Raw genomic sequence first — 118,759 nt, forward strand, 5'->3', positions numbered from 1 at the left:
TTTGTCCTTAACGTTGTCCTGTGGTTCCAGAGTCCCTGTCCTTCCATTTCCTTTTAAATATATTTTTAATCCTCATCCCTATCCCCCAGTCCTAGCAGTTTCAAATTGTATTGCAATAAAATGTTTTGAATTCTTCACATAGGTACCTAACATTGACATGCCACGTCCAGAGTCGTGGACCGCTAATACTTCAAATCTCTTCCTTCCCAATCTGACAACATCCCACGTCTCAAATGCACATTGTGTGGAAATATTAGAGGCTGCCCGTCAGTCTCTGTCTAACCGAAACCGTCACATGCAGGTAAGATATTTATTTCTATTTCCCTATGGTTAATATGTTATTGATGCATTATCCATTAAAATAGACATGGTGTAGGGTAAATGGCAAATCACGAACACTGCCAAAATCCGAGCAGCCAACTTTCAACTGCAATATCTGATATTTAGTGTAAATTGAGTTGGAATATGGCCAAATTAAATTGACAACTTTTAGGTGAAAGGTGGTGATTTGGGTTAAGGGGCGAGTCAACTACTGGGTTATTTTGCACCCATTAAATGAATCTTCTGCTACAATTCTACCCATTGAACCTCAATATCATGATCCACCTGTCCATCACTAGGTATCCTTCCTTATCACATAGAAACTTTGAATGGCATGGCAATTTATAATTTTAAATGACAATATTTTTATGTTTCTTCTGTAGGTAGGTAGGTAGGTAGGTAGGTACACCAGACTGCTATGGACACTTTTCCAAGTTGGTGGGGCAAAAAACCTAATGTTTATCTTGGTTTGAGTCGTTTGATTGAGTTGATTGATTCCTTTCATTGTCGCGTTTGAGTCGATTGAATCAATTCCCGAAAACTGCTCTGATTTGATTGATTTGATTGGTTTCCCAAATTTGTCGTGATTGAATTGATTGCTATTGCTTGAGTCGTATACAACCCTGCTTCTAACTAAGACAACCTAAATATAATTATCTGCAACTGACACGGTTCCGAATTATTGCTAACTTTCCACTAAATTGATCAGACGTGTGCAGTTTTTCCATGAGGATTCGGTGAATTGAAGGGCGGCAGTCTAAAAACGTGGCGCTATGACACCTGCCTTCCCGCAGCTGCTGTGTTGGAGCCTGGCGATCAAATGCCATATCTATTCTTCCGTCGACCGCCCTTGTCCCAAACTTTCGACATGGAGCTCATTGTCTCACCCGTGCTCCTTGCCGCAGGTACCTGAAGGGCTGCCTTCAGAGCTGCGATGATATCGATGGCTGTAACGGGGCTGGAGTCAGCGCGCTGACCGCTGCGGTCCTGCTCTGGTCAGCCCTGGTGGCAGCGGTGGTTCGATAGGTGACTCGCTAACCTATACCGACGGGTCACCCGCTGACCTACCGACGGGTCAACCGCTGAGCTACCGACGGGTCACCCGCTGACCTACCGACGGGTCACCCGCTGACCTACCGACGGGTCACTCAGTGACCTAGCAAGGGTTACTCGCTGGTCTCTGCTCGGTCACAGGCTGGCGAAGGCCCGGTGCGCCCACCCCGCACTCGGGCAGTGACTGCTACTGCAGTTGAACGGTGCTGCACGGTTCAGTGGAAACTGCCGTGGTAGCTGGTCACTCAAAGGCAACCAGACCAGGACTGACGTCTGACAGAGGACCCACGAACTCACCGTGGTGTCAACAGTGTGCATATCCACAGGGTGGCCTCCCAAAACCAGGTTTCTGTTACTGCTATATCAGCTAATGGCGTAAATGATGTGACCGACCGGCATATACATAGATGTAATGTTGCATCTGTGTTATGTCGGGGTGAGATAGTTTGTCATGCTTGGTTGTGATCTAATTATTTCGTTTTTTTTAAGCCGTAAAAAGATAAATGTTCTAGGATGTTCTTCTGATGATCGAGGTCGTTCCATTTGTGCCTCGAATAGAGATGATAATGCCAGCCATGTGAGTGCTGGGCTTTTCTCCTGCTTTTTATCAAATTTTTTTACTGTATGCTGAATACTACGGTGAATTACATATGTTAGCAACAGATCTCATTAAAGCCTGAGCAGTATTTGAGCAATGTGAAGCTGAGGTCACCTTACTAAGGAAGATGGTGGTGCATCGGTTTCTGTGTTTCCCTTTCAAAGTGTGTTTCTTTTTAGACGCACATTTGTCTGATCATTCGCTAACGTGCTACCACGATACGGCACTGAAGGCACTAAACACACGCACATCGCGCACAAATATGCCGTTCGCTTGTTTACGTGCATTTCCAGCCGCAGTTTCGTCCGTGGTGTGAGGACACAGTGGTAGCGAATATGAGTTCGTACTTGCTCTTGATGGTAAGACAGTATTAGGCATTAAATGTAAAACTGTTTGCTGTGTTAGTAATGAGAAGCACCTAGTCAAGCATGGTTCACGCCCGCACAACCACTGCTCATGAATTACAATTTTTTTAATAGTGTGCCATGGACATAATCTCATCCAAAAAAAATAACACAGTGCACAGTAGTTCAGAAGGTACCTATATTTGTTCTCTCTGTCAAATTACGCCTTTATTCGTATTGACTTAAATCAAACTGTATCAGAGAGATTCCTCTACTATTTTTTTCGTACTTGAGTTTTTGGTGATACTATCGATGCCTTCCTGAGTTGCTTTAATGCTCTGAATCTTTAATGAGCCAAGCAATCGCAAAATTGATAGCTCTATATCTTATGACGGTTATGTAAATGCTTTCATTGGAAAGACCAAATACAAGACAAACGCAGTGTTCCGATGATTGAAGTCCATACTGTCTATTTTTTCTTTCGCATTAAAAGTAAACAATGAGTTAAGAAGTTGACGATATTGACGCAAATGTATTACGTGCGAGCGGTGGACATAAAAACGTTTTGAGCCACACCCACCAATCAGTATTGTGTTTGTATCTTGGGGTGCAATGTTTAAGTGTGCATGCCGTTACTGATATGAAATATATTTTGTACGGACTTTGTTGTTTCCAATTGAATGGTATCAGCTTAAGGGCAATGTAAACTGGTGTAACATCTGACTGAGACGCAAGCTCGTACACCTGCGGTCTGACACCATAACAATCTCAGAACCGATTCGTAGCACTAACTATTTCCTTCGTCATACAGAAACCAGACCTATATAGGCATCGCGTCCTACACAGATCGTTTAAACGGAGCCGACCGTGCCGATGGCCTGTCGGGGCATCGTTTTGACACGGTGACCCCCAGCGGCGCCTCTGACGAGCGACCACATCTGTAGCTGACACCCCCCCCCCCCCGCCCGACGGGGAGCGAGCGGCATCGTCGACCAGTCACATACAGTCACAGACACACATACACCGGTCACACCGCGGCTGAATAAACCAGTCAGAGGCACATACGGAACGAGGAGGACCAGTCAGAGGCACACGCGGAACCAGAACCAGAGGCACCAACCAGAGGCACACGCGAAACGAGAAGATGTGCTGTGGCCGGTACTGTGAAAACTGGACGACAAACACATTTTATCAGCAGTAACTTGAATTATAGCGGTGTAAACTTCCAAGTTTCAAGTCACATCTTGTGCGTAACACTCCGAACGAGCTGCAGTAAAGCGCCAACGAGATGCATACATCACTGGACAGGGGACATCACTGGAATAGGGACTCAGAGCATTTACACGTAACACGAAACGTACCTAGAATCTGCGCCAGTCGGCACAGGACTGGTTGTGTGAGCACAGCCAGCCAAGTGTACCGATGGCTTTAGGCTTCCTAACAGCGTTTTACGCTTCCAGCTGGCAGCCTGTGTATGTTCCTATGTTTCGCGGAATGGGATGAGAGTCACAGCATGCCTGCCCCGGGCTCTAAACAGGGCCAAACAGCGGGCGCGGCGGTCCAAACACTGCCTCACGCCGGTGCGGCTCGTCACACTCCTCGTTTGTCGGCTCGAGCCGGGAATCACCGGCCTCCAGCGGGCGACCAGGGTGGGCTAGGGATCTCGTAGCTGACGAAATACACAACGATATCCCGCACACACATTGTATTAAATTAAAAACTCACGTTACGAATACAAACACCAGTGTATTGACTTCGAATTCATTGCACTAACTCCACCAAACATAACGCATTGTCGTTTCATTTACCTACCATGGGTGAATGTTCTAAAGACAACTATTTCGGTCGACAGGGTATGAAAAACAAAACAAAAATACAAAACAAACGGTAGGCACGGGCAACCAAGGTACGAACGACGATGGGTCCGTCCAGCACAATTGTAATTATAATGCGGCACATTTGTGAAATTCGCTGCGTCTCGTAACAAAACTTTTGCATAAAACCTACTAGACTGTTATTGGTTCGTCCTATTCACTCTTTACTATTGAAACATTGCTGGGTTCTTTGAACAAAGTGTGGTATTTCCACGAGTGGTCATTGGTCACGTGTGCTCATTGCCCACTACAGTTTGACCGTAACTTCCATCAGGCACTATCTCTATCTAATCCACAAACAAAGCACTTATATAACTCAGCGATTAACGTCTAACGAACACTGAGAGTCGCGAGAGCTGTGGGCTGTTGCCGTTTTCTTTCCAATCGCTTGGACATTTTTAATCTTCGTCTCTTTTCCATGTCATCTGAAGACTGGCGGTGATACATTGTTAGGTACACAGTGCGACAGCTTGTTGAACTGACGGTGAACACAAATATGGACGGTATTTAGCTTCGGGAACATCGTGCCGGCTGGAAAAAAATTCACGTTGTCAAATGTCAATAGTCAGTTCGTTGCACTGTGGCGTACTGCTACACATTTAAATGCAGTATTTTAGCTTGCATAATTGCCAAGCATGGTTTCAGTGTTGATCTTGATCTTAAATATTTCTGTGATGTCTGCGCTTCCGACTTGTGTGTGCGACTACGTGCCATATCTATCAGTTTTGTAGACCTCAATTCATGATTTCCTATTAACCTCTGCTTATTACAGACGCCCTTCAAATAATCTTCAGACTTCAGGTCATCGTTGCCATCGTCATCGTCTTGCCCTTAGGCATCTTTCTTATTGATGGTTCCATTTAGCTATCAGACGGTTTACTAGCTGCAATCCCTCGGAGCTTTTAGTCCGCTGTTTTCTGCCGAGTCCCTCTATGATAAGGCTCCTGAGTAGGTATTCTCCAGTTTCCCATGGCTCTGAGGTCCTCTGTGATCATAAGTTTGTTCGTTACCTGTCGGGTGGACTGGGAGGTGCAGCAGCCAGTGTCAGTGCCAGTAGCACGTGTTGAACCACACCTGTGTTTGCAGCCAGCGTTAGGGCCAGCGCTGGAGCCAGCAGCCAGCCGCCGCGGCGCACTACCGCCGTGTTGCAGCCGTCGAAACTGTCACAGGCCGAGATACAGCCGTGGACATACCTGAAACACACGGCAGCGCTGAATTGTGCAGTTCAGTCACAGTTCAGCACTTAGAAGCCGCAATCTTCAGCTTGCAGGCTGCTCAATGACGTGGAATTAGATGCAACTCAGGTCTACAACGTAGCTAACAGTTAAATGTTAAAGGTAAGGTTACATAATAATGAAATCGCACCGTAATCAAGTACCGTTTTTATGAAACTGACATTCTTGCCGCTCAATACAAAACTCCAAACAGCAACAACCATCACCCCGTATTTCATTCCGGCGCGCGCCGTTACCTGTCCTGAAACTCGAAGCTGCCGCAGTGCGACATCCGTGTCAGCTCCGTATCGATGGTCAGCGTGGCACTGTCCACGGCGCAGTCCCTAATGATCATACTGGTCCCGTCATCGCCTGCGGAAAGGTCAGTGTGATCAGTGTGGAACGGCTCAGAGCGGAACGGTCAGTGTGGCAGTGTGGTGCTGTCCACGCCCACGGCGCAGACCCTTGAAAGTTGAATTATCATACTGGTCCCGTCATCGCCTGCGGAAAGGTCGGTGTGATCAGTGTGGAACGTCAATGTGGAATGGTCAGTGTGGAACGGTCAGAGTGGAGTGGTCAGTGTAGAACGGTCATTGTGGGTCAGTGTGGTACTGTCCGCGAGGCAGTCCCTAATGATCATACCATAGTGCCGGCACTATGTACTACATACATAGTACCGTCATCGCCTGAGAAACACAGCATATGAAACGTTACGACAAACACATTCAACATGTCACATATTCGGCAATATGCATGTAAGAGGCTATCCGCAACCAACAAATAACCAGTCAGTTTCTGACCCGAAGAAGGGTCGCTTATTTACTGAAAAGGGTTCTACATTACAATAGAGGAATTCGTAGCGTACGTACAGCCCTCTGCAGACTGCGTGGTAGGTATTCTTTTTTCGACAAAAAAGAGAATGACGCAAATACCATGCTATCGGTCATTCGGAAATCGTAACAGCAAGACGCGCGAGACTCCACATCTTAGATTGGCATCATCACCGTATTCATTTTCCATCTACAGTAGTTCGGCAACAAAACCCAAAAGTTTATATTTGCCCCCAAAACAAACTTTTGCATTTTGTTGCCACACGAGGCGCATACTTCGTTAAGTTATAGACCTAATCGAAGGAGTGGAGCATGGCGCATCTATTTGCTATGAGTTCCGACCGACTGATAGCATAGCCTTTGAGTTATTATCGGTTTTGTCGAAAAAAGAATACCTACCACGCAGTCTGCTGAGGGATGTACATACCTACACATCCATGAGGAAACTGAAAAAGATTCAACGGCACCGATAGCACATCAGCACTCAGCGGGCAGTCTCCCCTCGCCATCCCATGCTGCCGGCAAGTTGACCGGCGTATCAGCGCCATCGTTAGCTGGGGCGGCGCCGCGGGGTCGGTATTCGCGATCCGAGCCTGATTAATGGGCGTGACCCCGGCCCGCCCTGTCCCACTCAACGCCGGAGGGCGCCCCCCCCCCCCTCCCTTCCCCCCCGCCCACCACCGGTCATACGATACCGTCCCCCACGGCAGCGGCCATAGGTGCCACCTGACTGAACAGTCAACACCTATCTCTCTGATTGAAAGGGGTCGTATCAAATTGACGCCTAGCCCGCACCAGTGCCAATATCAGTCGGTAGATAGTTATCTACATTCTACAGGGCTATCATATTAACACTTTTAGAGTAAATTGGCAGCACTAGAACAAACTTGACCAACAAAGATGGAGTCGACTTGGAACGATACATCACTGTGGCCTTAGCGGAAATAGCAATGACCGTGTGCGTTGCGCGAGCCTCATGGTCAATCTAATGGTCAATCTAATAGACGAGTCTCGCCATAAACGTCTGTAGAAATCACCAATATCATCGCATCTGGGCAGAAAGTTCCTTTGTTTCCTTACGCCAGTGCGGCCGCCCGTCTCCCTCTGGTAGTAAGTGCAGAATGGTCGAATGAATGCAACCATTTATGTGCATCGGTCTTACGGTGGACGCAGGAATAGACACTGGACACTGGACAGCCGCTGAGGAGTGAGGAAGTCTGTCCCTGTACACTGATCAGAGGAAGTTCGGAAAACATTTTTTCCTTAAAAACAAAAACAAAAAATGTAAGCCGATACTTACTGTAAAATCCTGAGAGTTTAACACAGGCGCTGGCAGGGAAGAGGCCGTTCCTCTGTTTTCTGCAACATAAACGGGAGTCAGTTCACACCAACAACAGTTAACAAATCTGGTGAAATCATTCTGGTAAAAGAACTTACAACGGATCGTGAGTGCACCGGACCTCCGACCCCAAATGACCGGCACTAAGCCGACGCGTCATAAGTACGCTATCTGTATGAGCACTGTGCATTGCGCAATGTGCACGGTGTCGTCCGACCCTTTAGACGAGCGGTACGGCGCGCATTGCGTCCGGCGCGGTTACAGTGCCGCCTCTGAGGGCGCCCCAGTGCCGCCCACGGCACAGCCGGGACCGTAATGGTCCGACAACGGTTGATACTTAGCGCCGGATGAGAGCGGCGACGTCGTTAATCACAGCAGACACCTCAGTCACGCTAATTGACGGATGGCCAGATTAAACGATAAATGATCGCTCTTCAGCTGCACAAAAAGCTTTGGTATATAGAACAGCCTAAGTGTCTCACAAAATCGAGTTCTTTACCTACTCAAGAACGGACAAGGAGTACTTCAACCAAATTTTCTGAAATCTTTAAGTCTTGACCTAAAGTCTTCTGTACTCGAGAACGAACAAAGAGCTATTCAAGCAAATTCTCTGAAATCTTTAACTTGAGCTAAAGCTGCAGCTGAAAATATTGTCAATGTACAGTGAGAAAATATCGTCACTTCAACGTGAGAAGATTGCCTTATAGCTTATACCTATCGGTGCACTTTTATTGTAAAAACAAATGCGTTAATTTTCTTGGTGGCTTTTTTAGCATTTATAAAGTGCCTAACCATTTTTAAGCACGCCTGCAGAGCTTTCGGGAATAGCGTGATTTGCAATCGATAGGCCAATCGGGACCAGGATATTGACGGTAACGTATTTTTGTGGACCCGGCGAAATCAATTGCGACAGCCGCCGTCTTATTAGCTGGCCGGGCGACCCACACGTCAATCACATCGTTCGGATAAAGGTCAAAGGGCGAATCAAAAGCTGGGAAGGTGAGACAAAGTTACTTGACCTTGAAAATTTATTGTACTTTATTGAATAGAACATAAGTTATGGCCATACTCCTGTGCTGAGCCTTTGCGCCCCTGTCCCGATGACTTCGTACCCTAGCAATCCCTCCGTTCGCGATGAGCCGAACCCTCCCCCAATATTGTCATCCCCGCTGATTTTCGTACCTGCCTCCCATGCAGCCGGAGACGAGCAGGTCGGTATAGTTGTTGTGGAACGGGTCCTGACAGCGCGGGTCGGAGCCGTTCACGGAGCTGCACCGGAAACAGTCGATACCGGACGCCGCTGCCGACGGTCAGAGAGGTGCTGTCAGCTCCGGCACTGCACTGGCAGGAGTGGTCAGAGGGGAGCGCTCTGTGGTGCGCATGTGAGGTACCGAAAAGAATACCGAGTTGCGAAGCCAGACGGATACGGCGAAATACGGCTAAGGAGAATGTAGCAATGCTTCTTGCTGACGAGTGCCCTCGAAGGCCATGCATCCATTCCGGAATGTTAACGTTATTGCAGTTGATATGCGCAATTGAAATACTGCAACCTATCTCCTTCCATAGCATTCAGTATTTTTTGGCGATAGCATTAAAAAAAAAAGTGAAAACGCATCTAGCTTCCTTGAGTACAATTTCACGGATTCATATCACGCTGCCAGCCGGCAGTGGGGCTATTTGGGGCGCCGGGCGGGCTGTAGCGGATGGCTAATGGGCCGTGCAAGACCGGCGCCCGTTGGGACAGCCCGTCTCCTCGGTCCGCCCGGGTGAACGGGCCGGCCGACAGCTACCATCAGCGACTTTCAATCGAGCGATCGGACAGCGGCTGACCTTGACAGCAAAACACGACAGTCACGAACGTTTTGTGAAGGAATGTGAGCCCGCTGGCTGCCTGGTAATCGCGTGATGGTGAAAGCTTCAGCAATAGGACATCAAAAAGTCATGCAGGAATTGAGCGTGACCAGACGAGAAAATGACAAGCGCCCAATAAATGTGCTTTATGTGAACTGAACCAGTAAAACCATTGCCAACGGCCCTACAGCAGTTAAGTTATGACTGGAGGACTTTCCTATTGCAGCCGCGCTCGTGGACGGCCGAGCGCCCGCGCTAGGTAGACTGCGCCACAGCACATCTGTGTCCGGCGGCACAGCATAACCTCCCCGCGTCGCCGTCTCACCGTGCGCAGTGGGTGGAAGTGGAGTTAATAACTACTGTTAACGCCAGACCCTTTGAAACCCTAATTTTTCGCGATTATTTTTAAATGCGTGGAGGAATTTCAACCAGGCTCAGGACATGGCCGTTTCAAGACAGGCCGAAACTTTTACAATTTAGATATTTTATCGCCATTTCAATATTTCAGGCACTTGTCATTGACTCGTAATGTTAACTGTTTTTCCATCCTGGATAGAGGCTTTCTACGTCATATGACATTAGGCTCCGCCCACGACTACGGCATTGACCCGTGCCCATCAGCGACCTCTGTACAAACGACACCCCTGCCATCTGTGAAGGACTATGAATTTCGCTGACGCTTCACGTGCTATGAGTCAATTGCAGCAGACGGTCAAGTAAATGTTAGGCTCTTGTTGACTGTTGTATATAGGACCAAGAGGACCATCACTCTCTCACCTATCCGTGCTTCTATCCTCAGGATACTGATATCCTTCTCCTCCACGCCACAACCCCCCTCCGGGCTGGACAGGCAACTTTATCTCATGCGGGCTGCTCCCTTGGAGCGGCACCGCTGCTCCCGAGGGAGCGCACCCCGTAGCCGGGTGCAGTGAGTGCCTTGGGGCTGGGTGGCCTGTCCTCTGGACGGGCTCAGCCCCGGCGACTCACTAGGGTGCCTGTCCAGACCAATGTCTCCCCCTAATTCCTATCATCCTTCCGGCTCTGCAATGGTCTTGTCGACCGAGAGGGCCTAACCCATCAAAACAAAACAAACAAAATCACTCCTCAACCTACTACTCAGTCGTGCTTCGAACAAACGTTAACAATTCCTAACAAATACGATTTTCGATGTAGGGTATCTGTTTGAAATACGAGGGAGCCTTATGATGTGAAGCGAAGGCAATTAACTTATTATTGCGTTGTTCGATGGTTGCATAGCGATGTACAAATCGGCAGCTACTTGGTGACATCCGACATCCCATTATCGCATTATCTGCAACGCCATAGGCTTTAAATACAGGTGAATATTTCCTAACCTTATGTCAGTTATATGCCATCTGCCCGTCATTTGCAGCTTATAAAAAAAAAATATCAGCGAACATATCAGCATTGTAGAAGCAATGCGCATTGAGCATTTATGGCTCCTTAGTCATCATGTCGCTCTCTGGGCACTGTCAGCCAAGACGCTACGCACAACTCCGCCGGCTTTCGGCACCGCTCGACCGTCGCCGCTCCCCGCCACAGCGAGAGTGACCGCGCGCCGGCCCGAAACCGCCGCAGGCCAAGACCACAGAGGCTTGGCCTGCGGCGTCATAACGTATCACAGACTGACTGGTGATAGCCTCTACACACCGGATGAAAATCTTGCTCGAAATTTAACATTACGAGTCAATTACAAGTGCCTGAAATCATTAGCGTCGCCACGGGGGGGGCAAGCGGGGCAGCTTGCCCCCCCAACCTCGGACCGGGCACCCCCTGAGATCGATACAGATCCGATGAGATTTTGGAGTCGGGAAAAAATGGGGGTACCTTTCTGAGAATGCCTGTGAGGTCAGACTCGGTTGCAGCAAGCAGTTCAAACCAGAGTCTGACTCGCAGTCGCCAAAGTCTTGAAGACTCCGATTCCAGACTCGGAAATGTCAATGCTGTGATTCATTCCACGTTCCTAGTTCGTTCTTTATTACATTTTACATACGTTTTTTCATAAGTTTTGGAGTGGTGATACAATTTTCGTTCAAAGCGTGAAACGAAATCTTCGGGGCCTTTCTCAACTCTCGTCAAATGTCTGCGACAGGCTCAAGTACAGTACAAGTGTTGCAGGGCTCATGAGCTTGCTTTAACCCTCGCCCGTAAACGGCGATCTGCCACCTTCGCCCATGCAGGGGGGGGGGTTGGTGCGACCCCCCCCCCCTTGGCGTTTGAAAACGGAGCGTCGTAGAGCTTAGCGGAAAAGACCAACGGATTGCTCTCGCCGAGATCTCGCGATTGGTGGTATATTTTTTGGTCCTAGGTCAACATTTGACCTACTTTTGACCGGTCAAAGGTCAAATTTTCGGAAAAATAGACTTTTTTCAACTTTCCGCGGCGATTGCGGCAAAACGGTGGGAGATATCGACTTGAAACCTTCACTATCATGTTCCTTGATCAATTCTCTATCGTTTGGTATGTATTTCGTTTCCCTAGCTCTAAAAATGGCGCGTTGGGAGCGCCGGAAGTCGGCAAGGTCACAGTCGGCGGCAGAAATTCGAAAAATCAAAATTTAAATTTTTGAAATCTGATTGTATTTTTGGTTTTGGAAGGTCCATTTGCTCCCTATAGAAGCTAATATTGCTGCATATTCCCATTGAGGTGACAAGAATTAGCAAAATAGTGGTTCGGGCGCTTTTCAAAAATAGTACCGGACGCTGCTCCTCTTGTGACGTCATAGCTCCGTGACCTGACCTGACCCGGTCAAGTTTCTTATACCATATGATAGCCAATACTTGCCCCAACATGCATGGGAAGTTTCATCACGATCCATCAACCGATGTCCGTACCACCGGCAGGAAACCTCGGGCGTTGGCACTCAGTTTGTGAAAATCCGGCCGGAGGCTGTTCCCTTTGTGACGTCATAACTCCGTGACCTGACATGACCCGGTCAAAATTTTTTTATCAAAAGATGCGCAAGGGTTGCCCCATAAGGTACCCAAAATTTGGCGGCGCTGCGCGCCGCCGTTTTTGCACTATTTCCGAAAAACCGCAGGGGGGGGGGTTGCACCAACCCCCCCCCTACATGGGCGAGGGTTAACCCTCAAGGGCTCCTAAGGAGCTCCACTGAGCCCTAAAGAAGCCTTCAGAGGGCCCAAACCGGCCTCTTAAAGTCCCACTGGTGTCCATGTTCTCTGAGGGCCCATACAGGGATATTTGAGCCTTCGAACATTTCTGAAAACCTGGCCTCTGATAGTTCAGCCAAACTTTTGAGGCGACAGACTTTGCTAACCCCAAGCCGGCATCTGAGGGGTCACAGCTCACGTGTCCCTCTGAGGTCCGCAACACATGTTAATTATGTCCCTACGTAGGGTCCTTAGGGATTCGACACAGACCCCCAGGGTTCACACTGCTATCCGAGGGCTCCAGGCTCACCCTGGGCCTAGTCTCTTAGCGCCCGCCGCCCACACTGGCTTCTGAGGGCCCCACCTTGGGCTCGGAAAGCCCTAAAGCACCACGTACACGTAAATATTTGAGGTGACCCACGCCGATCTCCGGAATCCTAAGCATGCTTCTGAGAGTCAGCACCGACCCTGAGTGGCCTAAAATGGCCTGGAAGTCCCAAACCTATCTCTAAGGGATCCCTTGCCGCTATGCCGTGCGTAGCTTTTGGTTCCGTTTAACAGTTTTTGTTCGCGTTTGCATCGCTTCCCTTCACACGAAAAACGAGAAACTTTTGTTCACACTCGAGTGAACAAAACACTTCCTCTCACTGGAGCAAAGATGAATTACTTCCGATTCATACTTCCGACATTCACTCTCCGCCGAATGCCCAACTTAGCTACGATCGGCGGCTGGGATAAGTCCTATGCATTTCACGTAAAACCTCTGCATGCGTGCGTGAATGGAGGTTTTAGCAGGGTGATCCGACTAAATGGAGCGTTTTTCACCTTTTTCTGGGCAATGATCATGAGCGTCGAGCGTCTGCACAGGGGCCCTCTGCACTGCGTCGGCAATCGCAGCCACTATATACTATAATTCTACCAGTCGTTTTTGTCATGAAATTTCAAAATTTCGAATTTTTCTATAAAAAAATTACATGTCATAGCTAGAAGGAAACCTTTGTCGCCATCGGATTCCTCTCACCATTGCGCGTCGAATGATATGTAAAACGAGTGAGTAAAGACTGGGGAAAGGCAAGTTTTAACACAAAAGTTGATTTTGCCCCCCCCCCCCCAACCGAAAATCTCTGGCGACGCCTATGCCTGAAATATTGAAATAGCGATAAAATATCTAAATTGTAAAAGTTTCGGCCTGTCTTGAAACGGCCATGTCCTGAGCTTGGTTGAAATTCCTTCACGCATTTAAAAGTAATCGCGAAAAATTAGGGTCTCAAGGGGTCTGGCGTTAACAGTAGGAATCACATGTTTTCTGTTTTATGGAAGGTAACAATAAAGCAGCCGAAAAAGACGGTCACGAGCCAAAAACGCATCCTCGATTTGATTTCATTATCGGTGGCATTCCTTTTCGCCTTTTACGTTTCCATGAATCATTCGTTTCTGTAATACGGTCATCTTTCCGTCCCGTGAATCGGCCGCCCTCCCCCGCGAGCCATCGATCTCACACCCAGTGTCCGTCCCGTATCAATCACTGCCGGCCCTCTGCCTCCGCCGGCGCGCCGAGTCGCCCGCGCTCGTCGTGTTGACGCCGCCGCCGGATGGCGTCACGCCCGATTAGGCCGCCTTCTGACGGCGATTCGCGGTCTGCGCGGGCCACGCGCGCCACATTTCCGGAGCTCATTTGGCGCGCTGGGCACTCACCGGGCAGCAGCAGCGGCAGCAGTGTCAGGAGCAGCGGCAGCGGCCGCGGACGGCGGCGGCGGCCGTCTGCCAGCGGGGCGCCGCCAGGAAGCGGGCACCGGATCTCCATCATCGGCCGCCGGTGGATCTGCCGGCCAGAGCCGCCGTCCGGATAAGTGCCGCTGAGAGGAGCGCGCCCGCCAGCCGCCCGCGGCCCGTTCGGGCCAGCGGGCCGGACGAACGGCTCCGCCCAGAACCATAGGCGGCGGAACGGGGAGGGCACCGGGGCACCGTGCCCCCCTTTGATTTTGGCATTTTAACATTAGCCCTATGGGCGTTGCATGGAAAGAATGGGACCAAAAGTCGGCAGTGCCCCCCTTTAATTGAAGGTGTTCCGCCGCTACTGCCCAGAACCCGGTCTGCGACCAGGCACCGTCCCAGGGGTGGTCACTCCGAACAGCTGCTATGCAGGCATGAACGAGACATCAAGGAGACTATATACGCTTAATGTGAGATTCATAATAAGCTTTGCAGGTGACGGTGGCTAGCCTACCAATCATCAGCAAGGTAATTAATACTTGATATTAATCAATGTGCTGTTGGAGCCTGAAGCCACACACTAAAACATTTCATTCGCGTATAAATTACAGTTCGATGTCTTTATCAAAGTGACAAAAAACAGACAGCTAATTCTTATCATATTTCTCACTCTCCCTCCCTTCCTCTCTCTCTCTCTCTCTCTCTCTCTCTCTCTCTCTCTCTCTCTCTCTCTCTCTCTCTCTCTCTCTCTCTCTCTCTCTCTCTCTCTCTCTCTCTCTCTCTCACTCTCTCTCCCATCCTTCACCTCCTTTCTACCCTATCCCGCCTCTTTCATCTCCTCTCTCTCTCGTCTTTCACCGCCGTCTCTCTCCTCCCGTCTCGGCGTGATTGCACGTGCGGACGCTGTCCGGGAGAGATGGAGCGGTCAGCGCGGCACCGTCGCGGCCCAGTGGTCAGTATGGCCCTTCCCCTATCCCCCTCTACATTACCTCTATAGCTCGCCACGCAGGAGACACGTTATGGATGCATCGCTGCTGCCGTGCTGCTTGGGGGTAGAGTGCACCAATGGTAGGTAGGTATGGCCACTGGAGAGAGAGAGAGAGAGAGAGAGAGAGAGAGAGAGAGAGAGAGAGAGAGAGAGAGAGAGAGAGAGAGAGAGAGAGAGGGAGAGAGAGAGAGGGAGAGAGAGAGAGAGAGAGGGGGGAAGAGAACTCTGGAAGAGAACGTGATTAACGATTTGTCTCGGAAAGGACAATGGAAGCCCTGCATGAATAAAATGTACAAAAATGTGAGGACTAAGCCTCCAAAGCTTTTTCTCCTGAGACAAGTCGCATTTGACGTGCAGCTGCAAATGGCCGCTAAAAGGTCGTTTAGTCATCAGTTACCTTCTCGTCGATCTTCCCGTCGCCTGAGAAAGACTCAGTAGGCTTGCTAATGGCATTCAGCATGCAAACAGCTGGTCAGGATATTGGGGACGCGTGCCTTCGGTCCACGAGGCTCTCGTGAAGACTGGCGTAAGCATGTCTGCCACAGCTAACCGGGACGCCAAAAGCCCATGCGGTAGGCGCCTCGAAAGTGTGGCGAGTGCGATTGTTATAAAAGAACGAGAGCAGCGGGGTCGAGGTTTGGACAGTCTTAACCCGCGCCCCACTGGGGGGGGGGGGCTATTTATAGCCCCTCCTCCCGTTTTTCTGCAATAACTTCCAAACCGCTTGTTGTATCGACGCCAATCTTTCAGTACCTTAGGCTGCATCAATTTGACACCTTGTGTCAAAATTTGAACTTCGTACCTACTATAGGTCGGCCGGAAATGACGTCAGAGTGACGTCATGTTCGGCCGATTTCGACGCAAAACATTGAACCACGGCAATCGCTCCCAAGAGCTCAGTTTTTAAGCTAGATCTAATTTCTTTGCATGAGAGGACTCAGAATAGACTGCGCTATCAAACTGCTATCTCGAATTTTCGAAATTTTGAAAATTTTGAAAATGTTATATAATAATATCCAAAATTTATATTTTTACATTTTTTTCAAAAAGTTTTTGACTTTTCGAAAAAAACGGAATATATATGACAGAACGCATGCCTATGACTAACTCAAGCAAGTTTTACCTAAATATCTTCAAAAATGGCCAAGTTATACGCATTATTGCAAAAAATTCACAATTATTTATTTTTCAAATCAATTTTTCAGTACGTATTTGACATCGTACGCCAATATAAATAGCACCATCGTGTTCCTGAGCTCAAACGGCATCCAATAGACACCTTTTTTGTTAAAAAATTTTAACTTCAAAATTTGACCTTTTTTGACCTGAAAGTGACCTAACATAAGCTAAATTCGACTCAAAATGACCTCGAATAACACAAACGACATCAAATTCGAAATCTCTGACCTAAATGGACCATAAAACATGTGTCACGTGACCGACGCATGATATAATATTTTCGTGACCTGTGATGACCTGACCTTGACCTGAAAATCAAAGTACAAGTTTGGTACCTTCAGGGTAACTAGAGCATCTGTTCCGAGTGTGTGATCCAAAAATGAGCCTGGTCTGACTTGTAAGATGGCGGCCAGAGCCCAAAACGTGATCAAGCCAAAATGCTAATAATTTTTACTTTGACCTGACCTGTGACGTCATCGGTGACCTCGAGGTCAATGAAATTAGGTTTCGCTCGACAGTTTTTCCGGGGCTATCAGACGCCGTTTGAATTTTGACGATCGGCCCGATAGTTTCGGAGTTAGGAGGGGGGGCTATGAATAGCCCCCCCCCCCCCCCAGTAGGGCGTGTTATACGCAGACCCCAGTGGGGCGCGGGTTAACGAATGCTGTCTTGAAATCTGTCGAATGTCATACTGAAAAGAATGCGAGGATCCAAGTTTAATAGGCCGCCGCGGAACGGCTGGTAAACGCTATCACACTACCCCGTCGCAATCAGGTCTTAAAAGGTGCATATATTGTGCAGAGGTTGTCGAATCGATATTTTGCCCGGCAGAATCGATATTTTGAGTCTTGAGTCCCACACCCCACCTACACATACCTGAGTATGGATGTGCCCAGTTCGTTCCCGAGGAAAATTACATAAAACCATAAAAAATATAATGGCAAAATTACGACAATATTTGTCAGAACTCAGGTAGGTATTCATCCAATATCTTGCCGACGTACATTCTCATTGCTAAGTAAGGAAGTTAGAAAACATACGTAGAATATCCATACCAGCTTTCTGGTGCGTAGGTTCAACATATTACACAAGTTTTTCTTTTACATGGTTTTGATATTGTAATTACTTACTTTATTCACCGTGAAATTACCTTCATGAATGAAAAGTATTCCTTGCCCTTGCTGAAATATCTTCGAACAGGTAAAAAATTGGTTAATTCATCGTGCATAAGCGTAATGCTCAAGATGAAAGTGCGCTGTTAAATATCCACTGCCATCATAATAAGGCACCTAAACACTCAGCGCTAATTTAACCACTTATTAGCTAATAACCCAGTTATAATTTTTGAACTATACTCATGGGAAATATTGTCCAATGGCCAGCTCCCCAGTTGGCAGCCCTGCCCACCTGTGAGTGTCGAGGTAGCTGCGGCGAGCCGCCCGCTCTCCGGCGCCGTACGGTTACATCCCGCTGGGACCCTCCGCCCCGTCGCCGCGCCCACGCGTCAGCCCCCGACCGCCGGCCGCACAGCCACGCCGCGACTGAGTGGCGGCGGCGGCGGCGGCGGCGGCGGGCAGGGAGCGGCCGAGGGCCCGACAAGAACGGCCCGTCCCCCAGATGACCCCGGCCCGCCACACGCAGCGCCGCCGGTCGCCACGCCAGCATTAATTATTCGACCGGCCGCTGTATACAGGGTGTCTCAAAAGTTCGCTTACAGGTACCAGCCATGCTTTTTTGTCAATAATTCTGAATCAACAAGAAATTAAAAGTCGAAATTTCGCATGGGCATTGGTGACAACCTTCCTCAAGCAGTCTCATTGTTTTCAAGTGCATTCGACCCTTCATGAGCTCACAAAAAGGGTTCACCTCTGACCATGGGTCAGGCACGAAAATGTAGGTTGCAAAGTCGGGTATGTTGTGAAACTCTCTGTTTCAGGAGTAATGGGAATGGTTAAGTCGGAAATGACACATGGCTAAGTGTCGGCGAGGATGAGTGCAACATGATGATCATCTCATAAAAACGGTGGCTAAAATTTTTGAAGGACGAAACCATGCGAGACTAACGGCATTTTGAACGACCCTCGCACGACAGCAGACTCGTGTTCCGGAAAGCAGCTGAAAATGCGGTCATAACTATTGAAAACTGGCAAGAAACTCACAGACAGAGGTTACCCATTTTCAAAAAGTGCAGGTCATCGTAAAATAAAGGCAAATTATAATTTAAAATTGTTTATAATATCTATAACGCTAATTTTTGGGGACAATAACACAAAAATCGTCAATGCCAAGGACACCTGACCCTCCAAAATTGTCAGTTATTGTAAAATTTTATCTAACGAAGTTTCAAGAGGCAGATCTGCAGCGAATAATTTTCTTTTAAACACAAAATCCCGATAAAACCACACAATGGACAGGTTTGGGCCGTTTACAAAGCAGAACCTCTCCCGAGGAAAACACTCCGCAACCGAGCGAAGGTCTTGGCATGGGGAATGACGAGCGCTTGGAATTTGCAAAATTTGCACAATGTGTCTGAGAAACAGACGTCCGACACATTCTGCTACCATATGATGCGAAAAATTTACTCCTGGCACTTCCCGTTTGTTCAGGACTGGGGTCGTTTTGAAAAGGAAAATGGCGCTTGGGATGTCGGCGCCAGTCATTCATGAAGGAGTTAGCGCCAGAGAATGCCTACAAAATACTCATGAATGGTGTCGATTCAAGCTGTCGGCTTTCAGGGAAAATCAGATGTTGCCGGGGAGCTAGTCAAAACTAAATCCGACGCAGAAACTGCAGGGGATTCCCCTGCAAGAGCTTGAAAGCTGGTAACCTTTTATCAGCCTCCGGCAGCTGACGGAGCAACAAAAATCGGTATGGGCAAATATTTTTGGAGATACAACAAAGGGGTTGGTTTCTAACCTTCTTAATCAGTTGTCAAAGCATGCATATTTGTCTAGTGTACACACAGACACCAAAACCTTATACTTTTGGCCGGTTCTTAAATGCTTTATTGGCATGGGAAATGTGTAAACGAACTTTTGAGACACCCTGTAGTTGAGGCGACCGGCGACGGATATCGACGGACCACACAGTCTGCTGCAGCCGGCTCATAGCGCGGCATCCGCCGGGCACGTGTCCCAACCGTGAACACCGGCCATCGACTTCAGAGCGATAACAACTACACTGGAGCGGGCCGCGCCCGGTTCAGACTGCCAGCAGTCGTCGGCAGCTGTCAGAGACCGACAGTAGGTATTAAATCTGACCGGGCACTGAGCTTACAGATAGTCACAACTCCCCTACGAATTACTGACTAAATATCAGAACAGCGTTAAAGGGACCCTCCCACCTTAACATTAGATTTGAGTTGAGATAGCCAAAATGGGGTCCCTGGCTCACAATTACCGGTTTCGGCACTCACAACATCGAGAAATGCCTTAAATCGGAAATATTGAATTTCAAAATTGCAGCATTTTGATTCAGAGGGGCTAATGCATAGGAATACCCCTCTGAATGTGTGACGTCAGTGAAGATATCTAACGATTTTTAAATGTTTGACTAAAACGTTTTGTAGCACGCGGTGGTATATGCTGCTTTGCGCGCAACAAGTGCCGCACTTTCAGCTGCCAAACTATTGCTTCCAAATAAAGTCGCTAGGAACAGCGGAGATCCCAAAAAGTAAACAAAAGAAAAAGTATAATATCTTGAAAACCGGTGAATATTTTTCGGTGAAATTTGGTAGATATTCGTTTTCGCTCTTTCTGAACCGAGCGACATCACTTTCATGCCAATTCATAAACTTTTTTGAAGGTGGGAGGGTCCCTTTAAGTACAAGGATTCTTGGTGCAGCAATGAAGCTGAAGTTTGATGATGCAGGCACATAAAAGGCCCTCCAAATAGGTCACAGATCTCTGTTTACTAAGTTACCTACTACAAAACCATTCAAAAACCGTACCAACTAAAATTGAATGAGGAAGTGTGCCACAAAGTACGGACTTTAAAAACGCAGCAAGCAGTTGCCATTTTTTGAGTCACGTGAATACCCTCAGCCCGCGGCCTTGTGGACGTCAACGCACAGGGCGCATGGCTCAAAGTTCACCTCAAAGTTAATTATCCTTCGGGTAGCCGAAATCGATACCCAGTCTCGAAGTCGGCGGAACGCCACGGAAATCAGATAAATACGGTACCTTATATCGAATTTAGAGGTTCTGATGGAACAGGAAGAGAATATCAAATTTAACGGGTCTCGTGGGACTGAAAGAAAATATCACATTTTGTAAGGATCTCGACTCGGAACTGGCCAAAGAAAGCACCAAGAAAATGGCATTCTCTTCTCCAAATTTGTTAAAATCATCCCATCCACCCATAATGCTTAGGTACATTGAATTGAATTAATTTGTATGCAGTGGTGCGGGAACTATACTTTCAGGCTAGAGGGGCACACCTGATACTTTCTGGAACACAGGGTACCCCTAAATATAGCTTTCTCACCGGTTTTAGGCCACTTATTTTCCCCTCTGGCCTTTTTAACGAAAATAACGAAACGAAAACATTTGCAAAAAAGTGAGATATTCCGTCACGTCTGAGTCATAGAACTGCCTTTTTGGTAAGCTGGAATAAAGGTTTAAATCTTCCACATGAGCTGTCAAGCCAGGTTAAGAAGTTTTTTTTTTACTTAAACGTTTTCTTCCCTTCAGTATTCCTTTGTGACCCATGATCGCTAATTTAGGGAGGACAAACTGCCCCGACGATTCCTGGCCCTATGAAAAGTTGTGGGGGCAGGCTGCCCCCACTGCCCCCCCCCCCCGGCTCCCGCGCCTATGTTTGTATGTTGATTTATATGAAATGTTTAATCAAAGTTGTACGCGCACAGCGTACCTTCATTCCTTCACAGGTTTTGCTTCGTCGAGAGAAAAGTTTCCGCATACCTAAGTGAAGCACTGTAAGCGTAAATCTTATTCATGTAGGTACTTAATTAAACGGAAAAGTCGAAATGCATGTGGTTGCCGTTTTATGTCTAAACAAAAAATAAATAAATGGCGCTAGGCTGGCAAGATCATGTCCATCGCCACCTCTGCAACTGAGTGCCAACATACCGGTGTCAAGTCTTCTAAAATGTGTCCGTTCTCTGACCCAATACGCCGCGCCGGCCGGCCGGCCGGCCCGGCGCTGTAAGCACTGCGGCACAGCATAACTTTCAGGCGTCCGTTAGCAGTGCCATCTAGCGATGAATTCATAAGCTAGGTATCTAGCCGGGACGTAAACGCCTCACTTTCCGCGCCGATACCCGTTTCCCTCGAAAAGAGCCAGCGACTGAGGAACAGGCGGGGCCGGCGGCTGTGGGAGCCCGCCTGCCGCCGACGCGCCTAATCGTGTGGAAGTCGACGGAGGTGCCTCATTTACGCCCCTCTCCCCACCCTCCCGTCCCTCCCTCATCTCTCCTCCGACCATTGTCGCCGCGGAGGCCTTCACACACCCCTCCTCCTCTATTTTCCCCGCTCTCCCTCGCTCATTTCCGCCGCGGTGCGCTCGGCTGCTCTGCCCGGCCGCGGCCGCCTGACCGACACCCTTCATCGCCGCCCCGCCGGCCCCAGGAACAATGGCCGCGCAACAATGGCTCTCGTCAAATATCGTTCGCGCTCGCGACCCAACAGGGCCGCCCGTTGTCCTTGCGCTCGAGAGTAAAGGTCATCAGTGGATGAATTATAACGTTATGCTGCCTCTCGAAACCAGCCTGAGCGGGGCTTCTGGTATTGATGAATATGAACGTCGCGTTTCAAGGCAATGCTAAATTAAAAGAACTGGTGGAAATGCTAAAATGATAGGATGGGGAGAAGGTTTCAGCAGATTGTCGTGTCGCTTCGTCTCATCAAACGGTTTGAAAGTTTTATCTTCAATACTTTGTCGAAGCTGGACTGCCAGCGTTCGATACTTCTTTATATCTATGTATGATCCGATCTGTCGAGAAGAGGGAAAACATGCCATAAAAAACAGCTGGTCGCACATTGGCATCGCATACCAAGCGGAACTGGAGAGAAGTCCATCTCTAATCAGACTGATTGCGGCCAGCAACGCCAAGCGAATATGATCAACACTCACAAAAATGAGTGTCCTGGACCTGAATCAGAACAGCTTCATCCTAAATCACACCTTGTCAGCGCAACATGGAAGCTGCACTGCAGGCAAGCATTTCAGTTTCGGTTTGAGCTTTCGGAGGGTGTTCAAATACGCACATACAACTGTGGGGAAGATTCAACTGTATCGGAACTCGCCGAAGCGAAAAAGAGAGAACACATATAACTTACTGTCTTTGCTCCAAAATCCATAACACAACAAGCACATTGAGCAATATCACATCGCCTTGCCCAAAACAAAATAACGAGCCAACTTCATTAGCACACAACATTCGATGAAAAACATTGTACGCGGTGCTCACGTTACCACAACGGCATGATCCTCAATGAGCTGACATCATTCTATGGATCATCATACATAGCACAATTGTAGGAGACGCTTACCACACTTTCCCTACAGCATAGCTACAACAAATGCCGTCCGATATGACTAGACCGAGGCGAGTAACTGGCACAGGCTGCTCTCACCGATACAGCCGCAGCAATACCGGAGAACCGTATCACAGAACGGAGAAAGTCGTCCACCTCAGCCACCGCACTCGTCCGCTCGGCTGCTTTACTACATTGGTGCCTTCACAGCGCGCTTGTAGGGTCGGATCAGACCTACATCACCTCTGATCTCTCGTAGCCACTTCTGATGGATCAGATTTAGTTGTAGTGACCTCAGATGGGTCGCGTTTTACCTCTGTGACTTCTGACGGGTCAGGTTTAGCCTCCGTGACATCTGACGGGCCACATTTAGCCTTCGTGACCTCTGATGGATCACGCGATACCTTCGTGATCTCTAATGGGTCAGGAGTAACTTCTGTGACTTCCGACGGGTCAGGCTTAGCTTCAGTGACCTCTAATGAGTCAGGTTCAACCTTTGTGACCTCCGATGGATCAGGATGAACCTTCGTGACCTCTGAAGGCTCAGTTGTCACCTCCGTGACCTCTGAAGGACCAGGCGTCGCTGTCGTCATATCCGTCTTCCTCGCCGAGTTGATATCTAAGGTCAGCGTCAGGGCGTACCCCAGCGGTGACCGTGACCGGGAGGAGCTCCTCACCGGCACGCCGATACGGTTGTGGAGCAGCCCGTCCAGATACCGGAACGTACTGAGCAGACAGTCAAGGAAACACCCAGAGCACACAGCGTCCGTATACGCGGCCAGCTCCCTCTGTTTACGGGCGGGCATTGTTGTACCGGGTCGAGTTCTCGCCTCGCTCGGCAGCGCCGCGGGACGGCGCCATTCACAGGCTATGTATTCAGGGGGAGAGAAGCGTGACGGGAATAATGGAGCGGCCCGCACCTGCCGGCCTGCTGCTGGGCGCCCACCCCCGCCCGTTCTCACCGCCACCCCCACCCCACCCCCATCACCCCACCGAGGCACGAGAGCAGCTGACGACACAGTCCCAGTGCCAGGGACGCTGCAGCCGCCGCACCGGCCCGGAACTCGCCGGGGTTTGAGAGGAAAAGACTGCATATTGTGGACGGCATAAAAGGACGACAAACACAGACAAATGTGGCATGATGCCAGGACCTGAGATAGGATTTGAGGGAAATATTTCAAATTGTTGATGACAGTAGGCATCGAGAGATGTTTCAAAGAAGAGGAAAAAATCTGGCAGGGGAACGCCGACAAAAGATATTTATTACATGAGGCATTGATGAAGCTTGATGCTCCACGAAACCAATTTCGGCTTCCTTTGATTTAGGGCTAATGTATAACTACGAAAACGTAACAGTGAAACAAAGTTTAATCACCCGAAATACCGCCCTCCACGCCAGTATCGTCAGTCATCACAGTGTTCGAGAGGCCGGTGACGAGGAGACGTCCCCGGACCGCTGCCTCTCCCCGGCGCCGTCCAGCCGCGGCGTCCGTCGGCCCGTCACTCTCCGAGCACCGGCGGCGCGGTGCGGACGGCTGGTGCCGCGTCAGCTTCCGGCCGGCCCCGGGGACAATCCCGGCCCGCCGAGCGAGGCGGGCGAGACAGCCCAGAGTGACCCAGGGGCTACAGGGTTGATGACGTACCGGGGATTTTATCAGCCGTCCCAGGGCAGAGTGGACACGGGTCGTTAGCCAGTGGATGATAGGGCAGCTACGACAGATGTTATAACGATTCCCCAGCAAGCAGCAGTCAGTAGGTGTAATTACGGCGTGGAGGTCACCTGTTGATCGGATGTGAGATGACCAGACAGCCAAGGTTCTGCCGGTGTGAATGGAGCGGTGATGAAGGCCAGTCATTAATGTGACATTGGTTTGTCGTCAGTCCCAGGGCCACCACTCACCAAACCGACTCACCTCTCACCGTCTGAGGGTGACGGGCAGCCAATATACCCCTTTCAGACCCGGACACCCCATCACAGCCAGCCACTCACACCTAATGGCGCGCACACCACAGCAGTCCCTGCTCAGCAGGCACGTAGCCGCCGCCATTCACACCCGTCCTCAGTAACAGCCTCCTCTGTCCTCTGCCCCCGCCCCCGCCGGCCCCGACCCGCGGGCGGCGTCCGTCCATTCCCGTCACGGTCCCGCCGCGCGGCGCCCCGGGCGCGCTGTCTGTCATGCATGGTGGCTCGGTCACGTCGCCACAGGCCATAGAGACGCCATCTCGCCCCGGCACTGATATGTCCACTCCGAGGGCCGCGCGGAATGTGAAGAATACTGGAGGTGATGACCGGCGAGCGGGCGGCATGACAATGAGAATCAGAGCATCGTGGTGTTAAAAACCGATGGCGATATTTAGTCGGACCACTAAACATTTAAATAAGGCAAAATTTTAATGGAAGTATAGGGTGACAATTCTCCGGTCAAGGGAAGTGAACCTCAATTGGATAAACAAAACTTTTTTTGTCCAATTAAAACTGAGCTGTAATGATTAAAACATGCGTAGTAACTTTTGACATCTGACAAAAACTTCAGATTTAACTTATATATGAATGCGGTAGATTGTTTTTTGGAAATGCTGCAAGTCTAACTCAATGGGTACAGCTAGTCACGGTGGCCAAATTATGCATGAAACATAAAATTCAAAGTGCAATATCTCATTCATGGAGGCGGAGGCTGTCCGTGTTCCATTCCGAATATGTCCCCGGTTTTGCGGTCTGGTATTCCCGGCTATCACTATTCACAGGACATTACCCGTCGCGACAGCGTCTCCTCCCCCAGTCAGGGAGCGGGACCATCAGCCAGTCAGACGGGGAGGCTGCGAGGGGCGCACAATGCAGCGGGAGGACCCGGAGACTGACGGATGGACGCGACACACGGCTCGCCGGCCGACCGGGACGGCAGGGTATCACACAGTGGAGACACGCGGCGGGTCGGGACGGCAGGGTATCACACAGTGGAGACACGCGGCGGGTCGGGACGGCAGGGTATCACACAGTGGAGACACGCGGCGGGTCGGGACGGCAGGGTATCACACAGAGGAAACACGCGGCGGGTCGGGACGGCAGGGTGTTGCAGAGGAAAAGAGGAGACACGCGCGGGACGGACAGTATATCACAGAGGAAACACGAGGCGGGAGCGGGAGCGGGGGGACACCAAGGGAGGATGTCAACAGAGGGAGGAAAAAGCACCGGGATGGTGTCACTGGAAGTTTCCGTGAATAACTGCAGAGTGGTAACCCGTAGTAGTCAATCGATAAAAGCTCATTTAGCTGATCACTCAGGCTAATGTAAACAGGCATGACGCTGTCACGACAACACTCCATTTGTTCTGTGGGGCCGTGGTCACCGGCCAATTCTATCATTAACTAGCCCAACGCAACTGCAGAAATTGAGACCATCCGACCAGCCAGTAGAGTCGGCACTCTCGGCACCAAAGGATACACCATGTGCTCGGCCTCCGTGGAGTAAATGTGCTCCACCAGCCGGCGCTCCATCCGTGACACCGTCTCGGCCGAGTCGGCGCCCCACCGCAGCGGACCGTGCGCGTTCCACGGCGCGTCCGCCACCGTCTCGAACGTGGCCTGGGGGCACACAGAGGTCACACACGGGTCACAGGTCAGCCGGGCCACCACACAACTGTGACGTCACACACAGAGGAGCAAACGGGAGACACGGAAAGGAGACAGAACAAGGGGGAGGGATGGGAGACGCGTGGAACGACGAGGGGATAGCGCGGTCCGGCGAGGAAAAACGGGAGATGGATGACACGTTTTTGAGCCGAGGCCGCACGCTGACTGATTGTAGAGCCAGGAAAGACGCCGTCTACGCCGCCACAGAGCGGGTAACTAAGGCGCGGGCCACCTGATCCCTCATTACGCCGAGAGATATTCTTGTCGCCGCGTCGCTGGGTTTATGGTGAGAATATCCAGCACGGTAATAGGACGTTAGCAGCAGTTACGGTGTCACAAATTGCGGAAGTGAGCAGGACTGGCCAAAATTATTGGATAGTGTATGAGCAGCGCTGGGTTAATGCGCTCATCGTTCGGCTCACAATGGAGTGGAGTGAGGTGGGTCGAAGTGGAGTGGACTGAACTGGGAGTGGAGTTCACTAGGGGAAGACGAGTTGTACCACCAAGCGACAAGTTCAGGACAGAAGAGCATCCCGACCCGCTGCCTTATCAGCCACCGAGTCCGTAAACATGCCCGCAGCCTGCAACTTACCATTCACCGCCCACCTCGTAGCTCTCGTCCCTGACGCGCCGTACCTGTGCGTCCGTGCTCGATCACAAGCGCTGTTTATGATGAGCCTGCCCTCTATCTGTAATCGATACCCGTCAGCCCGACGCCGTCCTTCAGCCTGAATGTCTCGGTGACCTTCAAACAGACCAGTGAATAACTGCCTTCGAAGGCAGCCCCGTACAGTGAATTGAATTCGCTTCTGTCAGATATTGTCTGGTTGACCCTGTTATGTCAGTATACCAGGAGTTGTGAGTGTGTCGATATTGGACCCGTCCCGAGTCACCTCGTATCACTATGCTCTTCTAAAGTCGTATCTGGTGGAACTGACAGAAATAAGAAAGAAGCCAACTACATTCAGCGCAGCCAAACACGAGATGTTTCAGATTCTGTTATGTATCTCTAAATCGAACAGGCTCGTAATTTCTGTGGTAGCTTCGATAATTATACCAACCGTTCCGCGTCCTGTATGCCACCTGTTTGTTGCTCATATGTTAACTACATATCTCGCTTGGCACGTCCCTGAGTGGGATGGCCGTGCCGCCGCCACCGTCTGGCGTGCGGCCTGCTAATCAGAGGTCGTCGGGCTGGGTCCGCCCCCTGTGTCAGCAAAACAGCACAACGACGCTACTCACGCCACGGGCAGACGGGAGGAGAGAGGCGCGGGGGCGGCGGGAGAGAGGGAGGGAGTGAGAGGCCGTCCGCGGTTAATCCTATCTGGACGGACAAATCCCCCAATCAGAGCGAGGAAAAGCCGACAGAGGGAGCCGCCGGTGTTCCGCCGGATCAGCCACTCCCCTGGGAGCCGGGAGCAGGCGGGGACGGCCAACAGACGGGGAGCACACGGGAACGCTCCCTGAGGAGCCGCCCGGCCCGCATATGGTACCGCCCCGAGCAGGGCCGGCAGCGGGCAGCCGCGGCGCCCAACGACTCCCCCGGTGGAAATGTATCCCGCCGCCAGTGCATACGCTGAAACCCTCTGCTGAGAGGCGGTCTGCGGCCGGGACAAGACGGACGGGCTCGGGGCCGCGGCGGCCGGCATCGGGGCGACCATTTCCAGGTCTGCGATCTCCGGCGCCACTCATCTTCGGGAGAGCGGGAGCGGGCCGTGGGCCGGGCGGCCCCCATAAATATCCGGCACGTCCGACCGGCGGCGGCGCCCGCCCCGTTCCACACAGGCCACCCACCGCCCGCCGGCGGCAAAAAGACGCCCCCGCCACCGGACGGGAGCGGGGCAGGCACGCGGCCGGCCCGCCGCCACCGACACTAACAAATCGCACCACCGCTCCAGAGAGTTTTTACATCGACGCAAGGGGCTTGCAGGCTTGATCGAAACCAAATAGATATGTCTCAATAAATATACAGTGGATGGAAAATATATTGCTTGATAAAGCCGAAGGAATTTGAAAAGTAAATTAAGCAAACTGAATCCGGAGTTCAAAATGAATTTTCCCTTCACCCAAAGAGGAAGTCAAATTAATTTTCCTAAACACATTCAATTAAACAGCTCTAATAGCTCTCGACTCTGAATACTGATGACATGAGTTACCCATGACATGATCTGTTTGCAAAATACCGAAATTATAGCTTAATTATGCCAGGACAAGCCAACTTCCAAAGTTTAAGGAGCAATTTCAAGTAAAGTTACTTAAAGTTGGGTCATGGAGCGAGCTTAACTCGATCTTACCCGCGCTTCAAATAGGTTTACTTGTTACATATGCATATCCTAACTTTGAAAGTGGCTAGGAAGTCTTTCAAATTGACATAGACCTTTTACGAACGTACCATGACATAACGTGCAACTGGTAGCGAAGATCGCTATTTATACCGGTCGTTTGCCGTAAGTGGCAATCGACTCGCAGAAATTGCACTTCCGCTGTTTAATCTGGCAAGGTGAAACACTTTAATTTAGTTTCGCGCGGTGCGGTTCATAGGAAACGTGTGAAATGAATATCATTTATCTGGTTTGTTCGCAGTAAAACGCCAGAACCTCTTGCTGAAATCAGGATATCTGAAGCAGTGTGAACGTTTGTGTAAATCTGGTACCGAAATGATCAATACTGTGGTCGCGCAAGACCATTCTATGTATGTACAAATTAGCCCACGACCACGAGGAGTTTCACCGGAGTCAAATAAAGCGATACACCATTTCCAAGCAGCGCCGCTCATCTGTCTCAGATCAGTTCCAATTCGCTCAACTGTCTAAGTATCATTCCCAGGCCGCTCACCCGTCTCAGCATCAGTCCCAGTCCCATGTACTCACCCGTCTCAGCATCAGTCCCAGTCCCATGTACTCACCCGTCTCAGTATCAGTCCCAGTCACTTGTCTCAGTACGAGTTCCTTTTACCCGCCTCAGTATGAGTCCCAGTTCGCTCACCTGTCACAGTATCAGTCCCAGTATCAGTCCCAGGCGACTCACCCGTCTCAGTATCAGTCCCAGTCCCAGGCGACTCACCCGTCTCAGTATCAGTCCCAGTCCCAGGCGACTCACCCGTCTCAGTATGAGTCCCAGTCCGGGCGCGGTGGTGGCAGTCAGTCGCCGGTGACCCAGGGCGTCCGTCACCGCATGCCGTCCGGCGGCGCCGCGACACACGGCCACGGCCAGGCCGACCATTCGGCGGATCTGACTCAGCACGAAACTGCGCCCTGACAAGAGAACGGGGAGAACGGTTCATTAACCAGGAAAAGGTTAACACTTGAGCTATCTACAGTCTTCACTACTATTTTTATTCATAATCTAAGCCAGCATTTACACTAAAAGGTGCACAAATGGATATATTGTTATATCCACTATCTAGCCCTAACTCACACTACATTTCATATTTGTAGGTTTATCATATGTCTGATTTCGGATGCAGCTGCGGCCGTATCACAGGCACGCCACGTCAATGAGCCGGGCCGGCCGGTCGGGTCTTCTGAGAGCGGCGTTATTAGCTGCTGACGAGGCCCGGGACTGGAGAGGCCCGGCCGGCCCACTAATTAGCCCGCCGGCAGCTCTGGTTATTCCATCAGAGCATGCTCAGCCGCGTAAAGAAACGGTAATGAGCCCGGGAAGGCCGCTCAATATCCGAAGTGGAACGGGGAAGTCCCATATCTCGTTGAAGCCTCCACGCGTACGCGAGTGTTGCAAATTGATAGCATCGCGAACAGAAAGTCTACGGAGCAGCATTTCCGTTTAGTGTGATCGCCCAGTGATCGCCGGTAGTTGCTGGAAATGCTCACCTCTGATCCAGATATTCGTGAACTCCAGGCCGTGAGTCAGGTACGGCTCGTCCACCTCCACACTCATAACGCTGCGGGTCATCTGTGCCGCGTTCGGGTCACTGCGGGGACGGAACGGAGAGGTCACTGTCAGGTCACTGCAGGGGAGGGAAAGGTCAGTGCCGGGTCACTGCGGGGGACGGAAAGGTCAGTGCCGGGTCACTGCGGGTCAACTGCGCCACGTCCGGGTCAATGCGGGGGACGGAGAGTGTGACTGCCGGGTCAGAACCGAGGGGAACGGGGAAGGGGCTAGTCACGCCCTTTATTTTCCACACTTTTATACACATTCAGGTGTTTACGCGCCAGTCCACCAGTGAGCCTAGGTTTACCAATACCAACCTCGCAGTCTCACGTTATCACTAAGGTAACCCCACAACGCTCCGTTCCCTTCAACTCACCCTCCCGGTGAGAAGCTGTGGAAGCTGTGAGAGCCGACATACTGTCGCAGCAGCTGACGCACCTCCCGCAGCCGGCACTCGGGAACACGGTACGAGAGAGACACCGGCTGCAGACAGTGACAGGGGCGTCAGACCACCCGCAGCCGGCACTCGGGCAGGCGGTACGACAGGGATACCGGCTGCAGACAGTGACAGGGGCGTCAGACCACCCGCACGCAGCCGGTACTCGGGAACACGGTACGAGAGAGATACCGGCTGTCAGGGTCGGAAGGGGACGTCAGTCACGTGACAATCACAAATCAATGGTCGATCGACAGAATAGCGTCTATTTTCCCCAACTGTTGTCTACTTCAGTGGTGATGACATACCTCTTCCATCGGAGTGAAGGCGAACGTGGGCAGGGTGTACGAGTACAGCCGGTCGTCACATAGGGTCTGAGCGCTGAACCGCGGCGGCACGCGACGCAAACTACAGACTCGGATGTCGGCCGGTAGATGGCAGTTGATGTCGTCCAGAACGCCGTCCCACACACCTGCACAGCAGACAGGGCGTCAGTTTGTGTGGCTGAAGGAGGCATTGATTGCACATGATCGAATATATGAATCACAGAAAGCATCATTCACTAAGACTATTGATAGCTGAGTGCGCCGACAATAGTCAGCCCTCGGAGATAGCGGCAAGTCATGCGGTACAGCCTAAGTTCAGGCGCTCGCCACTAGTGCCATCTATGAGCGGCAATATCACATACAAATTACCGTCACGTTTTCCGTTACGAGTCTGTCACATGACACATTTTAAGGCGAAACATTCGCAAAATATGATGTTATTACGATTATGTACAGCTTAGCATTGATGGACATCGATACAACTTTGCATCCGTATTTGTCATGAAGCAAAAAGGCACTGTCATAGAACGGAATCACCGTGTCATGCCGTGACCGTACAAAGCCTTCTGTCGTCCACTCACGCATTCTCAGCGACACGACCTGCCCGAGCGCCGAGACGCCGCGGTCCGTGCGCGAGGCGCGTGAGTAGTGTGGCGGGAAGGGTGCTCCGCCGGCGGCCACGGCACCGCTCCGGCGCAGAGCCGTAAACAGCGCCTCCTCCACGGTCGGGAACCCCGAGTTTCTGCGGGGAGGAGGTCAGAAGGTCAGAGGAAAACAGAGAGAGCCCGGTCAGATGGGGGGATCAAAGTGACGTTGGCGCAGCGAAGTCTAAGGTGGGTAACAGCGGATGAGTGGGAATTCGTAGGACTCAACAGACGTAAATCCACGCAAATTGTGCAAAAACAGCTTAAGTCAACACTGCTGACATCTATATAGAAAGCAAAGGTGCCTGCTAATGATAGATGACAAAGCAACTGAAACAGTGATCACGCACCGGGCTTTCATCTACACACGCACTGGCGGATCCAGGGGGGGGGCCACGGGGGCCATGGCCCCCCCCCCCAAAGGCCTAAAGTGGCCTGTTTGGCCCCCCCCCCCAAAACGTCAGAAAAATTTCTAAGAAAATATACCTTGATGGAGGTTTTTAGCCACTTGGTGAAGTAAAGTTTCCACAGCATAATATGGAAGCAATATGGTAGCAGTGAGGGTCAGTCAAAAGTTGCGCGAGCGGAGTCGACCTTCAAAAAAAGACTGTTGTTGGCACGTGTTTATGACGCGGCAGCTGGTAGTTGGCGGTGTTTCGCGTGGTGTGGCATCACTGGCGGATCCGGGGGGGGGGGGGGGTAGCACGGGAGCCTGAGGTGCCCCTGACAGGCCCGTGGTGCCCTTGCTAGGCCTGTGGTGCCCCTGGACCCTGGCAGGCCTGTGGTGCCTCTGGCGGGCCTAGGGTGCCCCTGGGACCTGACAGGACTGTGGTGCCCCTGACAAGCCTTAAGTGCCCCCAACAGGCCCGTGATGCCCCCGACAGGCCCAAGGTGCCCCTGCGGCCTGCGTGATGCCGTGATGCCTGCGAGGCCGGTGGTGCCCCTGCGAGGCCGGTGGTGCCACTGCGAGGCCGGTGGGGCCCCTGACAAGCCCATGGTGCCCCTGCGAGGCCGGTGGTGCCCCTACTAGACCGGTGGTACCCCTGGCAGGCCTGTGGTGCCCCTGCTAGGCCGCTGGTGCCCCTGGGCCCTGACAGGACTGTGATGCCCCTGACAGGCCCAAGGTGCCCCTGTAAGGCCGGTGGTGCCCCTGTAAGGCCTGTGGTATCCCTACTAGGTCTCTGGTGCCCCTTTGACAGGCCCATGGTGCCCCTGCGAGGCCGGCGGCGCCCCTGACAGGTCTCTGGTGTCCCTGACAGACCTGGGGTGCCCCTGACAAGCCTGTGGGGCCCCTCACAGGCCCGTGGTGCCCTTGCTACTTGCTAGGCCTGTGGTGCCCCTGGCGGGCTGGTGGTGCCCCTGCTAGGCCGGTGGTGCCCCTGACACGCCTGTGGTGCGGGCACCAAGGGGGGTCATGACCCATGTGGCCCCCCTTGGATCTGCCACTGATACATAATATATTGATTTGTAAAGGCGTTATGGCTTATGCAATATGCAATTGCAGGCACTTGGTATGCCTCACTTATCCCTTATTGGGGGCTCTGGCGGGCTCCTGAGGGCCCACGTCTATCTCCGGGAGCCCTTGACAGGCTCCTTTGGGTCCTTTCAGTCCACTATAGCATAAGAGGTCTCCATGCGAGTCCTATACATCTGAGGGCGTACCCTGACGTCTGAGGTACCCAACTGCAGCTCCAATGGTCTCTTACACTGGCGGATCCAGGGAGGGGGCATTTAGGGCCATGCCACCTTCCCAGAGGTCTAAAGTGACCCGTTTGCCCCCTCCCCCAAACGATAATGAAACATAGTTCAATCAGTGCGTGGCCTAGGAGCCGAGTTAGACAGGGGGTGTTTTACCACCTCCCGGCCCGCAAAGGGACCCAAGCACTGACTCGAAGCGGGTTAACTGGTCGACAAAAGCAATGGTAAGTGCTTACAAAGTAATATAAAGGCATGGGTCGGGTGGGCTACTATTTATATATTTTTCTTTCTAGTTAAAAAAAAAAAATCATAGTGTCGGAGCTGTGACGAAAAATAAGTGGCCTAAATCCGATGAGAAAACAGGATTTGGGGGTACCCTAGGTTTGGCTCCAGCATGAGTTGGCCCCCCCCCCCCCCCAAAACGCAAGCCTGGATCCGCCAGTGTACACACGTGAAACAATTAGCTCGTTTGACAAGACACAGCCAGACCACACTGAAGCCTCGCACAACTCTGAGCAGCGCAGACCACCCGTCGAGCTCGCAGACCCTCGGTCAAGCTCTCTCACCTCAGCAGCTCCATGCCGTAGTACTGGTCGCCGTGGTAGGCGACCAGCAGCGCCACCTGGCGCAGCCGCGACGGACCGCGCGGGGGAGCCTCCTCCGCGCGGACGGACGCGGCCTCGGGGAGGGAGGCGCAGCCGCGGGCGCGGCGTCCGACCAGCTGGCGGAGACCAGTCCGGCCCCAGTGTGACGGCCAGCGGTAGATCATTTTTCACTGTGCACTGAGTGATGGATGATGAGGTATGAGAGATACTGTCCTTTGTTGATATTATCGAATATTGTGTGGTAAATGAAAGTTTGTAGCAGAGAAGTCACTATGTGATCTGTGAGCAAAATATAGAGCTGTTACATGCAATTAGATAAAGCAGTTTTGAATTCAAATTTTCTCTTAGTGCAGAGCTAGGTACATATCCACAAACAACATAAGATATGAATCATACCAATACCAGAAGACTCACTGTAAAAAAAGAAATGGTTAAGCTTAGTTACTTAGGCACTTATCATGACCCGAATTTGGATAGGTGGGCCAAAGGCCTTTAAAAACATACTCCTTGAGTGCTTCAGTCTATTCCTCTGCATAAGAGGTTTCATGTGTGATGTGTGCCCACTGCCCAGTGAGTGTCAAAGAATCATTGCATGCTTAAATAATTGTGCAGGTACCAACTTACCTACTTCCCTTCCCCTACTCAACTTCATTTACTTCCCCAGCAGCCAGCACCCAGACTAGACCTGCTGCTCCCCATAAAACTGAATTGGAATACACTGCATCACTGATGAAAAAGTGGGTAGCCATAATGCAGGCATCACACTTTCTTGCAACCAAGGAGAGGCAACCAGGTGCTATACCCAGAGATCCTTTCTAATCAAACCAAACCAACTGACCTAACCTTTCCTACAACCTACTACAACCTACATTCTACAACATAAAGCCTACAACCTAGCCTAACCTGTCCTACAACACCTCTCCTTAGTTGCAAAAAAAAAAACAAGTCTAACGCCTGCTTTACTACTACCGAAAAGGTGTCCACTTATGTTTGATTAGCATTTTTATGAGTGAGCCTGGGGCATAGCCTTGGCCTGGGGCGAGACTAAGACATGTTTTAGGGACCAGTACCGCTCAGCAGTTACATTAACTGATCGTAATGAGGGGTTGATAACCATTTTTACCTCGCATCAATAGGTATTCTAATAAGTCACCCTGGTAAGCTTTTAAGTGTGGGGCAGCCAAGTTAATTTTTGAAAGCTAAAACAAAACAAAAATATTAGCATGAAAAAACTCATTTTATATCAATATGGCATGTTACCAAACCCGAAATCGTTGCATTTGATGAGTTATACTGAGTTATACTAATCCTGTAGGTATAAAGATTTTTTATATGTATCCTGATGGTTGTAATCCGTACTTGTTACCACAGCATCTCTAGGAATCCTCCTTAGGGTATATAAAAACACTGCTTCCTTGAGGCACAATCAGTGTATAAAGTTCAGTGATCAGTGTTGGTGTAATATTGATGATTGATATGTTATTTGGCTCTCTCTATCGTCTGGATAAAAATAGGCCCCGCCCATCCCAATCAGCTGCTGCATGACGAGTTGATGACGACAACCACTACTTACCAGCAACCAATCTAGGGATAGCGTACGTGACAGTAATGGTGCAGCGGTTGCAAAATATTGCATTGTTATTCAAACGGTTTTTGCTTTTTGATTGTGATTGTATTGAGATATGTGATTAGATGAGGTGTTGTTGAAGGCAGGTATTTTTTTAAATATTTTTTGACAATTTTTTGCCCCCTTGTGCTGAACCCGGGACCACCTGAAGTCTAAACCTCATTTTATATAACATGTCAATGCTGATGCTGTCCAGCTCAGAGTTTTTTTTTGGGGGGGGGGGCAAACCAAAACAATTTATCGATTCTTTCCATGCATCGTCCGTAGGCGTAATGTTAAAATTATGCCGTTTGGGGGGGGGCAAATGCCTATTTTGCCCCCCCTGGATCCGCCACTGACTGCTCCGATCCTGGTCATGCAACCAACGTTCATGGGTGGTGTTTCACGGCAGAGCACTGCAGTGCGCTGCGTGTGTCAGAGCATTGGGTTGCCATGGCAGTGTCAACAAAGTTCACTGTGACGCTAAGCTATATGACAGCATCCCAGAACGCTAGCACGCTGCGGTACCAGCACCAGCAGCATGCTAGCAGTATTTGAACTCAAACCTCTGTTCTTGGTACAGTTTTTCAGAACATCTCACTCTGTTCCAAACGCGATTCATCATAAACTAAGAGATCACATGCAACGTCATTTGAGTGATGCTATGGTATGCCGTAGCTACCAGTGCACACAGTGTCTGGATGGTGAAACAGGGCCATTATTAATCACATTTGCTTTGCTTTGTTTCAGCAGAAACCTGTCTGCACATGGGAGGAGCGCAACAAAAGCCCATCAAGTTCATGCATGGCAGTGGATCTCAACAGCAGAAAACCAGAAAGAACATGGATGCTTGTAGATTGCAGTTGTACACTGCTGTTATCACGTGATGTGTGTGGCTGGCATTGCTCCTGGCAAGAACCACCTGCAAGTGATGAGATGGTGCCTCAGTCGTTGAGTGTGCTGCAGTGTGAGAGGCGCCCTGATCTCTACTTTGTGATGGGTTTCCATTGGAAGTTCAACTGAGAAGTGAGAAGTGACTGTGACCATGCTCGAGCATGCCAGTGGAGCTTTACATGCTTAGGGCAGCTTTTGAACAGATGCTGACCATGGCATGTCCCATCCAGTTATCACGTGCATAGAATGGTGGGGGGAGGGCAACTCTGGTTGAGTCAGCCCTACTGCGCTGGGGGTACAGATGGCCGCTTACGTTTGGTGTGTCCTGCACTGCATTATCAAGCCCAGTCTGCTGCCACAGGCAATGGATCGGGCTGCACTATATTAAAGGCAGACTACCTTGCAAAGGAGGCTGGCATCCTCTCCCATAATGACACACCAATTGGCAATCATCGCTGCGATGATCACGAGGGTGTCCGCTTATCTAACATGGTGAGGTGGAGAGCCAGCTCAAGCTGGCCTGAGGGATGGTTTTACTTCATCTGAGGCCCCCTTTCCCCGCCTGCCAGGTCCGGTCAAACGACCGCTTCACAGTGAACGACTTGCAGTGGATGCCGTCCCACAGCGCAACGAGCGCGCCGACCAGAGGCGGCGGCCAAGAGGCGGCCGCGCTCCCCCAGTCGACGGTCCCGGTGGACGTCGGCAACGCCCACCGCGCGACCATCAGATCGGCTCGCGACCGCGCCGTCGCCGACTGACCGCATGACTGGTATCTGTTCTTGATGTGGGACCGACTGCCACCGCCGGTCGCGGAAGGGCATCGCTCATCGGCCATCGACGTTCACCAGCTTCGCGTGGGTCACTGTTCGGGCTGCCACCAATACACCGAATCGGATGGAACCCTGTCGGCGAATGCCGGCGGTGCCCCGACATCGACTGCGCGGCGGCCAGTGCATCGCGTGCCGGGAGGAGGCTGGCACCCCCGATCGGTCATTGGTCACAAACCGTGTCCCAGCTCATGACTGCATCCAGCGCAGCTCTGTGCGATGTTCTGCTGCAGTCTGCCGCGTGTGTTGAAAGAAGAATGAACACGAGAAAACCTCAAAACTTTATGCCTATTAGTATTTGACCAGTATTGGAATAAGTTTGGATTTTGAGAATTTGTGTCCCTGTGCTTGTGCCTGTGTGGAAAGGCATGCTTTACGGTGTACCATCTCAATTTGTGCGGCTGCTGACAAGCCACCTGGGTGCCAACGTATGTGCGAATCCGCGAATACGTTGTGTTTCGTCAGTCGGTATCGTTCTGAAAATATTGACTGCAATAGGCTATATAGCGTATGACGGTTCAGCCCAGCAGTAATAACTGACCATTGATTGGGCGAATTTTGTGTGGTGGTTCGCTAATACATAACCTAAAGAGTGTTTTGCCGGAATTGTTTAGTAGCAGAACTGACCGGAATATAAGTAGAATGCAACGGTTTGAATCGTTAATTTGTTGAAACGATTGTTCTCTGAGACCACTGTGTAACTTTTGACCTGAGAATCACCAATTATAACGACAATGGTGGAAGCAGTAGGCACTGTAGAGTGTAGGCAGCACTATATAGTTGGCACGCTTACGCAAGCACACGACTTACGCAGTGGACATCTGCATCATGCATGTTAAGGTTTACTGGGAAGAGTGAGAAATTAGTCAAGGCGATATTTCCAATTGAGCTGGGGATAATTCATTCTCGTTATGCAGCTGTGTAAAAGGGCGTCGCTTTTTTCTTGGGTGAGACCTTCCCCATTGGCCATTTCCAAGCTAAATCGTGGTGGAGAGTCTGGAGACCTCAGCCTCGGTAGTCGGTACCCTGCGCGCTGCGCCACCTTGCGAAACATAAAGCAGCAGTCCTGACATCTACAGGCGTTACTTTTCATGAAAGCGTGGATGTGTTCGCGCTTATGCGAAGAAAATTCTTCCGAGTATGGTTGATAATGAGATTAATTGTTGTCATTTATTTATTAATTCATTGGCAAAAGTACCCTAATAAATCGGTAAAGTAGCTTAAACTGTATCGTATTTCCTTGAGAAAAAATGACGAACTCATCCTAAGACATCCAGATTATTGGATGCGTTCGTCAGTTGTAAGTAGTTCAAGTTTTTGGAAAAAGTTGCTTGTGGAAAATCATAATATTTCAAAGATATGCCTATTTTCGAATAGTTTATGCATTTATCTGCATTGAAAAATGATTGTAAAGCAAAAGTGCAAACGATTGTTGTCAATTTATTCTCTCAAATCACTATTTACGAACGCACAAAACTCCAGCTTTTAATTTAGTGCGTGTGCGAATTGCGGTCAGGAAAAAAGATTTAAACTGTCTATATTCCTCTTAAAACAATGAAGGATGAATGAGAAAAACGCTGTTTTGAACAATTGTATGTTTATTTTTTCTCAATTAAGCAAAAAACCAAAATTTTCAACTATTATTACATTTGCTCTCACAAAACCCATCACTTTTAAGCATGACGTCATGTCAGCCAAACTTACTAGCGCCATCTCTGGAGAGCATCTTTCGAAACCTCCAGACGATAGAGAGAGCCTGTTATTTTACGAAAAGTGCACGAAAAGTGGGTACTTCATATGTAACAAGTGCGCCATAAATGAAACCAAGGCCCTATATACCAGGTAGGGTCGTCCGGCGATTCTACCTTTTCGTGACGTCAGCTCGTGACGTCATTTGGAGTCAAGTCTCGAAGCCCCGTTCAATCCCCATGTAAATGAGCGATTTTCGAAGCACTGTAGAATGAAGTCTGCACAAGATATATCAAACTTAAGTATCTTATCTGAAAGAGCAGACAATTTTCTGCAAGTTATCTATTACGTGTTTTTCGCTAAATCTTTTGCTTTTTTCACAAAAGCGTAAAATGTCCCCCCATGTCTCCGCAGCCTCCCTGCCGCCGGCCGCCGCGCGGTATTCAAATATGCGGCTTGGACTGCCGCGTGCGTTAGGCTCCGCCCATAGCTCCGCCCACATGCGTGACGTCATTCGTGTTAGTGGACACGCAGAGAGATAGGGGACCATAGATATAAAGACTTTATAAAGTCTTTTATATCTATGTAGGGGACGACATGAAACGTTTTGTTTTGAATGGCGCCATCTAGTTTATGCTTTTGAAATGTCAAAGTTTACGAAAACTTTTTTCAAAAAAAATAATACTGAGAATATATTAAATAGAAGTCAAATACTACAAAAAAAAATTTGAGATACTTATTTGTCAAATTTCGATTCAAACGATTATAAACACTTAAATATATTTTTTTGAAAAATAAGTCTCGATTTGTAGCCGCAAGGAGCAGTAGTAATTAGTTGCAAGTTGGTTGCAAGTGCGTTCGAATCTAAGTTGAACATTTTATTGTTTTCTCGTGTATTTTAGGGGTTGGGGTATGGTATGGTAACGCTTGCATTTTTAACATTTTATCGGTTTAGATATCGTTTTTCCAGAACTGGAACAGTGCTGTTTTATGGACACCGAGTACTTTATTTTTAAAGCAGGTATGTCTTTTAATTGTTTTTTATTTTGGTGATGGAATGGAATGCTTAACAAGTTTTATTCAAATGCTTGCTGGATTAATTCCTTAAATTTTTGCTACAAATTTATGAGTTGTTATGCTTAAAATCATTGTTAAAGAAGAACGAAATGTTATTTAGAGGAATTATATATTTTTACATAACAAGCACATTTTTGGTCGGGTAGAGGCTAGATTAGATATTGTGTGGTGGGACTGGGGAACCTATTATACATTGACCAATTATATCTTTAAGCTCTGTCAACTGTATGCTGACTGGCTGACATTTGGCCTCTGCCATAGGTATAAGGTGGCTGCATTCTTGGCATTCTTCCTCAAGGGAACATTTCTGTGCACCGGATTGATTTCAGAATAAGAAATAGAACATCTTTGCCTAAGTGACCATTGGGCCATTAAAGCTCCTCATTTGTTCTAGTCTCAGCCCACTGCCCAAGTTGCAAAAATACTTTTGAAGACCAGTTCAAAACCCTACCGGAAAGTGGCATCAGCATGTTTCCTTTTATGGGTTGGGATTTATTCTTCTTGGTTATTCTGGATCAGGATTACCACATAACTAGGTATATGGGATTAGATATAACATCAATATTAATTATTATCTTGTTGCATTCATCATCATGGTCATTATGCTATTGCAAATGCAGGCACCATCTAAACTGAGTGCTGTTCACGGACACCTGCGGTAGCTGCGGTAGATCGCAGGCTGTAAGTCCCGCCCACTTGTGCGCACGTCATCACGCGTTCGTCTGAGGCGGCCGTGTCAATTTTCCGCCCAAGTTACACGAATGCGCAACTACCGCGCCACTTTGCATCACAAATGGTTCCTGCGGCCGCTGCGGTCGGATCGTTTCGACCGCAGGAGACGCAGGCGACCGCAGCCGGCCGCAGCCGTATGACGTCACACCACCCGCCCCATCCCCACTTTCTGTGACGTCATTACCCGGCTGACCGCCGAGCCGCAGCTACCGCAGCTACCGCAGGTGCCCGTGAACAGCACTCAGATGTGTTAAATGTGGTTAGGACTTAGGGGTGGTGTTAACTGGCTGACATTTTAACATTGTGTGTTTAACATTGTTAACACTGTGTGTGCACAGTTTCCTTCAATAATTATCCAAGACTAAACCTAGTATATACCCACTCAGTATTCAGCTTACCTATTTATTTCAAAATCAAGTTTTTGTTCTTAAGAAATGAGAACAGTGCTTTGTTGCACCTAGAAACAGTGTTTGGGGGCTGTTTTTTTAAATAATTATTGCTCATTAGGTAGCCAGCAAAATATTAGCCTAATATTACCTACCAATGGTCAATTGTCAGTAGATTTGCTTTCTGCCTGCCTTCATAAGTCACAAAAGAGATAAAAGAACTATGCTCTTAACTTGGTTGGCAGAAAATATTGCTCCACTGAAAAATATGTTGGCAGTAGGCCGAAGCCTGCTGCGATGAGAACTCGGTTCGCCCCCCGCCCCCCGCCCCACACTGGGCCGGGGGCCCGGAAAAGTGCTAGAAATTATCTGTGATTGAGTTGTTGATCTCAGTGACAAGCAAACATGCTAAAAACGACGTGGGGCTGCTTAACCCTCGCCGGACCTATTGTCGGACCCCCCCCCCCTCGGCCAGCCGAGGGGGGAGGGTTGGTACGACCCCTTTTCGCCGTTTCGCCCCTAATGGAGCTAGAGCCTCGCGGAAAAAACAAGCGTGTGCGCCGTTTCAAGACGAAACGATTGATACCCGATTTTAAGGTCCCAGGTCAACCGGTAACCTCTGAGGTAAAGTCAAAAAGCCCAAGGTAGGGTTTAGTTTTTGGTAAATAATTTCGCAAAAAAATGGCCGCAGAGCAGCGATTTTGGCACCATCGTGTTCGCCTGGCTCAGGCGCGTCGAATGGTATACTTTTTGTCCGGGTGAGGTCAACTTAAGGTGTTGACCTCGAGTCAAGGTCAGTTCAGAGCCCATCAGGCCACGAACTTAATCGAAGGAAGTCGTATTGCATATCATTCGATTCGGGAGGTCTCCCCGAGTCCATTGGTGGCTTTCCCGAGTCGCTGGCTCAATTTGATCATGAGTTATTGACGAGAAACTCCTATGACCGTAGTGACGTCATAAATGACGTCACGGAAGGTCAAAAATGCAAAAGTAAAGCATCAGATCTTGCAAGGAGTGCATGAAATCACGATTCCGAGTGCTTGAGATAGTTTGAGATCATTTCATGCGCAAAAACAACAGTTTCCTTATTTCCCCATTGACTTTTATTGGTGAGGTCACGTGACCTCGAAGAGTAGCAGGCATTAGCAAAAATTGCGAGTAGGGCATGACAGAAAGATGATTAGTGGTTTGTATGGCATGGTCATTTTTAGCGGCTCGAAATAACATTTCTCAAAAAGTCTGACTAAAAAGCAAGTTGTTGTTGATTATCACTGACTTGTGTTTGGGGGTTAATAACGACTGAATTTTTTAGTTTGGGCCAAAATTTTTAACAGCATTGTGTGCGTTGATCAATTCTGAGCTCAGGGACATATATTCTATTCTGATTATACGCGTTTGTATTTCAAAACTTCCAGCGCTTTAAAGAGCGCCGGGCCTTCAGTAGAGCGGCGAGGTGACAATTGCCCCTACATCATGTGGTTTACTTGCGCATATCTCGAAAAGTAGCAGGGAAAAGCAGCAAAGCACCTATATGGAACGAAAGATGAGTAATCAGAGGCTAGTATAAAATGTTCATTTTTAGCTGCTCGAAATCACATTTTTATAAAAGTCTAATTAAAAAATTAGATATGATTTTTAATTACGTCTTGCAGCTGCTTGCAAAAAGCTAGCTTATCTTGCAGAAAAGCGATGCAATATGTAAGAATGATGTTGGCACAGTGAACAACAGTGCCCTAAACTAGTCTGTGAGGAAATTTCGTTCAAAACGACGATTGGTCAGCTAATAAATTACCACTGAAGAGCACCATGAAAATCGGTAAATGTGGTGGCCACTAGAGAGTCTAAATTGTCTTGTGTTTGGTGACAACTGACGACCTCAATTTTGACCTTAGGGAAAAACTGGCAGCGGAATCGTATTCTTCGATCAATTTGGGATTAAATGATATCTATTTTGTTCATATTGCGGAGAGTCAGTTTGGGGGAATTTCTAGCGCTTTTTCGGGCTGCCGGCCTACAGTGCGCCCCCCGCGCCGACCCAGGGTGTATCGGCGCCGACCGGCCGCTGGGTGGCCGCGCGGCGGCGTCCCCGGGTGCCGCCTACCGCCTACTTAGTGACCGCGCCTGCTGTACCGCCGGGCGCGACCTGACACTACCATCGTAGTGCGGTGGCGGACTCATGCCGGTGTATGTTCTATTCAGCGTGTATGTTCTGTTGCATGTTACTTTCTTCCATTTTCCATTTCTACTTGGTGTCACGGGCAAATTGTATCAGTTCTGGCTCCTGTACATAATCTCCAGGGACATTTTACACCCGGCCTACCATCAGTGGCGGAACGGAGGGGGGCACCGTGGCCATGCCCCCTTGCTTTTGCCATTTTAACATTAGCCCTATGGGCGTTGCATGGAAAGAATGGGACCAAAAGTCGGCAGTGCCCGCCCCCCCCCCCCCCCCTTAATTGAAGGTGTTCTGCCACTACTGCGGCCTACATGCCTCCTCTGTCCTTCGGGTTCCCACGGTCATCTCCCTTTTTATGTTCCGATCCGTTTCAGTCCGTGTGTCCCGTCCCACGCTGGGAGGGCGCGGCGCGCGCCGCCGGCAGCTGCCGCGTCCTCCCGGAGCGGGCCCGGGCCGCGCGCCGCTCAACCCTTTCTTTTCGTCATCTGGCCGGGCCGCGCCACCAGCCGCCCATACCGTGGGCCGTTTAACCCGCTCGCCGCGTGACGTCAGCAGTCGGCGAGGCCGCCAGGTGGGCCGACGGCCGCGGGCGCCGGGCAGCGTCGCCGCCCGTCTGTCCGTCCTTCCCCGCTCGCCCGCCGGCCGACCGGCCCCACTCGTCAGGGCTGGCCATACACTGCGGGCCGGTGACGAGTTCCGACTTCGCGATGGCAGGGATTGGATGGCGATGGCCCGAGTCATGTTTGGCCTGCCGTTCGCTTCTTTGATGTCGTATATTGGTGGTTAGAATATGCAAGACAGAATGTTGTACGTTTTCGACCCTTGGGACGCTCTCGGAAAGAGGATTCTGAAATTCTGATTATAGATCGTTGGAAAAGTCGAATGTCTGGCGGTTTTCACGGAAATTGGAACAGGATATTTGAAGTGGTTTCAGTAGCTGATTAATTTGGTGGCGACTTTTGCACTTTTCCTTTCTTTTCTTGGCATTTTCGGTGCTGGACTATTTTTGCGATGTCATTTGGTGCGATGTTTGTCATTGCATGTGGATGGACTGTTACAGTGAACTACAGATAATGTGGCGGCTGTGAGCTTGTCCCATTGTAATGGAAACCTGTGCCGTATCAACTTGATTAAATCAAGTATTTTCAATGTTTCTTTCTACCAGAAATGCTTTCTGCTGCTGTCAAAACCAAAAAGGTAAAAACACTGCTGAAGCATTCATTATATTCGGTAATCGAGCTTGTCATCTTCCTACACGAAATGTGAACATTGACGTGGATATTGTCATGACATTACAGTCGCTTGTCGTTCTTGCCTTAACAAGTGGACAGTACTCACGATTATTCGTCCGAAATCGACAACACGTCCTCGCTCCCATCGTCGCTCTGCCCCGATAACTCAATGCCTCTGCCTTTCTGTTCCCGGTACTTACCACTTCCTATTAACCCTACCACACTCTTACCTCTCTGTCGTTTCCCTCTTGTTCATTGTTTCCTGGTGCCCTCCCGTCGAGATGGACACCAGTGTGACCCGGCTCTGCTGTCGTCTGACCCCAGCCTTTTCCCGCAGGTCACCAGCAGATGGCGGGGGTGCAGCAGTAGACGACACGGTCCCCCGGATCGCAACGACTTCCCTTCATAACAGGTGAGTGGATGGAGTGTTGGTCTAACGGTTCCTACTTAAGCGTTGTGAGATGGGCGGTTTGTTGTACCGTGATTATCGTTATAAACTTTAGACTTAGTGAAACTGACAAGCATCTCAATTTTTTTGTATAAAACTGTCTGTAACAAAGATTGTGTCTCGCTTCGCAAGAATTGCGCATTGAGTCATTTGACGGCTTACCTTCGAGCATACTCTTCACTCTACAATGAATTGAGTCTCCGCTCTCGCAGTCCTGGTGAAGAAGAGTTTTTGTGTCTCTAGAAAAACCTTTGGAGAACCGGCACGTCTTATCGATACTTCATTCAAGAGGTCGTTTGTAGAAGGCCCATTACCAAAGTTACCCGCCGACTTAAACGCGAGATAAACGCCAACTTACCCGCAAACCACTCACACGCGACCTACCCGCGTGTGGAAGTCTCCAGCAACTGTAGTGGTGGTGAAACTGACGGGCATCTTGTTCAGTGCTCGCACAAGCATTAGAATTAGTTGCTGTTACCGAACATGTTAGGGCTTTCCGGGTCGTTTTTTTCCGAAATGAACATGCATCGTCGAGCTCACGGCTTGTTTTAGCGAAGCGGCTCATAGGTCAGGGCTGGACCGCCTATCTATCTCGACTCCAGAATCCACCATACTGTTTCTGGCTCACGTTCCGCAGCACTGGCACGCTCGCTATGTTATGCTATGCCACGCTATGCCCTGCTGCCCTTTATCGTCCCGCCCACCAGGTAGGTAACCGTCCTCAGGCCCAGCTCCCTCAGCAGTGATCGGTATCAGCCGGTCCGTCTCCGTCCGTAACTTATTCATGTCGGCGGCGGCGGTCAGTCAGCGCCGGTGGGCGGTCCGCTGTCCAACCCCAGTGTCGCCGCGCCGCTCCGACGGTGACCGCCCACGGAAACGGTTCGCCGACACCGACACCAGCGCCGCCCAGCGGAGGAAACTCACAACTCGGACGAGTCCACCGCATCTCTGACGGGGGAGGCCGCTGCCTCCGAATCAATACGAGCGGAAGGACTAAAATTAGTATCTCACGTACGCGAGAGCGCGCGCTGGTACCGGCGGCGGCGCCGACTACAGGAGTGGCCCACATTGCCGGAGCGCGTGGTGCGTGCGCGCGTGGGACTGTTGGGAGAATTGGCGCGCCAGGAGAGGAGACTCGGTCGGCGGTGAGTGAGCGCGCCGGCCATGGGGCCGTGAGACGGGCACGTGCGCCGGCCGGCCGACTCACCTGTGTGCTCGGCGACCGCCGCTGCCCGGTGAGCCGGCGGCCCGGAGCGTCCGCAGGGCACCCGGGGATCGGGCTGTGTCTGCTGCCCCGCAGCTGAGCTGACCGTGTGGTAGTGGTGCTTGATCAGATGGTATGTGTCGCTGGTATGCTGATCGTTGAATGTGGTGCAGTGTGTGACCCGCCCACTCCAGGGCATTTCCGCACCCCGGCCCTTTAAATGCATTATTTGCTGCGGCTGACACCTGTCTGCACTGCTGACCGACCTTGCCTTACCTGTCCCGCCTCCACCTGTCCCGGGTAGTCCCACCTGTCCCATCGGCCCCACCTGTCCCCTACCCTGTCCCGGCACGCAGGTGTGGTTTGTCCGCGGTACTGGGGGAATCCAGACCGGCCGCTGCCATGTCCAGTGCTCCCATTCATGGCCCGGCCCCCGGCGAGTGTGCCAGGTGGGGTTGGCGCTGCGTGGCAGGTGCCGCCGCTGTCAGCTCCGCCGAAAGTCAAGGTCAGGTGGCCGGTGTTGACAGCCGCGCGGTCTGCCGGTTCGTCGGGCGGTGCTCGCCGAGTGCCGCCATGTGACCATCACGTGATCTCCGCTGACGTCACCGCTGAGCGGGTGACGGAGGGTCACGTGTGAGTCACGGGCCGTGTCGACCCCTCGGGTGTGTAGTTTACCGTCCGTTCGGCCGGCCCGGGCCGCTGTTGTGGTGCTGTCACGCCGCGGGCCAAATAGCTGACCCACTGGGCAGCCGGGGTCTGTCGTCCTCCGCCCGGGGGCTTCTCTTGTGGCCAGCTGGACACAAAACAAACAAACAGCAGGGCACAGCCCCGCCGGCGTCCGACGCCCTGCCTCTGCCGCCGTGGCGACATGGTGAATGACCTTGGGCATTGGTGAGACGCGGTGTGAGCCCATTCCAGGGTTCTGTTCGATGTTCGTCGCTCTATCACTGGATGATGTCTGTTCTATACCGTGGACTGAGTATTCACTGGTTAATGGATAGCTCAGGTGATTATTTTAAGTGTGATGATTGCATTTGGATCGGACAGATCGTCTCACGCTTACCGTGATATCTGGCCTCACAGGCTGTGTTTCCCCGGTAGTGCGTGATCTGTTTGGCTTTTTTCTCTGCCGACAGTAGTACCGCTCTCGTGTCCCGGCCCGCGGCAGAGGAGGCGCGTGCCGCCGATATCTTCCCTCTCCGCTATCTGAGCTATCAGCTCCGGCTGTCCGTATCGGCTGGCCGGCTCCGCGTATCGGTCCGCCGGCGTCCGGACGGTGCTCTCCCGTCGTGGAGGCGTGGAGTGTATCGCTCGCTGCTGCTCCCGTGGTGGGTGTGTACTGTGTAAAGTGCGCCGACGGGCCACAGTTACTCCCGTTGTAGGGGTGTGGAATGTAAAGTGCGCCGGTGTATCACCACCAACACCCACTACTGACTACAACTACTGCTCAGGAGTATGGCGGTACGTGAGGGGAAAGGGGGCGACATCTGCCGCCTCAGTTCTATTTACCCACTGCGGGGAGAAGCGGAACTGGATAGTGCGCGAGCGGTGTGCTCCTCCGATGAACTGCGGGTACAGGAAGTGGCGTGTTCCGCTGCAATCGATCGATTTACTAGTTTCCGCGGTATTCCCGTTTTCCTTGTTTCTGGACCTCGCCGGCTGGTCACGCTGATGTTAGGTATATGTCATCGAAGTAGTTCGTTCCTCCTTTTCCTTGTCTCCGTATGTAACTGACCCTCCCCGGGCGCGGATAGCCAGGACAGGCTGTGCATCATAAAACCCAGTATCCCTCCAACCTCACAGAGTGCCGGAGTCGGTATTCATTCAGCATCTCCAGGCCATCAGTCATCAGCCATCTCTGTGGCATACTGACTGCTGAGGATGCATATTCCGTGTGTCTCATCGCAAACAGGGCCACTCGAAGGCCGCGATGTGGCTCGACCTGGCTGCCCATCCCATTGATCGACTCACGCACCCCTTGTGAATCCAAGCCGCAGGGTTTGTAGAATTGACTTCCACACTTGTCACCTTCATTCTTCGTTGTGCGATCACAATTAAACTTTTTGGCAGTGTTCCCCTATGCGGTATGCCTGTCTCCCTTCGAATCACCCATGGCATCTGCTGCGGTTCGTGGCCTGCGGGCCAGTCTCCGCCGGTGCCCGCGCCGCGGTGCCGTTGGGTGACCTTGGCTCGCGCGGCGCTCGGCCGACGGGCCGCCGTACCGCGCCTCCACCTTGTGTGTGTGTGTGTGCGGGGCGTGACGTCACAGGTGATTCAGCCGCCGGCTGTCAGCTGGCTGCGGCGGGAGATCGGACGCCGCTGGCTCTCGGTCGGGTAGAGAGTGCGCCAGCGTCTGCGGCCCGGGGCAAGGCCGTGCGAATCGGGTCAGCCGCGTACGCACGTGCCGCCGAGGAGAGAGCGCGTCTGCCGCGGCTGGCCGCAGCTGCCGCCGAAACGCGGCGCGATCGGTGCATTTCTGCATAAACACGGAAGGAATTATTGGGGTGGCCGATACCTTGCATCAAGCGGCTCATGCTCCGCCACCTGATTTACTTTTGCGAGCAAGCTTTTTGAACTCGAGGAACTTTCCTGTTGCAAGCACTTACACCCTTCCGACATCTGTTCCTCTGCAAATGAATGGCCTGCCAGTCGGGAGGAGCCATCTGTCTGTCGTTTGATCCCGGTCCCGATTTCGGCCACGGTCTTTGGGCCGTTCGTCGAAGAGGTCTGTTGAAACGACCCAAATGTCACTACAGGCTGCGTGTGTGTAGCTGCGTTGTGTAACAGCGGGCCATTTCTTCAGACCGGGCCGGTGTACCGTGTCCGCTCGGTCAGCCGTGGCCGGGTCCGAGCGGAGTGGGGACACTGAAATACGGTGTCCTGTTGGTCAGACGTTAGTTATTGCTGCTGGAATGTTTTGCGTTTTTTTTTTAGGAAAACAGAGAAATTGCGTGCTGTATTTCTTTTATAGGGTGTGACGCTGTGCGAGCTGTTCCCTGACCACTAACCTATCTTCCTCTCCGTGTGCCCCCAGGATGAGCGCGATGCGGCGCCGCTGACTCCGCTGAATGAGGACGCGTCAGAGTAGCCGGGCGCGCGCCACCAAGCCGCCGCGCGCGGCTCCCGCGGCCGCCCGGCGCGCCTCGGCAGGCCGCTCGCGCCGGCCGGCGCTGCTGGCGAGCCGTGCACCCCCGCCACCGCCGCCGGCAGCGCGTCCGAGAGGCCGGAGCCGCGCCGGACGGCGGACCGCGGCGCCGGCGGCCGGCCGCGCCCGCCACACCTCCTCCAGTAGCTGCAACGTGAGTGACGCGCGCGCGGGAGACCGGAGGTCTGTGGGAGGGATACCTACCTGCGGGAGAGCTGGGGTCTTTTTCGTCTCAGCCGCTGCGTCTCGTCCCAGACCGGTAAAAGGAATTCACTGGTCATTGTGTGTCGAAGATTTTGTACTAAAGCTGCATGTGAATCTTTGTAGCTCAAACTAAGCCTGGGACTGTACTTACACTGTTTCGAGATTAAACATGAAGCATCTCCAATTACTAGTTCCTCTTATTACAAGCCCCTGTCCGGCCCACAGGAGAACCTGGACCCCGAGCCGACGGAGGGTTTCACCAGCCTGAAGCCGGGCGCGGCGGCGGTGGCGGCGGCGGCCGCGGCGGCCGAGGAGCAGCTGATCACGGCGGCTGCTCCGCCGCGGCTGCCGCTGCAGCAGGTGGCCCCCGCCCAGCACAACACCACCACGCTGTTCTCGCCGCCCGTGTACCCGCTGGCCGGCGAGGTCACCGCGCTCAGCTCACAGTATGGTGAGTTTGGGGCAGGTCACCGCGCTCAGCTCACAGTATGGTGAGTGAGGCCAGGTCACAGCGCTGAGCTCACGGTATGGTGAGTGTGGGGCAGGTCACGGCGCTGAGCTCACAGTATGGTGAGTAAAGTCAGGTCACCGCGCTCAGTTCACAGTATGGTGAGTGTGGGCCGTGGGGCAGGTCACCACCCTCGGTACACGGTATGGTGATGGGTGAGTAAGGTCAGGTCACAGCGCTGAGCTCATACGAGTATTGGACGGGTCGCTGCCCTCAGATTATAATATGGTGAGTCTCAGATTATGTCCCCCAGTATTCCCATCGCCCGTGTCCGGCGGATCAGGTCATCATAGTATGGTGAGAATGTAGTTCGACCCAGAAAGTCTGCTGGTTCCGCCTTTACATTAATGATATGTTGAGCGCTCAAGAGCTGTGCGCTCCTTTTCAAGCAACTGCCAGTTTTTTTTTAACTCTATTTTTTGGGGGTTAGGCCCTTTCGGTCTAATGAGACCATTTCAGAGCCGGGAGGATGATAGGATATAGGGGGAGACATTGGTCTGGGCAGGCATCCTAGTGAGTCGCCGGGGCTGAGCCCGTCCAGAGGACAGGCCACCCAGCCCCAAGGCACTCACTCGGGCTGCTCGGGAGCAGCGGTGCCGCTCCAAGGGAGCAGCCCGCATGAGATAAAGTTGCCTGTCCAGCCCGGAGGGGGTTGCGGCGTGGAGGAGAAGGATTTCAGTATCCTGAGGATAGAAGCACGGAACGGTGTGAACTCTATTTGACCGGTCACTGTGCTCTGGCACCGTGAGGTGACACCATGAATGAGTGCGAGCTCAGAACGGGTGAGCTGTGGGCTGTCTGTATGCTGCTCAGCTTCTATCCTCACATCCAGCGTTGTATTAGCCCTCATCCACTGCCTGGTACGCTCGGTTCGGTCGCCGGGTCCGGCTTCCTAGGTGGGTCACACGTCATTGGATCAATGATTACACGACCGATCAATGAGTCAGCGCCATCTATTGAGCGGGGGACGAACCTGCAGTCCCCGCTGTCACGGGACGGTGCGCCGTTCCCGGTGTATTCCGACACACTTGCTGGTATAGATGATAAAGTGGCGTCTTTAACGCGCGTTGAAGTTAAGGAGAAAGAGATGCTTCAATGCCGGGCGGAACCCCAGACACATTGGAGCTGTAATTGGAATGTATTGCACGTGGCACTCGGGGTCCTTTGGGGGATGGGCCAAATAGATGGCACGTGGGTCGGCAGTGGTTCCGTGTCTCAGCTCTGATTCAGGCAGGTGCCGAATCGAGTTACAGTCCGCCCTGATATACGGTGAATGTATCAGACCTGGCGTGAGATGCGGAACCAGTAATTATGCAGTGCTCGATTCCTGGAGAGCGCGGCTTGGTGTAAGGCACCGTTCAGTTGCCTGGGTCGGGCTGATTCGTACCGCTGGTAGTGGTTTGAGGGATTGCTACAGCGTGGAAACATGGTGACAAAGTCCCCCTCAACAGACTGTCGAGTGACGGAGGAGCGTACTTGTTACCCTTACCCTTCTTCTTTCCCGAGCTGGCTGCCTTGGCGCAGAGGAGCGCGATGTTTATCCCCTCCCCGCCATCCTCCTTTCTCGGACAGGCTGTAGGGCGGCGAAGGAGCGCGATGTTAACCCCATCCTCTCTCTCGTCGGCAGGCTGTCGGCCGTCTGATGAGCGCGGCGGTCCGGCGGAGGGCACCGACCCGTCGCTGTGGTCGGCACCCGAGCCGATGGCGCTGGTGCCAGCAGAGGGCAGTGAGGAGCTGAACCTGTACGCGCCGGCCGAGTCCTCTGACGGCGAGCAGTGGCAGCAGGCGGAGGACGAGGCGGCCGCCGAGGTGTGGGACCAGTTCAACACCTACTACTTCATCAAACACCTGCCGCCGCTGACGCCCGAGATGCGCGCCCGACACCCGGCGCTGCCGCTGAAAACCAGGAGCAGCCCCCAGTTCACACTGGTGCTCGACCTGGTGAGTCGCCGCGGCCGGTTGGGGGGCCCCGTCCTGTGGGATAACTACCGATATATTAATGTGGCATCTTCGCCATTTGAGCTGACATTTTGCATAACCCGTCCCATCCGGGGAGATGGCAAATACAGGGTGTCCCAGAAGTCTTGAAGCTTTTTTATTTTTGTCGTGTGACCTTGCTATGCCACTGATTAAGGCAAATGACGCCTCAAACGAAAGAGAATGAACTGAAGTTTTGTATTTTTATGCGTAGAGCACCACTTTAGTCAGGCGGCCCCCGTTGTGAGTCGCACAAGATTGAGCACGAGAGATCACGTTCTTCGCTGCCGCCAAGATCTCCCGGTTTGCGAAACACCGGTGTCGCCATGCCCGTTTCTGGTCAGCTTCAGAGCCTTATTTCATGAAGCGAGCCAGGAAACAGAGTATTGGATCTCGGAGAAAACATAAGCAACATAATGATTTACTGATCAGAAAATCTCCTGACACGTTTGCACGCATCCTGCAAAAATAAGGCTCAGCTGCTTGAGCGCGCTAAGCAACAGCCCGTTGTAATCCTTTGATTCGTCGCATTATTATGGGGCTAAAACGAATATCAACCCGTCGCAAATATAACTATGTCGCTAATATTATGTCGCTCGCTTCAGGGAATAAGACTCTGAAGCTGACAAGAAACGGGTATGGCGACACCGGTGTTTCGCAAACCGGGAGATCTTGGCGGCAGCGAAGAACGTGATCTCTCGTGCTCAATCTTGTGCGACTCACAACGGGGGCCACCTGACTAGAGTGGTGCTCTACGCATGAAAATACAAAATTTCAGTTCATTCTCTTTCGTTTGAGGCATGATTCGCCTTAATCGGTGGCATAGCAAGGTCACACGACAAAATTAAAAAAGCTTCAAGACTTCTGGGACACCCTGTATATGCAACACCTCCTGTATTGTTCACACACTGCCAGTACGCCCCCGCCGGCCATGTTGCTCACATCTGGTCCCCGGCCGTGCCGACAGGACGAGACTCTGGTGCACTGTAGCCTGCAGGCGATGGAGGACGCCTCGTTCAGCTTCCCGGTGCCGTTCCAAGGCGTCACCTACCAGGTGTTTGTGCGCACGCGGCCCTTCTTCCGAGAGTTCCTCGACCACGTGTCCAGCATGTTCGAGATCATCCTGTTCACCGCCTCCAAAAAGGTTTACGCCGACAAGCTGGTGGACCTGCTGGACCCACATCGGCGCTACATCAAGTACGTGACACTCCGGGGTGCTCTGAATGATTTGGTTGCTAGATGCTTGGATGAGAATGTTTTGGCACGGGGACAGCTGACTACGTAGTCAGCGTACCATTTAATTGATTTTTGCCAGCATTAGAAGAGATGCTGTAATGGCAGATACTGAAGCCGTTTTTCCCTTGCAACGGAATTTCAACATTGATAACAGAAAGTAGAAATGCGTAATGTCGTCACAGTCTCACGCGCGCGTTTTACTAACCCGACTGTGGCGGTGTGTACGGCAGGTACCGTCTGTTCCGCGACCACTGTGTATGTGTGCACGGCAACTACATCAAAGATCTCAGCATCCTGGGCAGGGACCTGTCGCGTACCATCATCGTCGACAACTCGCCGCAGGCCTTCGGCTACCAGGTACCGAGGGCACACGCGTCCTGATTATCACAGATGGGTTACTTGGGATGCATTGTCGGAATTCGCACCAAGTAGTCATTTTATTTGTAATATCCCATAAATTAGCGCCTTTTTGTCATTACATTGATTTTTTCATATGGCTCACGGTTTGCGAGTGTTTGCAATCTTAATGATGTAGTATCTTTCTGTTTAATATTTCGACGTGATGAATTTATTTGACTCTAATATTACCCGCACATCGTTTACCGATACTCGTGTTAGCTGATAAGTTATGTATCGCATGGCTCAATTTGTAAAGCCGTTTGACGTTGTTCTTTTTTTCAGTTCGAGAATGGGATTCCGATCGAGAGCTGGTTCATCGATAAACAAGACAGGGAACTTCTTAAGCTGATACCGTTTTTAGAGCATCTACACTCATTGGTAGGTATCAGTTCATTTTAACCTTTGCACGTGTGTTTTGGAGACTCATTACTTATAAAGTCCAGGAATGTCTACGGCATTTACATGAGAAGTTGTCACATAAAATGTTAGTATCCATGGCTCCGTACCCATAACAACCGGGTAGCTGCGTTCCAACCATATCTGTCTTCATTCGTCCGCTCATTTCGCCCGTGTGCTCTAGCTCGTCTCGTATAACCTTCCACGAACCTCAGACAATCATATTATAAAGCTCAGCAATATAGATGTCACTGATTGGACTGCGCTTGGAGTGGCTCGCTCTTGGCCAGTCCAGCAATGCGTCTGGCGTTATCCATCTGCTTTGTGTGCAGTTATAGCGCTAAGAGACGCTAAGTTACTGTTCAAATGAACGATGATGTGGTATTTATTGTGAAATGTAAGGAGATCCAGTGGAGAGCTGGTTTATCCTACTTCCTTAAATTTACTACGTCCTCCGCCACCCCACCTACGGCTACCCACTCATACCGAGACTCTTTACTTACAGGGTTGGCATTTTTGCCGGCAAAAACTAGTTTATGCCATTTGCCGGTTTAAACCGGTTTTAACCGGCAAAAAGTGGCAAAAACTGGCAAAAACTAAGAAATACCACAATGCTATGCTTGGACATGAATTTGAACATGAAGCATTTTAAGGAGAATTCGGTGAAAGCTTTATGCTTTCAAACAAAAGTGACATTGACCATTGAAATGCTTCATAACTCAAACATTTTCATGGGCTTTCCATAAGGAGCTAGTAAGATGCCTTTTGGGGTGACAAATGAGCCAGTGCAAGGGTGACTGGGTGAGTCCTGCACAATCAGAAGTGCGAAGGGGCATCTGCCACTGATATGCGCACGGCACCGCATGGCACCTTACTTACCGTGGCTGTCTTGCCCCACTCTCCCCTACATGGAAATACGTTCCGTTGTGGATGTCTACCGACATGCATAGACATTTTAAGCAGGGATAAGTAATGAGGCAGCTTTAGAATGTTTAGTGCATCTACATAACTATAGTTCGTTTTTCTTAAGTTTGCCCCTCACTGTAAACGTCTTTTTGAACACAGCACGAGAATTGCTAGCTGAATTACTTAGAAAACTGGTTGGCGCACATTGTATTGTAGATATGAATAATATTTTCAAAATAAGCTTTGAACACCGACGATTTAACGTTATGTTAAGCGCCGTGCAATTTATTTATTAGTTCAGACATAATTCCTGAGAAGTCGTCTATCCCTGTGGGGCTGTACGTATTGGCAAATACGAGCTACGAGTCTGTGAAATAGTAAATAAATTTGATCAAATTGATCGTCTGTCAAATCTGGTCAAATCAATGTGCGCCAACCAGTTTTCTAAGTAATTCAGCTAGCAATTCTCGTGCTGTGTTCAAAAATACTTTTACAGTGAGGGGCAAACTTAAGAAAAACGAACTATACCAGAAATGCATTTGTACATTACAAATCCATTCCTAACTAGAAAAGTTGTAGGTTTGGCCATCTGAGTTTTAGCCAGTTTTTGCCAGTTCTTGCCACCAGGGTTTCTGCCAGCCGGTTTAAACCGGTTAAAACCACTGGCAAAAAACAGTTTTTGCCACCCCCTGCCAACCCTGTTTACTTATGTACGGCTGCTCTGAAAACGTGACCTGAACTGACAGTAATCCGAAGCCCTCGGAACCCTCTGAGGTCTGAACCGTATTCGACCTCCTAACGACATCTGTCAGAACTAGGAACCGGCCAGGTCTGGTAGGCTCAGTGTCGGTACGCGCGCCGTGACTAGGAAGTATCTTGTAATTCTGGCTCGCGCCCGCCCCGTTCCGTTCCTCCCGATCACTCCAGTAGTAGTCCAGCCTCTGCTTCGCCCTGTTTCGTCCTTGACCAAATGGTATTCCAGCCTCTACACTTCCCCAGTCCATCTCCCCGCGTCTTTCCAATGCACAGTGGGGATTTTTCCGATCTAGCGCCTATTAATTCAAAAAATATTTTTTGGATTTTTGTTTATTTTTTGTGTCAGTAGGGCTAAGAAATGTCTGAATTTTTCATATATGGCATTGTTTTATCTGTATGTCCACAGCAAAACTAGGAAAAATGCGCCCAAAGTTCACACTCATGCGTGATTACTCAATGGGCTCAGCAAGGCCCGAAAGTATAGCTCAATTTCATTGTCCTGTCCTGTTGGTTTTAATCTTGCGAGGTCTTAAAGTTGCATATCGTCTGAAAGGCACCTTTATTAGGAATGGAATGGCAAACAGAAAGTATGCCACAACCTTACTAAGGTCACAAAAATGCCCTTTACAAAAAACCCTTACAGACACCATATTGAAGGAATTGTATTCTAAATAAATGTAGGAAATCAATAATGTTCTCCACACTTTTCCACCCCGAAATATATCCTATCGAATTCGCCACTTTCTTCTGCACAAGACAACGCCTAGTTTGGCTGCCGAAACTTGCCTGAACACGGAATATTCACATTAGAGTATCTTAACACCCCACTCGAGGAGCGCTAGGGCAAACAGCACGATATAGGTATGTTCCGGACATACGCGAATTATTTTACTTCGTGATTTATATGATGCATATTTTCTGAGACACATTCATTAGGAATAGGATGACAAGCGTAAATTATACATACCGTAACCTTATTAACCATCGCACTTGTGGGGAGGGGGAGGGGGAAGGGGTCGGATAAAACCCCATGGTTTTCCGCAAATTACTCGCGCAAAAAGCGGCCGATCGCGCCGAAACTTTCGGTACCCTCTGGATCATCAATTTTACATCTAACGTAAAAATTTCATGACTCTGACCCAACTGACCTTTGACCTGTGGCATATTTCTCGAGACCATGTTTGGCCGGAATCGCGATTCGGCGTATGCCAGCTCACATTATCCGCGGTTTCCAGTCTTTTTGTGGTTTTAAACGTTCAAATATGTGAAATGATGTTGGTGCCATGCATAATGGTGGGAGTCAAGGTCACGTGAAGGTCAAATCAAGGTCATTGACCTTTTGATGACCTTGGTTCACTTTTTCGAGTTTTACTTGTTTCTAGGGTAGTTCTTGGTGCTGATTTCGATTTTAGCAGCCATTTGAATATTTACGAAGTAGTTCTAGTGCCTTCGTTCCATGTTACGAAGCTATCAGTAGTAGGTGATACTTCTATGGATGGCCGGCAGGACGCCTTCTAATTGATCTAACCTGACCTGACCCGACCTGGCCTAAATGCATAAAGACATCGTCTGTGATCAAAACTAACATGAAATTCGTGATCAGCACCCCAAAATACCCCGTAACACCCTAACTTTGCGAAGTTTCAAGAGGTCTCGATTTCCCAACTCTAGTTGGGTCATTAAACCGACTTGGAAAGTCAGCTTATGACCTTGGACTTTGAAATTGGATATATTCGGCCTAATTTCGTCATAGGCAGCACGCTTGACTTTTCCGCGAAGCTCTAGCTTGATCAGGGGCCAAACGGCTGAGAGGGGGTCCAATTGAACCCCCTATACTATGTTGATTATGCACATTTACAGGTAAAATTATCACCAGGACACACCAGCCAACATCTGTGCACAATCTGGCTACAATTCTACCTATGGTTTGCCCTCTACGAATAAATACGTGCTAGATCGGAAAAATCCCCAATGTGCAATGGTAGCCCAGCCTCCGACCCTCTCCAGCCCATCTCCCCGCGTCTGTCTAATGGTAGCCCAGCCTCCGACCCTCTCCAGCCCATCTCCCCGCGTCTGTCTAATGGTAGCCCAGCCTCCGACCCTCTCCAGCCCATCTCCCCGCGTCTGTCTAATGGTAGCCCAGCCTCCGACCCTCTCCAGCCCATCTCCCCGCGTCTGTCTAATGGTAGCCCAGCCTCCGACCCTCTCCAGCCCATCTCCCCGCGTCTGTCTAATGGTAGCCCAGCCTCTGACCCTCTCCAGCCCATCTCCCCTCGTCTGTCTAATGGTATCCCAGCCTCTAACCCGCCCCTCCCCGTGTCTGCGGACAGAACGAGGACGTCCGGCCGCACATCCGGGACAAGTACCAGCTGCACGCGCTGCTGCCGCCCGACTAGCGCCGCCGCCGCCGTCTGCCGTCTGCTGACCGACCCACCTGCCTGCACGGCGCCGCGCCGCGCCGGGAGAGAGTCCGAGAGTGAGAGAGAGGGACAGCGCGCCACCGCTCTGTTTTGTCACATGTACAAAACATGTGACATGTTTTGTCACATGTTGGTGCGTCGTTGTTGGTTGTTTGGTCGGCGCCGCCCGGGCGCTACTGAGGAGTCTGGTGGGCGCAAAGCGGGCGCCGCGACAGGAGCGGTATGTGTGCGGTCACCGGTCCCCGCGCGCACCTCCGTCGGACGCCCTCACCATACCCAGTGCACGCGCAGAGGACGCCCGTGGCCGCGCCGCCACTCTGACATTGTTGGCGCACGTTCGAACACTTGTACAATATTTTAGCAAATAAAGAGGACGATTTTATCGCTGTTGGCACTGACCAAGTGCGGAGCCTTGTATCCAACCGACTGAGGTTACAGTGCTCGTCTGTGTGAATGAATCGCTGCGATGTTTAATATTATGGAAATGCTCCGAGTCTTTGAGTTGTGTGTGCCCGTGGGATCGGCTGGATTAGGCGAGTTGTCAGCTTATTTGGAAGGTAGCTCAGGCTGCGCTTATATCTATCGACCTGAAAGAACATCCAGCAAAAGGACAACATGTTTGTATGGTTACTTGGCGGGTCTATGTTTGTCATTGTTTGTCCGTGGACCGTATGTTTGACATCGGAATGTCGGACGAATGAAGCTGGGTTTTAATCATTTTGTGTTGCACTTTTTTAAGCTATATAATGCTGCAGCTTCCAGATATCAGATGCCAGATATGTGTGCGTTTATGTATGTCGGTATCTTTTCACTCAGGTCCGATCGACGCCCTTCGCCGTCGATCCGGCTCCACTTCGGCGAGTAGTGAATGGTCTCCGATCTTGAGCTATGGCAGCCGTCTCTCTTTCTCTGACTTCGATTGCCATCTCCAGACTGCCATTTATTGGGATAAAAGTAAGCGATACTGGCTGATAAATGGATAAGCATAAACTATAAAGTCCTCGGCTCGGCATGCAAAAGGTTTTCTCTGTGGTGGATGGATGCAGATTGGTGGCTACGAAAGAAGAGTTCTCGTGTTCATATCAATATTAGTCAGCTAATGAGAAATTACGCTTGGAAAATCATGTTTAGAAAGAATCTAAGCTATAACACACCAAATCATGCTCGTCAGCCCATTCGGCTTGTGAAGATTTGTAATTGTTCAACAGTGCTCACAATTTAGCTGCGGTTTCCCTTCACTTCGGCTACCGAATTTGACGCGCGTTGCGCACGACCACTTTTCGCCAATCAACAATACCTGTCTGGAAGGGAAGGCGGCAGGCGCAGGCTGTTGAGGCTGTTGAGGTGCGTGCTGTCGTTGAGAAGGATAGTATGATGACAAATATTTACTTTTGGTTAGGTAGTTTAGTTCATTTTGTTTCGGAGGTGCCCATGTTATGCTGTATGCTATTTTTCAGGTTATACATAGTCTGTACCTCCCGCATTTCTCATATGTTGTTTCAGTGTCAGTGTCACCGCGGTCTCAGATCTCGGGCTGCTTCCTGTGAAGGCCCTTGAAACATTTTAGTTGTAGGCTCTCTATATCAATATTCAGGCTAAATATGGTTTCGTGATTGCAGATTAAATGAAATACACTTTTTATAAATTTCATGTAAACCTTTTGAATGTAAGGGTTCCTACAGAGCCTCTGCTAAGCAGAGCTTGTTTTGTTGGCCCTGCCCTCTACCCTCTCCCTCTGATTGCACAATTCCTGGACCTGATCTATGGCATAATTTGGAGTCCAAAGTCTAACGTACGCACTTAGCCGTGCATGGCCGGTTCTCCCACTGACCTCACCAAGCTACAGGCCAGCTGCCAGCCTGCCACCAACTTATGGTTATTTTTGGGATAAGTTGGAATTTGGATTCTTTCAGAGTAATTTGACTTGCTGCACTGTTTTAACATTCCCCTGCTTCTATCACAAATTCATGTAATTCAATGCTCCTTGGCATACATGTGTCAGCATCATATCAGCTTCTGAATTTCAGATTTTTGCTGAAGTTGAATATCAATCTAGTAAATCTCATGGGATCATTCATGAGATGTAGATATTGGGCACACAATAAAATGATCTTACAGCTGGTATGCCTACTGCCTTAAAACACCAAATTTTCCATTACTATTTGAATTTGAGACTTCAGTAGTGACTGACTTCCCAGTAGTGATAACTGACCCAGCGATAACCGACTATGATAACTGACATTATATGACCAATGTGAATTGTGTGCCTAAAACATATTTCAAGTTATTGTCTCTGAATGCTATTTATGGCTGGCTAAGTTTTTTTTTAAATAAATGTTGTGAATATGACTAATTACTGGCTATTTATGTGCATCTCTGGCATTTTACCTTTTTTTGTTGTTGTTTATGATTTGTTTTCTTTCTTTATTCCAGATTCTAACAACTGAAGAACACCAATAGCAGTTGCATTGTGAATTAAATATTTGAAAAGATTTTGCTATGGCATAACTTTTGCAAGAGATGCATGGTGTGCTTTATGTAAAATGGTATTAAGGTAGTGAATTTAAGTAGCAATGCCTAGAATTGTAGGCAAAAGAGTTGTTGGGATGATCATCAGGTCAAGAAAATCTCTGAGGAAGGAAGGAGTGTTGGTAAGTACCATTTTTACATGCACCATGAACACATCATATACCCCACTAACCCGGCGCGGACCGTCCCCTGGCCCAGTCAGCCCCGGTGGCCCACTGTTGGCCGGCCCGGTGGCCCAGTCAGTCCCAGTGGTTTGATCCGGGCCAGCCCCAGTGGCTCGATCCCAGTGGTTCGATCCGGGCCAGCCCCGGTGTCCCAGTGCGGTCCGGTCCCAGTGGTTCGATACGGGCCAGCCCCGGTGTCCCAGTGTGGTCCGGTCCCAGTGGTTCGATCCGGGCCAGCCCCGGTGCCCCAGTGCGGTCCGGTCCCAGTGGTTCGATACGGGCCAGCCCCGGTGTCCCAGTGTGGTCCGGTCCCAGTGGTTCGATCCGGGCCAGCCCCGGTGTCCCAGTGCGGTCCGGTCCCAGTGGATCGATACGGGCCAGCCCCGGTGTCCCAGTGTGGTCCGGTCCCAGTGGTTCGATACGGGCCAGCCCCGGTGTCCCAGTGTGGTCCGGTCCCAGTGGTTCGATCCGGGCCAGCCCCGGTGTCCCAGTGTGGTCCGGTCCCAGTGGTTCGATCCGGGCCAGCCCCGATGGCCCAGTGCGGGCCGGCCCCTCTGTCGAGTGTCCGCCGCTCGATACGGCCGTTGCCGGGTCGTTGTTTGGGTTTCGCCATCGGCGAGGGTGCGCGCCCTGCCCGTGTGGGGGCCTCCGTCAGTGCATACCTGGCCGGCCGCCGCCGTCGGCTCGCGGTGTACGGGCGAGTGACCGACGAGCGTCGCCCGTCACGGCGGTCAGATGTGCCGTCTGGGCGTCACGGGTGCCCCGTCACGGCGTCACTCGCCGCGCGTTACGTGTCGCCCGGTCTCGGTGCTGGGAGCGGAGTGGAGCCGTCACTGTTCCGCCCAGGGGCGGTGACAGCGCGCCCCGGATGGGGTCTCCTCTGGTGGGTATTTGGATGGGTTAGCTGTGTCGGTGGGTGTATTTCGAGTGTGTTCTAAGCCAGGGGCACGCAGTTGGTGCTGGGATCCCGCGGCAGGGAGGCGGGCGTCTGTCGCAGATGACGCGTGCGGTGGCCTGTCATACAGCACCTGTGTGGAGTCACAACCCAATAGTGACTAATGCATAGGTCGGGTTCTTTGTGCAGCTGTGAGCAAACAGGCTGACGGCGCTACAATATGAATGTATCGAGGTGGGCGTGTCTAGTTCACCACCTATCACGACTCGTAAATAGGGAAGTTGTAGCGATCGTATGTATACAGAGTTATGATGGCTTGCTGTATCAACAATTCACTTGCTTCACTTTCACCGTTTGCAAGCACCTCTTAACGTTCGCTTTCGTGAGTATTGAATGTGATTTGAATAGCAATCGCGATTTGCATGTTCATGCTTCCGATTCACTCTTGGCCCAGCGTGTGTTGGGCGTTTTTCCAGCGTTGCCGTCAGTCCGGCCCCCCGCTATATTCCGCAGTGGTCTGGCGGCTCTGTGTTCCGGTAATCCCCTGCGTGTCAGGGCCACCCCGCGGACTGGGCCAGTCCGGAGTGGCGTCATCCGCGCCCGCACGCCGTCCGTGCTGTTTATAGTGCTGTACCCGGGCAGATGCGGCGGCGGTGGCTGGTCGAACCGCGTGGTCATGGCTCTTCTGGGCAGTCTGTGCCGACCGTCGGGCTGCAGCCCGGTCGCCGGGCGCCTCTCACCGCCGCGGGACCGGTCGGGCGCGGACGGGCGCCACACTCCGGCGTGACGTCAGAATCCCACCGTTCGCGGCGCGCTGCGGCGGCCCTGACCGTGGCGCGCGTCCTCCTCCGTCCGCCCTCCCGCCGCCGGGGGAGCTTTCTCTCGGCGCTGACCCCTCGCCGTTGGTACTGGTCTGAACAGGCTGAGTCAGTCCCATGACTGCGTGTTTGGTCTGGCCGGCGATAGCGGCTATCGGATGTCCATTTTGTCACTCCTATCGCGCCGATATATTGTGGGAAGGACCGGGCCGGCGGCAGGAAGCCTGCGGTCTCCGACCTTGATTCGGGGCACACGGTTTGGGTCGGCCACTCCGTGTTCACACAGTGGTTTTGACTGGTCCAATCGATGGTGGGCGATAACTTTATGTAGTCACTGCGAATGGATGTTATGTAACCTGATGAGTTATTGACTAATGTGTCGTGGCCAGTGTCATTCTTGTTCTGTTTCAAGCTCTCATATCCCTAGAACTAAATTTCTTTCCTTTGCTGTTTTTTTGATGTATTTCTTAAGCAGTTTCAATGACGAATGATTTGTTTATCCTAACAGACCGACGAGTGAAACGCCGCACCGTTGCGGATTTGCCGGAATTTGTGGCCCGTGTGCTGGTGTGTTGGTTCCGAGGCATGAAGGCTGAAACAGACTCTTTCCGCGTTCAGGAAATCGCATGCGAGAGCCTATTCAAATACATTAGTTTCCTCTCGCATCGATCGCACGCATCTCTCGCACTACCCGCATCAGGAAATCGTATCTCCCTGACAGTCTTCCCGCGTCGTCCTGACGCCTCGCTCGCATCGCCCGCATCACCCGCAAGCATCGCCCGCACCTCTCGCTCGCATCGCCCGCAGCGACATCTTTTCGGGATGCGAGAGAGTTGAAGTTCAGTCAACTTTTCCGTGCGGGCGATGCGATTTTGCAGAGGGCAGCACGTCCGCCATCTTGGAATGTAAACAAACTTGACCTTGGCAATTTATATTGGTGGATGCGATTGATGCTAGTGCGTATTTTCCATGTCTTAGGGTCTAATTAGCACTTAATTGGGCATAGGTTAATGCTATTTTCTAAAGACATTCGTAATTCTATAAATTTAGCCGTTATTCGTGCGTCAACATCTGCAAAATGATTGAAAGAAGATCTGCCTGACGGAATCAAGTACCAGCTACCTACCTCCTCAACCTAGCCAAAAGTAGGTAAGTACCAAAGTAACCCTAGCTATTGATTACCTTCGTGATTTATAAAGATAATAATTACTTGATCTTTTTGATTGCAGGATGAAGTTTCCGTTGTTTTTAGCTACACTTAACTTCAGGAAAATCGCTAGTGCTAACCGTTGCTGGCCTACTTGAAATAGATAAAAAAAAACACCTTCTAGAAAGGGTTTTGCATAGCCTTTGCTGCCTTTTCCGATAAATTCCGCCAAAATGATAATAGAATTGGCCTCAAAGTAGCCAGGAGCCTAAGCCAAGATTGCACATCAAAGAGCTCTCTTAGTCTCTTGAATCAAAGGCAGGAAACTCATTTCATGTAGGAAGATACGGAGACAATTGACATGAAAACTGGGCTTCTGTCAAAAGAATGGGACGGGTGCTGAGTCTATATTCTATGTCCATCTTCCACCTGCTCCTTCTGGCTTCTTCCCATCCCCTTCTCCCCAAGGTCAGCACCATTTCTTTGTTTTTCTCTCCCCTCTTTCCTCTTTTTGTTTTTTTTTTCTCTGAAAGCCATAACAATATTTTGTTTCTTATTCTCATAAGTTTATGAGTTATTAATACGATTTTTCAGAACGAACATTGTTTCTATTACCGACAAACCTTTCAGATCATGCTGATTGCTGCCTATACTCAAGTCTCAAACGCACTTTACCGTGAATGCCATTTCATTGGCGAGTGACCAAACTTTGCTTGATTGGGCAATCGTCTATACTGTCTAGCTAGGTACTTATTCGTGATCTTATCAACCTGTGGGGTTCCATTGTTCCAGCACGTTCCAGCACTCGGATCAGCCCACAACCGCTGTCCACAATAGCCCGACTGTCACCACACCGCCAGTTCCGGACGAGTCGGTGCACGGTGGTGACTGCCCAGTGCCCACGACCCACGTTACTCAGGGACTAACGAGTATGGGAAGCATCCTGGAATCGGAGGGAGGGGCAGTATTCCGCTGGCGATGCTTCTGCGACTGACCCCACGGGGAACGACCAGACTACCATGACAACCGTCAACGCAGACAACGCGAACATCACTACTAGACGCACCTCCTTCATCCAAGCAAACATCACCAGTCTAGCAGCAGCCGTTAACCCGCGCCTAGCCGGTGCTCGGCGCCAACCGCGCCGTGCCCGGGGATCTGTGGACACCCACCCCTTCTAGCTCGGCTCTTGGGTAGCATAGGGAAATGTGGTTAAAGGCTTTCAAAGGAGCGTCCAAAACCAAGACGATAATATATCGGTCATTTTTTAAAGTCAAGTCGAAGTTCAGGTCACCAGAGGTTATCAAAGGTAAAATGTTGCATATTTCGATATTTTCGAAACACCGGTGCAAAACTTGGGAACCAAGAGAACTTCAGCGCAACGGAAAAGCGCATTCGATCATAGCCATTTTGACATTGTTTTGTGATAAGCTCTCAAATTTGACGCAGGATGAAGGATTTAGATCATAGAGGACAAATCTTGACTTAGCCGTTTTAAGGAAAACCCCTTTTCTGTAACCTCTCCTGACTCGATAAAATTTGTAATGACAGCATCGCACTCCTCTCGTCGAGACGCGTCGAATCAACTGTAATTTGACCTCAGGTAAAGGTCATAACCATAACCGGAAGAGGTCATCATCTGACTAATACCTGACAGCTCATGACCTTGAACTGAGGCCAACTTTTCAAAATGACACTTCTCGTCGAGAGGAATCGAGTTAAAAATGTTTAAAGCTATTTTAGGAGTTCTGGCCTCTGTAGGCTAAGCTAATGATCGGAATTTGACCTTGGTCATTACCGCATACCGGAGCAAGCGCTGAAAGGGCTATCAAATAGGCAGTGCGCTTTTCCATCGTGCTGTAGCTCTATTGGTTTCCGAGTGATGCGTTGTTTTCTAATGTTGAAATAGGCAACATTTTATCTTTGATGACCTCTCGTGACCCCGTTTGATCTATTTAACCTAAAAAATGGCTGCAATGACTTCGTCATGATTTTTGACGTTATTTGGATTGCCACTTACCGCTTCGTGGGCCAGGAATCAAGTAAGACGTTAGACGGGTCATGTTCGGTCCCCCAGGGCCCGGCGCTATTGGTGCCGAGCAGCGGCCCGGCGCAAGATGTCAGATCTTGTTAGAACAATGCGGTTGAATTTGGACTACAATAAACCGACACATTGTACGATATACGTTTGTAGTTTGCCGTCAAAAGGTGAGGCATTGCATGAAAACAAATTTTCACACAAATTTAGATACCTACTTGTACTTCTTCTACATCGATACCTTGAGTTCCCTCTCGCACGGACAGTGCGATCGATGCGAGAAGTCGATGCGAGAACTGCGGGTGATGCGGACGAGCGAGTCGTGCGAGAAGTGCTTGCGAGACATACGATTTTCAGATCCGAGTCGTGCGAGCGATGCGAGCGAGCGATTGATGCGGAAAGAGTCTGTTTCAGCCTTGACCCGGCGTACCGGCCTGGCTCGACTGGTCACTGGCTCACAGAAGCCCCGCCGTGGCGCTCAAACCAGCTCCTCCCGGAAAGCCCGTCACTCCAGTGCCGCTCAAACTCGTTTCGGTGACGCTGTGTCGTCAATGGGTCGTGACGTCACTGCGGTGACAATCAGCCGCCGTTTGAGTAATGCAACGTATCGTTCCAATTTCCGATTGACATCACTGTTATGTATCTGACTTCCGCCGCGGATAGCGCATTCCGCGTGATAAGTGTGCTGCGAGCACCTCTGCCGAGCCGGCTGGCGGCGCGGTCCGAGCCCGGTTGAAGCGCCCGATGGCGACCTTGTCCCGGCGGCAGTGCGGCCGGGCTGGACGGGAAGCGGCGCGGAAAGGGCCGGTGGCCGGCGGCCGTGAGCCGGGCCGTGACGACAGGGAAATGTGTCGGCGCCGACACCGCACCGACCCGACCGGGTGCCGCTCCAGCTGACCGAACGGGGAGGTCGGGACACTGGACAGGGCCGGGGTTCTAGGCTCTGTGACTGCCACGACGACAATGGGTGTGCGCTATGCATGCATGCATGGCACTGCCAAATTCTATTGGGGTCGCTTGCAATATCAGCCGACTCACGATTGCAATATGCCCCGGTTTACAGCTCCATCTGTCCTTATTTTGTTGGTACTGTGGATCTATTTATTGCTTCTATTTTCGATAGAGCTATTACGAGTATCGGCCGTTCCCCGGCAATAGAGGAGGTATTGGGAGGGCTCACTCTCCGTCTCCGCCGACGTCATCGGGGGCGTGTCGGTGACGTCACTGACGTTGTTATGAGTTCGCCGATCCTCGGACGGATGTTTGGGCTCCCGGGTGATGTACGACTCGTGGCCGTGCTCTAATGAACAGACCCGCTGTTCCGCGCTCCCGAGCTGGCTGAGCTGTTGGCCGTCTATTTCTAGCTTATTCGTAGTTGTTCAGAAGTTGATGCGGTTCGCACTCGTCCGACTAGTTGAGCTTTCTGAGAAGTCCTGAGATCTCTGACGCTCTGTCGCCGGGTTTTGCAGGTGTGTATTGCTGTTGTACATTTGATCTCCTGCGATAACTTGCTATGATATTAGAAAAACCTTGGATGTGGGTGAAGGTTAAAGCAGCATCCTATCTCCTATCCAATCTACTAGTCGGGACCGTATCCACCGAACTTGGGGAGAGTTTGCCGAAATGATTGCCAAGGTGCGCAGTTCTGATGAAACAGTTTCGGAGAAGGCCGCTTTCTGCGGCGTATGGAGGCAATTTTTGGCCACACTTCTGTGTATCGCTCCCTGAGGGGGCTCAGGATTCAATAATGTGGCCTGTGATCTCACACTGGTCATCGGAATATTTCGCAAGTCACAATCAATGTAGGGTAAATTTGGCTTGTAAAGCCACCATCGCGATCGGTGAGTTAGTATCAAACATAAGGAGGGCAACAATCACTTGCAATGTTTTTTTTTCTGATCTATAATACCTACTATGCGTGTCTCGGCTGTGTTCAGTGGATGCGTTGTTCCGCGCCGGACGGCAGTTCCAGACCCACATCCTCCCTGTGCCGGCTGTTGTTTGGACGGCTTTTTCGCCGTGTTGGTGTGTTGGCGTGACTCGGCGTCGTGCGCCGGTACACGCTCCGCGCCCGTGGTCGCCCGCCGTGACAATGCCTTCTGTGTGACTCACCGTCGACGGAGCGCCGCCGCGCCGCCGCCGTCTCCGTGGCTGAATGGAGGAACCGATCGGCTGACCACTGGACCTTGACGCTGCCGTAGGTTTCTACCGTTGGAGCTGGAATTCAACTACTGATCGCTCCTACAGCTGGACCCGGGGTCCAACTGTCATTGGTCCCTGTAGCTGGATGTTAATCAACTGCCATCGGTGCCCGCGGGCCAATTTCCGCATTGAAACGGACTTCAACATTTGTTGCACGCACCTGTTGCGGCTGTTTTGGAATCCTGCGAAATGGATGGTGCGTAGGATGCTCGTACTCCAAACTCTCTGGGCTCTGGCCTAACGTTTATTAGACTTGCGCGTCAATTTTTCAGTAGTAATTATCCGGCAGCCGGATTATGTCAGAAGGCAAAATATTTCTATTGTTAATTCTATCAGTCTAAAAAGAAAATGAAAGTTGCTCGTATTATGCGCTTGGAAGGGAGACTTACGTAACCGCGTTTTGGCTTTTTGTTTGTTTGCTATATTCGTTTTAGTATGGACAATTCACGTAAGTTCAAGTTTTTTTTTGCATTATTTGCATCTGCATTTCGCTGGGGCTTATTCCTGGCCGTGTTTTTCTCGTCCTGTGGCCGCGGTTCGGGGCAGCTGATTGCGCTGCAGACGCGCCGTATGCTCCTCCACTGCCGGCGCGTGACCTGCCTGTGATGCCTTCCTTTTGTGCCGTGATATTGGGCCGCCGCAGGCCGCCACCCCTCCTCCCCGCCGCCTCAGCTCTGCTCGGGCAGCCCGCGAGCGGCCGTCCATGCATTGACAAGAGCGGCGTCGATCGGCCGCGGCCCCGGCGGGTATTGACCTTGCGACCCGACGACGGTCGCCGCCGCCGCGGCCGTCTTCGTCGGCGTCGGCGCGCGCGGCTGCGCCCGCCATCGACCGTCGTCGGCGACACGGCGCGCGCGCTGGGCCGGCGCCGCTGGGCCGGCGGCGGAGACCATTGCGCCGGAGTCGGCCATGGCGTATGCGGCGGAGAGCGGGCCGCCGGCGGCGCCCGGCGACCAGTGCAGCGTGTCGATCGCGTCCGGAGCGCTGGAGGCCGACCGAGTGTCGGAGGACGCGTCGGCGGCGTCCGAGCGGCCCCCGGGTGACGGCGATGACGGCCGACCGGGGTCCGCTGACGGCGATGACGGCCTGGAGGAGGTGGTGCTGACGTCCCCGGCGCGTCGGCCGTCAGCGGTGGTGACGCGCCGCCGGCTGCCGACGCCGCTGCTCTCCTGGAACCTCTGCTGTCACGGCTGGGAGACGCTCTGTCGCTGGTGGTTCGAGGTAAACGCCCCCGTCACCCGCTGCTGACAGCTGTCACAGTCAGCTAGGAACTTGTCCGCTGTCATACTGTCAGCTAGGCTGTCAGCTGTTAGCAAATGACTGCCCATCTCGACCTTGCTAGCTGCCTGGCTCAAACGTGATCAAACGTGGCTCAAACTGGCTCAAACGTCTCCTGGAACCTCTGCTGTCACGGCTGGGAGACGCTCTGTCGCTGGTGGTTCGAGGTAAACGCCCCCGTCACCCGCTGCTGACAGCTGTCACAGTCAGCTAGGAACTTGTCCGCTGTCCTACTGTCAGCTAGGCTGTCAGCTGTTAGCGAATGACTGCCCATCTCGACCTTGCTAGCTGCCTGGCTCAAACATGAATTGAGAATCTGGCTTTTCAATACCATGCTATGATCATAAAAGCAGCTATTCATAAGTCATTTATAACATATCAAGTGTTTTGTCTCTGCTGTATGGCTTCATAGCTATATTGGGCATGATATACCCAGTTTTACCCGTCTATAACGACTGGAAGTTCACGTCTGCGGTTCATTTCAAGAAGCAGCGAAAACGTGTTTTCCCTTCTCGAGTGCATGGTTATCGGTGCGGAAGTGGATTGATATTGTCTGTCATTGGATGTGCTTCAGCTCATGCGCTAACAATGGCCATCGAAATTCCAAGAATGCTCCGTTTATAGCTCCATTGTCCTGAGTTCCGATTTCTGGTTCAGCGAACCCTCTACTCGAGCCGAGCGGGGCTCCCAGTGAGGCTATTTGACGGCCCCGTCAGCTGATTACACCTACTTAGTGAGCGATAGGCCGATTCAACGGAGTGCGGGCTGTGACCGATTCAGCGGCTTCTGTCTCCTCACCAGATCCAGCGGGTGTAGACAGATTGGTATTGTCTGGCGCGGCGGATTTACTGGCCTTGTCTGCTGCTGGCGTCCGACGTCTCACTTCTTGACCCTGTTCATTTGCAGTGGTCGGTCCAACGGTGCCGTTTATTGCTCAGGCCCATCATTGGCAATAGCCGATTCAACGTTTCATGCTGCTGGTCAGGCATAGACTAGAGCAGTGGCTAGTTCACCGTTTCTGCCCTATCACCAGACCTATCCACAGCCATGGTCGAGTGGCCTGGTTTCGTCCCTCTCCGGACCGCCGCCGGCTCTCAGAACGGCCCAGTCCTGAACTCCCGGAGCTCGGTCCGGACCCGGACTCCCGGAGCTCGGTCCGGACCCGGACTCCCGGAGCTCGGCCCGGACTCCGACTCCCGGAGCCCGGTCCGGACCCGGACTCCCGGAGCTGACCGCCCGGCTGCGGCTCCGCTCCGACTAGCCCGGCTACTCTGGGAACTGTCCCGCCCTGTCTGACAGACAGGACACGGCCGGCTGACGGACCGGACACCGCCGGCTGCCGCCCTGTCTGACGGACCGGACACGGCCGGCTGCCGCCCCGTCTGACGGACCGGACACGGCCGGCTGCCGCCCCGTCTGACGGACCGGACACGGCCGGCTGCCGCCCTGTCTGACGGACCGGACACGGCCGGCTGCCGCCCCGTCTGACGGACCGGACACGGCCGGCTGCCGCCCCGTCTGACGGACCGGACACGGCCGGCTGCCGCCCCGTCTGACGGACCGGACACGGCCGTCTGACGGACAGGACACGGCCGGCTGCCGCCCCGTCTGACGGACAGGACACCGCCGGCTGCCGCCCCGTCTGACGGACCGGACACAGCCGGCTGTCGCCCCGTCTGACGGACCGGACACCGCCGGCTGCCGCCCCGTCTGACGGACAGGACACGGCCGGCTGCCGCCCCGTCTGACGGACAGGACACGGCCGGCTGCCGCCCCGTCTGACGGACTGGACACGGCCAGCTGCCGCCCCGTCTGACGGACAGGACACGGCCGGCTGCCGCCCCGTCTGACGGACCGGACACAGCCAGCTGCCGCCCCGTCTGACGGACCGGACACGGCCGGCTGCCGCCCCGTCTGACGGACCGGACACGGCCGTCTGCCGCCGACAGCCCGGCGCTCATCCGCTAATGGTGTTTATCCGGGGATACGGCGGGGCGGGGTGGTGGTACGGCACCCGTCTACAGTGAAATGGACGGGGATAACACTACAGGGTGTGACTGGAGGCGATAAGTCCGGTCAGCAGGGATCACTGAGGACTGACTAGAGGAGCGCGTGCAATGGAAGCGTGTGTGAGGCGAATAGAGGTAACTCGATATTTGACTGAGCTGGCGAAAAAGGCTGTGGCTGATCCGGCCGGTTGCAAGGTATTGGAGGTCAGAACTGGTAATGGGTGCAAGCTGAAGAGTGAAGACCCGACACCGGACACTGCGCCAAATGGAAAGACGGACAGGAGGCCACCAATAGCCGCGTGTTCATCCGATACTGGTCCGACCGACCGGCCCTGATTGGACCCACCTCTGGGGACGGAAATGAAGGCTATTATCAGAGCCCCTTACTCAATGCCTATTACTGGCGCGGCCGGCACGGAATCCTATTCTCGACGGCGGCCGTGTTTGTCGCGAGTCTGTGGGCTGCGTCCCACGCCCGCCGCCCAGTCTGTGGGCTGCGTCCCACGCCCGCCGCCGAGTCTGTGGGCTGGTCCCACGGCCGCCGCCGAGTCTGTGGGCTGCGTCCCACGCCCGCCGCCGAGTCTGTGGGCTGGTCCCACGGCCGCCGCCGTGTCTGGGGGCTGTGTCCCACGGCCGCTGACTTACACCGTTTCCGGTTATCACACAGCCGGGGATTCGAAATCAAATGAAGCCTTGTGGTGGTGAATTTGTAATTCTGGGAGTTATCCGTTCTGGACGGTCTCGCGTGCCTTGCTGGCGTGTCCGTCGTGGTGACATTGTGATGGGATGCACCTGACATCATTGCAGTGTCGACCGCGTTATAGCTTTTATGATTATGTGCCGACCTAATGGTTACCCGCTCTTAGCTAGGTATTCAATGTCCATGACTATGCGTTACTCATCTGACACTTTGTGCATATGCAGCACATTTTATTTCATAAGACATATGCCAGTGTTCTTGAGCCCGTACACCATCATTGCCCCGCTTTGACTCGCCCAAGTTGCATCATGCTGCGGTCTGACCTGCTTCCGGGCCATATTGCTCTGTCTCAGAGTCAGAAGTTATGGAGAGTGATGATCCTGGTATGTCATCACCGTATTGCCCTTCTCGTTCCTCCCCCTCCCCAATCCTCCCATCCTCTCAGCCGAGAACATTGCGCGGCTGCCGCGGCTGCCTTGACAATACCCGACTGTTGTCTGACTGTGGTCCCCCTCTCTCTTGCAGAGTTCGGGCATCGGCGAGCCCAGCGTCTACCATGCGCTGGTGGTCATCTTCCTCGAGTTTTTCGCCTGGGGCCTGCTGACCACGCCGATGATCACAGTGAGTGTAGCGACGGAGCGGACTGCTTGCCGCAGCGTTGTGCTCAGTGGCTATGTTGCCAGTACGGTTAGTGGGTGGGCCTAGGATCTCCGCCCGCGGTTACTAGGCGGCGGAGATGGGCCCCAGTCCCGGTCTCGGGGAATGCTCCCGGTCATAGTTCCGACCCTCCCTCCCCCTAGAGTTGGGACGGTGAACGGTTCAGCCTGCCGCGCGTGGTCCAGTTCATCAGTCCTCTACTGTCGATCCGCCCCTGGGCCGTAAGTTCTGCGGCTGGGCTCTGTCGGCCGGGCCGCCGGAGCTGTGATCGGTCACCGACCACGCGCCCAGGGAGCTGACTGATGAGTTTGTCTCGATTGGAGCGAGCGCCGCCGGCGTGCGTCCAACTTTGGATGGGCAGAGTTGGGCAGATCGACCGCGGAGCGCGGCCCGGGGCGCCGGCCGGGGGAAGGCCCCGATGGGGGTCCGGGGGTACCTCAGTCGGACTGGGGCCTGGTGGGGGTACCGGCCGGGGGATGGGTCCCGGTGGGGGTCCGGGGGTACCTCAGGACTGGGGGCTTGTGGGGACTCGGGACTACGTCAGTGGGTCTGAGGACGGCTGCGGTACCTCGCGACGGGACGCGACGATCCGGCTGGGGTGGTCTGAGTTGATGGTTAGTCTGATCTTGTAAATTCCATGCACGAAAGATGCTAGTCAGTTGTTCTATATAGTTATGTGCCGCTAATCTTCTGTTGTTTCGCCTTAATTTCATTGTTACACTTTTATAAACACTTTATATTTCTATTTCTGTTTAGTCTTAGGTACTTTATGTAACGGCGCTTTATAACAATTAATGTAGCAATGCTGCTGTGGAATTATGTCCAGCTGAACTTCGGATATGCATTCTGTACGAAGACTTAATATGTAGTTAATTGCTAGAGCTTGGGTCATCACTGATTACATTTTCAGAGAGTTTGACAATCTACTTCGTTGTGTTTCAGGTGCTGAATGAAACTTTTCCGAACCACACATTTCTCATGAATGGCCTTATCGTAGGAATAAAGGTCAGTACGGGGTCGCCTGTCGCCGCCCAATATGTGTTACGTGAACTGCTGTCAGCTGCCTACTATGGACGTCAAACCCCTTGAGACCCCACTTTTTTGCGATAACTTTTAAATGCGTCAGCTCTCGTTGACAATATTCTGGCAATGTGTGTTTCAGAACCTGCCGAAACTTTTATTACTAAGGTATTTTGACGCCAAACGATTATGAAAGGTACTTCTCATTCACTCGTAATGTTAAATTTCACGGAACGAATCTGCTGTTTGGGTAGAGGCTACCCGCTCATGGGGCGGAGCCACGTAATGACGTCAGCGCTAAGCTCCGCCCTACCCCTCCGGCGCTCCTTGCCCGGTGACCGGTCACTCGTGTCTCTCGCTCCATTCAGGCTTGATGGTGTGCGGTAGCTGGTAGCGGTAGCGGGCGCTGGTAGATGACATTAAGAGCAGATGGCGCTGGTGGCGGGGCTCGAGTGTGGCCGAGCGCAAGCCTCTGCCCGGGCCTGAATTGACCTTAGCATTACGAGTGAATGAGAAGTACCTTTCATAATCGTTTGGCGTCAAAATACCTTAGTAATAAAAGTTTCGGCAGGTTCTGAAACACACATTGCCAGAATATTGTCAACGAGAGTTGACGCATTTAAAAATTATCGCAAAAAAGTGGGGTCTCAAGGGGTTTGACGTCCATAGTAATCTACCAAATGCATGCAACACTCGACGACACAACTCGTTCGTGGGCCAAATAATGCCGCCGTCATTTAGTACTTGTGTGAAGTGCTCCACATGTAACCATTCCATTCAAACCTGGTCGCGACCACTGCCTGTTGAATGTCCGCTGCAGGTATTCAATGATTAATGTCACAATTAAGTTGCGGTCCCGCTGGGCGCCGCTGCGTGCTGCACGTTAATGTGTAGGTGAATGTCCGTTGTGTGCGCGCTCAGAGTGGGGATGGCTCACGGCGACAGCTGCATAACTCGAACCGTGGCCCACCTGGCGGGGCGGGCAGTACCCGTTCAGCGCCGCCGAAAACGAACACTTGGTGTGTGGAATGCAGACCACGTGGTGTCAACAGGTGCTGTGTGGTTTCTACCATACACAGCTGATACTGCCGACTGAGCGCGTCTGAGTGTGACACTTGGCGGCTCTTTTCCTCGTGATAATAACCCGTCTGCCTCAAATAGCCGTTACACCTTGACAACCGCACTGCCTGACATTTCCAAATGGGGTCATTGGCGGCTAAGTTCCATCGCTCAGGGTGCGTCATAGGAGACAAAAACGGTCTTTGGTAGCAGACGGTCCCTCGTCGACATGAGCATGACGGATTCTCCGGAGGTTAATAAGGCTCTCTCTCGGTGGCGCGCTTCCAACGGCCCTGACATTTATCTCCATCAGGGAGGTGCGTCACGGGCCGGCCTTGACCGGCATCCCTGACACGACCGTGAGGCGCGCGCGTGCGACCCAGTTGGTCCAATTGAGGCCGTCCGTCGACGCCGACGGGGGCTGTCGGCTCCGACGGACCGGCCGCCCCGGCGCCCCGCGCGTGCCGGCTCTATTGATTGGCGCGCACCTAGCCGGTCCGCCAAGGCCGCGCCGCAGCCGGGATGGACGCTCCTGGTGCCCCTGGTGCTCCCGGTGCTCTCTGCTCCGTCCCCTCTCCCTGTGCTCCCTGCTCCGGACTCGCCCCCGGAGCTCGGGACCCGCTCCCGGAGCTCGGGACCCGCTCCCGGAGCTCGGGACCCGCTCCCGGAGCTCCGTCCGCTGTCCCCTCCGGCTGTGCGCCGCGGGCGGTCAGACCGGGCTGAGAACCTGTCAGCTGCGGCTGCCGCGGCCAGGACACCAGTTCAGCCGCGGTGATGGCCTTATGTAACTCGCGGATTCGAACAGGCCCCGGAAAGTTATGGCGAATTTTCCTTCCCTACTTTGTTTCTTCTTGAGCAGACCTCACCTAAACTGAAGTTCTGTATACGAATTCATATTTTTAGCTAACCGGGCATCCATAATTTATCATCATAGAGCGTCTCGAATAGGCTAACGTTGATGGCTGAGGTATCTTTTGGGCTACATCCCAAATCTAAGACAAGCACCCCTGGCCCTTCTCTGCCGTAGCAGAGGGAGCTCCTGCAATCGGTCTGGTCGCAGCGAGTGACATCAGACTTTACTGCTCCCCTGTGCCTCATCGAGCTATCCATCTCCAATCGGCCCGACCGGGAGAGCAGGCCGTCGCTCTCCTTAGAGGGATCCAGGTCGTAGTTTCAGTCCTCTGAACCAGTTAGACTTCTGGCCAATCTCTGCATTTGACGACAACGATGGTCTGGTGGCCACATTCAAACCCGTGCTTCCCTGCTCAGCGTTCCTTAGACAGCGGTTTGCAGTTCCCGATTGAAAGTGGCAGATGGCAATTACCAGAGATCGAATAGCGAGGCTCGCGTGCTACTCACTAGTTGAGGGCTCTCGGCCGGCACTGGGTGATTATCTCGAGCGGCCGACGGCGCGTCTGTTCAAAACAGGTGCGACCAGGTGTAATCAGGTGCGATTGTCTCCTGTCGCAGCGGCCTGCTCAGCTATGCCGTCCATTAATAGCCGAGTGGCCCGCGGAATTGGCTTTACGTAATGTCGCGAGTGCGATCAATGCAGGGCTGGGAGCCGCTGGATGGAAGTCCAGCGTTTGTCGCTTAGCCTGGAGGTGGGAAGGGGGGAGGGGCTGTTGTTGCTGGGTCGGTAGTTTTTGGTGCAGAGACCGAATCAATTCTGGTTTCGGTATGTGTCCTTGGTTGTAGATATGTCAGATTTTGTGATTCTATGCGATACAAACGTTATGGCTTTAAGTCAACAAAACGACCATATAATAGGATCTCATTATGACGGATATCGAGTGAGTTTATGTCTATTTTTGATGTGGAGGCACAAATGAATACGGGTAAACAAGTTTCTGAAACTGTTTAGCTATAATTTGAATGGTTAATTGAACTTTACTTTCGCTAGTTTTCCTAAGAAAGGCAGGCTTGGCACTTAAGGAACTCCCACTAATCACTTTCGAACTTCACAAACTTCTTAGACTACTCCACAATGTGTATCCGGCTAAGCACTCAAAACAAGGCGTAACATGGAAGGACCTGGCATTCGGCTTTGCTTTCGGTGCTGCACTTCAGATATGCTGCAACATTTCGAGATTGGTTGCATCATGTGTTCTTTCGCTTTCATTTTAATTCGTTATTTCCGCTGTTCATTACTTTGGGAGAGTTTCCGAGCTGAGCTGCCTGCTCTCTCTCTCTTACGTGCGTCAGAAGCTAAATTAGACGGAACACTTGAAACTGAAGTACCTGGTGCGACGCACAGGTTAGACACTACGGGAGACCGGTGCTGGTAGATTCCTCCGTCTGACATTGGGTAGATGTCGGCACCGGTACGGCTTAACAATTTAACGTTACGTTACAATATAGCAGTAACCAGCCTCCCTTCCCTCCCCTCCCCAATGTCCCGTTTGTGCAGTTTCACGACCCTGATCAGCGTCCAGCTCACGTCCTGTCTCCGCTCCAACTTGTGACGCGGGTTAATCCGGGTCTGATCGCCCTAATCTCATTTGGTCCGTCCTGATCGCTACCGCTCCGTGCCATCGACCGCGGCCGTCTCCAACCGTGACAGTCTTGGTCGATGGGGATGGTCGATAGTGATGCGGGTGACCACTGCGGTAGCTCCATTCCTAACGCGTCATCCGCCGTCCAGCACGCCCACTGAATCCATTCCCTGCCCGGTGCGGTTCCACTCCTAACGATCGATCGGTAAATGTTACGCCACTCTGCCGCCGCCGTCTTGTACCGCCTGATCTCGTGACCTGTCGTGAGGTCACGGTGACACGGCGGCCTCCTAAGTCCCGGACACGAGTGGCGCCGCTCGGACGCCCCAGGGACGTGCCTGGCCTCCGGGCCGACTAAATCGGGCCGTATGTGGGCCGTGTTGACTGGGAGCGACCCGGCTCTGTCAGGGATCGATGCGGCGCCGAGAGGGTGGCCGCTGAGACGCGGGGTGGCCGTGAAGGCCAGATGCAGGGGCGGTGCGTGGTTCAACCGACGCATAGGGAGGTGGGAAGAGTGTGTCGAGAGCTGGGGGAGGGAGATTTGGGGATTGTTTGTTATGCAGGAAAGAGGTGAGGGTCAGGTGTTCTACTCAGCCACAATGTTAGGGCTCTGTAGGGAAATGGTGCCTCCGCAATTTGGATGGTGGCCGTCTCTTGAGTTGCCGAATATGCCGAATTTTTCTTCCAACGCATATCTGGGTAGCAATGTCTTTTTTCGGACTCCTCGTCACTGTCTTCAGGTAGTTGCTGAGCTCCGACTGTCAACCTCTGCTGTTAAGCACCACCTTTCCCACGGAAAGGGGTATTGACCCTTCTTCCACTGTCCACCGACCTCCCGGCGGCGGTCGGCCAGCACAACGGCCGTGGTCTCAGCTCCATTCGTTATGCGTCGGGCCGGCAGCGGCGGCGGCCGCTCGCGCCGCTCCGTGCATTTATCAGCTGCTGTTGGCCGTGGCCGTCCCATGGTGACTAATGAGAGCGGATCTGCGCGGCGGAGACGCAGGAAGGAAGCCGTGGACGTGTTGAGGGTAGCGAGCAGGAGCGGGACTGTTGTGAGCGGCTCAGGTGCTGGGAACTAGGGGAGACGAGTGTAGGGGATAGGCCATGTTGTCAAAAACATGCCAGCTCGATTTATTTAACCCGCGCCGGGCCGGGGGGTGTTTGAACACCCCCCTTGCGGTTTTTCGCAGATATCTCAAAAACGGCGGCGCGGAGCGCCGCCGTTTTTGGCACACCTGTTCGTACATCTTTTCCGGACATGTTGTGAAAATTTCAGACCCAGGTCACCTTAGGTCAGGTCACCAGGTCACGCCAAGTGACCTCACCTCAGAAAAATAAGAATGCTCGTCATAGCTACACCGACTGAACGATTGCCTTGAAACTTTCAGCGATTGATAAGAGCAACACTATCTATAAAATGTATATCTCGGAATTTTGATATCGGTGACCTAAGGTCAGGTCAATTTTGCGGCCTCTCCATTATAAGTCAATGAGAGAAAATTGAAAAGCGTCTGTTTTGCACGAACGCTATTCTAGACACTCTCAAACATCGAGACGTAGGTAAAATAGACACACTGAACCAGAAAATGGCAACTGTGACCCCTCGTTATGTCCCCGAGGTCATCTCAGGTCACGAACAGAATCTTAACAGTTTTTCGATGATAACTTCTGATAGAGGCGTGCTAGAGCGCTGAAAACGCCTTATATCTGTTCGGCTCGACGTTGCGGATCGACTGATATGCAACATGACCTTTTCCGGTCAGGTCATGACCTTGACCTGAGGTCAAATTTTCAAATTGACCTTTCAAGGTCAAATTATAGTTCATTCGACGCGTCTCGACGAGAGGAACACGATGCTGGCAAAAGTAACGTCATAGCTCTTTTGAGTCAAAAGTTATTGCCGAAAAAACGTTTTTCGTAAAAACGGCTTTTTTTGGAGTTTTTGCCCTCTGGAGGCTAAACCGTTGACCTGAGGTCAAATCTGAGAACATTACTCAGAAAGGTCTGTAAAAGGGCTATCGAATGCGCTTTTTTGCGGCGCTGTAACTCTATCGGTTCCCGAGATAGCCGTTGGCAGTTTCCAAAATGTTGAAATAGTCAACATTTTACCTTTGGTGACCTCTGGTGACCTGACCTTTGACCTGACCCAAAAAATGACCGAAGTGTTTTCGTCCTTATTTGTGACGTTCTTTCGATTGCCGCTTACAGCGTGTCGCTACGTGGCCCAGGAGCCGAGTTAGAAGGGGGGGGGGTGTTCAAACACCCCCCGCGGCCCGGCGCGGAATCTCAGAGCACCGGCCCGGCGCGGGTTAAAGTAAAACCTTGTAGCGACGTTGTAAGTGTATTTGAATCCTTTTCTGGCTAAACCGTTGTTTGTATTGGGCGTATCCTGCTAAAAATATTATAGTTTCCTTTATTATCTCTTCATTGAGATGCTTCCAGTGTTCAGCGATCATGCTCGCTAGTCTTCTCCGATTCGCTCATTACTTACCGTTCTCGCCGTCTGCCGGTGCGACGCCGATATCCATTTCGCTAATGTTTCCGAGTTCCGAGATCTCAGTCGTCACAGTCCTATACATATATTTCCCCGCACGCTATGTTTCGCCATCAGGCGGTGCCGGTGCCGATATCCGTGTCCCCATCAGTGTCTGTACCATTTCCAGCATCCTTCCCCGATCTCTGTGGCTCGGATTGGCCCCGTTGTGCGCCACTGCTCGGACCGGAGCGGCCCCTCAGTGGCCTCGTCTCGACACTGGCCGTCGTTTGCCGCCTCTCGGGGCGGCGCGGCGACACCCACAATTGGCGTCGTTGTGCCGAACCGCGACGGTGGCTGCGGGAGGAGCGGTCCTCGGTCCTGTGGTCGGCTCCGGTGTCGGAATTGTCGGTACAAGTGGACACGGAACACTGATAGCGGTCATCTGGAGATAGGTATTACTCATAGTTCTGGCCTCTACTTCAGAGTTCTGCGTCCTGAAGGAACTTGTGATAGGGCACAATGGATATTCAGACTTGGCGCCATACTGCTTCGAAGGAAATATTTTTCCACAACAGAATCTGTACATTTCTGGCACACAGTGTAGCGGGGTCTGGACGCCTGGACTGGGTGTCGCCCTGCCCGCCGGCGGCTGCTCGGTGACCTGCCGTTGCCAGGTGTCGCCGGTGCGGTATTTCGGTCCGTCCGGTAATAACGCCCGGTCCCGCACAGAGACTATTCTCTTCCCCGGTCCCGTACAGACTATTCCTCGCCGCCGCCACCTGTCGTCTCTCATGTCCGCTATAATTGGAGAGCATTGGCGGCGGCGCCGGTCAGAACACATAGCCCACAGTTCCCGCTCATGTGTCATACCCGGTAGCCGGGTGGTGATGGTCGCGCTCAGGCTGAGGGCTGTAATGTTTCGGCTCATATGCTGGGCTCGACTGCTGCGTAGACTGCTCCGTCCGTGTATTGGTCCTTCCCGAACCGTGGCCACTCTGCAGACATACCAGTGATGTCTTCTATGCTTCGGTCCGGTCGGCTCTGTCTATTGTCGCGGCAATAAGAGCGTCCTGCAATTGCATATTGCACAATGCCGAACCTCCGTCTCTCCATATCTTTGATACGAAGTGTTTGATATGAAACGTAGCCTGTACAACTTTGTTCTCTTTTTAGTTATTTTCAGTGGCCTGCTGACTTGTTCTGTAAACGCGCGTCATTCAGTCTTCTGACTGTGACATTTGTCCCAAGTCCCAAAGTTCCCTTCCAGCTTCTGTCGCCACACGGCGGGTTCGGGTGTAGCAACGCCCGTAGCAACGCCCCGCCGTGTAGTCCGGGCGCCCAAAAACCCCAATTCATCATCACCATCATCCAGGTTCCTTTGTCGATCCCCCTAGTAACGTCCCTCTATTCCGCAGGGCCTCCTGTCGTTCCCGCTGGTAACATCTCGCTGTGCCCCGCAGGGTCTGCTGTCGTTCCTCTCTGCGCCGCTGCTGGGCGCGCTCAGTGACGTCTGGGGCCGCAAGGTGTTCCTGCTGGTCACAGTGTTCTTCACGTGCGCCCCCATCCCGCTGATGCGGCTCAACACGTGGTACGTACCGGCGCGGCCGGGGAGGAGACGCTGTAGCCCATGTGCTTCGGCCGGGCCCATGTACTTCTGCCGGTCGCCGCTAGATGCTGTGAACCGCGAGTTACAGTTTTGTTAATAGGTGTCGCTTTTACCAGTCTCTAAATTGCTAAAGCCTTCGATTAAGTTGTGCGCCCCCCTTTTAACGTTCCGTTCGCTTAAACTGCTGTATTGTTTGGACAATTGTATTGGCTATGTGTATATTAAAAACCATATGTATTCGTTTATTACATTCGATGTTCTCGCCAACATGTGTGCAATACTAGATAACTAAGTTCGTATGTAAAACTATATATGTCTCGATTTTGTGGCGAAATACAAGAGATATCTGTATGTTACAGTGTTTCTACTGGCTACACCAGCCAGATTGGTGACCCCGCGTTCTGCGCACTATGGGATCGCTATCCCCTCGTGTTCCCAGTCACACCGACACTGGCCTGCACCCTGAGCTATCTCCTCCAGCTCTCTTTGTGTAGGAAGGAAGTGGCGGATGGTGTGTCTTCACGAGGATCCTTCTTTTGTGCTGAGTGTAACTGGATAACGCCGACTACTACTGCTGCACTACGATCCAGCTACTTCATCGGCTCACCTTACCGTCCGGCTACCTCTGCAGCTGCACCGCAGCACCTGCCGATCGCCGTGTCGCCGTCGCCGCCACCGATCTTCCCGACCATTGCTCTCGGCAGCCATGGACCAGAAGACCCAGCCTGCCGGCGCCGGTGCAGCCGCCGGCCCCGGTGCAGCCGCCGGCGCCGGTGCAGCCGCCGCCGCCGCCTCGCATGCCGCTGCTGCTGCTGCTGCCGCTGCCGCCCAACCGGACTACCTCCGCGTGGCGACCGCGCCACGCAGCCACGTCGCGCCGCCGCGCTTCTTCGAGGAGGACCCCGTGATCTGGCTCGTCCAGCTCGACCTCTTCTTCTCTCAGGCAGCTGTGGACGATGAGCTCAGCCGCTTCCGGATCGCCGCTACTCTCCTTCCTGGCCACCTCCTGCGCGACTTCACCGACATCCTCCGCAACCCTCCTCTAGACCGACCTTACACCATCCTTTCCGACGCCATCCGTCAGCGGTTCGGCAAATCAGTCGAACAGCGTCTTCGCTGCCTGCTCTCTGGCCAACAACTCGGCGACAGACGTCCTTCCCAATTCCTTCGGCATCTCCTGGACCTTGCTGAAGCTGAAGGCTCACAAGATTCCCCGCTCATCCGTCAGATCTTCCTCAATGCTCTTCCGCCTCGGACTCAGCCCTTCCTCCAGTGCCTGCCGCCTGGGACGGACCTTGCGACCATCGCTAGCACTGCCGACCGACTCCTGGAGCTTCCGCAGCAGTCGGACGTCGCTGCACCTACCTCAAGCCTTCTCGCCGCGATATCGACTTCTGCGCCTGCTGCAGCCTCACCTGCTGCTCCTGCAGGACCCTTCCACCTCCAAGACCTGATGAGCCAGCTGCTGACTGGTATCACGGCCCTCACAACATCAGTCGCCACACTGGTGGACGAGACGCGCCGCCGAGAGAGGTCTGCATCCCGTGCCCCCGGCCGCGCTCGCCACCGTCCACCACGCGACCTGTCTGCTGCTGCCCGGTCACCCAGCCCTGCAACCAACACATCTACCGGCGCTAGTGCTTCCTCCTGCTGGTACCACCACAAGTTCGGTACCAACGCGCGCTCATGTCAGTCACCGTGCTCGTGGTCTGCAACCGCAACTCAGACCTCGGGAAACCAGCAGTAGGACAGGTGACACAGACGTCTGCACCTGCCCTGCTCAACCCTGACGTCCCTCCAGCCAGCGGCCTTCTGAGACTCAAGGACAACAACACTGGTATCACCTTCCTCATCGACACTGGAGCCGAGTACAGTGTTCTTCCAGCGACACCCACCGATCGTGCTCGCGGAACCAACGGACTGGATCTGCAAGCAGCCAACAACAGCAGCATCCAGACCTATGGTCAGCGCATGCTCACGCTTTCTCTCGGCCTCAGAAGAGATTTCAACTGGATCTTCATCATCGCGGACGTCTCCCATCCTCTCCTAGGAGCCGACTTCCTCTCCTCGTATGATCTCCTCGTCGACACCAAGAGAGGCCGTCTCATCGACCACCTAACTGAGTTGTCTTCACCTGCTTCCCACTCTTCAGTGCCATCCACCGGACTGACAGCCGTCGTCGGAACCGACAACCCAGCATTCCTTAACCTCCTTCGCGAATTCCCCAGCCTCACCCAGCCGTCACATCATCCGGAGCCACAGCACTCAGTCCGACATCACATCGAGACTACCGGCCCTCCAGTCTTCTGCCGCCCACGCCGTCTGGATCCAGCTCGACTCGCCACTGCCAAGGCAGAGTTCCAGCGCCTTCTCAGTCTCGGAGTCATCCGACCCAGCAGCAGTCGGTATGCATCACCGCTGCACATGGTGCCCAAGTCGTCTGGAGATTGGAGACCCTGTGGTGATTACCGTGCACTGAACCGCATCACAGTGCCTGACCGGTACCCACTACCACATCTCCATGACTTCACTGCCTGCCTCGCTGGGACATCAATCTACTCTCGGCTCGACCTCGTCAGGGCCTTCAACCAGATACCGATGGCCCCAGAAGACATCGCCAAGACAGCGATCACAACGCCCTTCGGCGCCTTCGAGTTCCTCCGTATGCCGTACGGTCTCCGGAACTGCGCTCAGACCTTCCAAAGGTTCATGGATCACATCCTCCGTGGCCTGGACTTCGCCTTCGTCTATGTAGACGACATCCTCATCGCCAGCAGCAGCATCTCGGAACATCTCACACACCTCCGAGAGGTCTTCAGCCGTCTTTCCCGCAACGGTGTGCTCCTCAACCCATCGAAGTGCGCCTTCGGCATGGAAAGCATCTCCTACCTCGGCCACCAGATCTCCAGCGGAGGCATCACTCCTCTCGACGATCGAGTCAGCGCGATCAAGAACTTCGACCGTCCAGAGTCAAAGAAGAGCCTCAAGAAGTTCCTGGGGATGATCAACTTCTACCATCGCTTCATCCCACACGCTGCTGCTCTTCTGGCACCTCTCCACGGCCTGACTGCCTCAGACGACCGAGCTGCTTCAATCACGTGGACCTCAGAGGCAGACGCCGCCTTCTCTGCAGCCAAAGCCGCCCTCGCTGACGTCACCCAGCTCGCTCATCCCGTCAAAGATGCAGCCCTGAGCCTCAGCACTGACGCCAGCAGCACGGCAGCCGGCGCCGTGCTCCACCAGCGAGTTGGTGGTTCTCTTCAGCCTCTCGCCTTCTTCTCGCGCAAGTTCACGCCCACCCAACGCCGCTACAGCACCTTTGGACGGGAATTGCTCGCCATGTACCTCGCCGTGCGACAATTCCTGCCCTATCTGGAAGGACGCGACTTCGAGATCCTCACGGACCACAAGCCGCTCGTCTTTGCTCTCAAGGCCAACGGCAACGCCAACCATTCTCTCCGTGAACAACGTCACATGGACCTGATTCTGCAGCACACCAGCAAGATCGGACATGTTCCTGGACATCTCAACCCGGTAGCTGACGCCATCTCACGGATCAGCTCAGTGTCTGCGCCAGCTTCTGCCGCAGCTACACCTTCACCCGGCCTTCTGAGCTTGGCCGACATCGCCCTACACCAAGCCAACGATCCTGACCTGCCGAAGCTGCAACAATCCTCATCTCTGATCATCCGTGACTTCCCAGTCCCTGATCATCCGCATCTACGTCTCTGGTGCGACACCTCAACGGCCACACCTAGACCTGTAGTCCCAGCCAGACTCCGCCCTTCCATCATCAAGAGCTTCCACGACTTGTCTCATCCTGGCATCAACGCTACGCGTCATCTCATCTCATCGAGGTTCATCTGGCCCCACATCAACACGGACATCCGTGCCTTCGTCCGGAGCTGCCAGCACTGCCAGCGTGCCAAGATCCAGCGCCACACGAAGCCACCCATGGGCAGCTTCCAGCCACCTGACTCTCGCTTCCTGCACATCCACATCGACCTTGTCGGACCACTTCCTCCGTCTCATGGCAACTCCTATCTCCTGACTGTCGTCGACCGCTTCACCCGATGGCCCGAGGCAATTCCTCTGCCCACCATGGACGCCGTCACGGTGGCTCGGCATCTCGTCAGCGGCTGGATCGCCCGCTTCGGAGTACCCGAACTCATCACCACCGACAGAGGATCCCAGTTCGAGTCCCGCCTCTGGACAGAAGTCTCCAAGCTTCTCGGCACCTCTCGGATCCGGACCTGCGCCTACCACCCAGAAGCAAACGGGATGGTAGAGCGCTTCCACCGCCAACTGAAGTCAGCTCTGCGGACCGATGACGACGCCGCCTCCTGGTCGGACCGACTTCCTCTGGTGCTACTCGGAGTGCGCACGGCCCTCAAGGAGGATCTCGGATGCACCGCTGCAGACCTAGTCTATGGTTGCAGTCTCCGAGTTCCTGGTGACTTCCTCTCCCCCATGTCGTCGGACACTTCTTCTGATCCGGCTTCCCTAGCCTCTCGTCTCCGTGCCGCCATGTCGGAGCTCCGTCCAACTCCTCCTCGTCCTGGCTCCCGCCAAATCTTCATCTCTCAAGACATGCAAACCTGCTCCCACGTCTTCATCCGACGCGATTCGCATCGCTCTCCTTTCCAATACGTCTATGACGGTCCTTATCGTGTCCTATCCCGCGACCAGCACACCGTCACCATCGACTGTCTCGGGCGACGCGACACCGTCACCCTGGCTCGGTGTAAACCGGCCTTCACGGACCACGCGCCTGCCGCAACGCCGCCTCCTGCGCCGGACGTCCTGGTGATCGACACGCCTCCTACGGCGCCAGACAGCTCGGTGGACCGCCCGCCTACTGCACCCAGCCGCTCGGGAGCCCCCGGCGGCTCTAGCCCGTCTCGCCGCGTGCCGCCGGGCCCGCCGCCTGCTTCGCCGCCCCCTCTCCGTCGTTCGTCGCGTCTTCGCCGCCAAACATCTTTTTATGGTGTTTAACTAGGGCGGGGGAGTGATGTAGCCCATGTGCTTCGGCCGGGCCCATGTACTTCTGCCGGTCGCCGCTAGATGCTGTGAACCGCGAGTTACAGTTTTGTTAATAGGTGTCGCTTTTACCAGTCTCTAAATTGCTAAAGCCTTCGATTAAGTTGTGCGCCCCCCTTTTAACGTTCCGTTCGCTTAAACTGCTGTATTGTTTGGACAATTGTATTGGCTATGTGTATATTAAAAACCATATGTATTCGTTTATTACATTCGATGTTCTCGCCAACATGTGTGCAATACTAGATAACTAAGTTCGTATGTAAAACTATATATGTCTCGATTTTGTGGCGAAATACAAGAGATATCTGTATGTTACAGTGTTTCTACTGGCTACACCAGCCAGAACGCCTCGGGACGGAGCTGAGAGGGCGGGTGTGGATAGAGGGGACGCGGCTGTCGCACTGTATAAACACCGAGCGGCTGCTGCTGTGTGCCGCTGCATTAGGAAAATAAACCACCGGTTAGATGTCTGTGTCGCGAGGGTGTCATGTCAGTTGCAATGATATGATCTAATCATTTTTGCTCTCGCCAATGGAATTGATTTTGGTGGCATCTTGTGGCGGAAGGTATTAGTTATCCGAGATTCATTGTGTGTAAAGTAGATAGGTACTAGAAAAGCTTGACGGATACCAGTTGTCGTTTATCGATTTGTCCGCATTTTTTTCTTCGCACGACAGAGAAAGGCTTGAAAAGAAGCAGCGCATGGGAATCTACATGATCATCGTGTGTCCCCCCCCCCTTCCTGAGCTGCCCGGTGACTGACGTCTGACGCTCCCTCCACAGGTGGTACTTTGCCACCATCAGTATATCGGGCGTGTTCGCCGTCACCTTCTCCGTAGTGTTCGCGTACGTGGCGGACGTCACAGAGGAGGCTGAACGCTCGGCCGCCTACGGACTGGTACGTATCGGGGCACTGGCATCAGTGGGGTAGTCAGTAGTCAGCAGTCATAGTTACAGAGGAGGCTGACCGCTCGGCCGCCTACGGACTGGGACGTATTGGGGCACTGGCATCAGTCGGACTGTAGTCAGAAGGGTAGTCAGCGGCCGACCTATAAAGGTCGCCCCACACTGGACCTCGCATGCGGGTTGCGTGTCTGCGGGTTACGGGTTTGCGAATATCACACTCATACATAGAGTGAGAACACCATTCCCATTAGAGGTGGCAAAAGATGAAAATTTTGGGAACCAGACTCGAACCAGACCCGGCTGGACATTTCTGGAACCAGTCGGACCCGGTCTTAGTTGGAATCGGAACCATTTGGACCCGTTCCCCGAAAGTCAATTAATGCAAACTAGGTGTCATTAGTTGCATCATGTAAAACAGCCTATTTCCCACTGGGAATACTCATGAGCTACTGTGTGCAAAGAAACATTCTCTTCATTTACTTCATATTTTGCAATAATTTGCAGTGTGCAAGATGTATAGTTTATGGTAGGACCCGGTTGGACCCGTCATCAAATGTCTAGGAACCGGTCTGGACCCATATGGGTCCAGACTGGTTCTTTGGACCGGGTCCTCGGGTCCACATTTTGCCACCTCTAATTCCCATATACTCACTCCATGAATGTCGTGAAGCCGATGCACCTTCAGAAAATCATGTATTATCTCAATAACAGCACAACGAACCAACACCCTGAACCGACATCAACAAAACACATCAAAACTCGCAGCCCTCGCAGCGAGGAAAACCGAAAGTTGACTCAAAGTCAACTTTTGGAATGCGATGCGAGGTCGCCCGCAAGTCAAAAGCCCGCAGACTCCCTCGCTAGATGGCAGTTTGGGACTTGGGTTACTAAACGTAGAGTGTATTCCCTAACTTTGAAGAAACCCGCTAAACCACAAACTCGCAACCCGCATGCGAGGTCCAGTGTGGGTCGTCCTCTCTTCTCACAATGGTATGCTCTTCTTGTGAATATGCTCCTTTTTTGTCCAGCTTTTTGTTTGATTTTTCCTTCATCTTTGCCTAGCAACCTGACCTTGTTAGCTAGCGCCTGTCGTCTGGGCTGATTAAATACCGGCGAAAGGCAAGGTGATTTGGGAAGACGCAGCTGTTGCTCTGCCTTGTTGCTAGGTGCGCTTTTAGATCGCAAATGGTGTCTTGTAGCACGACACGAGCGGCAGGCAAAGAGCGCCGCTGGGTGAGAGAGGGCCCGATTGGCCATCCGGTAGCGGAACCGTCCTCTCGCTCCGGCCGGCGATGGGGCTCTCTGCTCCGTCCGGCGGCGGCGGAGCCCTCCTCTCGCTCCGGCCGGCCATAGAGCTCTCTTCTCCGTCCGGCGGCGGCGGAGCCCCCCCCCCCCCCTCTCGCTCCGGCCGTTCGTCCGTCTGGGCGGCCGGATTTGGCCATCCCCCCCTCTATCCGGACCATTGTTTGTAGGGCGGCTCGCCGCTCCGCCGACACTCAGTGGCCACTCTCGGCCCTGAAGCGCGCCGCCGCCGAGTTGCTCGGCCGTCTGAACACGGGGCTACGACCGGCTGTTAAACGGCGCCCGCCCGCATCGCCCGCTCGATCTCGGATGGAGCCGGGTGGAACCGGGTGGGGAGGGAGGCGTGGGCTGGGGTAGGGGTGGGTCTCCGGCGGGATGGGGGCTCTAGTTGGGCTGACTGTAGGCTAGCTGCTAGCTGTTGCTAGCTGCGATAGTGGGAAGATCAGTCGAGTGCTCTGAGAGCTTAGATGTACAAATAAATCCCATGATTTGCTCGACCCAGATACAGCTATCGACCACCGCTGATTATGGTTTTCTGGTGTTCTGGATATATTCCTACCGTGTACCGTGGCGCTGGCCGTCGCCATGCGTCTGACAGTGCTCCGTCATCACAGCGGCAGCTGATCGATGGTGCTGCTGGCTGCCAGGCCGGGTCGGGATCGGGTTCCTCGGCCAACATGGCGCTGTCGACAGGACCTGTCCTGTCGCTGGGCATTGCTCTCAGCGGCTGCCATACCATACGACGACGGCTGTCCCACCAACCGGACCCGTCCTGTCTCTGGGGAGCGCTGTCGGCGGCCGCTGTCCCACCCAGGCTCCCTCAGCCCTGTCCCTCCCACTGGTGGCTGTCCCCTGCTGTCCCACCCGGGCTCCATCAGCCCTGTCCCTCCCACCGGCGGCTGCCCCATGCTGTCCCACCCTGGCTGTCTGGGTCCCCGCTGCAGTAGCCCCGCTCCTCTCTTCTCGCTGGCCACTGCTGTACATACATGCCGTCCCACAGGCCACAACACGCCGCATCCGGGCCACTGGTGTCCCTACCGTCCCGTTCTGTGGTATATCGTTAATGCTCGGTGTTTACTTTACAGCACAATCTCGCTCCTTTCCCATTTTATTTCCTCTCTCAATGTGACTGATTCTGTGCGCCCCACTTCCATTCTCACTCACTCCTTGTATTTCTTGATTATCCCTTTTGGCATGCTTCCCTATTTTTCTTCACCAAATTTCCAACGAAATGTAGGACACTTGGAGCCATCGATTCCGTTTAATGTTCAGTTTGCTTAATATCCATCACATCCTGTCGCTCATTGCATATTCAATTTCGTTTGACGGGTTAGATTTTTGGCGCAGCTTGCGCGAGGAGAACCAAATTTGGCTCACTAGTATCCGTTGCCATTCACTCTAAGCAATGAGTAAAATGAATGCCTTTGGAATATTAGTCGAACGCCAACGGGAACTTTTTGCGTCAGATGCCGTACAAATAAACGAAGAGTGGGTGTATGTGTTCTGGAGGGCGTAGCAGAGAAGCACTTGTTGCAGTAGATTCGTGTTGGGAATGCGGATGTGCGGTTGCGCGTGCCTCCTACATATTCTCAGACGTTTGTGGGCTCAAAAACTCTCCTTGGCCTGTTCTGGCGCTGCCCTCTCTCTGCCCAGCAACCCAGTGTCTACCCTGTAAATGTCATTCATCCGCGCTAAAACCGTTCACCTCGCTTCAACTGTGAGTAGAGCATTGTTTCAAATGGCCCACCTGGGTGCATCCATCCATTTCTGTAGGAGATAATAGAAGAACGGCTCAGCGGCTGTCAGCTGGAGGCGGTGCTAAAATACGGCATGACAACGCCGCCGTTTCTGCTCCGTTCGGTCGACTTTGTACTTGACAGACAGCTGCACCGACCCTGTCGTGGGTTGAGCCGGACTAGCGCTTTTAGAATGCTCCAGCTAACCTTCAATGTTCTCTGGTGGGACGGACGATGTTGCCGGGCCGGACTGTGCACCTCGGCCGCCCACTTAACCACTGGTCCTCCTCAAACTCTATCCCGCGCGACTCTGCCTCTCCAATATCTGTCCCGTGCGACTCTGCCGTCAGTCCCTCCCTCTCGGGACCCGGTTCTCTGTTCGCTGTTCTCCAGTCTCCACCCGTCAGTCTCAGTCCACCGGGACAATGGTGGGCGTTGTGCTCTGTTCTCGGGGGCGGCCGGAGCTGACCGGTATTGTGCCGGCCTCCGGAGCCCTCCTGCGACCCCGGGGGCCCCGGCAGTGCGCCGCTGGGGATCTCAATGGGGGCAGAGATGGGGCGAGTATGCGGGGGAGTAGAGCGCCACATTCGCCCGGTGCTATGGACCGAGCTCCGGGACGGGCCGGCGATGAGGAAGGAGTGAATGGTCGCCGAGAATGGTCGGTATGGCTGGCAGCGCTGGAGTGGGGCGCCGGGCCATCGCCGCCTTCCGGCCCCCGGTGGCGCTCTCATTGATGGGAGGTCTGCAGGGGACGGGCCGCTGTAGGTCGGAGGAGGGTATGTACTATTGTAGCATGAATATAATGAATTTATGATGTTGAACAAATGTGAGCATACCAAGTTGTTGCAAGCGCATTCTAGAGGGATCGAGTTATCATTAGACGCCGATTTCGTTTTCCTTTCGCGGCTGGTGGTAACATTCCTGTGATAATGGCTCGTGTGCATCGCTCTTCCTGTCTCCTTTGTTTCCCGAATCATCATCAGTCAGCTGATCATCAGTCATCGTACCATGACTGATGGTAGGCTTCCTACTCCGGGTGCGTTCTTTGTGGTGTCTCGGCTGGCATTATCATATTGCTCTTTTTGATTGTATAGTTATTGGAAATGTTCTGCGTCGTTGTCAGAACGAAATGCCTTATTCACGCCCTCGCTGATTCACGTATGCTCTGCTGCTGCTTACTTTTTATATTCTGAACTGTTTCCCTGTGTATGGAGAGGAAACCATGCTCCCGCCATTTCGTTGTTACGCCACCAGATGTCTGACCCTAGTTTCCCGGTTCTGCCGCCAGGTGTCTGCGACGTTCGCGGCCAGCCTGGTGACGTCGCCGGCGCTGGGCGCCTACCTGGCCCAGGTCTACGACGAGAACATGGTGATTGCGCTGAGCACGGCCATCGCCGTGCTGGACGTGCTCTTCATCCTGGTGGCCGTGCCCGAGTCGCTGCCGGAGAAGCTGCGCCCCAACAGCTGGGACAAGACCATCACCTGGGAGCAGGCCGACCCCTTCGCCGTGAGTGGCCACCAAGCGGGCGGGGAGGAGGCGATGGGGGGCGCTAGGTGTGGGGCGGGAGATAGAGGGATGGGTTTGGGTACTGGGGAAGGCAGGGGTACCGTACACGAATGGAAGGCGGCGAAGCAGGTAACTTGAATTAGGTACGGTGCGTGGAAAGCGGGTGATTGGTTACCAAGCTAGCCGAACTGTTGTTTTCATCTAGTATGATTGGAACCCGCAACGGGAAGCTTTCTAGGAGATAGTAAGAAAAGGCGGAACTCCTATTCATCAGTTTATTCGGATGGTATATTGGATCCTGGCTTCGCCTTCATTTCCGTGCGGCTCTCACCCGAGCCAGTGAAAGCCGCCGTTTGCGTGGGCTGCGCCGGCTGACAGAGCAGGCGATGGGGGGACTCCTCTGACCGGTGGCTCCCGGTCACGTGTCGGTGTGTGTGTGCCGTCACGTGTCCCCACACGGCCACCTGCGGCCTAACGAGGCGCCTCCCTGCCGTCCGTCTCCCTGGACACTGACCAGGCGCGAGCGGACGGCCGCCGGCGACTCCTGACGCGCTCTGTGCTCAGCTGGGTGGCACCGGCTGAGCTAGGGATATGGAAATGCAACGCCGGCGTCCCTCCCAGTTCTTACCCACCGGTCTTCCTAAGCTTTCTGCTTGAGTCTTTTCTCTGTCTTACTGGTCATTTTCCTTATCCTGCCCTGCCTCCCTAAATTGTTCCCACGCCCTTAACGAAGCTCTCTACCTCTCACGTACATACTTCCTGACCTCCCCGGTCTTCCTGCTCCCTGTCTTCCCTACCCTCTCGGCGCCTCTACCGTCCGTGTTTCCGCCTCTCCTCCATCTCCCCACCCCGTGTCTGGGCGCCATATCTCGTGCCTCCGCGTGGCGTCGGTCGCTGCGGCGCTAGTCTGCTCGGCAGCGGCTGAGTTGATTACCGGACGGCACGCTACCACCAGCGCTCTGCACGCTCAGTATATCCCGGAGAGCGGCGGATGCCGGCGGACGGCCGGGGTGGTGGGAGGGACGGGGTGGCTGGGGCCGGTCACAGCTGGTTGGTGGGAGGTGGGGACGGCTAGTCACTAGCCGTCCCCACCTTTCACCAACCAAGTAGCCAGAAGTAGCCTAGAGTCGAAATAGCGGTAAGATTGTGTTTTATCACACTTCAGCACCACGAACTTAGAGATAGGTGTGAGCAAGATTACTTTACTACTAGGTTTGAGCTCGTTTGGACTTCAGAAACATTCAATTACGATCAGAAATAAATAGGGAACGTCTGATTGATCAGCCGGCTCAGCTGTATCACACTCCTCTGATCAGGCCTCCGGTACAGAGAGCAGCGCAGATTCAGTGAACTACTGGCTACATCGATCAGAAGTTTGTGTTCCATTCAGTCGGCGATTACATAACCGCTGTTAGCTATAGTCCGCTCTGACGTGTCTTCTCAGAGGCACAGGCGTCTTGTCGACTGCTGTTGGACAGGGAGAAGAATTGAACCGGTCTTCTGGCAAACGTCTTGTTTTCAGGCAAATGTAACCCTTTGTTGAAGCTTGCTTATGTAACTCTTGTTATCTGTCTCAAGCATGCGAAAGACATCAAGAAATGAGGGCTTCAATAATAATTCCTGATAAGGGATGTGAATGTTTGGCGTACGTATTTGCATATTGCAAACGAAGCTTTGAACGCAAATCGTGGATTATTCTTCACCATTCTTTTTAAATCCTTTATAAAATGATGGCGATATTGTCGCGGAGGCGCGGAAGGAGAGACGACTGAGCGGGCCGAGACTTGTATTGCAACTGTGGTTCTGATTCTAATTCGCCAGTGCCTGTGCGTTATATGCAGGGTGGTTGCACAATGAAGGACCGGTCCGCCGACCCGCCGGGTCGGTGGACGGTGCCGACACGTGGGGAAAGTGACGGCTATTTCCATGTAACAAAGCTTGCACGTGTACTCTCTTTATCATGATATGGAAGAAGGGAATCGGTCCCACATTATCTTCCCTCCCCCAGGGAAGCGTAGGGAACCGAAGCGATCATAACAAAGAGAGGAAACGTTTAGCTGACGGAGAAAGAAATTTCCATATGAGCGTATCACAAAATGGTATGAACAGATAAGTAAGTTTCGTGACAATTACACCTACTACCGGGCGATCCCTCCGCACTCTTGGCGGGGACCGTCCCTGGGCATCTCCATGGCCCTCGGCATCTCTGGCCGAATATCAATACAATATAATTTCAGTGAATTGACCACGATTAACGTATTTGAATGTTCATACCGTTGAGAGCAGACTCTTTTTACGTTTACTAGTGTCAAAATGACACGGCAAAGTGCAGGCAAAAATTAAATGCACTTGCAATTTCTCCGTAAATTTTGGGGTGAGCAACCACAATGAAGCACAACAAACGACAGAACACTGACGAAAACGGATAATGAAACAGTACGGTTTTTGAAACACATCGAAGTTAAAACAAATTTCACAGCACAATTTCACTGTCACTTTTTGACGAAAATACAGCAAAAGTTCATAATGGGTGAATTTTCTTGATTTTGGGTGTCAATTTGTCTTGAATTTAGCGTTGATATTTTTTTTTTCTCTTCTCTTCTCTCCTCCGATCTTGAGTCCTTCAGCGAGGTGGTGTCCATCACTCGATGATGCTGAGGAGGACGGCGCGGGCTGATGAGCCGTGCGCTGTCGGCGGGCTCCGTAGTAGTCCAGGGCAGCTGATGACGTTGCCGCAGGGCAGATGGTATTGCCGGGCAGAGCTACTCACTGGAGACGGTGATGTCGGACGATGACGAGTCCAGGATGGTCAGCTCCCTAGTCGATGACGTGACGTAGGGGCGATACACCGTCACAGAGCACGGACTAACCAGACTGCGATGTCAGTGCAGATGTAGAGGCTGGGGTCCGTGTTGAGGGGCACAAGTCCCCTCGACCGCCGCTGCCACCATTGTCGCAGGACTGTACATCAACTGATGCTGAATGATGAAGTCGATACCAAGAATGATGTCACATCCAAATGAAAGAGATTTCTCTGTGACGTAGAATTTATGTTTGATAGTACGGTCAAGAATCTGGATATCTATGTCAATTTCACCAACAATGCGAATCGCAGAACCGGTTACACCGAGAACTGACACAGATGGAGTTTTGAGAGAACCTGTAATATCGCATGATAATAGAAAATCACGAGTGACGAGGCAAACACTGGAACCTGTGTCGTATAAAGCAGTACCCTTTCGCTTAGAGATGGAGACATCCTGAAGAATGGGTGGAGGAGAACGATGTTCAGCACTAGCAGTGTTGGATGCAATGCTCGCAAACGCAGGACCATCGTCTAGCGTTGCGAGCGGTGAGCGTTTGGGGAACGCGAATGGCGGAACCGGTCCGAACGGGACCTGTCAGGTGAGCGCGATGGCGACCTTGAGTACGAACGTCCGCGCCGATCTCGGGAGGACGGACGTGACGAGCTGCGATGGTAGTGGCGGTCAAGAGATGAGTCGCGATAGTGGCGGTAGGGCGAGCGTGCACGGTAATCGCAACAGGAATGGCGATACTGATCGGGCGAATATGCACGGCGGGGCTGGGAGGAAGATGACTGGTATCGGCGGTATGATGATTGGTGGTAATTGGTGGTGGGTGGTGTGGAGAAACCACGGCCACGGCCACGCTGTGGATAACCACCTCTGGGTCGGCGTTGTGAAGAGCGACCACGGCCACGGGTGGCCTGCTGACACGTGGCAAGCTCGAGGCTGGCCACACGGCGCTGGAGATCGTCCATTGCGCCACTAGACTGTGCCTGGGTTGAAGATGCGGCGAGGGTGGAAGTAGCATCGGGCAGCAAAGAGCTGTTAAGTTCATGTGTCCGAGCTAGAGTCACCGCGGAATCGAAATCGGCAGGGTTCTGTGGAAGCACGTACTGACGGATGGAAGGCTTTAACCCTTTCACAAAGGTGGCGGCCACGGTACGGTTTTTGAGTTGTTGGGTATCTGGGGTAGCGTCCCACTCTGTCAATGACTTTGCTTTAGTTCTGAGGCGGCAGGCGAATGCGTCTACAGATTCGGAGGGATGTTGTATACACGTCATAAGATCTTGCAGACGGGAGGAGATAGGTCGATCCGTATGAAGGGCGTTCGTTAAAAGAGTTTCAAAGTCATTCAACGTTTCTGCATTGGACAGAGCCACACGAGTGCGGACAATGTCAGCGACATGACCTTGCATTTTAGATTTGGCAACTTTGATAGAGACCACGTCAGGCCAATTTCCTAGGGATGCGGCTTCTCTGACGTCCCGGAAAAAATCTTGAATGGGGAACGAACCGTCGAAGTTGGGGATAAAAGTACCGAATTGATGAATGTTGAGGGTGTTAGGGAGAGGCTGAATATGGTCGTCTGGCATGGTTAGTATCTAAAATGCACCGGGAAAAAAAATTGGGACCAGAAAAATACACCCTATATAATCCTAAACGGGCATGTAAGTCACACATAGGGGACACGCAGGGGGACACACAGTAGGGCACATAATCCTACCGCTGCCACCATTATGTCGGCCGGTGGAATTGCCGACTTACTTGGTTCGGTGTGCCGATGCGTCCCCAAAGCCGGTCTCGAGCACTCTGTGTATTTGATAATTCACGCACGCTTTTATACAGGATCTTTCACGCACAGCGCGATCATATAAGGAGCGTCATGCGGCAAGCGCATAAGCTTATTCGAGGAACGACGCGGAAACCTCTGCAGAACCGGTCAGTCGTTGAATTAATAACCCGGATCTGCAGCGGGCCGCACGCACCTGAACAAGGCCATACGCGCTTGCAGCAATAGTCCTTTGAGCAAAGCCTTGCGACATTACCTCCCCTCCCCCATGAGCCGACAATAGGAGGCGTCAGAACAACACACGACCGAGTGAAGAAGTAGACGTCCCGAGCTGGTGGGTGACTTGCTCGCAGCGCGGAGATGTGTAGATCCTCCGGATCTTGATGTCCGAGGTCCCGGCCCATGACAGAGCCGCGCCGATGAGGTCACCGTCAGTGGACAGTGACAGAAGGCGCGGCCGGCTGGAGCGGGCGGTACTGTCGACTGCTGGCGGCCAGTGATTGTGGTGGCAACTGGCTGGAGTCGACAGCGACGGCCGTTGGTGGAGGGGACCTCTGGATGGTGCGCGAGCAGAAGTCGACGGGGACGTCTCGAGTCGATGCACTGGTACCGGACCATGGTTGTGTGGCGATTGTACTTGTAGGGCGATTTTGACCGCACTCGGGTAATGTGGTCCCGTGAATGCGACGCCGGATAATCGCCATGGAGTCAGGTACCAGTGGCGGTGTGGTTGACTCGGCGGGTACTCGACGTCCCGGCTGCCGGCCGGGCCCTTGGCCAGGCAGCGGAGACGTGAAGATCGGTCAGCCGTGTGTATTTGACAGTCCATTGTGGCCCATGAGGAGTGAGTCGGCATGCAGCAACAGGCGATGCGAGTATGATCGGCTGTCTGCAACATACAAAATCTTTCGTCAATGGCACATACGTACACGAGACAAACGAACAGACATATACAATTCTTAAAAACTATACATGATTTTTTTATGGCGATCTGGCTGAAGTGGATGCAAGTAGGTATGCATATGAAACATGTGGGGCAACACATCAAGATAGTTGCCGCCAGACCGCCATGACATTAGCCGTAAGTACATGGTGATACAACCGAAAATGAAGGTCTTGACGAGCAGCCGAAGAAATGATATAGCCAAGATGTATGTATAGGGGCTATCGACGGCATAGATTGATTACCATCGAAAAGATGAAGATAGCGGCGATAATAGCGAAGAACCAGTAGAGACCCTGCTGTAGTGTAGTTCCCAATGAAGAAGTGGTCGAAAGAAAAGAATCAAAGAGACCACTAGAGTGAATAACGGCTGTGGACTGGGCGACCGTCTCATTGCGCTGGGTGAGGGAAAGAGTCGGGGTATCTAAACAGAAAGAGACGGGTTCACAGCTTTTAATTTCGTTATAGTAAAGACACAGTCTTTCCTCGTGACAGGGGACCGACGTAACGAACTGAATTGTCACGAGGGAGCTGTCAGTGGATAAGGCCACTGCACGGGATGAAAGTGGGATATTATTGAAGGATACGGATACCGTACCTGGAGAGCAGATGGATTTGGCTCGTATGATAATTTTGGCAGCCACTGGACATGAATGACACCCAGTGACTGAATCAATCGATTCAATACGAGGACAAATTTTGTAATGGGATATGGCAAGGGACATGTCATTGAAGCGTATGTGAATATTTACTGGGGCACTCCGAAGTAGTTTAGATTGCAAAACACCGTCCGAATTAATGTAAAGATGGTGGTTATGAACGGCGCGAGGAAGGATATTAGGACGCTGATTCTGGATAACCGAAATGTAACTTTGAGGGATATGGCATCGAAGGGTTGTTTCGTAGTTAGTGCAATCAACCATGAGGGGGCTAAAAATAAAATCGGTAGACAGCGGTTTGGGGGCCTGAATGTCACCCAATTGACCTGGGGTAGGCTGAGATGGAGAAGAAGCGGATTCCAGATGTGAGTCAGAAAAGTCATGGACGTTTTGGACGAGGTATGGGGATGGCAGGGATAGGGGCTGGTCATAGGTACCTAAGACATTCAGTTCAATGCCAGAATTTGTAATAACTTGATCGGATGTCGTGGTATTGACTAAACGATTGTCGATAGCTTCCGAAATTGTAATGATTGGTTGACAAGTATGCCCTGTAATCTTGTCAACACGATAGGTGGCATTGTACTGTGGGAGTAGGTACCAGCGGAAATGAAGGCAGGGATCATAATGAATGACGCCACAAAATCTAGTTTTTGCTGGAATAGAAATGCATGACGTGATGCCGGGCCATGAAAGTGATTCTTTGGTGATTTCCGGAAAGTATTCTCGCCGAGGAACACATTTGGCTCCCCAGCTGCAATACTCAAAGTTAGGGCATATCAACTTGGAAGAAATTTCAACGGAAACCGGAAAAGTATAATATTGGTGAATTGTGGTCCATTGGCAATAGACGTCTTCAAATTTAATCCGAATGTAATAAACATTGGCGCCACTGTCGTCCGAAAAGAACATGCAAGTCGTAGAACCTATGTTACTCAGACTAAGCTGTGCCTGTCCTGAGATAACACAGGATTGCTTACCTGTGGGCAGTGTTTGACACTGCGATATACGAGAAGATATTATTTTGAGTTCATTGCAGTCATCGTGAATAGAAGAAGCCAGAATGAGCGGTAAAAAACAAATAAGAATAACCACACTATACTTAAGCTGCATAGATTTAGGAGCGGGTGGTGTCTGTACCTGATTGGGAGAATCGGCAAATTTTGAGATTTTAGAGAAGGCTGTAGAAATCTGGCGGCGGGATGTATGGCCAGCTACAGCGCCCGTTCGCAGAGAAAGGCGGAAGCAAGAACGGACAAGACGGTAAATGCCAAAGATAATGTAGCAAATAGTACGAAGTATACTGAAAATAGCGTTACAGGCAGATCGAACGTAGATGATAACTAGACCAGAAACAATGATGATAAATCCATAAACTAAGTACTGAATGGTGTGGGGTAGGCATGAAAGATTCAACAACATTTCTTAGCGGGCCGAGACTTGTATTCCAACTGTGGTTCAGATTCTGATTGGGGTTCGCCAGTGCCTGTGCGTTATATGCAAGGTGGTTGCACAATGAAGGACCGGTCCGCCGACCTTCTGGTATATCTAGGTCGTCGGGCGGTGCCGTCACGAAGGGGAAAGTGACGGGTATTTCATTGTAACAAAGCTTGAACGTGTACTCTCTTTATCATGATATGGAAGAAGGGAATCGGTCCCACATTATCTTCCCTCCCCCAGGGAAGCGTAGGGAACCGAAGCGATCATAACAAAGAGAGGAAACGTTTAGCTGACGGAGAAAGAAATTTCCATATGAGCGTATCACAAAATGGTATGAACAGATAAGTAAGTTTCGTGACAATTACACCTACTACCGGGCGATCCCTCCGCACTCTTGGCGGGGACCGTCCCTGGGCATCTATGGCCCTCGGCATCTCTGGCCGAATATCAACACAATATAAATTCAGTGAATTGACGACGATTAACGTATTTGAATGTTCATACCGTTGAGAGCAGACTCTTTTTACGTTTACTAGTGTCAAAATGACACGGCAAAGTGCAGGCAAAAATTAAATGCACTTGCAATTTCTCCGTAAATTTTGGGGTGAGCAACCACATTGAAGCACAACAAACGACAGAACACTGACGAAAACGGATAATGAAACAGTACGGTTTTTGAAACACATCGAAGTTAAAACAAATTTCACAGCACAATTTCACTGTCACTTTTTGACGAAAATACAGCAAAAGTTCATAATGGGTGGATTTTCTTGATTTTGGGTGTCAATTTGTCTTGAATTTAGCGCTGATATTTTTTTTCTCTTCTCTTCTCTCCTCCGATCTTGAGTCCTTCAGCGAGGTGGTGTCCATCACTCGATGATGCTGAGGAGGACGGCGCGGGCTGATGAGCCGTGCGCTGTCGGCGGGCTCCGTAGTAGTCCAGGGCAGCTGATGACGTTGCCGCAGGGCAGATGGTATTGCCGGGCAGAGCTACTCACTGGAGACGGTGATGTCGGACGATGACGAGTCCAGGATGGTCAGCTCCCTAGTCGATGACGTGACGTAGGGGCGATACACTGTCACGGAGCACGGACTAACCAGTCTGCGATGTCAGTGCAGATGTAGAGGCTGGGGTCCGTGGTGAGGGGCACAAGTCCCCTCGACCGCCGCTGCCACCATTGTCGCGGAGGCGCGGAAGGAGAGACGACTGAGCGGGCCGAGACTTGTATTGCAACTGTGGTTCTGATTCTAATTCGCCAGTGCCTGTGCGTTATATGCAGGGTGGTTGCACAATGAAGGACCGGTCCGCCGACCCGCCGGGTCGGTGGACGGTGCCGACACGTGGGGAAAGTGACGGCTATTTCCATGTAACAAAGCTTGCACGTGTACTCTCTTTATCATGATATGGAAGAAGGGAATCGGTCCCACAATATGCATTATTTAAACTTTGTTTTAAAACTTTCAAGAGCAGCTGCTGTCTGAAGTTTATATCGAACTATATACGTTAAGTATAATTCTTGTGAAAATATGAAATATGGTCTGGGTTTTATTGTATGCTGTTGGCCGAGTGGGTGGCGTGGTGATAATTACTCAATGTAGTGGCTCGCCGCTCGGGTGATGAATTACTCCAATTTTCCCATGCCGCTCAAAATGCCGACAGAACTCCGAGTGACTACCGTCTACGGCTGCTTGTTGGGCCACGTTGCTATCAATTCTACCAGGGAAAATGATGGATGGTCCGTTTAAAGTCCTCACGTATTATCGTTTTAAATCGCCCATTATATGCCGAAGTGTTTGTCATGCACTTAGTTTTGTGTGGCGCTAGGGTTATCAAAACATCGGGACGGCATCGCTATGCGCTCCCCGACACCCACACCCGGCGTACTATGTTCCAACACCATTGAAACGCTCGTCCAATTGCGCCATTTCGCCGATCGATTACCGGGCTGACTCGGACGGAGCGTAATTCGAGGGTAACTGCCGGTAATGGCGCCGTTACTTGCGTCATACGTACGTCACGTCAGTGGGATGACGTCACGGTGTCGTCTTGTGACGGGACCTAACGAGGGCCTGAACTCGCTGCCATTGCTGGCATTGGGTGGCGTCTTACACAAGGTAGTGGGGCCGGCCATTGAACCGGGGCGGAGCGCTCTCAGCCGCAGCCAGCGCGTTCGGCCGTGTGGCTGATGGGAGTGCCACCGCCGTGATCGGGCCGAGAGTAACGAGGATCGAGCTACGAGCCAACCATGATCGAGCCGAGGGTAACCGTGATGGAGCTACGAACTACCATGATCGAGCTAAGGGCCATCGAGCTGCGAGCCAACCGTGATCGAGCCAAGGGCGATCGAGCCGCGAGTCAGCTATGATCCAGCCGCGAGCCAGCTATAGCGGAGTCGGTGGCCATCCATGCCGGAGCGGCGGCCGCGCGCCGACCGCCCCCCGGGGGACCGGCGCCGTGCCTTACCCGTCTGCGCCGATCGGCCGCTGTCGTGTCCACCGCCCGCCGCCGGTATGCCTGATTAAGTCGCATCGATCCGAGGAGAGAGCGGTTCGAGGCTCGCACCGGGAGGAGGCTGAGGAGAGAGCGGTACGAGGCTCGCACCGGGAGGAGGCTGAGGAGAGAGCGGTACGAGGCTCGCACCGGGAGGAGGCCGTGGCCCTGCTGACGGCGCTGGCGTTCCTCCGGCTGTGTTCGGAGCTCGAGGAGCTGGCTCGCTGGATCGATGGCCGCGTGCTGACGTGACCTTGATGATGTCATTAGTGTTTATTGTTGTCACATGGTCTTACAGAAGCCGCACTGAAAGCTTTTACGTAATGTGTTCGTTAGTTGCGTGGTAACTCACTATGTTGGTCGATAGGATAGCCCTATTGACGAGCTTTTACCCAGAACGTGCAGCTCTGTTAGGAAATGAAATCGGTCAAGTGGTATCACACATAGACCACTATTGTGTGCTCTGTTTTCCCTGCCTTACTTATGTGTGCCAATGGTCCGTGTGTTCACGGTGCGTTCCCTTCGTCTACAGGCTCTGAAGAAGATCGGCAAGGACCGGACGGTGCTGCTTCTGTGTCTGGCCGTGTTCCTCTCCTATCTGCCTGAGGCCGGACAGTACTCGTGCTTCTTCGTCTACCTGAGACTGGTGAGAGCGGCGAGGGAGACAGACAGAGGGAGGGAGGGGAGAGAGAGAGGGGGGCAGACAGATCGGCCGGCGGTCCCCGATGGAATTACATGCCGTAATCTGTAGAGCGGGAGAGTGGGGAGAGTGGAGGAGGGCGGTGTGTGTGTGTGCGTGTCGGGGCAGAATTGCGGCCTCGTTTCCGATCGGTCCGTACCCCCTGGGACTGCCGCCGCGGTAGGCACCATCGCTCGCCGAGTCTGGTGCAGTGCGGCGCACCGGCGGCAGCGCTGGGGCGTACGCAGCACGGGGCGCCCCGTGACCTTTACCACCCACATGGAGAGTTTCTGTAGCTGTCATAACGCTCTGCTCACCCGGCCGATCAGCGGAGCGCCTCCGCCGCCACTGATGTGACGTCACTGTCCGGGGAGTGATGTCACTCCCGTCGGGACGGGATGACGTCAGGGGGTCGGTGTGCGCCCCCGGAGCCGCCCGGCGATTGATCCGGGCCGGCTGGGAAGAGCGCGGCGGAAGGTCGCGACCCGGAGCCGGGCAGAGTGCCGGAGCGAACCGGATGTGAGCTCCCGCGGGCACGTGGGAGTGGGGCGGGAGGAGGAGAGGGAGTGAGAGTGACGAAAGGTGAGAGGTGTGTGGGAGAGGCCGGAGTGGCGGACAGTGAGTGTATACGCGAGTCTCGCTGTGTACTGAGGAGGGGTGCTGGAGATGGCGCCCGCTCTCCTTGCTGTCACTCTGGTTAGAAGTGGGATGACTCTCCAGCGATGAGCGATGTAACCCTTTAGGTGATTGCAATGTCCTGGGAGACGTCGAATGGTGTGCTTGTACTCTTTTGCCGTTTTCGGCTGGTGTGCGTCGATGAAGTTCAGCCAGGAGGCAGTGTCCCGTGCTGACGTTCTCTTCTGGCCTATGTCCCCAGGTGATGAAGTTCAGCCAGGAGGCGGTGTCTCTGTTCTGACCTGTTCTGTTCTGTTCTGCTCACAGGTGATGAAGTTCAGCCAGGAGGCTGTGGCCATGTTTATCGCCACCGTGGGCATCCTGTCTGTGATCGCGCAGACGGCCGTGCTCAGCTTCCTGATGCGCACCATCGGCGCCAAGCACACCATCATGGTCGGACTCGTGTTCGAGATGCTCGAGCTCATGTGGTGAGTGCAGCGCGCTTGTAAGGACTGTCTACTGACCGAAAATATCTGCCACCCACACCCACAGCACTGTCATATTATCTTCAGTGCGTTTATAGCAGAGCTAACCAACCGCTCTGCAAAGATTCCCTCACCCCCACCCACCCACCCGCGTCCCACATCGTACTGGACTGTGATGTCAGTCCATATCCCTCCCACGGTCCGGCCTTTCCATTGTGCCGGTGGGCTGGTCTCTGTTCGCGTCTGCCACTGACGCGGACTGCCACCGGCAGCTCAGTCGCTCACCACCCGGACGCTGGCTCCCGCCCGCCCCCGCTCCGCCTCCCAGCCCTGGCACCCGCCTGCGTCGACGCCGGCCTGCGTAGGTCCGACGCTTATGAAACTTCCGGCGGTCGTTCCGCGGGCCGACGCGACCCGTGGAGACTCCGGCCGCCTCCGCTATGGCCTTATTGTCGCGCACAGGGTCAGAGCTGCGTGCCGCGCGCTGACAGCCCCCGGCAGCCGACGCCGTGCGGAAATGATGAACTTTGCACCGCCGCGCTCAGTGTCACGTGTTCAGACGAGTGTGTTTCTCGGAGGTCACGTGATGTTTGAGCTAGGTTTCTCGGGTGCGGGCTGGGCTGGTGTTCAGAGCTGGGCGCAGGCTGAGCTGGGATCACGTGGGAGCTGGGTGACCCCCGGTGACTGCCGCCTGGGCTGTGTCTGGGAGCTGGGACCGGGCTGGGTCGGCTCACGTGGTCGGCCCGTGCTCTATTATAGTGCTGGCTGGGCTCACAGCCAGGACAGCCCAGCTCTGCCCAGCGACAGGATCCCAGGGAGGCTCACAGCGAGGGGCTGTGTTATGCCTAATAGAGCGAATCCATCTGACTCAGCAGTGCAGTGCGGTGGGTTGCGGTCGGCTGGGACCGCGGGTTTTCCCACCGATGGGCGGTAGAAGGTAGTCTGAATATGTATTCTGAAATAGTAGTCTGAATATGTTCTGTATGTACTCGATGTGTATAAACACTGAGAGTAGTTGCCCTGTCCTATGTGTTATCCCGTGCTGACGGTCCTGCCCCTTTCCTCCCGTTCAGGTACGGGGTTGGCTCCCAGACGTGGCTGATGTGGGTCCTGTGTGTTATCCCGTGCTGATAGCTCCCTCACCCCCGTTCAGGTACGGTTTCGGCTCCCAGACGCGGCTGATGTGCCGTGGGTACTCTGTGTTATCCCGTGCTGATAGCTCCTTCTCCCCCCGTTCAGGTACGGTTTCGGCTCCCAGACGCTGTACCCCGGTGAACTGACGGCTCTGCCCCTGTGTCCCCCGTTCAGGTACGGTTTCGGCTCCCAGACGTGGATGATGTGGGCGGCCGGCTCTCTCGCGGCCATGGCCAGCATCTCGTACCCGGCCATCTCGGCCTTTGTCTCTATGCACGCCGACGCCGACAAACAAGGTGAGTCCACCGACAAACAGCGGAGTTTGTCAGGAGTGACGGGCTAGGCCACCAGCAACTAAAGCAGTACGTGACAGAAGCTATGTTCGTTTGAATGCTGTGCAGGCGGACTGCGTTTCGAGTTGTTTGAATGTTCAAAATGACGCAGGTGCAAACGTATTTTTGGAAGCATTAAAAGCTTGTTTTGTTTTAGTACGCCGGTTAAGTTTTGGTTATCTTTCTAGGCGCCGTTGGTATGCCTAAGTACTTACTTGAATACAGTGGAATCCGCTTAATAAATCCACGGATAATGAATCCAGCCGCTTATTGTGGCCGCTTGAGCTGTTCACGGATTTCCTCCATAGTTACCCGCAGTTAAAATCCGCTTAATAAATCCACTTACTCCGCTTAATAAAGCCACTCGGGAGTTTCGAAGTCCGCAGTGGCATCTCCCCATTCAAAATGTGGCATCCGACCCGCTCAAAAAGAACCGCACTGGAGCAGCGGTCTGCAGCAGTTGGACTTCCCATGACAGAAGGGAGTTCAGGGGTATCAAGAGCGCCATCACCAAGCACCTCAGAGAAATGTTCCCGGCAAAGCAGGCACCCTCAACTGTTTCGCTGGCATAGCAGGCATGACGGGGAGTGATCGTGGATGGGCATGTCGACTTAATCGCTGTGACAGCTTTGCAGTGTGCCCTGGTTCTTTTCAGGGGCTCCACTGCGGTCGCAGCTGGGGGAGGGGGAATGTCCAACCCTAAAACGCACGCCTTTATGCATAAGGCGACATTACGAAAGTCAAATTATTGGGGGTCCGGCCCCCGTGACCACACCGGTGCGGTGGAGCCCGTGGTCACTTTCATTGTAATAAGTAAGACAATGAGGAATGCTAGCCTGTACGATTGTAGTGCAGGGGAACGGAACGTGCAGCTGCGATACATGCTTTTTAATGAAAGCTGACACCGGTTAATAAAGCCGCCGCTTAATAAATCCAAAACACTTTGTCACCAAGGTGGATTTTTTAAGCGGATTCCACTGTAGTTTTCAAAAATTTGCGCGTTCATGAGAAAAAAACGTTGAACGTCAGAACTATATCAATGTACCGATATATGCAGTTACCATGCCATATATAGTGAGGCGACAGACAGGCGGCACGTTATCTTTCCACCGCCCCCACCGCCCGTGTATCTGACCGCTCGCCCTCCTCCGCCCCCACCGCCCGTGTCTCTGACCGCTCGCCCTCCGGTCGTGCAGGCGTCGTGCAGGGCGTCATCACGGGGATGCGCGGCCTGTGTAACGGCCTGGGCCCGGCGCTGTACGGCTTCATCTTCTACCTGTTCCACGTGGACCTCGAGGACGAGGCCAAGCTGCAGGCGGGCGGCGACGTGCGGCCGGCCAACGCCACGCGGCAGCACCCGGGCATGCCGGAGGTGAGCGGGGGAGCGGGGAGCAGCGACCCTCGGCGGGCCGGGGAGGGGTCTGCAGCGAGGGACCGGGGCGGAGGGGATGACTACCTGACGGGTGTGGGATGGTCTGGGTGTGCTCGGACACGGCTCGGCGGAAAAGAAAGTTGTCGGTAGGATGGAATATCATGGATGGGTGGTAAAAGGTTTCATTTCCCTCATTCATAAAATTCATGTGTAATTAAGACACTAGCAAAATTATTGTTGGCGGAAAGATATTTGTGCCAAAAAAAGTTTTTTTTTAATCGGCTTTGGAATTGTCACCACGTCATTCCAGTATTCTAACGCCTATCGACGGGCCTTTGGGGAGGTGGTTGTGAGATCGAGTGACTGATGGTTTGATGTGGCTGGTAACTATTATGTGGCCTATAATGCATGGTGGATATCATCAGTGTCTTTCGGCTTACGGACTGTGTGTATACCGGTGTGACGCACGCTCTAACGCTTTGTGGTGGTGGATGACGGCCCATGAGCCTAACATCAAAGCAGCTGCTATCCTGTTGATCCGCTGTTGGCTCTCTGTATAGACCCCGCGCGCTGTGGGACGGTGGCGGTGAGTGTGCCGCGTTGACTGGTGGTGGGTGTGTCGCTCTGTGTGACGGTGACGGTCTGGTGGGCGCTCCCCGGGCCCGGTGCCGCTCCCTGTCACGTTGACTGGACGGCGGCCGCTCCGTGTGTTGGGTCGGTGGCGGCCGCTCCGTGCGTTGGGTCGGTGGCGGGCGCTCCGTGCGTTGGGTCGGTGGCGGGCGCCCCGTGTGTTGACTGGTGGCGGCCGCCCCGTGTGTTGGGTCGGTGGCGGGCGCCCCGTGCGTTGAGTCGGTGGCGGGCGCCCCGTGTGTTGGGTCGTTGGCGGGCGCTCCCCGGGCCCTGTGCCGCTCCCTGTCACATTGACTGGTGGTGGCCGCTCTGTTTCAGCTGGTGCCCGGGCCGCCGTTCGTGTTCGGCGCCCTGCTGGTCATCTGCGCCCTGCTGGTGGCCGCCTTTATACCGGACGCGCCGATCGCGGGCGGCGCCTCGTCGCTGCGCGGCTCCGTCAGAAAGGCGTCAGGTGCGTACGGCGGCGGACGGCCGGCTGCCCGCGCATACCCGCCACCGAGTGTGGATCCGCTACAGAGTACATAGCACACTTACAGACTAGGTAGTGTTTGTTGGAACAGGAAAGAAACGGGTTTTACCAGACTAGGTCGTCCATCACCCCTGAAAAATCTACTGATGAAAGAAGTCTCTGAATTATTTCCCGATCGATCCGCGGGGAAATTTATCATTACAAACACGTCGTTAGTTTTCGCCCGTCAGACGTGTTTGTCAGTAAATGTCGTGCGAGGTCGCCCTGCCCGCGCCATTAATCTGCACTGCCCAAAGTTTGGGTAGCTACCGCTGGGGTGGACTTACAATCACTCAGAGTTCTGACTGTGGTAGCTCTCTCGTGTTGCTGACTTGGGCTCGGTCGATGATGTCACCACACCACCAACAGTAGCATTGTGCCGCACTAGACGGATAAAGTCCCCGGGGGACGCAGACGGCTGTTGTGGCAGGGATCGACGACAAAGACGTTGATAAGCTGTTTACTGAGAACGGGCTGTATTGATTGCAGCTGACGTATACGGGCTACTTAGTGCCGCGTTTTAAGGATATTATGACCCGTAGTGAAATGTGTGTTCGTATGTGGAATAGGTGGAGAGTGGTGGTTTTCTTTCGCCGCTCCTCCGCTAGCCCGGTTACACGTGTTCATCAGGCCGGGTTTCAGCGTCTTTTGGCCACATCATTAAACGCCCCGTGCCCTTTGCAGGTAATTCAAACGAATTGCACTACGAATTCGGGCACAAGAAGAAGGACAGCCTGGACGGCGAGGCGGCGCCGCTCGAGGACTCGCTATAGCCGCCCGTCGGCTCCGTCCCGGGCCGCGTGACGGCGGCCCGCTGCCCGCAAACATTCCACGGCGCGCCGCGCGGCCGCCCCCGCCGACCACGGTGTCCCAGTCTGTGTGAGGAGCGCGGACCGGCGGCCGGCCCGGTCCGCCATTCAGTCAGTGTGTGCCGTGTCTGTGAGTGAGCGACTGTGAGCGACTGTGTGTGTGTGAGAGAGTGGTACGGAGGCGCCGGGCGCAGGGCGGCAGGTCGGCGCCGCCCGGCTGTGACCAGAGCCCAGCGCCGCACGCACGCAGCGCCGAGACGCGCCGCTACAATCTCGTGACTGTTTTATTTCTCATGCATTGTTGGTGGGGACCGTCTGCCGTTTTTCGTAAAATATAATGTGTCCAAATATGGATGTTGACGTGTTCGCAAAATGATCTATGTGAAGTTCATAAAAGCAGAATAAAGGTATTTTGCCGAATTCGTTGAATCAATTGTCGTACTACACCGGTGCCTAGAAATGTGATGTAGTGTGACATTCGCGATGGCACAGCGTATCGCCGGGTGAAATGTTTCGTGAATCATTAGATACGATTGCCGCCCAAATCCGTTAAGAGTGCCTTCTGTCAGATAAGCTGTGTGGTTAGGCCACGCTTCCCCGCGTGAGTCATTCTCATTTCAATCTCTGAAGAGCTGCGTTAGGCAACCACTTTGCTGCTCCATCAAGCAATCGCCTCCTCTCGGTAGGTCCGATGACGTCAGACTGGTTTTATCGCTGCCGCGGTAGCGCCACCAGCCGAGCTGAGCTGCTCCCGCCTCTGACGGGAGGGACGGAGCCGTCGGCCGGCCGGGCCGCTGAACGGTCGGTCGGTCCGTTAACTCCGGGTCCATTCCGAGGCGGCAGTTGAGCGGTGGAATTAAACTCGGGCCGTCTATCGCTGAAACTAGCAGCGAACTCAGTTTGTGGAAATGGGGATCAGGCTGGCGTGATTTCGTCGCGAGCATTAATTGTCGGTGAATCGAGACGCCCAAATCATCAACTGTTGCTAGCAACAGTAAGGAATAAAATGATTAGGTAACAAGCGACCGTTCCGGGGATTGAAATTAAATTAGGCTGATGTGTCTTATCATGTAACGTCTCAAATCACGGGCCATTGCGCACTCGTCCAAAGGGCTTTAATTCAACTGACGGACAAGTGCATGATCCGCCGCCACTCGGCTCATAATTGGTGGCCAGTTTGATGTCACAAATCTCAGCTCATCCCTACGTGACTGATTGGCCCCATAAAACCGAATGAGTTTTATTACAGTTGGCAAGCTGTCGGCTGAAATAACCACGCCAAGGGTGATGTTAGCCATAGGTTTTCTTCAGCAGATCTCGCAGTCTTACAGCTTATATCAAAGCTCTCAAAGATGAAAGCGTGGTACTGTTGATGAATTATCAAATTCATGAATATCATACGCCTTTTTCCGCGCGACTTGGCATTTCCATCTCCCTATTCAGTTGCATGGTTATTCCGCGGTTCGCAGTGGCATGATTAACGCCATCGTAAGTTCCGTGTAGATGCCGCTGCAGTCGCTGCCCTAGTAGCACACAACATTGATACAACATCGAGATATGTTGAAATCAGGTTGATTGTCAATATTGGTGCTTCAACACGAATTCAACATTGATTCAACGTTGATATCACGTTGAAATTTGGTTGTGCTTTGTTGAATCTTGGTTGAAGTTCAACATTGTAGTTCAACATCGATACAACATTGTCCCAATGTTGAGTTCACAATATCGACAGATGTAGAATTTCAACATTGTGATTCAACATCGATACAACATTGTCATGATGTTGATTTCACAATATTGATAACAGTAGAGTTCCAACATTGTGATTTAATTACTATATTGCCCCGCAGTTGTGTTGACACTTGACAATATTGAAGGGAGAATGCTCCCTCGGGTGTAAGGGGTCCCATGAGCTCGACAGGTCCTAAGGCGTCAATCGGACTAGTAAGGGTGGGATCACTGAGGTTCCAACTAGACGAATATGGTCTTATAGAAATAGTACCTATTGGTATCTTATATAAGCATATACGTCTTGAATATGACACAGGTATAGAGAGTTATAAAGTGAATCGATCCTTAAATAAAGATAGCTCTACTTCATAAATCTTTTTATATCATCCTCAACCTACGTTGAATTAAGCAGCATTATTGTAATAGGCATTATTTTATTCGGGTGCCACCGGTGCCATTCAAGTATCACGGACCACGGTAGGTCCTACCAGTCGTGCGCTGAGCTCTTTCAGAGACCGTACCGACTGGAATCTAGCGACCGTTGGGCGCTGACTGTTTTGAAGACTGTACGCGGCCGGCAGCGGGCGGTCCCATCCTCGCCTCCGGCTAGAGAGGGGGAGACCGCGACAGGGGACCGCGCGTCCCCATCCCGTTGTGCCGGCTCGCAGAGTGCGGACGGGTGTGTTGAGTGTGTGGTGTCCAGTGTCGTCTTGCGTCTCCTCTTCCGACCATGTAGGTTTCCGCCAGTTTCTGCTGTGTGACAATCAGTGCATTTATCCTAGTTCTTGCAGTGCTAAGTTTTAAAAAAACTGGCGCTGAAACGTTCTCTTCAAAATGGTGGCGATCACCGTCGTCACTTACTTGCCTGCGGCAAAGGGAAAAAGTGCTGCCGGTGGCGTAATGTAGCGCCATGCCTTGAAACAGGGCCCGGTAAGTATAAAAGAATAGATGCAGGGTAGTGGGATGCATTAAGGGTACATGTGTCATACATGCACTTACATAAGTATCTATTGAGCAAAATGACTGAACTGAATTTACTCAAAGGCCCAATGTATTACCGTTGTTACATAGGAATCTCCGCTTTGTTACAGGAGTGCGAGGCTCGACGGGCGACTCAACCCCCACGGCCCTGACTCAACCGCTCAAGATGTGAAAATGGCGGAGACTGAGCGGCGGCCGAGGTTGTGTGACGTGACGTGATGTGTGAAGTGTAGCTGACTCGAAAAAGTGAAGAGCTGTGCATATATCATAGAAATACATTTTCCCCCGAATATTGACTGTGACGGTGACACTGGAATATTTTAGATAATTACGGGATACGTGATTTCGTACACGTATAGGTCTGTCGACAACATCGAGACAATGTTGTATCAATATGGAAACAATATTGAATCAACCAAGAATCAACATCGAGACAATGTTGTATCAACACCGAGATAATGTTGAATCAACCAGAAATCAATATCGAGATAATGTTGAATCAACCAAAAATCAACATCGAGACAATGTTGTATCAACATCGAAACAATGTTGTACAATGTTGTCCTGTCAATATTGATACGATGTCGAAATTCAACATCGTATCAATGTTGAAAGTGGCTAACAGATTGACATCGATACAACATTGTTGTCAATATTGATACAACATCGATACAATGTTGATGTGCTACTAGGGTGACGGCGCTCCCCACGTTCAGCCTGCTTATAAAGTAGCCGATAGATGTCACCGGTATCGAACGCCTGAAGGGATACTGTACCGCAGGGCTCCCCCGTCAGGCAGGGCGCATGGGCTTATTCGTTCGGGCCAGGCAGTCACACAGAGGTTTGTTGCCTGTTGGTCGTTGGACGTTGGATTAACCCTCGCCCTGGCAGGGGGGGGGGGGTCGATGCGACCCCCCCCTAAGGTTTTTCAAAGATAGCGTAAAAACGGCGGCGCGCAGCGCCGCCAAATTTGGCACAGCCTATGGGGCAACCTTTTTACATATGACCTGAAAATTTCAGGTCCGGGTGACCTTGGGTCAGGTCACCAGGTCAGAAAAACCGGTACAAGGTCATGGTCAAATTTCAATTTTCTTTTCGCACCTGTCCTGCTCACAGTTTTGAACTGATTTCCTTCAAACTTTCAGGGTGTGCTAAGTTCACCGAGTTGTATAACATATAGTATAGTTCGGGTTTTTTGAGGTCACTGACCTGAGGTCAGTTAGAGGTCATTACGTCGTAATCAGGGGTGTCGATTTTTCAAAATGGTTGGGGGTGCTCAACCCCTGCACCGGGTGAAAGATTGCAGCTTTGCCATGGGGGACAACCGTACATACAAGGCATGGTTGGGTATCCTCATAAGGTACCTACTGATAATCCTGGGATTTCCACTAATATTTCCCAAAGGTTGAACGTTCTTCAGCATCATTCTGCTCGTCCTGGTAGGTACTTGGCTACCTTATTACATAAATATGTCTCCGAAAAAAAGTCGTACATTTGCCGGCAGCTGGTTGCAGCCCCGGCACTTCGGTAATAAGGCGACAGTAACCGATGACGGCGATTAGCACCGGTGCAGCAGCCCCTGCGGTCCGCAGGAGCGGATATTGCGCGGAGGGAACGGTAGCTACGAAGCTCTGGCGGTAATCAGACGATCACAATAATCTCTGATAATGACAGGTGATCGCATTTCGATATTTATGGGTTTACGATTTTCCAGTCAGTGGCGTAGCCAGGTGGGCCTGTGAGGCACATGCCCCCCCCCCATCAGGTTCAGGGGCCCCTCGGGTTATTCGGGCCTGAGGGGCCCTGCGGCGCCAATTGGCCGCTGAGGGTCCACGTTGGCCATATTTGGACTAAGTAGGGCCCCACAGGGCTCGTAAGAACACCTCATGGGCCCACAAGTACCAACATTAAGATCTCCATAAGGGCCCCAAGCCAGCCTCTGAGGCCCACTTGCCGGCCTCTGGGGGTCCTAACCGGCCTATAGGGGGCCAGCTCTAGGAGCTGCACACCCGCCTGTAATGGCCCCACACCCATTTCTCTGAGGGCCCCTATAACGGCGACTGTGAGGGCCCTCACCGGCGCCCCTGAGCGCCACACCGGCGTCTCTAAGGGCCACACACCCCTAACTCTGAGGCCCTACACCAATGGCTTTAAAAACCCTACATGGGCGGTTCTGAGGGCCCTTGTCAGTTACCAGCGACCCTGACGATCCCACACAGGTGACTCGGAGGATCCCAGCGGCGTCTGAGCGCACCATACCAGTCTCTGAGAACCCCACAAGGCTTCTGAAGGCACCGGTGACCTCTTAATATCTTCTTGTCGGCCTATGAAGGGTCCGTTCCGTAACAGCAGTTCTGAGGGCCCCACGCGCGCCTGTGATGGCCCTAAACCAGTGTCTCTGAGAGCCCCCACAACGGCGCCTGTGAGGGCCGTCACCGGCGACTGTGAACCCTCCACACCGGCGGCTCCGAGGGCCCCACATTGCCATATCTGAGGGCCCCACACTAGTGCCTCTTAAGGCCCTATATCGGCGGCTCTGGGGGCCCAACATCGTAGCTTCTAAAGGCCCCCAAGTGCGCATGTGACGGCCACCCACCGGTGACATTTGAAGGCCCCACACCGGCTACTCTGAGGGCCCCATCGGCGCTGAGTCCGTGTCGGTCTCTAAAGACGACCCCACAGGGTTTCTTAAGGTACCACCGGCCTTTGATGGCCCTTTGTCGGCAGGGACGGCGCCACGGATTTTGCCTTGCGGGGGCAGGTTTTCAGAAAAAAGGCCCAAACAAGATGGGGGCCCAAACTTTCCGAAATATCGTCAATACCGTCAATACTATGCAAGCCTTTATTTGTACCTTGACCTACCATTCCCACCACCGTTGCCTTCTACACAATAACTTTTGTGTTAAAAGACACACTCTTAACCCTCGCCCGTATTGGTGTTTTTCTAGCCACGAACGTATGGGCGGGAGTCCGTTGCCCCCCTTGCCGTTTCGCCCCTGATCAAGCTAGACCTTCGCAGAAAAAAACGAGCGTGCTGCCCGTGACGAAAGGAAGCCGATGATACCCAATTTTAAGGTCCTTGGTCATCGGGTAACCTTCCAGGTCAGGCCAATGACCCAAAAGTCGGGAAAATCGGGACATGTTAGAACGTCGTAAAGGATGGCTGCTATGGTTTTTTCGAGGTGATGATCACGAATATCATGTAAGTGATGAACCTAGACGATATCTTCATGCATTTAGGCCAGGTCGGGTCAGGTCAAGTCAGGTCAACCAGTAAGGGGTTTGCCGCGTATTCGTAGTAGGTGGCAACCGCCTCTGACAGCTTCGTAACATGTTACGAAAGCACCAAAATTACTTCGTAAATGTTCAAATGGCTGCTAAATTTGAATTCAGCTCCAAAAACTAGCCTATAAACATGTAAAACTCGAACAAAGTGAACCGAGGTCATCAAAGGTCAATGAGCTGACCTGACCTTCCGGTGACCTTGTCACCCACCCTAATTCATGGAAGCAGCATCATATCCCATGTTTGAACGCTTGAAACCACGAAAACACTGCAAACGCGCGGCTCATGCGAGCCGACATACGCTGAATCGCGATTCCGGCCAAACATGGTCTAAAAAAGTAGGTCACAGGTCAAAGTTCATTAGGGTCAGGGTCATTAAATCTTTAGGATAGGTGTAAAATTGATCAACGCGAAGGTATTGAAAGTTCCGTCTCGATCAGCCGCTCTTTACGCGAGTTATTCGCGAAAAACCGAGGGGATCCGTTCGACAACAGGCAAGACATTGTTCGTGTGGTAACATGAATAGGTAACTGTATTTAGGGCCTTGTAGATAACCTTTTTTGTTGGAAGCTGTTTACTATCCTGACCAACGAATTCCACGTAAACAACCTGAATCAGCCTGAGCAGCCAAAATTCTGAACAAAAGCGTGTTTTCAATACTCGAGTTTATCATGCCCCGCCTCCCGGCTGGAAAGTGACTCGGACGGACAGAGTGGCTCAAACAGGAGCTCGGCTCGACAGGGCCGGCCCAAAAACACCGTTACACACATGACACAGGAGCGGCGCCTGGGGTAATGCGATTAGGTTGACCTTAAGGCCCTCGCATGAGTGGTATGGGCCCTCTCAAGTATGGTACGGTTGACCCCGAAGGTTGACCGGCGGCCAGGGTTTAGTGCGGCGTACTCGCGGGCGATTTCGATATCATAGGGACCCTATGAGGCCTAGTTTCTATGTTCCCCCGAGACTGGATATGGGCCCTCTGAGGTCTTGAATGGGCATTCAGAGACCTGTTACGCCCCATTAGGCCTAGTATGGACATTCTGAAGCCTGGTATAGGCACTTTGTGGCCTGGTCCCCATTAAGTCTATTATGAACCTTCTAAGGCCTAGTAGAGGCCTCAGAGACCTGGCTTGGCCCCTTGAGACCTGATATGGTCCTTCTGAAGCCTAGTTGGGGCCCCTGAGGTCTGGTATGGGCCTTCTGAAGTTCGGTAGATCCTCAGTTTGGCATGGCCATTGGAGCCCGGTAAAGGCCCTTTTTGACTGGTAGGGACCCTCAGAGGCTTGATATGGGTCTTTTTATACTACTAGGGGGCTCCTGAGGCCTGCTATGTACCCTCTCAGACATTCTAAGGACCTTACCAGACCTTTTAATGGCCCTCTCAGTACTGCTGCACTCTGCAGGCCCTCGCATGAGTGGTATGGGCCCTCTCAGATATGGTGCGGGCCCTCCCATGTCATTGCAACAGTCCTCTCAGTACTGCTGGGGGCCCTTCCATGATTGTCATTGACTGACATAACCCTCAGTAATATGTCAAGGTACGGGCCCTCACATTACTTGCGATGGCCCCCTCAATACTGTTATGGGCCCTCTCAGTACTGATATGGGCCCTGTCACGGCTGGTATGGGCCCTCTCAGGCATTTTACAGGCTCTCGCACTCCTTCCAAGGGCCATATGAGCACCGCTGCGGGCCCTGTCATGACTGGTATGGGCCCTCCCCTTCTCAGACATAATATGGTACTTACCTCCCAGACCTTGCCTGGGCCCTTTCAATATTGAATGGGCCCTCTCAGACATGGCATGGGCCCTCTTTGGCCCGGGCCCTTTCTACAGGCTGGGAAGATAGGACAGGGCCACAATCACCCAAGATACAAAATAAATGATTTTCTTTCACTTTTTTGTGCTTAATTGGGCCCTTTTCCAAAAACATGGGCCAAAGCCCGTAAGTTTTATCTTGGCGGCGGCACCTTGAGAAGGCCCCTTTTGGCTTAATTCCCCACTCCTGAAGTCATTTCTACAGCTCTGCCCAGAAGTCTTCTTTCTGCACAGTCAGAGAGTACAGAATGTATTCCGTATTGTATACATTAATGTATTAATACATTCTGAATGTATTGTAATGAATGTATTCCGCCCATACCTGACCTGCTGGCTGAAAGAGGGCCCCAGTGTTCAGAGTTGGGGGGGGGGGCGGCTGCCCCCTCTGCCCCCCCTGTGGCGCCGTCCCTGTTTGTCGGCCTCTGAGGGCCCGTCGCCGGTCTCTGGAGCCCCCTGCCGGCTTGTAAAGGGTACGCGCCAGCAGCTCTAAGGGTCCGACATCCGTGTACGACGGACCCACACCAGTGTCTTTGCAACTTACCGTTTTTTTTGCCCTTCTTCTTAAAACTAACTTTTCTTTTCTTTACATCTTTATTTCATGCATTGCAAGTTGTGTAATTGTTTTAGTTTTAGTAGTGAAAGACTGCAGAACCAATTATTTTCTTCAAGCAGAGTTAGTGGGAGTTACTGAGGGACAAAATCATTGGGGGTGCTAACTGGAACATTAGGGGTGCCCGGAAAACCATTGGGGGTGCTCATTTGAGCATTGGGGGTGCTGCAGCACCCCCAAAGGTATACAAATCGACACCCATGGTCGTAATGTTAAGCCTATGGGAAAATACTAAATTCGGAAAATACTGGAGATATCCGCTTCGTTCTATCACTTTTGTGCTTTGAAACCACAGTACTTAACAGCAGGTCACTTGGTGCTTCTTTGTTTGGTGTACTTATCCATGGGTCAGGTCAAATGAGGTCAACTGAGGTCAAATGACGTTTTTGCCAATAACTTGGCACATAATGACGCTAGAGCTTAAAAAATAGTGTCATTGTGTTCCTGGTGATCAGCCGAATCGAATGATATGCGATATGATGCAATTTGGTTAACTTGAACTTAATTGATTAATTAAAGTTTACTTAAAAATTAAGAAAAACTTTAAGTACACGCAAGAAAGCTAAAACGTATATCATTCGACGTGCCTTGACGTGCTGAGTTCACTGGTGCTTTTCTTTTTGCTCTATCTTAATTAGATCAAAAGTTATAAGCGAAAAACTTTTGACCTGTTTTTAGCGAATTTTTTACATTTATACCCCCCAAAACCCCCCTAAATATTGACCTAGAGCAACCAAATTTGCACAGGGGCGAGAGCTTCGGGGGGCCCACCTACCTACCAAATTTGGTGTTTCTAGGTGCCATAGGGGCCAATCGCGAGGGGGGGTCGCATCGACCCCCCCCCCTGCCAGGCCGTGTTATGAAAAATGCCCTGCCAGGGCGAGGGTTAAAAGCGGATATAATCTCACAAGTCACAACACTCATCTTTACCGCACTCCAAATATTTCTGGCTAAGATTGTAAGTTTAACCAGAATAAAACCGTACCTACATGTTCCTAGAAATCGGTATTCGGTGAAGGCAGCTACCTACATCATACAATATTGGGTCCCGATTGGTTGGCTTCAACGTGTGAAGCAATTCAAATGAAAATACAGGATCTCCCACTAGTTCAGGTTTACTCCTCCATGCAGTAGCGGCGGAACACCTTCAATTAAGGGGGGGGCACTGCCGACTTTTGGTCCCATTCTTTCCATGCAACGCCCATAGGGCTAATGTTAAAATGTCAAAATCAAAGGGGACACGGTGCCCCGGTGCCCTCCCCGTTCTGCCGCCTATGTCTTCATGCCGTGACGTAGGTACAGGTCTCGCGGGTTTTAGCGGCAGGTTTTGCACCTGTGAAATTTAGTAGGTACTTCAGGCTAAATCTTGGTCGTCTTACGATTTTGAGTGTTGAAGATGCGATAGACTTGTTCGTTCACAAGCCTGCCATGACCGTTTTAAAATGGCTTCATCGTAGATCGATTAGTTTCTGAGATATAACCGGAAATGCAAAAGGGCAAAACCTACCGCTTAATCTCGCGAGAGCCGTACCTCGTAGCTTGCCCCCACATCACATTTTAGGTCGTAACCGACTGACCCCGATAAAGCCCGCTGAGACTCTATTAGTCGAGGTGGCCGATGTGGGGCACCGCAGCTCTGGTAGGCGCGGACAGAGTCTGTTTCAGGCTTTACTGTTACT

The 118,759-nt window shown here is 52.5% G+C and overlaps 5 protein-coding genes and 2 long non-coding RNA genes across 24 annotated transcripts; 4 read left to right on the forward strand and 3 right to left on the reverse strand.

The window, feature by feature from the left end:
- LOC122393011 lies at positions 1–2,977 on the forward strand. The gene is made up of 2 exons (XR_006258612.1): positions 1–301; positions 1,227–2,977. It is a non-coding gene; the product is annotated as an uncharacterized LOC122393011 (long non-coding RNA).
- A 1,027-nt stretch (positions 2,978–4,004) lies between these two features.
- On the reverse strand, positions 4,005–17,976 carry LOC122393012. The gene is made up of 6 exons (XM_043388501.1): positions 17,843–17,976; positions 14,251–14,377; positions 8,756–8,873; positions 7,535–7,593; positions 5,662–5,776; positions 4,005–5,383 (listed from the first exon to the last, which is right to left on the reverse strand). Exons 2-6 carry the CDS (start codon positions 14,360–14,362, stop codon positions 5,197–5,199), a joined length of 591 nt encoding a protein of 196 aa, XP_043244436.1. The 5' UTR covers positions 14,363–14,377; positions 17,843–17,976; the 3' UTR covers positions 4,005–5,196.
- A 4,744-nt stretch (positions 17,977–22,720) lies between these two features.
- Positions 22,721–35,664, reverse strand: LOC122393014 (tRNA pseudouridine synthase A-like). Of its 8 annotated transcripts, XM_043388507.1 has the most exons (10): positions 35,587–35,625; positions 34,559–34,575; positions 34,124–34,441; positions 31,797–31,957; positions 31,198–31,361; positions 30,830–30,936; positions 30,393–30,493; positions 29,662–29,816; positions 26,375–26,514; positions 22,721–23,658 (listed from the first exon to the last, which is right to left on the reverse strand). In XM_043388507.1, exons 3-10 carry the CDS (start codon positions 34,324–34,326, stop codon positions 23,172–23,174), a joined length of 1,518 nt encoding a protein of 505 aa, XP_043244442.1. In that variant the 5' UTR covers positions 34,327–34,441; positions 34,559–34,575; positions 35,587–35,625; the 3' UTR covers positions 22,721–23,171. The 8 variants fall into 8 exon arrangements, with proteins under 8 accessions (XP_043244442.1, XP_043244441.1, XP_043244443.1 ...); XM_043388506.1 differs by lacking the exon at positions 34,559–34,575 and having other exon boundaries at positions 35,522–35,664; XM_043388508.1 differs by lacking the exon at positions 34,559–34,575 and having other exon boundaries at positions 35,587–35,635.
- Positions 35,665–40,052: 4,388 nt separating this feature from the next.
- LOC122393018 (CTD small phosphatase-like protein 2) lies at positions 40,053–58,874 on the forward strand. Of its 4 annotated transcripts, none has more exons than XM_043388522.1 (9): positions 40,053–40,199; positions 45,119–45,193; positions 49,468–49,732; positions 50,008–50,233; positions 51,918–52,231; positions 53,235–53,464; positions 53,734–53,860; positions 54,185–54,280; positions 58,291–58,874. In XM_043388522.1, the coding sequence occupies exons 3-9, from the start codon at positions 49,502–49,504 to the stop codon at positions 58,354–58,356; spliced, it is 1,290 nt and encodes a 429-aa protein (XP_043244457.1). In that variant the 5' UTR covers positions 40,053–40,199; positions 45,119–45,193; positions 49,468–49,501; the 3' UTR covers positions 58,357–58,874. The 4 variants fall into 4 exon arrangements, with proteins under 4 accessions (XP_043244457.1, XP_043244458.1, XP_043244459.1 ...); XM_043388523.1 differs by lacking the exon at positions 40,053–40,199 and adding an exon at positions 44,583–44,746; XM_043388524.1 differs by lacking the exons at positions 40,053–40,199; positions 45,119–45,193 and adding an exon at positions 46,237–46,374.
- Positions 58,875–59,522: 648 nt separating this feature from the next.
- On the forward strand, positions 59,523–109,077 carry LOC122393016 (hippocampus abundant transcript 1 protein-like). Of its 8 annotated transcripts, none has more exons than XM_043388517.1 (13): positions 59,523–59,745; positions 60,814–61,031; positions 72,686–72,781; positions 73,760–73,822; positions 81,328–81,455; positions 87,297–87,411; positions 91,746–91,964; positions 102,626–102,739; positions 103,715–103,875; positions 105,181–105,302; positions 106,535–106,710; positions 107,659–107,791; positions 108,533–109,077. In XM_043388517.1, exons 2-13 carry the CDS (start codon positions 60,954–60,956, stop codon positions 108,619–108,621), a joined length of 1,494 nt encoding a protein of 497 aa, XP_043244452.1. In that variant the 5' UTR covers positions 59,523–59,745; positions 60,814–60,953; the 3' UTR covers positions 108,622–109,077. The 8 variants fall into 8 exon arrangements, with proteins under 8 accessions (XP_043244452.1, XP_043244451.1, XP_043244454.1 ...); XM_043388516.1 differs by having other exon boundaries at positions 59,523–59,724; XM_043388519.1 differs by having other exon boundaries at positions 59,524–59,745; positions 107,662–107,791.
- On the forward strand, positions 63,401–66,118 carry LOC122393019. Its single transcript, XR_006258613.1, has 2 exons — positions 63,401–63,935; positions 64,726–66,118. It is a non-coding gene; the product is annotated as an uncharacterized LOC122393019 (long non-coding RNA).
- Positions 96,516–100,843, reverse strand: LOC122393015. Its single transcript, XM_043388513.1, has 2 exons — positions 97,749–100,843; positions 96,516–97,449 (listed from the first exon to the last, which is right to left on the reverse strand). Exons 1-2 carry the CDS (start codon positions 99,582–99,584, stop codon positions 96,850–96,852), a joined length of 2,436 nt encoding a protein of 811 aa, XP_043244448.1. The 5' UTR covers positions 99,585–100,843; the 3' UTR covers positions 96,516–96,849.
- Positions 109,078–118,759: the final 9,682 nt, after the last annotated feature.

This window comes from Amphibalanus amphitrite, unplaced genomic scaffold (assembly GCF_019059575.1).
Source record: "Amphibalanus amphitrite isolate SeventyFive unplaced genomic scaffold, NRLGWU_Aamphi_draft 000512F_arrow, whole genome shotgun sequence".
In the NCBI taxonomy this organism is placed as follows: Eukaryota; Metazoa; Arthropoda; class Thecostraca; order Balanomorpha; family Balanidae; genus Amphibalanus; species Amphibalanus amphitrite.

Bases quoted from the DNA above. Each gene is read 5' to 3' on its own strand.
- LOC122393012 (XM_043388501.1), bottom strand. From the start codon at position 14,362: ATGATGGAGATCCGGTGCCCGCTTCCTGGCGGCGCCCCGCTGGCAGAC. The intron at 8,874-14,250 runs GTGAGTGCCCAG...GACCGTCGGCAG, and splicing joins GCTGCCGCTGCTGCTGCCCG to CGGCGTCCGGTATCGACTGT. The intron at 5,384-5,661 runs GTAACGGCGCGC...CGTGTGTTTCAG, and splicing joins AGCTTCGAGTTTCAGGACAG to GTATGTCCACGGCTGTATCT.
- LOC122393014 (XM_043388506.1), bottom strand. From the start codon at position 34,326: ATGATCTACCGCTGGCCGTCACACTGGGGCCGGACTGGTCTCCGCCAG. The intron at 31,958-34,123 runs GTGAGAGAGCTT...TCCTCCCCGCAG, and splicing joins TACGGCATGGAGCTGCTGAG to AAACTCGGGGTTCCCGACCG. The intron at 30,494-30,829 runs GTGAGTTGAAGG...CCGTCCCCGCAG, and splicing joins CACAGCTTCTCACCGGGAGG to TGACCCGAACGCGGCACAGA.
- LOC122393018 (XM_043388522.1), top strand. From the start codon at position 49,502: ATGAGGACGCGTCAGAGTAGCCGGGCGCGCGCCACCAAGCCGCCGCGC. The intron at 50,234-51,917 runs GTGAGTTTGGGG...TCTCGTCGGCAG, and splicing joins CGCGCTCAGCTCACAGTATG to GCTGTCGGCCGTCTGATGAG. The intron at 53,465-53,733 runs GTACGTGACACT...TGTGTACGGCAG, and splicing joins CCACATCGGCGCTACATCAA to GTACCGTCTGTTCCGCGACC.
- LOC122393016 (XM_043388514.1), top strand. From the start codon at position 69,083: ATGGCGTATGCGGCGGAGAGCGGGCCGCCGGCGGCGCCCGGCGACCAG. The intron at 72,782-73,759 runs GTGAGTGTAGCG...GTTGTGTTTCAG, and splicing joins TGACCACGCCGATGATCACA to GTGCTGAATGAAACTTTTCC. The intron at 87,412-91,745 runs GTACGTATCGGG...TTCTGCCGCCAG, and splicing joins GCTCGGCCGCCTACGGACTG to GTGTCTGCGACGTTCGCGGC.
- LOC122393015 (XM_043388513.1), bottom strand. From the start codon at position 99,584: ATGTTGTTGAATCTTTCATGCCTACCCCACACCATTCAGTACTTAGTT. The intron at 97,450-97,748 runs GTAATCAATCTA...TGTATGTTGCAG, and splicing joins CTATCTTCATCTTTTCGATG to ACAGCCGATCATACTCGCAT.